The sequence below is a fragment of the Delphinus delphis genome, chromosome 14 (genome assembly GCF_949987515.2).
Source record: "Delphinus delphis chromosome 14, mDelDel1.2, whole genome shotgun sequence".
NCBI classification, from domain to species: Eukaryota; Metazoa; Chordata; class Mammalia; order Artiodactyla; family Delphinidae; genus Delphinus; species Delphinus delphis.
The window spans coordinates 30,862,873-31,007,051 of record NC_082696.1 but is presented as its reverse complement, the minus strand read 5'-3'; the positions used below and the strand labels follow the sequence as shown (position 1 = coordinate 31,007,051).

Here is a 144,179-nt window from a genome sequence, read left to right as displayed (position 1 = left end):
CCTCTCCAGCATTTATTGTTTGTGGATTTTTTGGTGATGGCCATTCTGACCGGTGTGAAGTGATATCTCATTGTAGTTTTGATTTGCATTTCTCTAATAATTAGCGATGTTGAACATCCCTATGGCTTTGCATCTTCCTCTGTCTGACAGAAATTTAGGGTAAGCCCTACTTACCTTAAAGAAAATCACAGACTTCTGTGATCACATTTAGGTAATAAAAACAACCTCAATTCAGTAATAGGAACACGTGATGCTTGAAGTCCATTCAAGGTTCAGCTGCTCTCCTTCCCCGGATCAGGCCTGCTCCAGGCTGGCTGTGGACAGTGTGAGAGGGTCTCTTCCACTCTTCCCCAGCTGACCCTCTACCTCACCCCTTCTTGCTACCTCCATGACTGACCCCGCCAGGATCAGAGCTATGTGGAGGAGAGGGAGAAAAGGAAAGAAAAAGCCTGACTTAACCACATGGGCTTTCCCTGGGCTCGGGAGCTCTTAGAAGCTGTTTCTCTCCTAAGACCATGTACCCCATCACTGGGGGAGTATTGGCTGCATTCCCTGTGTGGGAGATTGTATCTCCTCTGGCTGCTCACCTGGGGTTTCTTCTTCAGCCTCTGGGCATACAGTGGTCCATTCTTCTGTTAGGGTCACGTTGGACAGGCTCTCTGACCCACATGCAAGGACACACATGAGTGTGTGTGTAACCATTTCCCTGACCATCTCTGTTAACACAGGTAATCGCCAGTGCACGGGCCTCTCTTTGCTCCAGTATCTGAGCAGATGGCCAACCCACCTCTGCCTTTTACATTCATCTGATACTGGTTGGTCACCAGTCCTTGTGGCACTCAGTGTTCAGGGGACACTCATCAAACTCTCCAGGTTCCAGAGGCTTGAGGTAGGGAGAAGCATCCTTCTTTAGGGATAGGCTATACAGCCCATTAACAACCAGACCCCCAGATTTTCTTTCCATCTTCCTGGCCTCTCCAACCTCCAACCTCAGTTTGTATTCAAAACACTATACCTTTTAAAATTCCTTCCTCAAATCTTGTACAGTAGTTTCATACCTTACTTTGTAACATGGCATCTGTTGTCTTGGCGCTTCAAGCCAAATGAGACAAACATAATTCTCTCCCCTCTAGTAATTTTTTGCACAGTAGGAATGGCCACAAAAACTTATCTAATTCACGGATTTGTGTCTGAATGTGTAAGTGCTTACTGAATATTTACTGAATGCTGGATAAATGTGCTAATACAAGTTTCCTTTTTGTAGACATAATTTGCTTAATTGGTTATGATGGAAAATGGTTTCCTCTGAGATCTTTCATCTTGGGTGAAGCTGTCCTGTCAGGAGGGGTTTGAGCTACCTTACCCGAGATCAGTAATCAGGACTACCCTTTGTAGCCTTTTCCATGCCTATGTTTCTAGAAGCAATGGTGCCAAACTTGTGAAAAACATCATAGCTTCCTGTTCCAGAAACAACTTGCTTTATCTCTTATTCTCTCCTGAATTCCATAATCTATTCATTTGGGGGCATTTTAGATTCTGAGAAAATGGATTCAAAGCCTGACTCATCATTTTTTAAATTTTTTTATTTTTGCGGTACGCGGGCCTCTCACTGTTGTGGCCTCTCCCGTTGCGGAGCACAGGCTCCGGACGCTCAGGCTCAGCTGCGGTGGCTCACGGACCCAGCTGCTCCGCGGCACGTGGGATCTTCCCGGACCGGGGCACGAACCCGTGTCCCCTGCATCAGCAGGCGGACTCTCAACCACTGCGCCACCAGGGAAGCCCCTGACTCATCATTTTTGTTCTGGCTTCCAGCTGCTAAATAACCCTCCAATGAGTAGGTAGAAAGGAAGTTTCACTTAACAGTCAGGCTTCTTCAAATCCCTGCTGGAAAGAAATCAGGCCCTTGGAAGGCATGAGATCCAGGGACACCACGTCTGGGCCGGGTGAAGCAGACGCAGAGTCTTGGAACCAGGAGTGGTAACTAACCTCTGTCTCCACAGCTGGGAGGAGGTAAGCTGCTGGGCAGCAAGGAGCAGTTATCTGCAAACGAGTCTCCTGCTGGAGAGACAGAGCTGATTCCTGGCCCGCCACACTGAGAATGGAGCCAAAGCCCTTACTGTGCTAAAGAGTTCATAGCATTGTCACGTTGACCCCCTCCGTGGCTCGGGCCATTCCAGCCTGGCCTTCTTGGTGTTACTCATCCAAGGCAGCTCATATCTGCCTCAACCTCATCACCTGCTTTTCTCTCTATCTGGAAATGCCTTTCCCCAGATCTGTGCATGACTCACTCTCACTTCTTTCAGTTCTCTGCTCTAAAACCATTTCTTCAAAAAGAACTTCACTGACCATCTTACTTAAAATAGCTCCCAGCCGTCCACCTGAGTCACTGTACTCCCTCATCCTGCTGTATTGCAATGCACCTGTCCCTGTCTGATGTATTCATTTTTATCTATTTGCTTATTTTCTGGGTCCTTTCCTTGAGAGTAATCTTCATGAGGGCAGAGGCTTCATCCATGACTGTTCACAACACCTCAGACACTTAGTAGGTGTCCCATAAATATTTCTTTAATTAATAAGTGTTATCCTATTTGTTTTCATTTTTGTTTGCATAAAGTATCTCATATGCACAGAAGTCTGAGAGTGTGACTTACAAGCTAAATTGTGAGAAAGTCTTATAATCCAAACATGGACCTCTAGAATGGACACTGCAAAAATGGAGCCTCTGGCTTTCTCCAAAACTGCATTAGGAAATGACTGTGTATTAGTTTCCTATGGCTGCCACAGCAAATTACCACAAAGTAGGTGGCTCTGTGGTAATTTGTGTGTAAACAACAGAAATTTCTGTGTAAACAACAGAAATTTATTCCCTCACAGTTTTGGAGGCAAGAAGTTCAAAATCAAGTTGTCAGCAGGGCCATACTCCTTCTGGGGCTCAAGGGGACTGGGGGAGAAATTCCTATTTCACTTCTTCCAGTTTCTGGTGGCTGTTGGCATTCTTTGACTCCAATCTTTGCCTCCATCTTCATGTCATTTTCTCCTCTGTGTGTGTCTCTCTCCTCTAAGGACACGTGTCTGGATTTAGGAGACACCTGGGGAAACCAGGCTGATTACCTCATCTCAAAACCCTAAATTTAATTACATCTGCAAAGACTCTTTTTCCAGTAAGGTAACATTCATAGGTTCCAGGGGGTTAAGACATGGACATATCTTTTTAGGGGTCCACTACAGATAATAAAGCTAAAATTTGAGTTCGGTGTTTCAGATTCATCGTTAAACTTACTAAGTCTATGGCTTCCATTTGGACAGCAGTATTTCAAAAACCTACTTTCAAAAGGAAATATAAAGTGTCAATCTAAAGCACACAGCACAAGTATAATTTGAAATTTAATCAACTGAGGATAACTTAAACTGACTTTTCACTATACCTACTAAATAATCATCCCAAATCAGCCCCATGCAAAGGTGTGAAGCAGGCAGATTTTGCCTTTGCCCCTACTCTTTATTTCCTTGTGTTAGCCTGTTTCTTTTTAGCAGCACCCCTTCCATATTCTACACTGTATTAATCAACTGGCAGGTTTTCAGAAAAGTATTTCACGTTTTAACCTTGCCATCCATACTTATTCAGAAATTTTCTGCTTTCATTTTCTTCCCTTAGTGTTTGTTGAAGTAGTGTGGCCGGTCCTTGATAATTTTTGTTTGCAGTTTAGATTTTTGTTTTGTTCTCATTGACACCCGTGTTATGGGTTGAATTGTGGTCCCCCTACCACTGCACCAAAGATATATCCAAGTCCTAACCCCCAGTATCAGACTATCATCTTATTTGGAAACGGGGCTTTACAGAGGTAATCAAGTTAAAATGAGATTATCAGGGAACCCTAATTCAATCTGACTAGTGTCTGTATAAAAGGGGGAAATTTAGACACAGAGACAGACAGGTACAGAGGAAAGACAGCCATGCGAAGATGGAGGATTTAAGTGATGCATCGATAAGCTGAGGAAAGCCAAGGATTGCTGGCGACTACCATAAGCTAGGAAGAGGCAAGGAAGGACCCTTCCCTACAGGGAAATCAGGCCCTGCCAGCACCTGATTTCAGACTTCTAGCCTCCATTAACGGTGAGACAATAAATGTCTGTTGTTTTCAGCCACGCAGTTTGCTGTACTTTGCTATGGCTGTCCTAGGAAATTAACACAAGCTCTGGCCTCTGTTACCCGCCTTCCTTAAGCACAGAATTCACTCTCCTCCTACTACTGCCCTCCTAGTTGCTATCTGGGTTTCTGTCTCAGTGTTTTGGTGAGACTTAGAATAATGAAGGGAAAGGCTAATCATTTGTTTGAAGCTCCAAAGAGATTTTAGGAAAATTATTTCAAAATTTGAGGCAAGGGAATGCATGTGTAATAGTTCAGGATAAGGGCTTATTTATACAATCTCAAATTGGCCAGTGAATATGTTAGTTCATATAAAAGCTGCATAATTATTTAACATGGTTTAAGATATAAGATAACTTAAGAAGACAGGCATCCTGTTGTGAGAATAATTGGACACTGGGTAAAGCTGGAGTAATTGTCTCATATGAATTTTTTATTTATAAAAATATGAATTTTCCCCTTATCTCCTCTTTTCTCCACCCCCAGCCTCCCAACAGGGCTCCATCTTTGCTCCTCAGGTGTGGCACGCCCCATCTCCAGGGGCAGAGAGCAGAGGGACCCATTGGTGATCCCCAGGATACAGCAGCAGGCTCGGCCCTGTGCCAGAACACTTGAGGTCTACCTGTGTCTCTAGATGAGGAAGGTGCCTCTCAGTGGCTGGCACTACTAGGGGTTGTCCTCACCATTTTAGTATTGTTTATATGGGAAAAGACGTCTGCATGACATGTAATTTGTAGTTTTGTTCTATTTTTAACTCTGAGAAGGAAAAGTTTCCTATAATATATCCATTGTCAATATTTAATCATCTAACAAATGCATGTTTTCTTATTTCCGTGCTGTGTGAAAGTAAGGCACTCATTCACATTCTTAGAAAAGGGATTACCTTCCCAGAATATATGTGCATTTTATTAGGGGCCCTGATCCGAAGACATTAATACCTGTATCTTATACTCTGTAGGGTTGGTGAGGGTAGAGTTTTTGGCAGGGATCTTGCCTAATGGGTCTCAAATCACACAGCAGAATGGCTGCCCACACCGTCTTTGTATGAAGTTTTCCTGAAAGCTTGGCAAAATGGAAGTGCAGCACTGTGTGCAAACTCTGACGGTCAAACAGTAGGTGGCATCCCAGCTCACGGAGCAAAAAGGGTCATACAAAGTGCCTGAGAGGAGTGCATGTCAGCCTTGCCTTATGCAGGGTACCGGGTGATGGTTGCCTCTCCCCTGGGATCGGTGCTCTGCCGTACTACCCACAGATGATGTTTCCAGTACTTTCTGAAGTAGCAACCAAGAAGTGTTGGGTCAATGTCACCATCTGGTGACTAGTGCCGCAAACCATCTAACCTGAAAGTTGTTGCTACTTTCTTGAACAAATTAGACAGAACAGAACCTAACTCCCAACAATCTGTTTTTCCTTAAGTGCCAGCATTCACTATCAAGAATAAACAAAAATTTCCCCCAACTTTTCCCTCTTTTATTTAATTACCATATTATAATAATATTTTCTATTTGAAATACATAACATTTTAAATTAAATGATTTTAGTTTTAAATTAAATCTTTGAAGGTCAGTCTGGTGATCTGCTTTCTGTGTATAACATTGTTACTGTGGATAAATGTCTTCACAGTTCCAAACTATTGAGATATTAGTAGAATTGACTCTTGGTTTGCGATTTCCTGATAATTTGGAAGAAAAAAATATGTAAATATATACACACACGCACATATATATACCACCAAATACTTCAATTTCAGGATGCAAAATGTATCATTTTCTTTCATCCTTTAAATAAAATGTAATATTTTCCAAATCTCCATCTTGCTGTAATAGTGGGAAATTCAAACTCATTCATTACTGGATTCTCTTCCCCCAGTTTCACCAGGGTTATTCAAAGGTCCAAGGAGTCTTATTCAGGCCAGGTCTAATGTGAAGGGCCCTCTGGTCTTTGGTCTTCATGGTCACTGCTGTTTGTGGTGGCAGCATACAGAGAACAGTTGGTTCCATTGGTTTATCAACTCAGGGGCAGAGAGATCTTTGCCAAGTATTGAGGTTCCCTTCCCAGAGTCTAGGCTGTCTAGTTGCACCAGGCAGGCGTTGCCTCCCCAGGGGTCCTGCCGTCCCCCCCAGTTTCCACACTCTGAGCAGCTACATATTGCACGTTTGGAAATTGTGTCATTGAGTCTTTGAAAAGGGTAGTAGCAGATACTGTTTGGATTGCATTTCGTGTGGCTCTAAAGACATACACCATTCTGATTTTTAAAACTGGGGTTATTTCAGAAAGGTTTTCACCCTTGTGTAACACACACACTCAACCCCAAAACATTTAAAAATAATTTTCGAGCCGAGAGGCAAGTCCTACTGGCGCAGCTGCGGTTGCTCTCATGCAATGCCTCCTATAGGCAGGGAGAGGTCCGGTACTAGCTTTTCCTTTCCTGATCCTCTCTCCATGCAGGACTCTCTCTAGAGTCATTTGCTTCGTCAGAAAGAGTTAAACATCCACAAGCAGCAAATCTACTATTTATCTTCCTCCAAGGAGAATTACTTCAAAATCAAGATATGACTGTTGGATAATACATTTAAGAATTGAATGGATATTTTAAAATGTCCTTTTTCTCTGAAAACCAACTTCCTTCAGTTTCCTTGGAAAAATTAAAAAATCCTGCAGAGCTGGTGATGATAAATGCAGCCCTTGGCCAACTTTGCCTGTGTTGGAGTGTTGGAGGTGCTGATGTAGGGGTTTTTTTTTTTGTTTTTTTTTTAGTTATTTCGGGGAATAGAGCTTATTTAAATTCCACCATTTGAAAAAAGAACCCACCCTCAGACAGTGCTGTTTCATGTTGGTTGAATAATTCACGAATGGGCAGATGGAAGGACACATATAGCTACAAACTGAGTGTCCCTTCAGATAAGCACCCTTCTGTTAAACATTCCCTATCCAGTTCCTCATGGTTAAAGCCAGTACTTGAGAGGAATGAACAAGATCACTTCTCCACTAAAATACCACGTGTACGCAGTATTTATTAAATCCCTTACTAGCCGAGGTATATGTCTCTGGAATATTCTAGATCAAGACAGAGTAATCAGAATCCAGGATTGTATTGCAAAATAAGCATCCTGTCAAAGAATTATGCTCCTGAGTTTCTTTATTTCTGAAAAAATAAATTTGTTTTGGAAAAGCACAATTATTGCTTTACCCATTCAAAAGCATGAGCAAATTGATACAGCCACTATGGAGAACAGTATGGAGGTTCCTTAAAAAACTACAAATAGAATTACCATATGACCCAGCAATCCCACTACTGGGCATACACCCTGAGAAAACCATAATTCAAAAAGAGTCATGTCATATACACACTAACAAACGTAGTAAGGTAGATAGCTAGTGGGAAGCAGCCGCATGGCACAGGGATATTGGCTCGGTGCTTTGTGACAGCCTGGAGGGGTGGGATAGGGAGGGTGGGAGGGAGGGAGACGCAACAGGGAAGACATATGGGAACATATGTTTATGTATGACTGATTCACTTTGTTATAAAGCAGAAACTAACACACCATTGTAAAGCAATTATACCCCAATAAAGATGTTAAAAAAAAAAAAAAAAAGAGTCATGTACCACAATGTTCACTGCAGCTCTATTTACAATAGCCAGGACTTGGAAGCAACCTAAGTGTCCATCGACTGATGAATGGATAAAGAAGATGGGGCACATATATACAATGGAATATTACTCAGCCATAAAAAGAAATGAAACTGATGAGTTATTTGTAGTGAGGTGGGTGGACCTAGAGTCTGTCATACAGAGTGAAGTAGTCAGAAAGAGAAAAACAAATACCGTATGCTGACACATATATATGGAATATTAAAAAAAAAAAAAGGTCATGAAGAACCTAGGGGCAAGACGGGAATAAAGATGCAGATGTAGACAATGGACTTGAGAACATGGGGAGGGGGAAGGGTAAGCTGGGATGAAGTAAGAGGGTGGCGTGGACATATATACACTACCAAATATAAAATAGATAGCTAGTGGGAAGCAGCCGCATAGCACAGGGAGATCAGCTCGGTGCTTTGTGACCACCTAGAGGGGTGGGATAGGGAGGGTGGGAGGGAGGGAGACGCAAGAGGGAAGAGATATGGGGACATATGTATATGTATAGCTGATTCACTTTGTTATAAAGCAGAAACTAACACACCATTGTAAAGTAATTATACTCCAATAAGGTTGTTAATAAATAAATAAATAAATAAATAAATAAATAAATAAAACAGGGGATGATCTTTGAATATTCAAAAAAAAAAAAAAAAAAGCATGAGCAGAAAAGCAGAACTAAAGCCACTGCCATGTTTTCCTGAGACTCTCAGCCCAGGCCTCCTGCAGAGCAGCAGTGAGGGGTTGTGTGACTCAGGGAATCAAGCCCCAGGCTCAGCTGCTGGGGCCTTCACCTAATTTTCAGTGACCTTGTGAAAAATACTTCAAGTGTCTGTGCCTCTGCTTGCTTTTAAGGTGAGGAGAATATCAGCCTCCCACCAAGAGAGTATGGGGGTGAATAGCCAATGAGCGTAATTGAAATTGCCTTGCTAATACTGTGTGAAGAGCTGTGTGAAGTGCGGAATGATAAAGCTACTCGGTGTAGGATGACTGGAAGGTGAAGGATGACAAAGGGTCTGGTGTATTTCCAGATCTACAATTCAGTCATGCTGTAGCTTGGAATTCTTTGAAGGCTTTGTCATGGTCTAAGGCTATGAATGACTTGTTTTAGTCCTAAAGAAATGAAACATTAACAACTTGCATAATCGGGCATTTCAATAAGAATTTGGAAGATATATGTCTATTTTTAGATCCTAGAGGGTTCAGAAGTCATTCAGTCCACCACCACCCAGACCCAGTGATAAAGGAACCACATCCCTGAGTAGGGCCATTTCCCGTGGAAAGACACTCACCATCTCCTGGTGAATATGTTAGGCGGCAATTCTTCCTGATGCTGAGTTGAACTCTGATTCCCTATAATGTCCATCCATTGGTTCTAGTCCTATTCTCTGAAACAACAAAATCAGTCTACTCCTTTTTCCACGTGATAGACTTTCAAATTATTGAAGTCAGCACTCCCATTTTTCTTGAGTTTCTGTCTTCAGCTAAAATGTTTCCTTTTCCATTCCTTATATGACAAGGTACCTGTAGCTTCTCATCATCAATGCCATCCTCTTGTAATTCAGTCTAGCTTGTTTTTGTTTCTCTTAAACTGTAGTCTTCAGAATGCATCACTACCTTAAGCAGTGGGTCTAATCGTTCAAGGCTCAGTGAGGCCTCTTTTATTTACATTTTAATCAAACAGGTATTTATTCATTATCTCTATGGATATAATAATGAACAATACTGACATAATTCTTGGCCTTGTGAAGCTTATGTTGGGAAATGGGAGAAGTACATGGAGAAGACCCCCCTCCCCAAAAGATAGCTACACAAAGTCAATAAAATAATTCCAAGTCTTGAGACAAGGACCAGGAACAAACTCAGAACCAGGAACAGAATTCTTGGGGTGGGTGTGGATGGTTAGAGCTCAACCTCCATTCCCCCCTCCTTCTAGTTCATCTCCCTTTTCTCCCTAGCTTGGAAAGCTAGCACTATACTTCCCAGACAGCCTTGTAGGTAGGAGTCTGAATAGAAATTAGGTCCCACCAAATAAATGCAACTCAGGTAGGCCCTTGTTAAGAAATTTTATTAATGAAATAAAAACCCACTGAATAATTTTAAGCAGTATTCTAACATTTATATCTTTAACAGGTTTAGATAACTGATAAGGTCAATTTCCCATTATTTCTTTTTTCTTTTGAAATTTTTATGCTATTTTTCATTCAATTATACTTCTAGATGAATTTTGGGATAATTTTATCAATTAAAAAATCCAACCGTGGACGATTATACTGGGTTAAGCTTAAAAATTAATTTGAGAAGAAATGATTTAATTTTCCATCCTTGACATATTATCTCTCTCCACTTATGTAAATTTTCTATCTCTTAAAAAATTGAAAAATAAGCTAAACATACTGAACATTGCTACAACAAGGAATTATTGGGACACTGTGAGAACTTACAATAGTGGAACCTAAGCCATACTCACGGTCAGAGGCAAGTCTTTCCAAATGTGACATCTCAGTTGAGTCTTACAGAATGAATAGGAGTTCACGGGCAGAGAGAGAGGTGAGGGAAGAAACTTCCAGACAACTTGCTCAACTTATAGGAAGGCCCAGAGGCAAAAGAGAGTATGGGATGGTGCTTCAAGGTACTGAAAAAGTTTAAAATGGCTAGCACATAAAGTCCAACAGCAGAGGAGGACAAAAATGGAACAATCTAGGTAAGCGATAGTCAAATTACGAAGAGCTTTGTAAGCTGTATTTGGGTATTTAGATGTATGTTTGGAGTTTAGATGGCAGAACCAACTTGACGTAGTAATAGAAGGGTAGGGATGGTGTTGGGAAGGGAGGTGTTAAGTAGAGTGCCCAGGCTTCTGGCTTTGGACTTGGGAGAATGGCTATGCTTTTCACAGAGACAAGAACACGAGATGAATCATATCTGAGGGGGAAAAGATCATTAATGCATGTTTGTACCTGTTGGATTCATGGGCCCGTGGACACCCAAGCGGAAATGTTCAGCAGACTTTGAATCACAACCAAAGAAGATCAAAACCACAGATGAGCGATGTAGATGGAGATATTGGTTTCTGAATCGTTGTAACTGAAGACACAGAAGTGGACAGGATCAGCCAAGGACAGTGTGAGGATTAAGAAGTACAAGAAAAACAACATGGAACTTAGACCCTTTGCCCTGAAACCCAAGGATAACCCTGGTGAATTTAGAAGTCCCATTACATTGGTGACTCATACTGCACTCATGTAAACCTTCTGGTTCCTTTCATGTAAACTCTAGCAAGGCCACCTTGTTGCAAGTGACAGAGACTCAACTCAAACTAGCTTAAGAAAGGGGAAAAAAGGAGCATGGGCTCAAAAACTAGGAGATCCAAGGTAGACTTTAGACATCACTACATCCAGGGGACTTGAAAGCTTATTTCTGATTTGTAAACTTCTATAGAGAATCTCTTTTTACATGGTAGGCAAGAGGAACTCCAGCCAACCTAGCTCACAACCTCAAAGCTTAGCAGTATCAGTAGAAAGAATATTGCTCTCTTCAAGTGTGTGTGTATATGTGTATATATAAATCTTAGAGAAGACATCAATTGGCCCTGCCTAGGTCTTATGCCCAACCATAACTCAACTGCAGTGGCCAAGATAATGGAGCAATGTCATTGGATATCTTATATCTGGATCTCTAAGGAAAGTTAAAATTCTTGAAATCCACTCCAGACCTTCTGAATCAGAATATCTGGGGAAGAGTCCCAGAAGTTACTAATTTTTACAAGTGGCTAGAGTGATTCTTATTGGAGTGGGGCTCTTATTCACAGATGATGTTTTGAGAAATACTGCAGGCTCCAGCACTGCTGGGATAGGATGCTGCCTGAGAGGACCTCAGGTCTGTACCCTGTCAGTTTTGGTGAATTTAGAAAATGTTCAGGCTTTTGAGTGGACTTGAAAGGACTTGGGGTGAAATCTGGTCTGAATCACTTCATTAAATATATGACCAGGCAATTCATTTAACTCCCTTTGACATTTAGTTCCCTCATTTCAGCACCCAGGGAAAATATTTACCCAGAATGGCTGTGCGAGGTTAAATCAAACATTTGTGAGGTCTGGTTGCCCACTAGCTTTCACCATTGCTTAGGCCCCTCAAACCCGTGACTAATGTCTAGGTCTTCCATTTCTCGGGGTCGGTCCTGCCTCCAGTATCATCTGTCATTTGTTGCCTAAGACAGTCGCAATGTTCAATTCTTCCATATTCTTTTAGGTCCCTAGGCTGCATTTAAGGGATGGTAAACTCAGCCTGCCCACACAGACCCTCACTATCTCTCTGTCGCTCCTTTTACCTGCCATACCTCTACCTGTCCCCAACCTGCATACTCAGCTGCTCAGGGAGCCTTTTTTTTTTTTTTTTGCGGTACATGGGCCTCTCACTGCTGTGGCCTCTCCCGTTGTGGAGCACAGGCTCCGGACGCGCAGGCTCAGCGGCCATGGCTCACGGGCCCAGTCGCTCCGCGGCATGTGGGATCTTCCCGGACCGGGGCACGAACCCGTGTCCCCTGCATCGACAGGCGGACTCTCAACCACTGTGCCACCAGGGAAGCCCTAGGGAGCTTTTTAAATCTCCACATTCTGTACTTCTGAACCCAGTCTATAGGCCTGGAATATATTTTCATGTATGACTTGGTACAAATAATATTGTCTCGAGGTGAAAGTTAATCTGGGCTTTTAGAGACTGCCAGACTGCAAGAGGAATAGCAATTATCACTTTTTTTTTCAGGAGAAAACATCTCATATAAACGACTTGATAACAGACAGACTCATGGGACTCCTTGAAGAGCTACACTTAGATAAAAGTAGACAAAAACCCACAAATGCCACACTACGTTCTCCATGTACTTGGTCCTTCATCATTTTTTAATATTCTTTTTTTTCCATCTGCCGTCTTGGGAGAAATAGAAAAGCAAAGAGGACACAGAAAACTGTTCTGTGATTTAAAAAGAAGAATGACGCCACTTATGAGAGCCCTGATGGTGTCAACCAGCACATATTAGAAATGGGACAAGGAACGAGATGGTGTCAGTGCTCTGTGAACTCATACCACCAGAAAGCACTTCACCATGCTCTCAGAATGCTCCCAGATACATGCTGAGAAGAGGTTTGTACAATCGCTCTTATGTGAAAGCACAGCTTTTTCAGTATCTAACTTTCTTGGATATTAAATGCACTGTGCTGTATTTTGCGTATTTTCCCCTTCTGTGTGGTTTCTGTGTTGGTGCCAGAAGATAAGTTAGTGGGACTCTCACCCAAATCGTCCAAAGGCCTTTATTCTATACTTTGTTCCTTACAGTCAAGTGGCATTTTTCTTCTAAAAAACTTAAAGTGGCAAGATACTATTTTGGTATTATTTTATCCTCCATTATCGTATTTTTCCCTCCCTGTATTCTCTTTGTTGAAACAGTTCCTAAGTTCCCCCCTCCCTGCCCCCACTCCTACCTCCAGAGAGGAAGGGACAGATAAACTTGGAAATTCTGGCTTTTATTTTCCAAATCCTAAGCCCTGGAGGGAGGAGAAAATTTGTGGGCCCAGAGAAAGTGACCTTAATAAGCATGGTGGGTAAAGGATTCCACAAGATGAGAAACAGTCCCCAGAGCCCAGGGCTGTGGAGAAAGAGATGGGCAAGTTCATGCCCTACTTCCTGGTCGTGCTAGCAGAGATTGGGTCTCAAGAGCAGAAGAGACTAAGGCAAGCAAGACCATGGAGACCAAGGCTTTGTGGGTTCTCTAACCAGGCTCATAAACTCAACGTATCCAGGTTCCTGGTGGGTAACATACATGTGAGGTTGGAAGTGGTGTGAATGGGAGACTAAGGGGGCTTGTACAGAACTGTAGAGTGTATGCCCTGCCCAAAGGCAATCTAATTCTACATTTAAAAAGCACAAAAGAAACCAATTTGCTGTACTTGACAAGTTTTGGCCCATGGTCCCGGGGGCCACACTGAATGGAGCGATGGCTGTGTTAGTAGTATTTACTGTGGGCAGATTGCTAAGATTCAGGGTGCACCCAATGCCTTGCTACCACATCAGCTCCCAAACATCGCCATTAACTCAGAGTAGAATAAGAGTGGTGAAATCTTGAAATGGCCCAGGTTAAAAGTAGTAGAAGTTTCAAGATGAGGCTTCAGTTAGAAATTAAACTGAGTAAAAGAAATTTTCAGAAGTTTCTTGTATACCTGACTTTGTGCGCTGATGATACTCCTGTCATTAGAGAGGTGTCTAGGATAGTTATGGCTTCACCAGTGTGGAGCTTGGTGCTACTAATAACCGGCTGCGTGATCTCAGGAAAGTCACTTAGCAACTCAAGCCTGTTTCTTCAGCTATTAAAGAGAAACAATAGTAATACCCCTTCAGAAGTTTGCTGCATTAAATGAGACAACGTAGGACAAGGACCTGGAACAATGCTTGCCTCCAAATAAGCAAGCCCTCAGATTGTAACTCTTCATACCAATGACGCTGATACCTTGTGTTCATTGCCTCACAGTGAGTTTGGTGAAATACTAATTGGCGAGCTTTGGTTGTATCAACATTGAAGACGTCAATACATTGATTCTCTTGTCACTTAAGATGTGTTTCCCATCTTGCTCCTCTCACCCTCATATAAAGGTAATTTTAGAGTCTCCCCCATCAGGCTAGAGTCTCAGACATCCTCAGACTCACTTGAATTTTGGGTTTAACACAGCTTAGGATCAACGTAGGGTCTTTACTACAACTTCCAGTGAAGTTGGGCTTCAATCGATAGATTAGAAGAAATCAGAAATTTCTTTTTGGAAACTTTATTTTTTGTCAACCTTATTTTCATTTCCTGTTTAAGAGTCTGTGGAAGGAGAGCTTAAGACCATTCAGTGGTTGTTCCTACCTACCCAGTGGCCTGAGCAGTAAGAACAGCAGACCAGTCTTCAGTGGCTGGCGTCAGCAGGGAACTGCTGTATAGGCACCGGGGGCACATGCACACCTTCAGACCAGTGTGCAACCTTAGGTTGTGTAGCAGTAAATTAGGGAGCTGAGGCAGTCCATTGGCCCTGAAATTCCTCCTTGGTCACAGCCTTTTAATCAGTGGCTTACTATTCTATTGCAATCTCTTCAGGATCTCTGTAGAAGTAGAGATCAGGCATGACCTCCCACGAGTGTTCACGGGAGGTGACGCCACGCATGTATAGAACTTCCCTGGCTGCAATCCACCACCCCTCCCTGTTGTTGTGCTGGGTGGCAACGTTTGCATAGCATGGAGGAGAGTCCATGTTACACAGAGCAACTGTAGGCGGGTCAACATCAGTGCCTGCGTGAGAGGCTGGTGGGCAGCCCTGGGATCAGTAACCACCGGAAATCTTGGCTCCCGGAAGCCTGCTGGGATCTGGTTGGTGAAGGTTCCAGGAGTGAAGCAGCCAGCAATAGGAGTAGTAGCAGTGGCAGCAGCAAACTTCAGCACAGTCTGCGGGCTGGTATTCCTGGAGGATATGACACTGACGTTAGCCGGTTTCAATGGGCAACAGCGGCACGAGCTGTCAGCAGAAGCTTCTCCCAGGGTCTCTTCAGATTTGTAATATAGATGCTCTCATTTTTTTCCTTTTGCAGATGTACTGTTCCCTTTGGAAGTCAAGGTTGGTGCCACCTAAGTGAATTCCTCCTTTATTTGCAGGACATCAAGGGCTCCCGACATTGTGAAAATTTCCCTTTAAGTTACAACAGGAACCCAGAACAACACCATATGGACCTCTCTCTGGATAGCTTGGAAAGGCCAGAAAATTTAATTGAAACTGGGTGAAGACACTTCTATGAGAGGCTAAGTTGCTGTGGTCCACAATTGTAGTCTTTGGGACTCTACTTTGATTCAAGAAGTGAAAAATATTCACAGAGCCGGAAGGATAAGAATGTATCCTTTATACCAAAGACTTTAGATACCACTTCTCTCAGCTGAACTATTGAGTTATTGCAACTCCTCACTCCTGAGATGTTGTGTTTAGTTTTCTACTTAAACTGTTCACACTGGTGGAGAAAATCACGCAACTCATGGATCTTCAGTTGGACCTTTAGTTCTGCCTGGCAATTCTGGGCTGCCCTAGTTATTTTTCTCTTTGCCATCGTCTATAATGACTTCTCAAACCACCTATTCTGTGGCATCCTTCTTCACTTGCAATAAATGATCTTGTTTTCTCCTTGCTCTGGATTTTTCCCTCCTGCCTCTGTGGCAGCCATCCTCCATCAGTCAGCCTCACTGACCCCTGTATCTTCAGTTCCTCTCTTTACAGGCTCATCCTCATTATCTAAACTTGCTCACAGAGTTCCTTTAGTAAAAGACAAAGAACAAAAAAATGAAACTGTTGCTCAGTCTTAGGTTTCCCCACAGCTGCCTGTCTATCTCCACCTTTCCCTTCCAAATCAAGCATTTGTAAATGTTGTATCTATTTCTCTCCCCACTTCCTCACCTCTCTGCCATTTCTCTGCCCACCAAAGTCTGGGGTATGCCTCTTGCCTTTCCATAGCAACTGCTCCTTCTAGACAAATCCAATGGCAAGTTTTGGGTCCTCACCTCCATCCAGTGGCGTGTTTGACACTACTGACCCTCGGCTGTCCTCTCACCTGTCTGGGAACTCCTTAATTTTCTCAGATGCGTCTCTCTGTTTGCCCAGTGTTTATACATCTACATTCTTTGAGGTTCTGCCTGGGACCTTTTCTCTCACTCTTTATGCTCTTTCTGGGTGAAGAATCTAATCCTGCGCCATCAATTACTGTCTTAAAAAAAATCCAATAGTGTAATTGGAATCATTCTTATCTTTCCAGCTCCTCAAATTACATATCCAGGCTCCAAGTCCTTTAGAATTCTCACATCAGACCTTTGAGATCATTGCCATTGCCCCAAACCTACTTCAGATTCTTGTCATCTTTCACTAAACTTTTTTTTTTTTTCACAGTATGCAGGCCTCACTGTTGTGGCCTCTCCTGTTGCGGAGCACAGGCTCCGGATGCGCAGGCTCAGCGCCCATGCCTAACGGGCCCAGACGCTTCGCGGCATGTGGGATCTTTCCGGACCGGGGCACGAACCCGCGTCCCCTGCATCGGCAGGCGGACTCTCAACCACTGCGCCACCAGGGAAGCCCTTTCACTAAACTTTTGAAGTAGACTTCTGGCTGGGCTACTGTGTCTCATCTTTGTTCCCTCTAATCAACATCACAGTCAGAGATCTCTGAAACAGTCAGCCAACGTTTTCTGTTAAGGGCCAATAGTAATTATCTTAGAGAGAGCCCTATGATTTCTGTTGCAACTATTCAAATCTACCTTTGTAGCACGACATCAGCCATAGACAATATGAAAATAAATAGGCACAAATGTGGTTTAATAAAACTAGTTATGAAACAGGCAGTGGACCAGGTTTGGTTTCTGATGCATAGATTGCTGATCCCTGTTTTGAAATACAACCTTGAATACATCCTTCCCATTGCCTTTTTCTTTTTTTTAAGTTCACAGATTTTATTATTTTTTAAAATTTATTTATTTATTTTTTGGCTGTGTTGGGTGTTTGTTGCTGCGCGTGGGCTTCTCATTGCTGTGGCTTCTCTTGTTGCAGAGCATGGGCTCTAGGCGTGAGGGCTTCAGTAGTTGTGGTACACGGGCGCAGAGGTTGTGGCTCACAGGCTCTAGAGCTCAGGCTCAGTAGTTGTGGTGCACGGGCTTAGTTGCTCCCCGGCATGTGGGATCTTCCTGGACCAGGGCTTGAACCCGTGTCCCCTGCATTGACAGGAGGATTCTTAACCACCGTGCCACCAGGGAAGCCCCCACTGCCTTTAGAATAAATTATAAGTTCTTGAAAACAGCTCATGAGCCCGGCCAAACCGCTTACCATCCGCCTGCTTCACAAACTCAGCTCCAGCCATACTGGAAGACTTGAATTTATTGCGTTGTGTTTTGATGTGCAGCTAACCTATTAGGTCTATTGGGGGCTGATATTCCAAACAACGCAAGCTTAAGAGGCATGAACTGATGTAGGTTTGAGTTATAGCTCTGTCCTCACTAAAATTGTGATATCTGGCAAGCCTCAATTTCTTCATTTATGAGAATAAATGGGGATACTTATATTATCCGGGAATAAGAATATTATCTGCCTCTTACATAATTCAGTTGCTTAAAATCAAATGGCATATTGAAGATGAAAGCGCTCATAAACTGTAATGTGTTATATAAATGTCCATGTTGCCTACATAGGCTTGGCCAGTCCCCAGCTCTCCTTTTCCCCATCAGAACATGTCAGCCGGGGTCTCTCTGATCTTGATCTCTATATCTACCTGCTTTTTTGGCAGCATGGGTCAGCTGTAGCTCAGCAGGGCCCTGGAGGATTCAGGCCACCTGTCCTCTCCTCAGATCGACCCACTCGTTCCTTTGCAGGGCAGCCCACTCTCACGTCCCTCCCCAGCCCCAAATCTGGTGATGGAAACACTGGCCCAGACCCAGCCCGTTTCTGGAGCAATTTCTCACTCCCATGAGGGTTAATTAGAAATGACGTGTGTGTGTGTGTGTGTGTGTGTGTGTGTGTGTGTTGGGAGAGGTGGTGACAGACAAGGGAAGAATTAGGCTACTCACTATATCTAGCCTCTCTTGTTTCATTACTGTTCCAGGGAGGGGACAGTGCATTTCCAAATGGAGGAATTAAAGACTGAGCAGATTGTAAGGAAAAGTATGTCACATCATTGTATCTTAATGAATCATCTATGCCCTTTGTGAGCCTGGGAATTATTCCCACCTTTGCAGCACCAGAATATGGTCCATAATTTAACATCAAATGGGACTTTTAATTTTTATATTTACCTTTTTTTTTTTAAAAGCTGCTTTATAGCTTCTAACTTTACTTGTCTTCTTATTTAAAGATTCTCTGACTCATTCAGGCTTCTTAACCCACCTAGTGAAATTTTCTGACAGGAATCAAAAGCACAGACAACTAATCTTCCACATCCTTTAAAGTTTTGAAGAAATAGCAGCCTTAACATCTGGGCACTGGGATCAATTACACAGGAGGACACTATAAAGAAGCAGCAAAGGAACAGAGCAGAGCAGTTGTTTTTTTATTTTTCACTATCTAGAACTAGAGCAAATTACTTTTTCATAATAGAGAACTAGAAAATGCACTTTAAAAAATACTTTATAGAAGATTCATTTTTTGGATTACAAAATTACTAAGAAGATCATGACAGGCATTTACATACATAAATTTCATCTACTGTGAGTGGTGCCTTACAAAGAATCTTTTGTATATATATAAAATCTTTTGTATATGTATAAATTGCATAGTATAACATTTTCACAGAAGAGGAAGTTCTGTAGGCATTTCTATAACTGATTTTCATTTCAGATTTGATTAGAAATCCATTTCATTGTCTTAATCTTTTTCTTTTCCTGTGTAAAAAAATTCCTTTATGTAAATTAATTAACTATACAAAAGCTTCTAGACCTTGCACATTAGGGCAACTACTAAATATACCCCAAATATTATGTTAAATGTTGAACTGCAAGAATAGAGCTACGCAATCTATTACTAGATTTCCTGGGCATCTCTTTAAGTTTTTGAATGAGTATAGAGAGGCTTCATTATGAAACAGATATAACAATTATAAATGTATTATACATACCTGACAACAGAGCCCCAAAATATATGAAGCAAAAATTGACAGAATTAAAGGGAGAAATACAATAATAGCTACAATAATAGCTGAGTATGGACTTCCCTGGTGGCGCAGTGGTTAAGAATCCGCCTGTCAATGCAGGGGACATGGGTTCGAGCCCTGGTCTGGGAAGATCCCACATGCTGCGGAGCAACTAAGCCTGCGTGACACAACTACTGAAGCCCACGTGCCTAGAGCCCCTTCTCTGCAACAAGAGAAGCCACTGAGAAGCCCGCCCACGACAGCAAAGAGTAACCCCAGCTTGCTGAAACTAGAGAAAAGCCCGAGCGCAGCAACGAAGACCCAATGCAGCCCAAAAAAAAAAAAAAAAAAAAAGGTGAGTGCTTCCATATCCTACTTTCTATAATGGACTGAACAACTAAACAGAAGATCAATAAGGAAACTGAAGATTTGAACAGCACTATAAACAAACTTGCCCTGAGAGACATATGTATAACGCTCCACCCAAGCAAGCAGAATACACATTTTTTCTCAAGTGCCTTTGGAACACTTTCTAAGATAGACCATATGTTAGAATACAAAACAAGTCTCAGTAAATATTTTTAAGTTTGAAATCATCCAAAGTATCTTCTCTGATCACAATGGAATAAAACTAGAAATCAATAACAGAAGGAAAACTGGAAAATTCACAAATTTGAGAAAATCAAAGAAATACCCTTAGCACAATTCAACCCATAACAAGGATTACTGGATTTTTTCCCCTCAAGTCCAGTTAGAAAACTGGAAAATGACTCTAATGGCCCAACTGGAGATTAAGTGTTATCCCTGAGCCAGTCAGTTGGGGCCAAGGTAACTGGAGTAAGAAGAGGCTAATCCTTGTATAGACACACAATGGGGTTTGGGTGATTTTCCAGGAACAGGAAAGGGACCTGATCAGACAATATGGTAGGTCCACCATGCTGAGAGTGGTTCACATAAAGTCAAAAGAGTTATAAGGAAATTAATATTTAAGATACACATGGGGAAGGGAGGCTGGTAAGATAAGGATCATCTATTGCTCAGGTGGGTGAGGGAAAGCTTTCACCTCTGTTGCCCAGGCAACATGAATCTCTGCATCTGGAAGTAGCAAGGGCCAGCGAACCCGAGAGTGGTTATCTCTGGCTTTCTAAGCCAAAGAGAATAGAGCAAAATGCGTCATTAGAACAACATTCCCTGAGCTAAACATTGAGAGCTGAAGTACAGAAAAAAATCAGTTGAATAACCTAAGAAAGACATAAGATAGAGGCGTAACTTAGACCAATGCCAGAGATCAGGCTGTTGCCCACAAAAGTACATATGCATGTTTCTAGAAGCATATGAGAAGGGTAGGCTAAGTGCAATAGTGAGACTTGATGATTTTAAGAATATCTTTATTTCTTTACTCTAATTCTTTCATATATATTTCATTTCTTTTGTTCTTTGTCTCTGGAGGTGGAATGGAAAGAATGCTTCTGCATTCTAGGAACAAAGGTTTATATTGCAATTGTCACTTAAAGGGGAAGACCTTACCCACTTCAGGTGATCTCCCTGAGCGTTGTTTGTGGTGTCCCTCTTTTAACGGTGTTCATCTCCTTATCTGGATGCAGCAGAGAGGCAGGGAAATCACCATGAGCATGTCAGAGCACTGACAGGGGATAGGTGGTTCTCAAGGCAGAGCTTTCTTTTGTCCAGAAACGGCCGAGCTCAGCTCTGTTGCTGGTAGTTAACAGGTTCTTCACCTTTCTTCAGGGAGAACTACCTTTTTCTTCTTGCCCTTGGCATTGACCAGTCATTCTTTGACAGCTTGGTGAAATTCCTAGGAGAGAAAGGATAAGAATGGCTCTCAGCAGATTCATGAGGAAATTCTTTTGTAAGGAGTTTAAATTAGGAAATACATTGACTTTAAATAGTGTTTGTCTCATTTTGAAAACTTAGTGAAATGTCTTTCAAATATTTTAGATTCATTTAAGTTCATTTGATACATAAACTATGTGACAACTAAAAGAAACCTTCTTGAGTACTCTAAAAATATATTAAAAAAATTAACGTTACAATATTGAAGAAACTTAAATTTTGTTAAATGTCCTCAAACTGGACGCAACCTTACTAAGATTTCATTTTGAAATCACAAGTTTAAATTAATTATTCAATTATTCATTTTAAATTGGAATTACAAGACTGATCTCTTACTCGAATTGGCTAAATTCTTATAAACATAACAAATATGAAACATTAATATTACACAGATTCAATAACACAAATATTAATGCTATGGTTTTGATTACTTATACATTTTTATATTTAATTCTAAATCTTTGCAGAATTGAAAAATGCTTAACTATCAAGGAGATATTTATGCCTTTGCAAACAGTTTTGAAGGATATCTTCTCTGCTGGTTGAAATTCTGTAAGAGTGGAGGATTTCAGCTGAGACACTGATTGGATTCTTGTGGATGACATTGATGGGCCATTTTTTGACCTGTTATCTTAAGATCCTCTAAATAGGGTGGCCTGATGGCACTCATGGTCCCTATTCCTGTGACTAGGTTGTATATTACCCAATTCTTTTATCTACTCACAGAGTATGAGGCTCCCTTTCAGCAGTACATAAATTATTCTCTTATATCCTTTTTTTTTCTTTCAGGGGGTTCTGGCTGAGGGATCTTGTACCAGCTACATATTTCTACATAATAAACTACTTCAAAACTTAGTGGCTTTAAAAAAACCCTCTATTTTATTATATTTCACAATTTTGTGGGTCAGAAATTTGGCAGGAATCAGCTGGTTCATTCTTCTGTTCCATCAAGTGACCTCCATTAACACCACGTGGAAGAGAAAGATTATCCAGCTGAACCTTACAGCATTCATGACCTACAAAACTGTGAAATCTAATAAAATGGTCTGAAAAGTCCAGAGAGGTTTTATTCCCATGTCTCATACTTTAGGAGAATGGCTGGAAGGCTGGGCTTAGTTGGGACTGTCAATTGAAGTGCTTACATGTGGTGTCTCTAGCATGTGACCTTAGGGTAGGCAGACTTCTTACGTAGACTCTAAGGGCACTAAAAGCAAGTGTTCTTGTAAGCAAGGTGGAAGCTGCCCGAGCTTTTGTGATCTAACCTCAGAAGTCACATGGGGTTCACCTGCCATGAGACTTGACTAGTTGAAGAGTCACAAGCCCCATCCATATTCAAGGAAAGGGGACATAGACACCCCTTTCTATGGCAGACGTGTCAACAAATATGTGACCACACTTTAAACCTGCCACAAAGCTATTAGAATAATTAAAGGTCTTTTCCATTTAACTCGAAAGGTCTTTGACTTTGATGTGCATTCTTTTCAAATACTTCCTGTATGTTATGAACGCATGGATATTAAAACAATATCTGATTAATTCTAGGTATATTGCATGGCATTTTCTCACAATCTGGTCATGACTTTGAAAGGTCTTTCTATTTGGTAAAATGACCTCGAAAGATCATTCTACTCGATGAAATCCTGTATAAGAAAATTTCTGTACTTTATTTGCTAATGAGCCACAGATGCCATCTCTCGAAATGAACTCAGAGGTGAAATGTCCTGGTCTTACGTGAATGATTTTTTGAATTTTTCTAACTGATAAATGTGCTATGAAGAATATTTTATGTTCTTATATACTCAATTCAACAAATATAGAATGAGTATCTTCTGTAAGTGAAGTGCACATTAAAGAAAGGTTTGGATTTTATCAGGTGTAGGTGGCTAGGAAGTCATTCAAAATGAATGGGACAAGACAGCAATCTAGGGAAGACATTTCTGAGAATAGTGTGCAAAGAAAAGATGCGAGAAGGTCTGCAACCTGCTTCATTCAGTCGGACTTGCAGACCAAATTCCTTCTGTTGTCTTACTCTATCTGGTTAACTCCTACAGGGTTCTTAATCTTGATTCCACTTTTTGGGTGATTCTGTCCATTGCCCCTCATTGAAACAAGAATTGGTAGATGTTGAATAAATATTTGTTGACTGAATAAATGAATGGCCAATTTCAGAGAATCTAAATATAATAAATCAACTCTTCACACTAAAATTATAGTGCTCATAATTTAATTTTTCAATGATCAGAAAGCATTTTAAATTCTCACTAGTACCTTTGGTAATCATTGTAAATAATCAGTTATCGTTGTTTTTGCCACTCAACTTATTTTGCTTTTCTGGGTATTTTAATTCCAGGTAAAGAAGCACATACTGTATTTCTCTCTAAATGTTTTTTCTATCTAAATAAGATGATAGAGAGTCAGGACTCTAAGAATTCAGAGTGAGCTCACTGATATACAAACAATCACCAGCTCTTTTCAGTGGCTACTGTAAAATATCCTTAGGAATAGAATCCTGTTTGGTTCCAGTGAAATGCCCTGAAGAATGCACAATGCTTGATGTGTGCTAAAGGCAAGATATACTGCAAAGTTGCCATCCCCTAAATTCAGGGGGTTTTGATCTCACGCAGTTGTGTCCTATAATGTGGGTCTGGAGGGAGATTTGCTTGATCTGCCACTGATTTAGTTGCCGGATCGCCCTACCTTTTACATTTCATTGGTTCGTTCTATCTCCTTGTTAATCTCCTCTTTCCACTCCAAATACCATGTCCTCTTTGTTTTGTCTTACAGGCTTTGTGCTGCTCTTGAAAATAACCTACCATAGTTAAGGGGGCCTGAGAGGAAAAGCTATCTGTGATTTAGGGTGATGATTTCAATTTTCAAATGCTCTCTAAATATAGAGTCTACTTGCTTGAAAAAATATGTTTAGAATGGGATCAGTTGTGGCAGGTTTCTTGCTTTCAGGAATCTGAAGGGAGTGCTGAACAGAGGGGAGGAATGAAATGTGAAATGAGTTTCATAGTCCTGAACCTTGGCAGGCTGAGCTGTGTCACAGTGGGAAACAATTCAGGGGGAGTGTGACATGGGCGAGTGGATGTGTTTTCTCCTTATGCTATTGCAGCTAAGTGACTGGGGTGTCAGTATTTTGCTACCATTTAAAAACAAAAAGCGTTCCTGGTAGGAGGGCCTCTAGTTATTTTTGATTTATTACCTAATTTTCAGACACTAGAAATTAACAACAAGAAATGAACATGGGCAGAGAATAGCAGAAGCTCTGCAATGATGATTCATTCATATGAATAAATAACATCATTTCAGCATTAAGACAAACTAGGTGTGGCCATTTTCGAAACACCAAGGTCTTTTATCTTTTATTTCCTAGAATTACATCATTGTACACTGTACAATGAAGAAATTGTGCAAAGAGCTGTTCATGAACATTAGCCTCTTTTCTAAACTGGTCCATGAGATTTTTAGTAAGTAGTCTTTGGAGGGAAAAACGGGGTTTTTTCCCCCTTTGAAAAATGAAGTAAGAGAAAGGAGTATTGCTGATCTAGTGTGCTCAAAATTGTAAAAACAAAAAATCAGTAAAAAATTTTCATGTACAAAGATTCTAATGCCGATCTGGCCTCCTTTTCCATGGAATATAAATCTGCATGATTCAGCTAATTTTGCCACATGGTTTTTACTCAGGTAATGCAGTAATAGATTAAAAAATTAAAAAAAAAAATATATATATTTTTTTGCGGTATGCGGGCCTCTCACTGTTGTGGCCTCTCCCGTTGCGGAGCACAAGTTCTGGATGCGCAGGCTCAGCGGCCATGGCTCACGGGCCCAGCCTCTCCGCGGCATGTGGGATCTTCCCGGACCGGGGCACGAACCCGTGTCCCCTGCATCAGCAGGCGGACTCTCAACCACTGCGCCACCAGGGAAGCCCTGCATATTCACTTTTTAAAAACAATAGACAACTCTTTAGATTTTCTATATATTCTTGTGTCAGTTTCAGTAAGTTGTGTTTTCCAAGAAATTTATCAGCTTCCTCTAAGTTGTTAAATATATTTCCATAAAGTTAAATGTGATTGCTACTGGTGGCCACCTCACAACTGCAAAAGGAACGAGCTTTATTATGATGTATGGAGAAGAATATTAGATAGACAGAAGGAACCTGGGTGCTGATGAGAATGAATTGCTTCTGAAGCTGCCCACCTCTGGAATTCTTACATAAAATAGCTTTTTTTTTTCTTTTTTTGCTTAAACTAGTTTGCATATGAGTAGAGTGAGACTAGAGTAACACAACTTTAATCCTTAAATTCCAATAAATATTTCATTTGTACTGCTGAGCCACAAAATGAACCCACACCAATCTTTGCATACCTTGTTTGATTGAACATTTTTTATACTTTTTCTTTTATTGTTTAAAAACCAGTATGTTTATCATTCATATCACAAAGGGCTACTTTTCCTAATAAACAAGAAGTTCTTCAAATCAATAAGAAAATAACAATTGAATAGAAAAAGAAGCAAATGCCACAAACAGACAATTCACAGGAAAGGAAATAAAAATAGATCTTAAATATAAAAGAGGCTTACCTTCACTCATAATAAGATAAATGAAAACGAAAATTACACTACTTTACACTATTTTTCTTCCATCAGATTGCAAAGACGAAACTATTTGATAACACTATTCTGGCAGGTGTGGAGAAATGACATTATCATATGTTACTGATGGTTATTTAATTGGTACAACTTTTATGAAGGGTCATGTGGAACCATCATTTTTTATTGGAGTATAATTGCTTTACAATGTCGTGTTAGTTTCTGCTGTATAACAAAGTGAATCAGCTATATGTATACATATATCCCCTCCCTCTTGGACCTCCCCCACTCCCATCCCACCCATCTAGGTCACCATAGAGCACAAAGCTGAGCTCCCTGTGCTATACTGCAGGTTCACTAGCTAGATACACTAGCTATCTATTTTATATGTAATAGTGTATATATGTCAATGCTACTCTCTCAATTTGTCCCACTCTCCCTTTCCCCCCTGTGTCCACAAGTCTGTTTTCTACGTCTGCATCTCTTTTCCTGCCCTGCAAATAAGTTCATCAGTACCATTTTTCTAGATTCCATATATATGTGTTAATATTCAGTATTTGTTTTTCTCTTTCTGACTTACTTCACTCTGCATGACAGACTCTAGGTCAATCCACGTCTCTACAAATGACCCAATTCCATTCCTTTTTATGGCTGAGTAATATTCCTTTGAATATATGTACCACATCTTCTTTATCCATTCATCTGTCGATGGACATTTATGTTGCTTCCATGTCCTAACTATTGTAAATAATGCTGCAATGAACGTTGGGTTACATGTCTCTTTTTGAATTATGGTTTTCTCAGGGTATATGCCCAGTAGTGGGATTACTGGGTCATATGGTTCTAGCAATTCCATTTATGGGAATTGAGCTTACAAATATAATTATACTCATTGAAATTATATTTTCACAAGTTTATTACTTTCAGTTTTGTTTGCCATAGCAAAAGATTGGAAACAATCTATATGGCTAGGTACATAAAACTAGTTAAATAACTTAGAGTGATATAATGTAATACCATGGAAGTATTAAAAAAAATGGAAAAAATCATCTAGAAAGAGAAAAAGTGATATCAAAGATATATTGTTTAAAATAGGTACAGAGCAGTATATATAATGTGCTATCAATTATGTAAAAGGAGAAAAATAATGTTTTGGAATTTATATGTATTTGTGTTTGCATAAATTTATATTTTTGCAATATATGAATTTGCTCAACTTTTGTAAACTATCTCTAAAAGGATACACAGGTAAGTAAGTGATGACTTTTTTTGCCTTCAGGAAGGGAAACCAGGGGGTTAGAGGTCAGCATCAGATGAGGCTTGAACTTTTTGAATTTAAATACAAAAATATTTTGAAAAATAAAAAAGCACAATTAAAAAAACCAAATAGCCAAACAAATATATATATGTATATATATATATGTATGCATACATGTAGACATGAGAACAATTTCTGTTAGTAATTTCTAAAAATCGTTTTAAAGAATTTATTTTAAGGATTTCTTTTTCTCTAAAGTTGCATCTTCATATTATTCTTTAGGCATGTTTTTTGAGTAAATAAGGGTGTGCATTTAAATTTATTGACACAGAAAGATGCCCATATCACATACCATACAAAATTGCATATATATGTATATATACTTAGAAGACATATGTATACACACACAGACACACACACACACACACACACACACACACACACACACACACTAACCCCTAGAGAGATACTTGGAAGTAGTGCAGGTATCAAGTATTATCCATAATAATCTCTCTCTAAGTGATAGCATTTTCATGATTTTTGCTTTCTTCTTTGTACTTTTCTATAATTGAATTTACTACACACAATGAATATGTATCTCTTCTCCCCCAAAGAATAAAGTTTTTGTAAAAGAATGCAAAATATTCATAAGTTGGAAAAATTTATCCCATAGTGAATAATATTAAGTGTAGTGTTTTTTTCTAAATTGCCACTTGAAATTAGAATAAAAACACTGCATTTTAAAATAAAAACTGCTAGTTCCCTTCCTTAATAGCATACCAGCCTAATAGGAGCAGTATTTTTCTAAGGTTCCAGATATTTCCAGGCGTCACAGTCCCACGTGTTTTCCTGCCAGAGCTTTCCTGGCTGCAACGTTGTTTTTTCTTGCAAAAAAAGATTTACAGAAAAAACTTGTAAAAGAAAGGCACTACTTCAGCAAAATTTTTAGACTCTTTTATCAGATAGGATTTGCAGGCTGAACACGACCAGCCTTACCTTAGCCTAATGTAGGAGGGATGGTTTGGCCTGACGTTTATACCCCTTTTCTGGAGAACTGCTAGGTTATTTCTCCTCTCCACCCTGTCCTTCGGCACTGATGAATTTTATTCAAGCTCCTCTTCAAGTCTTGCAAAGTTGCCAGCACACTTGCTCCCTACACTATATTGTTACATGACCTCTTAACCCAGTAACTCCCATCTTATAATTACAACATGGAAAGAAGTACAGAATTTCCAATGCCAATCACCAGTGTGTACATACTAAAAAAAAACCCATAGATATAATACATATTATTACACACAAAGAAAAACATCATCTTTTTCCTGTGTTGTGCCAGTTCTTCAGGGTCAATAGATTTAAACTTGCTGGATTATCCAACCTAAATCATGAAACAATAAATGATTTAAAAATATGCCTACAGGGACTTCCCTGGTGGCACAGGCGTTAGGAGTCCGCCTGCCAATGGAGGGGACGTGGGTTCGATCCCTGGTCTGGGAAGATCCCACATGCCGCGGAACAGCTAAGCCCGTGCACCACTACTAATGAGCCTGTTCTCTAGAGCCCGCGAGCCACAACTGCTGAGCCTGCGTGCCACAGCTCCTGAAGCCCGCCCGCCTAGAGCCTATGCCCCACAACAAGAGAAGCCACTGCAGTGAGAAGCACCGCAACAAAGAGTAACCCCTGCTCGCCGATTCTGGGGTCAGAGATAAAGAATATTACCACTCATAGCAAAAGCAGTACATAGACTTTCATGTTCATTTGCATCAGTTTCCCATGGCCCCCAAGTCCAGGCACTATACAAAGAGCCCTTGATGGATACCTGTAGACGCACTGAGTTGCATTACAGGAGAACACTGATCTCGGGGAATCTTTCACTTTTAGAGTGAGCCTACTCTTAGTCTTGGGGAGATGTACCTCATCCCTCAAGTTTGTTTCCTACAAACACCATCCTGAAAAAGGCCTAGTAAATATCTGTCAGGGTCTTGCAATCTTGGCATACCAAGCAAGGACGTGCAGGACTGCTCAGAACCCATGGCAAAATTGCTTCGCCCGAAGGGGCAGAGGGTGGAAAATTACAGACTGCACGAAATCTGGCCTGCTACCTTTTTTTTTTTACTATCCATGAGCTAAGGACGGTTTTTACATTTGAACTCTGAATAAAGAAATTATTATGTCCCACAAAAGAGAATTCTATTCTTCTCATTAATAGACCCATACTACAAAAAATTTTACTCAATTGTTATTAAAATACCTTGACTTTTATCAATAAAAAAATCTCTTTTTTTAAATGTTTCCATATAGTATCGTTGATTTTGTTTCTTTGCCTGCAAGCCCGAAATTATCTGACTCTTTTTTTTTTTTTTTTTTTTGCCGTACGCGGGTCTCTCACCGCTGTGGCCTCTCCCGTTGCGGAGCACAGGCTCCGGATGCGCAGGCTCAGCGGCCATGGCTCACGGGCCCAGCCGCTCCGTGGAATGTGGGATCCTCCCGGATCGGGGCACGAACCCGTGTCCTCTGCATTGGCAGGCGGACTCTCAACCACTGCGCCACCATGGCAGCCCTAAATTATCTGACTCTTGACAGAAAAAGTTTGCTGGTTTCTGATCTAGGTAATTGAGAAAAAATTCACAAATGGTCCTACTTATTTGTCATTTTTGTAACTGCTAATTTCATTGCTAAGCTTAGAGGAAATGTGTGACTAACCAAATTAGTTCAGATGTGTGCAGATTCTTTTTTTAAATATACTTTTTGAATAGGTAAACATGTACATTATTTAATTCAAATCAGAATTTATAAGGCTTCTTACCAGCTTTTCTCCCCTAGTCAGGTTGGTCTTTGAGTCTCCCATCGCCAAAGCTGAGGTTTATCACTTAAAAACACCTTGGCTTTATATTTAATCTGATAATAAAAAAGACTAGCATGCTTGAATTAAAGGGATAGAATACTGCTTATCCAAACTTTTTTATTTGTATCATTTTCTCTTCTTTCTTGGATCCAGCTTGCCTGGATTAGCTTTATTTAGTCCTCAGTACAAATGTCAAACTAGTTAAAGTTGGTGTTTCAGTTATGTATTGGTGCATAATAAATTACGTCCAAACTTAGAGGCTTGGAGCAATAACAATTTATTATGTCTCACAATTCTGTGGGTTGACCAGATGGTTCTCCTGCACTCTGGAGGGGTCAGCTGAAGTGCTGAGATGGCTGGAAGGGCCGTAATGGCCTCCCTCATGTTGCTGGCTGTTGGTGCCAGGGGCCAGCCGGGAACTCAGTTGGGATTTTTGGCTGGGGCCTTGGTTCTTCTCTAAACGGGTCTCTCACATAGCTGTCTGGTTTTTTATCGAGTGGACATTGGGCTCTGAGAAAGAGCATTCCAAACCTAGTCTAAGAAGTTACACACAAACCACTGAATTACATTGATCAAAATATATCACAGAAATGTATCCTGGTTATGCAAGATGTTAACGTTATGGGAAGCTGGGTGAAGGGTACACAGGACCCCATCATATTATGTTTGCAACTCTTCTACAAATAAAAATTATTTAAAAATAAAAAATTTACAAAGAAATAAGTCATGGGGTTAGCTCGGATTTAAGGGGAGGGTAAATAGACTCCACTTTTTTAAAAAAATTTATTTAATTTATTTATTTAATTAATTTATTTTTGGCTGCATTGGGTCTTCGTTTCTGCATGTGGGATTTCTCTAGTTGCGGTGAGCGGGGCCTACCCTTCATTGCGGTGTGCGGGCTTCTCATTGCAGCGGCTTCTCTTGTTGCAGAACATGGGCTCTAGGCTCGTGGGCTTCAGTAGTTGTGGCACGTGGACTCAGTAGTTGTGCCTTGCAGGCTCTAGAGCACGGGGTCAGTAGTTGTGGTGTATGGGCTTAGTTGCTTTGTGGCATGTGGGATCTTCCTGGACCATGGATTGAACCCGTGTCCCCTGCAATGGCAGGTGGATTCTTAACGACTGCAACATAAGGGAAGTCCCTAGACTCCACTTTTTGATGGGGGAATGACCAGGTTATATTACAAGAGAGCATGTGATATGGGAGGGGTTGTTGTAGCAACCTAGTGGGCTTCTAACAGTGTCTTCTGTTCAGGACATCTTAGCCATGGCATGAGTTGGAGAGTGTGTGTGTGTGTATGTGTGTGTGTGTGTGTGTGTGTGTGTGTCTGATTTCTAATGCTTTCCCACCTGAATTTCACAATTTCACTTTTGAGCCAACTATTAAGAAATACTTCTGGGTTCGTATTGCTATCCACTCCTCCTTGGATCACTTTTTTTGAACATGATCCAGAAAAAATAGGTTGTCTTGGGTAAAGTTAAGGAATGGTCACTGACTTGACTACGGTGATGTGCTGATCCCAAGATTGGGACTCAGACATAGAAATCCATCACATGCAAATGGCGCATGAGCTAAAGTAGAGCGCATTTGTTCCTGAAGGACCTGGGTCTCTCGGTTGCAACCTCTAGAATCTAGATGAACTGCTAATCATCAGTATTTGCTTTGTGAGCTAATCAATCACAAAACACTTTAAATTTGAAAGCTTGGCTGTGATAATTTGCAAGTCATTTGCAAACACCTCAGAATTTATTTAAACTACATTTTACCATCTGCCTTTGTCTTTCCTGAAGTTCCAAATTCCACTTTCTGCTCTTCTTTTAACCTTTCATCATACCCCAGCATGGGAACAGAGGATTTATGAGGGAAGAGGAAGAAATCTGGGGTTGTTTGGCACAGAGATTCTCTCCAAAACTTGTTTAAGAAAGTGCCATATTCGTAAATGAAAGTGATCTATGTTTTACTTCTTGTGCTGTCTATCTATATCGGATTTAGTATAAGAGACATGCTAGTTTTCCAAAATGAACTGGAAAGGTTTCCATCTTTGCATGTTCAGCAAAAATTTAAATAACACAGGAGCCATCTGTTCTTTGAGTAGGACACATTTTTTAAAAATAGGTCTTTGATAAGTTAAAATTTTTTTTTCAGTGACTATTAGTATATTCTAGTTTTCTATTTATTCTTGAATCAGTTTTTAAAATTTATTTTTCTAGAAAATCAGCAATTTCACCTAGATCTTCAAATTTGTTGGCAAAAAGCTGCGCATGATACTTTATTATGACCTTTCAAATGTATCCTTATTTGTGGATTTACTGTCTTTCTCATTGATAGTTTTTCCTTTTTTGTTTTATCTCTTTTCCTTGGTTAATCTTAGCTATCTTTTTTCTTTTTCATTGTCTTTTTGGAAGAAAAAGCTCTGATTCTATTTATTAATTTTACTTTTCTGTTTGCTTTCTAATTTATTAATTTTATTAATTTCTTTGGCTTTGTGACTACTCTCATTTTACTGATAAAGTCCAGAAGCTGAGAAAACTGAGTGGTAAAATTTCAACATGGGTATGAAAGTTGTTGAAATTGGTGGTGAGGCATGTGGTAGAGAGGGAGGCCGCTGGATGTGGTAGGGGCTTCTGAATGGTCAGTAAACAAAGTTGGGAGATGAGGGACCACTTAGTTTAGTATGAGTGGTAATCCAAAGACAGTCCTTTTGAGTGATTTCCCTGAAATGTAATGAATAATTTAAAGATGTTTATAGTAAGTAGAGCATAAAGGACAGAAAGGAAATAAAACGAGCATATTTAATGGTGCTTAGGTAGATCTACTCTGCTCTGACTGCTCTCAAATTGTTTTACAGCAATCAAGAGCTTCATGATTTCTAGGAAAAAAATTACTCAGAAGGTTATACTTCTAAATTTAAATTTATGAAATATTTTGTTATTCAGTGATGCCTTTTCTTCCATCCAGAGCCATGAACTTCCCACGTCAAGATGTAGAATCTCTCCTTCTTGAAACAAAGGCAGATTCCTAATGAGCAGAAAGAGGTTTTTAATGCCACTGGGAAAGCAAACTATCCTTCTGCCATTTTGATAACTTAAGGAGAATAATTGACATTGAATTAGGAGTGGAGGGCTTTGTCTCAGGCTTCAACAGCTAATAAAGTATTACAGAGAAGCAATTCCTTGGATTCAGATTCCTCCGGGATCAAGTGTCTGTCTTACTGAATTTGAATGCAGAGCATATAAAACTTGTCCCAGCATTTAATGCAAACCAGATAATGAAGCATTTATATGTACTGCTCTCAGTAATGTCCAACAATTTTCATTACATCCCCCATCTTTAATTCCCTGGCCCCAAGAACCTGGGCCCCATAAACCTCTTAAAATGAAAATTTTCACATTATTCTCTTCCAACCTATTATTATCTCCTCATGGGTCTCCGAACCTCCTAGTTTTGCCTATCCTGAACTCAACCATCTTTGAATTTTTTGCCTACCCTCACTTTCCTCTTACAAATAATGGTTTTTAAATTCAGCTGTACACATGTGGTTCAGATGCATTCTTGCTTTCAGAGGAACTAGGAGTCACCAAACACCAAAATATATTAGACATTGTGGCAGGCATTGGCTACCTAACAAGATTTACTCTCCCCTTTCCTTTAATAAGAAAATCGTGATTTTAAGCTGGGCACATAACTGCTCAACCAAAAGGAAATCTTCTTAAAGATTTCCTTAAAAGGGAGTGTGTAGGTTTTTCTCCTATCCTTTCTTTGTCCAGCTGTCCAAAAGAGGGGTCACGGGTCAGTGAACTATAGTCTTTGGATAAGAAAAGTAGGAAATTTGGTGAGAAGAATTACTGTGGATTATGAATTGTGTCTTCTACCCTCAAGTCTTACATTGAAGCCCTAACCCCCAATGTGACTGCATTTGGAGATAGGGTCTTTAGGGAGACCATTAAGGTGAAATGAGGTCATAAATGTGGTACCCTAATCTGATGGGACTGGTGTCCTTGTTAGAAGAAGAAGAAACACCAGATCTCTTCTCTCTCTCTCTCTCTCTCTCTCTCTCTCGGTGAATACAAAAATACCATGGAGGATACAATGAGAAGGTGGCTGTCTACAAACCAGGAAGAGAGGCCTCACCAGAAACCAAGTCTGATGGCACCTTGATCTTGGACTTCTAGCCTACAGAACTGTGAGAAAATAAATGTTGTTTATGCCACCCAGTCTGTGGTATCTTGTTGTGGCAGCCTTAGCAGGCTAATACAGGTGTATGGGAACTCTCTGTACTATCTTTGCAACTTTTCTGTAAATTGACAATTATTTTTAAATAAAAAACTTATTAAAGAAGAATACAGTGAGAAGAAAGAAGAGAAAGAAAGGTAGAACACAAAATGGACAGAAGGCATAAATACAAAGCTAGGCTGTGTTGGAGAGTGGTTCTTCTCCACCTCATTCCTTTAAATCAGCCACTGCCATTTTTGAATTCATTCCTTTCACCTTCCTGCTTTACCTCCCCTGCCTTCTTCATTGTACTTCCATATGACTAGCCCTCTATTTTGTGAGTCCTCCCATCTTCCTCCTCCCTCATATCTGTATATTTAGCTTCTTGGTTATAAGAATTAAACAAGCTATGGACTAGAGCTACTTCATGCAGCCCGTGTTATTTCATGATTATGATGTGATTCTTATAATGTTCAAGGCCACAGGTAACACATGCCAAATGAATGGCGTAGCCTCTGAAGACGACTGGATTCCAGGGACAAAGGGAGTCTGTAGGGACCTGAATGGATTCTGACAATATTCTCTGTGTGTATAATGATATAACGAATAAGGAAACTGAGGTTCAAAGAAACCAGGTAACTTTCTAACATTACCCCCTGCTATATGATCTGAATGTTTGTGTACCCCCCAAATTTATATGTTGATATCTTGACCCCTAAGGTGATGCTCTTAAGAGGTGAGGCCTTTGAGAGGTAATTAGGTCATGAAGGTGGAGCTCTCATGAATGGGATTAGTTCCCTTATAAAAGAGACTCCAGAGGGATCCTTTGCCCATTCTTCTGCCATATGAAGGTACAATGGGAAACCTGCAGTCTGCAAAAGGACCTTCACCCGACCATGCTAGAACCTTGATCTTGGGTTTCCAGCCTCCAAAACTGTGAGCAATAAACTTCTCTTATTTTTAAGCCACCCAGTCTGCAGCCCAAATGGACTTAGACATCCCCTTACCAATACCAGTAAGTCTACATTAACAGAGAATCCTAGCTATTTAGTCCCAAGCCTCAAAGTGCCTGGCACACAGGGGCACTCATTAAGTGCCTATTGTGTGAATGTCTCAGTCCTCTTCAGTTGTTACATTGGAGTTCATAGTGCACAGCCTCTAATTTAAATCCCTGGCTACTTTGCCACATTGTCATCATCCTTGGATGGTGGTTGTTAGGACCTTTGAATAAGAAAAGAATAATTGAATATTTCTCCAAATAATCTCCTTTTATATACTGTCACTGTCTTTGGGCTTAACAACCCCACATCCTGTCACCATGACAACACACTGTCCTTAGTCCCATTCAGACCATTAGACATACTTTATAAGTAGAATATTTGGTTTCATTCTACCCCATTTCGACTTAAATTTTTTGTGTGTGATAAAACCAGAGATATGAAACAACATATTAAGTCTTTGCTTTAAAACTCAGGCTATGGTGTTTTCATGAGGTTTTGATTTAATAGTTCACACAGGTCATGTGAGACTTGTCATGAGCATTGAACATTTAGAAACTATTTATTTTGTTCTCGCAACAAGTAGCAAGAAACTTCTATCTGGTAGGTGTAAAATTAGGTTCCAGAAACACAAAGATGAGCAAAAACGCCTTTCCTTCCCTGGGGACACTAACAACACAACACCTAGTATGTTCATGTGTATGACGCATGAATCTGTAAATTTAAAATTAGAGATAATATGGTCAGATAGTGTTTCCCTCTTTTCTGCTAACACAAACACAACCAACTATTGATGTCCTCATATCTGCAGTTTGTTCTAGATTTTACTCTGAGAGTTTCAGATTATCCTAATGCTGAAGGGTTTATAACCTATCAAACGACAAGACAGTCAAATTAGCGAAAGGAGAGACAGCACATTAATTCCAATCAGTGGGTTGTCTTCCTGTCTTGTTTCAAAATACATTTGGTAGAGAAGCAGTTTCCTTTACCTCAGGTAATAAAATATGCCCTAGGAAAGTTTTCAGAAAATAAAAAAATTCCACATTATTTAATTATATTTTATATTCAGTCTTAATGATTATCTTTCAGATTTTTCTAGGGGTAGGAAGAATGTGCAGAACTAACTGGGATTGGTAATACCAATGGTAATAATAGTTATTATATGTATTAGGCATGGTAATCTGCCTATTTACACTCATTACCTCATTTAATCCTTATAATAATCTAGTGGAATATGTACTATCATCAGCCCCATTTAAAAAATGAGGACTCTGAGGCTTAAAGAGATTAAGTAATTTGCTGAGCTCCTAAATAGTGGAGGAGAGGGGAGGAAGTTTTGGATATTATTGGTACTCATCTTCATTAATAAAAAGTCCATCTTCATTTGTTCTCAGGGTAAATGTCACGCAGACCATTTGCAGCAGAATTTTTGCAATCAGGGAATATTTTATTAAGCCAAGACATTTCTAGTCCCTTGTCATATATCTCAGGTTATTAACGTCTCTCTTGTTAGGAGCTAAATCTACTTCCTGTCGCTCTGTAATACCAAAATATCTCCAGTTAGTTAGACTGTGGAATCCAGAACAGTACCCCTGAGGTCGTTGTGATGTTGATGTTTCAATTTGGATCTTCTTCCTTTCCTTCTCCAGGAGCCATTCTCTGCATCCCTGACTCACAACACATGCTAACGGCTCCGGGTGGCAATGATGCAAGCCGCCTTAGTTAATAAGCCCATTAGCAGTCAGCACCATTGTGGGTGGAAGAGAAAACAACTCTCAGTTTGGAGTGAAATAAAAATACACACTGTATACTGAGGCAACAGAAAGGAATGGGAGTACAACTGTGAAAGGCACAGTTATTATTCCCTTAGAGACCCCGTACTGTACAAAGCTCCTTAAAATATTTTATTCTCATCTTTCCGTGACTAAGAAATATTTCTTAATGTTGAAAACAGAAGAAAAGAAAAAAACCCACTGAAACTAAAACCTGAAAGTTAATGGAAAGAATTAGGTTTCACCCAGAGTCCTGTAAATGGTCCAAGAAGAAAAATCAGAGTTTAAAAAAGGAAAGAAAGAAAAAACAGAGCTCTTTAGGATTTCAGAGTTAATGGGTAAACCTCCAAAGTGCTGGCCACTTGAAAGCAGCTTAGATGAACACCCAGAATTCTGAGACTTCACTAAGGAGGAGCCTAATTACTCAGATCTACGGTGACAGGAAAAAAGAGGTTGCTCTGCAAGATTCTTCCCCTCCAGGGGTGATTAAAATATGGTCCTAATTCCAAGATGCATCTTAGGGTGGCCTAGACCATGGCTTCTTAGCCTCAGCACCACTGACATTAGGGCCAGGTGATTCTTTGCTGTGGGGCCTGTCTTTTGCATTGTGGGATGTTTACCAGCATCCCTGCCCTGTCCACTAGATGCTGGGAACATACCCCCTCCCTCAGTCATGACAATCAAAAATGTCTCTAGACATTGTCAAGTGTTCCATATGGAGCAAAATCACCAATGGTTTAGAGAACCAATGGCTTAGATGTCCCTTGTTCACGCTCCTATAATGTGTGGTGACCCAGCTGACACTTCTTCAGGAGACCTAAGCTATATAGGGTCAACCCAGGGGTAAGGACTTCTACTCTCCTTCAGATGGCTTTGAATTCCAACTCATTTACTTACTAGCTGTACGGTCTTGGTCAAGTTACAGAATAATAAGATATCGGTAGTTAATATTTATTAAGTGCATACTCACTCACTTTTCAACCAGAGTGTACTGAAGGAGCCAGGAAATATACTAGGTCCTGTGGATATGATTCTGAGCCAGAATAATACTGACTCTGATTTCGTGGAACTTAACAGCCTAGTGATGGGATGGAAATTAATCAAACTACTGCTCATGTAAATGCATAACTACCCAATCAGATGAGTGCTGTGAAGTAAAGTACATGGCGTTAGCATGTACATAGGTCCTATGGTTGGAGAAAGCATCAGGCATTTTGAAAGATCAATGTGGTTGAGCCACAGAAAGCAGATTTGCCAGAGGCCAGAGAGTTTGCTAAGCACCTTCCCTGTGGGATGGCATGGAGTGGGTTCATGCCACATGATACGGGTACTGTTGTTAATACCCCTATTTTTTAAAACAAAATTCATAAGTTATCCCTCCCCTCCTTTCCCCTTTGGTAACCGTAAGTTTGTTTTCTATGCCTGTGAGTCTGTTTCTGTTTCATAGCTAAAAACATTTGTACCATTTTTTAGATTCCACATATAAGTGATATATTCATCTTTCTCTGTCTGACTTACTTAGTATGATAATCTCTGGGTCTATCCATGTTGCTGCAAATGGCATTATTTCATTCTTTTTATGGCTGAGTTGTATTCCATTGTATATATGTACATCTTCTTTACCCGTTCATCTGTCGATAGACATTTAGGTTGATTCCATGTCTTGGCTATTGTCAATAGTGCTGCTATGAACATTGGGGTGCGTGTATGTTTTCAAATTAGAGTTTTCTCTGGATATATGTCCAGGAGTTAGATTGCTGGATCATATGGTAGCTCTATTTTTAGTTTTTAAAGAAACCTCCATACTGTTTTCCATAGTGGCTGCACCAATTCACATTCCCAACAACAGTGTAGGGGAGTTCCCTTTTCTTCACATCTTTTCCAGCATTTATTATTTGTAGACTTTTTGAGGTGATACCTCACTGTAGTTTTGATTTGTATTTCTCTGATAATTAGTGATGTTGAGCATCTTTTCATGTGCCTATTGGCCATCTGAATGTCTTCTTTGGAGAAATGTCTATTTTGGTCTTCTGTCTATTTTTTGATTGGGTATTTTGTTATTGAGTTGTATGAACTGTTTGTATATTTTGGAAATTAAGCCCTCGTCGGTTGTATCATTTGCAAGCATCACTAATTTTGATGCTGACAAATTTATCATCCTTTTGTTTAAGGTATTTACATTTTGTGTGTCATTTAAGAAAACCTTTCTTACACAAAGCCATGAAGACATTTTCTTATAAAATGTCTAGAGTTTTATTTTGTTTTATTTTTTAATAAATTTATTTATTTGGCTGTGTTTGGTTTTCATTGCTGCATGCAGGCTTTCTCTAGTTGCAGTTAGCGGGGGCTACTCTTCGTTGCGGTGCGTGGGCTTCTCACTGCGGTGGCTTCTCTTGTTGTGGAGCATGGGCTCTAGGCATGTGGACTTCCGTATTTGTGGCACACGGGCTCAGCAGTTGTGGCTCGCAGGCTCTTAGTTGCTCTGCGGCAGGCTCAGTAGTTGTGGCACATGGGCTTAGTTGCTCTGCGGCATATGGGATCTTCCTGGACCAGGGATCGAACCTGTGTGTCCTGCAATGGAGGGAAGATTCTTAACCACTGTGCCACCAGGGAAGTCCCTAAAGTTTTATTTTTTAATGTAAGTCTTTCACACACCTAGAGATGATTTCTGTATGTGGTGTAATGTAGGAATCTGATTTTGTATTTTTCATATGGATAACCAATTGTTTTAGCACTCTTGAACTCTGCTGATCAGTATTGCCACCTCTGTCACATAAACATTAACCAAATGTGTATAGATCTGCTTCTGGGCTATCTCTTCTCTTCTATTTGTCTCTCCTTGTCACATTATCTTAGTTATTACAGTTTTGTAATGTCTTTATCTGGTAGCATATGTCTTGATCCTATCTAATATTGTTTTTAATATTCTTGACCCTTTGTTTCTCCAGGTAGATTTTAGGGTAAACTTTCAAGTTCTACCAAATCTTGTGGGCTTTTTTATAGGAATTATATTAAATTTAAAGATTAATCTGAAAGAAGTATTATATTGTGATTTCCTAAATATATACATCGCTCTACTTATTTTGGTCTTCTTTAATACCCTTCAGTAAAGTTTATGATTTTCTCCAAGTCAAGCACATATTTTATTATGTTTGTTTCTAGATTCCTCATGTCTTAAAATTACATTTTCTAACTATCTGTTGCTAGCATATAAAAATGCAATTGATTTTTGTATATTGAGCTTATATCCAACAATCTTGCTGAACTCTCTGTTTAGATCTCATAATTTGTCTGTAGATTTTCTTGGGTTTTCTAAGTAGACAACCATAATGACTATACTCATATACCAATACACATATTTACCACATGAGGATCTGTGATGTTGTCACTCAGCCAAGGTCACGTGATTTGAGAGCAGGGAAGCTGTGGTTCAAGACCAGATCTGTTGTACTTAATAGCCTGTGTTCTTTCACCACTCAGTTATGCTACCTCTTCATTATCCCATCTTTTAGTGTTTTGTTTGACTGATTCTTTTTGTTCTTTTTTTTCAATTCTTATGTATTTTATTTTGCAGACTTTTTCTTTTTGAATTGTTATGTTTTAAATATATTTTTCTTCCTGCAATAGCTAAGACTTCCAGTGGTAGCTTGGACTTGCATTAAAATATAAAATATAAGCAATATAGTAGACATTCTTGATTTGTTCTTGATTTTAAAGAACCGTTTCTACATTTACACCATCAGGTATGATATTTACTGTAGAATTAAATATATATATCCCCTATACTAGATTAAGAAATTCTTTCTATGTAAATATTGCTCAAACATTTTATCATCAATGGAAACTAAATTTTTTCTAGTGCTTTTTTTCTGCGTGTACTTAGACATTTTCCCTCCAAACTATTATTGCAGTGACTTACATTATTGGATATGGTAAATTACAGTAATAGATTTGAGCCTCAGTTTTCTCATCTGCAAACTGAGAAAAATCTTTACTTTGCTTGGTTTGGTGAGGAATAAATTAAATAGTGTCTGTGAAGAATTGCCACGCAGGCACAAAATAAAGACCACACCCATGTCTTCCTTTTGCCCCATGATCCACTCTCTGCTCTGACACTGTGCCCTAGGACTGTGTTCATAATTAATGACTTCTTTGTGGCTGTCTCTAGTTAAGTTCAGCCAACGGGCGGTGGCAGCAGGCCACTGAAGTATTGGAAAAGGGTGAATAGAGTGTTTATTCTACCAGCCATGTCCTCGACAGGCCACACCAGACTGTGTGCATTTCTCTACTGAAGAGGTCAGTTCCTATCATGTAGCCCTCTCCACAGAGCTGCCTCATCCAGATTGTGTTAACCATACCCTCTCCTGCCTCTTTGAGCCCAGAGTTGATATAGCTCTCCACGCCCACATGCACTTACCAGACTCTGAGTTTTGCTGTCTTCACCTTGGTTTCCTTAATCTCTGCCCACATCTTTGTAAAATGTCCCTTTACTTAACTGTCGTCAAATGATTCAGTTTGAGTGCCTGTGTTTCATCCTGGGAACCTGATGAATACAGAGAAAAATAAATAAATTGTTCATTCCATCCCACTACAACCTGAATATGGAAATGGATGAGCTATTTATTTATTTATTTAGTTTTTGCAATTCAAATTTTTTAATGTCCCTCTATTTTCACAGTTTTCAGGCAATGAAAGCATTTTAGGAAATTTGAAAGACTGGCAAGCCGCCTGAGTGGAAATGGATGAGTTTTTTCTTTTTTTTAACATCTTTATTGGACTATAGTGGCTTTACAATGGTGTGTTAGTTTCTGCTTTATAACAAAGTGAATCAGTTATACATATACATATGTCCCCATATCTCTTCCCTCTTTCATCTCCCTCCCTCCCACCCTCCTTATCCCACCCCTCTAGGTGGTCACAAAGCACCGAGCTGATCTCCCTGTGCTATGCAGCTGCTTCCCACTAGCTATCTATTTTACGTTTGGTAGTGTATATATGTCCATGCCACTCTCTCACCTTGTCCCCACTTACCCTTCCCCCTCCCCATATCCTCAAGTCCATTCTCTAGTAGGTCTGCGTCTTTATTCCCATCTTGCCTCTAGGTTCTTCATGACCTTTTTTTTTTTTTTTAGATTCCATATATATGTGTTAGCATATTTGTTTTTCTCTTTCTGACTTATTCACTCTGTATGACAGTCTCTAGGTCCATCCACCTCACTACAAATAACTCAGTTTCGTTCTTTTTATGGCTGAGTAATATTCCACTGTATATATGTGCCCCATCTTCTTTATCCATTCATCTGTTGATGGACACTTAGGTTGGTTCCATGTCCTGGCTATTGTAAATAGAGCTGCAATGAACATTGTGGTACAAGTCTCTTTTTGAATTATGGTTTTCTCAGGGTATATACCCAGTAGTGGGATTGCTGTGTCATATGGTAGTTCTATTTGTAGTTTTTTAAGGAACCTCCATACTGTTCTCCATAGTGGCTGTATCAATTTACATTCCCCCTAACAGCACAAAAGGGCTCCCGTTTCTCCACACCCTTTCCAGCATTTATTGTTTGTAAAGTTTTTGATGATGGCCATTCTGACCAGTGTGAGGTGATACTTCATTGAAGTTTTGGTTCGCATTTCTCTTATGATTAGTGATGTTGAGCATTCTTTCATGTGTTTGTTGGTAATCCGTATATCTTCTTTGGAGAAATGTCTATTTAGGTCTTCTGCCCATTTTTGGATTGGGTTGTTTATTTTTTTGATATCGAGCTACATGAGCTGCTTGTAAATTTTGCAGATTAATCCTTTGTCAGTTACTTCGTTTGCAAATATTTTCTCCCATTCTGTGCGTTGTCTTTTCGTCATGTTTATGGTTTCCTTTGCTGTGCAAAAGCTTTTAAGTTTCGTTAGGTCCCATTTGTTTATTTTTGTTTTTATTTCCATTTCTCTAGGAGGTGGGTCAAAAAGGATCTTGTTGTGATTTACATCATAGAGCGTTTTGCCTATGTTTTCCTCTAAGAGTTTGATGGTGTCTGGCCTTACATTTAGGTCTTTAATCCATTTTGAGATTATTTTTGTGTTTGGTGTTAGGGAGCGTTCTAATTTCATTCTTTTACATGTAGCTGTCCAGATGGATGAGTTTTAAATCAAGTATTTCTTCTGTTCAGTGAAACAATTATTCATTGTTCTGATTTAAATGATTGAATTAATAATTATTATCTCTGATTTTGTCAAAACTGTTTTCTCTGTTGTCATTGTTTGGAACTACTTGCAACTTTCAAATCAGAGTTGAATAAGCAATGCATATAAAGAGTCTAGCACTATCCTTTGAGGCATTTTAAAGGCACTCTAACATTTGTTTTGTTTAAAAGGAAGAAAGAAAGTGTATTGTGAAGGGTTTCAGGAGTAGAAATTTGAGCCATTTTAATAACTTTCAAGCTCACTGTGCTCTGCAAACCTAATATTACTTCCATTTTGTGATATTATAATGGAAATTATAGAGCACAAGTCAGATCTGGAAGGTAAAGATATGGAAATTATTTAACATATCAAAAGGAACCCACATTTACTCTAATTTTCTTCTTGGTTATGCTGACAATCTTTCTCATTTTGGAATGTCTTTCATAGCTTGTAAAAGGCCATAGACGGACATAATGGGCCCAGTAGAGTCTAAGTTGAAATTGGAAAATTGTTCAATAATCATCCCAATGAGAAAACTGTAGCGATCCTTCATTTGATGATATTCTTGCTTATAGTATATTTGGAATTATTCTAAGATAAAAAGAAATTTCGGGTGAATTTAAAAATCCAAGGTATTAGAGACTACAGCTTTCCAGCTTTTTCAGGGGTTAAACAAATACCTCTGGAAAAAAATATTATTGAAAACAATAATCCACTGACCGATCTCTTCCGTGGTGTTTAAAATTCGGTATTTAATCTATCTAGGTATGATATAGAGTCTTGTTTAGAAAAATAGATAATATGATATTACTGAGTTTGGTTACTTTCAATAATATTCTAGACACATAGTTTTAAAATAGGCAGTCCTAAAAATAGTGTCACATTACTGAATCTCTGCATTTGCCATCTTCCTCATCAGTCACGTTAGAAGAATATGTACTTGTGTTTAATAAAGTATTTATTTGCTTATTTTTAATGGTTGTTTCAATTCTGTCTCCAATTACTTTTTTTTTAATTGAAGTATAATTGCTTTACGATGTTGTGTTAGTTTCTGCCGTACAACAAAGTGAATCAGCTATATGTGTGCATATATCCCTTCCCTCTTGAGTCTCCCTCCCATCTCCTGCCCCCGTCCCACCCCTCTAGGTCATCATGCTACACAGCAGGTTCCCACTAACTATCTATTTTACACATGGTAGTGCATATATGTCAATGCTACTCTCTCAATTTGTCCCACCCTCCCCTACCCACCCGTGTCCACAAGTCCTTTCTCTATGTCTGCATCTCTTTTCCTGCCCTGCAAATAGGTTCACCAGTACCATTTTTCTAGATTCCATAAATATGTGTTAACATATATTTGTTTTTCTCTTTCTGACTTACTTCACTCTGTATGACAAACTCTAGGTCCATCCACCTCACTAAATAACTCGGTTTTGTTTCTTTTCATGGCTGAGTATTATTTCATTGTATATATGTGCCACATCATCTTTATCCATTCATCTGTCGATGGACACTTAGGTTGGTTCCATGTCCTGGCTATTGTAAACAGTGATGCAATGAACATTGTGGTATGTGACTCTTTTTGAATTATGGTTTTCTCAGGGTATATGCCCAGTAGTGGTATTGCTGGGTCATATGGTAGTTCTATTTGTAGTTTTTTAAGGAACCTCCATATTGTTATCCATAGTGGCTGTATCTATTTACATTCCCACCAACAATGCAAGAGGGATCCTTTTCTCCACACCCTCGCCAGCATTTATTGTTTGTAAATTTTTTGATGAAGGCCATTCTGACTGGTGTGAGGTGATACCTCATTGTAGTTTTGATTTGCATTTCTCTAATGATTAGTGACATTGAGCATCTTTTCAGGTGTTTGTTGGCAATCTGTATATCTTCTTTGGAGAAATGTCTATTTAGGTCTTCTGCCCATTGTTTGATTGGGTTGTTTCTTTTTTTGATATTGAGCTGCATGAGCTGCTTGTATATTTTGGAGATTAATCCTTTGTCAATTGCTTTATTTGCAAATGTTTTCTCCCATTCGGAGGGTTGTCTTTTCATCTTTTTTTATGGTTTCCTTTGCTGTGCAAAGGCTTTTAAGTGTCATTAGTTCCCATTTATTAATTTTTGTTTTTATTTTCATTACTCTAGGAGGTGGGTCAAAAAGGATCTTGCTGTGATTTATGTCATAGAGTGTTCTGCCTATGTTTTCCTCTAAGAGTTTGATAGTTTCTGGCCTTACATTTAGGTCTTTAATCCATTTTGAGTTTATTTTTGTGTACAGTGTTAGGGAGTGTTCTAATTTCATTCTTTTATATTTAGCTGTCCAGTTTTCCTGGCACCACTTATTGATGAGGCTGCCTTTTCTCCATCATATATTCTTGCCTCCTTTGTCAAAGATAAGGTGACCATAGGTGTGTGGGTTTAGCTCTGGGCTTTCTATCCTGATCCATTGATCTATATTTCTGTTTTTGTGCCAGTACCACACTCTCTTGATTACTGTAGCTTTGTAGTTTAGTCTGACGTCCAGGAGCCTGATTCCTCCAGCTCCATTTTTCTTTCTCAAGTTTGCTTTGAACCAGTGGGAGGGAGCTGTGAAGGAGGAAAGGTTTCCACACACTAGGAAGGCCCTTTGTGGGCAGAGACTGCAGGTGGCAGAGGGGGGAAGCTTTGGAGCCATGGAGGAGAGTGCAGCAACAGGGGTGCAGAGGGCAAAGCTGAGAGATTCCCTCACAGAGGATCAGAGCCGAGCAGCATTCACCAGCCCGAGAGGCTTGTCTGCTCACCCGCTGGGATAGGTGGAGGCTGGGAGCTGGGACTTGGGCTTTGGAGGTCATACCCTAGGGAGAGGACTGGGGTTGGCTGCGTGAACACAGCCTGAAGGGGGCTAGTGCGCAGCTAGCCGGGAGGGAGGCTGGGAAAAAGTCTGGAGCTGCGAAGAGGTAAGAGACTTTTTCTTGCCTCTTTGTTTCCTGGTGCGCGAGGAGAGGGGATTAAGTGCGCTGCTTAAAGGAGCTCCAGAGACGGGCACAAGCCGTGGCTATCAGCGCGGACCCCAGAGGCGGGCATGAGGCACTAAGGCTGCTGCTGCAGCCACCAAGAAGCCTGTGTGCAAGCACAGGTCATTATCCACACCTCTCCTCCCGGGAGCCTGTGCAGCCTGCCACTGTCAGGGTCCCATGATCCAGGGACAGCTTCCCCAGGAGAACACACGGCATGCCTCAGCTGGTGCAATGTCACGCCGGCCTCTGCCGCCACAGGTTCGCCCCACGCTCCGTACCCCTCCCTCCCCCTGGCGTGAGCCAGAGCCCCCGAATGAGCTGCTTCTTTAACCCTGTCCAGTCTGAGCGAAGAACAGACGCCCTCAGGTGACCTATACGCAGAGGCGGGGCCAAATCCAAAGCTGAACCCCAGGAGCTGTGCAAACAAAAAAGAGAAAGGGAAATCTCTCCCAGCAGCATCAGAAGCAGCAGATTAAAGCTCCACAATCAACTTGATGTACCCTGCATCTGTGGAATACATGAATAGAGAACGAATCATCCCAACTTGAGGAGGTGGACTTTGGGACCAATGATATATATATATATTTTTTTCCCTTTTTCTCTTTTTGTGAATGTGCATGTGTATGCTTCTGTGTGTGATTTTGTCTGTATAGCTTTGCTTTTACCATTTGTCCTAGGGTTCTGTCTGTCCGGTTTATTTATTTATTTTTTTAGTATAGTTTTTAGTGCTTGTTATCAGTGGTGGATTTGTTTTTCAGTTTGGTGGCTCTCTTCTTTCTTTCTTTCCTTTTTTTTAATTACTTAAAATATTTTTTTAATAATTATTTTTTATTTTAATAACTTTATTTTATTTTGTTTATTTTATGTTCTTCTTTCTTTCTTTCTTTCTTTTTTTTTCTCTTCCTTTTATTCTGAGGTGTGTGGATGACAGGCTATTGGTGCTCCAGCCAGGTGTCAGGGCTGTGCCTCTGAGGTGGGAGAGTCAAGCTCAGGACATTGGTCCACAAGAGACCTCCCAGCTCCACATAATATCAAATGGTGAAAATCTCCCAGAGATCTCCATCTCAACGCCAAGACCCAGTTCCACTCAACAACCATCAAGATACAACGCTGGACACCCTATGCCAAACAACTAGCAAGACAGGAATACACCCCCACCCATTAGCAGAGAGGCTGCCTAAAATCATAATAAGGACACAGACACCCCAAAATACATCACCAGACTTGGACCTGCCCAGCAGAAAGCCAAGATCCAGCCTCATCCACCAGCACACAGGCACTAGTCTCCACCACAAGGAAGCCTACACAACCCACTGAACCAACCTTACCCACTCAGGGCAGACACCAAAAACAACGGGAACTACGAACCTGCAGTCTGTGAAAGGGAGACCCCAAACACAGTAAGTTAAGCAAAATGAGAAGACAGAGAAACACACAGCAGATGAAGGAGCAAGGTAAAAACCCACCAGACCTAACAAATGAAGAGGAAATAGGCAGCCTACCTGAAAAAGAATTCAGACTAATGATAGTAAAGATGATCCACCCAAGAGGGAAGAGATGTGGGGATATATGTATATGTATAACTGATTCACTTTGTTATAAATCAGAAACTAACACACCATTGTAAAGCAATTATACTCCAATAAAGATGTTAAAAAGAAAAGAAAAGAAAAGAAAGCCATAAAAAAAAAAAAAGACTGCTTGGCTACTCAGGGTCTTTTGTGTTTCCATACAAATTGTGCAATTTTTTGTTCTAATTCTGTGAAAAACGCCATTGGTAATTTGATAGGGATTGCATTGAACCTGTAGATTGCTTTGGATAGTATAGTCATTTTCACAATATTGATTCTTCCAATCCAGGAGCATGGTATATCTCTCCATCTGTTTGTGTTGTCTTTGATTTCTTTCATCAGTGTCTTATAGTTTTCTGCATACAGGTCTTTTACCTTTATAGGTGGCTTTATTCTTAGGTATTTTATTCTTTTTGTTGCAATGGTAAATGAGATGGATTTCTTAATTTCTCTTTCTGATTTTTCATTTTTAGTGTACAGGAATGCTAGAGATATCTGTGTATCAATTTGGTATCCTGCGACTTTACTAAATTCATTGATTAGCACTAGTAGTTTTCTGGTGGCATTTTTAGGATTTTGTACATATAGTATAATGTCATCTGCAAATAGTGACAGTTTTACTTCTTTTCCAATTTGTATTCCTTTTATTTCTTTTTCTTCTCTGATTGCCGTGGCTAGGACTTCCAAAACTATGTTGAAAAATAGTGGTGAGAGTGGGCACCCTTGTCTTGCTCCTGATCTTAGAGGAAATGCTTCCAGTTTTTTACCATTGAGAATAATATTTGCTGTGGTTTTGTCATATATGACCTTTATTATGTTGAGGTAGTTTCCCTCTATGCCCACTTTCTGGAGAGTTTTTATCATAAATGGGTGTTGAATTTTGTCAAAAGCTTTTCTGCATCTATTGAGATGATCATATGGTTTTTATCCTTCAGTTTGTTAATATGGTTTATTACATTGATTGATTTGCATATATTGAAGAATCCTCACGTATATTGAAGAATCCTTGCAAGTGATAAATGCCACTTGACCATGGTTTATGATCCTTTTAATGTGTTGTTGGATTCTATTTGCTAGTATTTTGGTGAGGATTTTTGCCTCTATGTTCATCAGTGGTATTGGTCTATAATTTTCTTTTTTGGGGATATCTTTGTCTGGTTTTGGTATCAGGATGATGCTGGCTTTATGGAATGAGTTTGGGAGTGTTCTTCCCTCTGTAATTTTTTGGAAGCGTTTGAGAAGGATAGGTGTTAACTCTTCTCTAAATGTTTGATAGAATTTTCCTGTGAAGCCATCTGGTCCTGGGCTTTTGTTTGTTGGAAGACTTTTAAGCACAGTTTCAATTTCAGTGCTTCTGATTGGTCTGTTCATATTTTCTATTTCTTCCTGGTTCAGTCTTGGAAGGTTGCACTTTTCTAAGAATTTGTCCATTTCTTCCAGGTTGTCATTTTATTGGCATATAGTTGCTTGTAGTAGTCCCTTACAATCTTTTATATTTCTACAGTGTCTGTTTTAACGTCTCCTTTTTCATTTCTAATTCTATTGATTTGAGTCTTCTCCCTTTTTTTCTTGATGAGTCTGGCTAAAGGTTTATAAATTTTGTTTATTATCTCAAAGAATCAGCTTTTAGTTTTATTGATCTTTATTGATCTTTACTACTGTTTTCTTCATTTCTTTTTCCAATAATTTATTTAAAAGCTCTAATAATTATATGAAAATAAACCAAATAGAAAGCAAAGAATGTAGAGAGTCTCTGGATTGACTCATTTAAAATCCTCCCCAACATCAATTCTATTGTGCCTTCCTGTGTGTAAAACTAACAGTTACATTCCGCCGTCTCTCTTAAAGGTAGAGTTCCAGGTGTAACTCAGGTTGCAACATTCAAAGAGGCTCTTCCGCTGAGTTATGTGGAGGGAAAAGAAGAGTTTGGGGCATCCTTTTCGCCAATAGAGATCATTGCACCAGTGACATATTGCTGTCAGCAGCAGTGGCTTTCAGATTCAACAGCTTCCTATTGTGGAAGAGCCAGCAGCTTCTGAAGTTCAGCCCATTTCTGCAGTCATCCCGACAATTCTGGGAGTTGTCTCTATCCCTGAAAAAAATCTCTTCACTAGTGGAGTGGATTCTGCTGCCTACCACTAAAAACTCTGTCTAAGACAATTGGTATAGTGTATCACTGAATCCTCAGTATAGCTGAAATGAACCATAATAGGAAAAGAAGAAGACCTTTGAAACAGTAGAGTCGACTCACTTAGTCTGCACCAGGTGTTGTGCTCTGCAAAGTGCTTGGAGTACAGCCCCTAAGGAGCTCCCCATGAGCATCTTTGTACACGGGTGTGGGGAATGGCGTGGTTTGGGAGGGGGGCAAGGAGAAGCTGACAGAGAAAAACAACCAAATATTAAACATGGCGGTAAGAGCAGCGTATTGTATAAACCTTACCACTGTTTGAAGCCTGACACCTTTTAAAATCAGAGAACTTAGGAAGGGAGGAAGGAGAAGAGAGAAGAAGGAAGGAAGGAAAAGAAAGGAAAGAGGAAGAATATCTGATGCTTGTAGATATTATTTGACCAGCATGATGTACAAACATTATCTTATTTAAAATACCATCATGGTATACCAGATACGTTGAGAATATTGGTCCTGTTTTAGAGATGAGAAAACTGAGGCTCAGAGTCTGGGATTTAAATCCACACCCATCTATACCAAGAACTTACACTGTTTTTAACTTAGTGTAGTGTGATGGGGATAGGGAGAGACAATAAAATTTAGGGTTATCTGTACAAAGTTATTAATTTAATACCCAGTCCGTAGAATGAGATTTAAAATTGTGAGCATTTTTTCCCTTAAACTTTAATTACAGCTTGCTGAGTTTTCCTCTACATAAATTCAAATTTTTATACTATGGACATTTACAGGGCAAATTTGAAATGAGGACATGAATGTTTCTGGATATTGCTTACCACTCCTGAAAATTTTGCTGATTTGGCCTGATGGTTCCTATGAATAACTTTGCGAGGTGGGGAAGTGTAAAGTTAGGAGGAACAAGTTTACCAGAATGAACTATGATTAATGACAACACGTAATTCCCTTAAAGTTTTAAACTAAGAATGCATGTAAATGAATAACCTTTTTAAGGACAGACATGCTGCATCACCAGTAGAGTTTACTTAATTTATTTTGACAACTGCTTCTAATTACTTATATAACGCATTACATGGGTAATAAAAATGCTTAATAGGATAAGACCTCATTGCTATTTCAGATCAAGTGAGAGGTGTGTGTATTGATTTGCCAGACATTTGTGTGTGCGTGTGTGTGTGTGTGTGTGTGTGTGTGTGCACGCACTGGAAGAATTCATTCAAAGAAACTTTTGAAATGTCAGGTGTAAAAAGAGATTAATTCCCACATGGGAAAACTCTTCAATTGGTGAATACTGACAATTCTCAGCTGTGGAAAGCAATAGCTAAAATCTATTTTAGGTTAAATTGTATTCTAAAGCTAATTTAAATGTTGGTTCTTGCGCGAGTCAACGTATTATATGTTAATCTAGCGCCCCCTTGTGTAATAGATTTTAATAAATTTGGGAGTCAGTATTTATATACTGTTTTCTGATAAAGTTCTGGTATCTATAATATATAAACAATTCTTACAACTCAGCGACAAAACCCCCAACTATCCAATTAAAAAATGAACAATGAATGTGAACATACATTTCTCCGAGAAAGATATACAAAATGGCCAATGAGCACATGAATATTTGCTCAAATTATTAATCCTTACAGAAACGCAAATCAAAACCACAATGAAATCGCACTTCACACACATTAGGATGGCTTATATACTATATTTTGGTTTCTAATTTCTAAAGGAATATTGGATCGTGATATTATTTTACCTTTGTTTTTTTTTTGTATTTCGAAAGGCATACATAATAAAAAATATAGAAAGGAGTGAGACTGAAATTTTCAGGTTTACGTACTACGCCTATGACTGTCATTGAACAAAAACCACTTACGCATCAGGACATTTCTTAAGAAAATCAGATTCACTCTCAGGAATAAAGGAAAAATAACTTTGTAAAACAGGAGAATTTGTTCTGATTCTTGGAATTTCAGGGCAAGAAGAAAATGTGGAGACCTAGTGAGAGGCAGGAAGTGGTTGGCATTTGTGTTTCCTGTGCAAATACTGCTGTCACCGTGTGAGGGCAGCACAGGCTAAACGGCATTATTAGTCCTTCATATGGAGCGTGGTTTTATGACAAATTTCTCTCCCTTTTTTTTTTTTTTTTTTGCGGTACGCAGGCCTCTCACTGCTGTGGCCTCTCCCGCTGTGGAGTACAGGCTCCGGACGCGCAGGCCCAGTGGCCATGGCTCACGGGCCCAGCCACTCCGCCGCATGTGGGATCCTCCCGGACCGGGGCACGAACTTGTGTCGCCTGCATCGGCAGGCAGACTCTCAACCACTGCGCCACCAGGGAAGGCCCCGAATTTGTCTTTTTAAAGAAGGTTGTGGTGCAGATACAGAGAACAGACTAGTGGTTACTGGTGGGGAGAGGGAAGGGGAGCAACATACGGGCGGGGAGTGGGAGGTTCAAACTATTGGGTGTAAGATAGGCTACAAGGATGTATTGTACAACATGGGGAAGAGAGCCAGTACTGAACCCTCTAAATGGAGTGTAACCTTTAAGAATTGTCTATTTTCAAAAAAAAGACTCACTGTCTGTGTTCTTCTGTTCCCTTAATATCGTTATTACTGAGATCTGTTCAAGGGCAAGCATTGCGGCCAGGCTTAAATCAAAAAATGACTTAGGCCAAAAGTGGCTTCTCTTATGTCAAAAACTATAACTGGTTCTTTTCCTCGGGGGGATTCTTGCCCTATCTGCTTACAGAAGTATATTCTTCCTCATAGTAAGATTTTCAATGTGGCACAAAAACTTGTTTACTAATAGAACGAAAAAGCTTTAGTTTCTCTGTAAAAGGAAGTCAAAAGTATACAAACCTATGCACAGTAATGTTTTTATTTTTTTATATTATTTGGAAATGATCTAGATATTCAATGAATACCCATCAATCAAGTTATCTCAGTATGACTAGAAAGTTTCAAGTAACCAAAAAGATTTTGGAAATTATTTTTAAGTACACATACCATAAAGTACAATTATTGTTGAAAAGTTTATTTATAAACTTATATCTCACTTACATCTATTTAATTTACTTGTTAATAACTGTTACGTTTAGATTACTCATGAAAATTTCATTAGACTTTGAACAGGTAACCAAACAGGTAACCATGTTCTTAAGTTATCTTTCTTGCTGACAAATTCTGTGACAGAGATAACACGAGCTTATTTTAGTAAACCTAGGTAGAATAAAAGTTTTATATTTAATGCTGATGACTCTAAAGGCATGACTTCTAAAATTAAATCAACAAACTAGATTTTATTTATTAATGTGGGCAGAGAAAGTCAGCCCACCTTATCAGTAAACAAAGGATACTGTAGCCATGAAGCCATCAGTCACTGCAGCCACCCCTGATGGTGCTCCGTGAAGGTCTTCAGGATGGAGAAAAACAGGACACTGGCAGTAGATAGTTAAGGTGCATATCAAAGGAACAATTTCATTGACCCTAGACTCTTGCATCTTCTAATACATAGAAAAGCACTAAATTCTTTAACTTGAGAAGTCTGCTTTTGTTTAATTAGCGGTAATCTTTTGATGTTCTACTACCTGTTTTTTGTTTGTTTGTTTGAACTCCTATATATCCTGACTTCTCCCTTACCTCTCTGGAACAGTCCCTCAGAGCTATCTGAGAGGCTGTCTCCCAGGCTTACGTCCTCAGTATGTCCACTAAACAAAACATAATTATCAACTTTTAGATTGTGCATTTTTTTTAGTAGACACTAAAGACTTATCCTAGATCATGTGAACTTGAAAACACATTTGGGTTACTTTCAATATTTCTGAGAGTCTAGAAATACTTAATTCATATAGGCACTTATTTTTCTTTAAGCCAATTACATAGAGTTCTTTTACAGATTAATGTTGGCAATATTGTCTGCAGGTAGAAAAATATCACACATCTATAATGTACATACATAGACATACATAAACATATAGACAGATGAAAACAAATCTTATAACTTTTGTTTTAAAATTTTAGCTGTGAGATGGGTAAGATAACGCAAAACTCACTAGCTTATAAAAGAACAATTTGATCCAAATAGTGTTTCTGGCTGATGGCATAAGTTTATCTGTTCAGACAGCCTAAATTTTTTACTAATATTTGTGGAGTTTTAAGATTTTTCATTTGCCTAGATTCTAAGTAAATTTCCTTTCTTCCCCCGCTTCTGATACGAATGACCTCCTTGAAGTTTGCACTTCAAAGATACGACATAATTAAGAGTTCCAAGGGAAAACCAAGTAGAACATTTACATCTCAAAGGCACGGGGAAAATGCAAGTTCCTTCAAGAAGGACTTTTGTTTCTTAAATTCAGATTTTTTTTTAATACAATATCTGCAAGCCTTTTGAGATGACTAGGGGAGGTTTGGGGATTGGTAAAAAGGATAGGTGGGCTTTGATTTGCTTCTAGAGCTGAATTCCGTTTCTTGTAAAGATTAGATTCGTAAACAAGTACAATTGTTTCTAATTCCTCTAGGGATTGGGTTGCAGCTTGAGTGACATCATAGGTTGATCCACCCATCTGACTATATTATCTTCAATTTGCTTCTTTAGATCAGGGAAATCTTCAACTTAGATAGAAATAAAATATTCCTCTGTTTGAGACTTAGAGCTTTGTCTTTGGAAGGTTTTTCTTTCCCTTTGGGTACATAGTTTCATGTAGCTTAGGGACAAATGCCTTAAAAGAAGTTTCTATCAGGCTCTGAATATCAGCTGCTAGTTTGGCCAACTTTTGACCATAGAGCTACTGAAAAAAATCCTTTCAAATGACTTGTCAGGTCTCAGTCGAGACAAACAAAGAAAACACTGAGCCCCCTAAAAATTAAGAGAGGAAGAAAGAAAGAAAGAAAGAAAAAGAAAAGAAAAGAAAGACAATTCCTCTGAGGGCTGGCAATAATGGGTAGGACCTAAGCTACAAATGTGGTGCAACTCATATTTCTATTCCACCACATTTTGGGGTCCCCAACCTGATGGTTGCCAAGTCAAGTTCTCAGGACACAAAATGAAACAAACAGGAAGGTAACATCTGTCCCAGGGAAAGAAAGGAGCAATAACTGATAGGTCTGGATTTGGAAAAGAAGGGACAATGTGAAATTATATTTTCCTTTCTAGACTGGCAGTACAGACAGAGATTTGGGAGAGCTGACTATCAAAAGAATTCTCATCCTTCTGTCAGTTTTCCTAGGATTTAATCTGTAGGCTCTGGAGTAAGTTGGGTTTAAAGTAGAGTGTAGCTCCACTATTTACCAGAAGTTGTCAAGATTTTCCAATAATTTTAATTTTAGTTTCCCTTTGGCTGTTTAAGGGAATCACTGGTAGCAGTTACAGGAGAACCCCTTGGAGTCCCGTCAACACTGATATGGGCCCATAAGGGGGAACTTCGAGGGTAGATATGGGGGTGTCTGTAAGGCCACTAAATTGGTGTACTTTTTTTAATGGTTGTGTAGTCTCTTCAGAGTGGAGAGACAATTCAGACAGAAAATTAGTAGAATGAGTACTCAAGTAAAGGGTAGAAGGAAGCAGTAGATGTTATGTGTGCCTTAGAGTCTTTTGTTTTAGGTACCTCTTGTATCTTTAATTTTTCATTAGCCTTTTTCAAGGAATCTTTGAATAAAGTTACTTTGGAATTTTGAAGCTTTTTGGAAGCTTCTGCATGCCAATTAAAATAGGGATCCCATTCTGTTTGTTTGATTTGGGAACCCTTGCTTTCAAATGAACTTCTTAAATAAACGATTTTGTCTAATTGGAACATTCCTCATAAAGCCATTGTAGTTCAAGGTTGTCTTTAATAAGATTGGTCCATGCACATAAAGAGACACCATAATTTTTAAAAAATATTTATTTATATGTTTATTTATTTGGCTGCGCAGGGTCTTAGTTGCAGCACGCAGGATCTTCGTTGCTGCTTGTGGAATCTTTAGTTGTGGCATGTGGGAACTTTAGTTGTTGCATGTGAACTCTTAGTTGCAGCATATGGGATCTAGTTCCCTGACCAGGGATTGAACCCAGGACCCCTGCATTGGGAGCACAGAGCCTTAGGCACTGGACCACCAGGGAAGTCCCATAATTTTTTTTTACATAAAACCGGCTGAGGTTCCTAAAGGGGGGGCATCCTTAGAATATTTAGACGACTGAGATCTAATTTTTGGAGTTTTCCTGAGGGCAAAGAAAAAAGTTCTACATAGCTTAACGGGTATGCTTAGGGTTGGGACTTGGGTTTTGTTTTTTTTTTTTTTTTTTTGCGGTACGCGGGCCTCTCACTGTTGTGGCCTCTCCCGTTGCGGAGCACAGGATCCGGACGCGCAGGCTCGGCGGCCATGGCTCACGGGCCCAGCCACTCCGCGGCATGTGGGATCCTCCCGGACCAGGGCACGAACCCGTGTCCCCCGCATCGGCAGGCGGATTCTCAACCACTGCGCCACCAGGGAAGCCCCTGGGTATTTTTTGATAGTATGCCTTTCACAGGATACTTCTTTTTCCTGGTAGATGGCCTTAGCTCTATTTGACCCACGACCAGCTGTTCCTCCTTGGAGGGAATTTTCTTACAGGTGGCTAGAGACCTGTTGTCAAACTTACTCATCCGTGACCACATTATCCTTACATGAGAATCTTGTGCTTTGGAGACAATTTTCTCTCAAATAAAGGTGACAAGTTCTTCAACACTGTTGGACTTCCCGGGTGGCGCAGGGGTGGAGAGCCTGCTTGCCGATGCAAGAAGCACGGGTTCGTGTCCCGGTCTGAGAAGATCCTACACACTGCAGAGCGGCTGGGCCCGTGAGCCATGGCCGCTGAGCCTGTGCGTCCGGAGTCTGTGCTCCACAACGGGAGAGGCCACAGCAGTGAGAGGCCCGCGTACCGTAAAAAAAAAAAAAAAAGGTGACAAGTCCTTTAACACTATTTATGTTCTTGATTGGTGCCTACTGATTTTAGTTTTGCTCTCAGGGAAATTCACAGTTTAAGTCTAAACCAAGCACGCTCTAATTCAGAAACCGAAAGAGTACTCAGCAGAAGGACAATCTGTCCTTATCCAAATCCTGAATAAAGTCAGAGAATTAGACCAAAAGGAGGGAGCTCAAAATCCAGGAGACTCGTCAAATCAGAAGCAGAAGGTGACCCAGGGAAGCACTGAGCTCAAGGCATTCAGTGCAAATACTTTGCTGGATTCCAAGGGTCATTGTCCCTTCAGGGGGTCATTTTCTTCAGATCCCACATTCTGTCACCATTGAATGTCAGCCTAAATAAGGAGGTAAATTGAGGTGAGCTCAAATTACCAGAAATTGGGTTTATTTGGGAATAGCCAAGGAATTGCAATCTGGGAAACACAGGCAGGTCCGTTGAAGATTTGGGGTGGGTTGTACTTCTAGGCAAGGAGCTCAAAGAAGGGGAAGTCCAGCCGGAGTTAAAGCAGTAATTTCATTGGCTTGAGGGTGGGGATGTTCGTTGGTCAGGAGATAAGTCTTGGACTTCTATAAACCAGGCATTCACAGGAAATCAGTCTCTCATTTCCTAAGCTCCATTCTTCTGAGGGGGCATGCGTGAGATTCTCCATTTCATATATTCTGGTTCCATTTTAGGTTGAAACCCCTTCACCCTGGCTAGCTCCCACTTATACGGGAGGTATACATGCTATAAAACTTCTGTTTGTTTTTCTCCTTTTAATCTGTCTTTTATTACAGAGGAGTCTCAGCTAAGAACCTAGAGGGGTAGAGGGAAAATTATTGCCCCCCCCCAAGAAGAGTTAATTTAATAACTGCCTCAAATGGTGAAAAGAGAGTGTCATTTGTTTATTTTTTTCTGACTTTTCCTTCTGTTAGTATCACTATGGATTCGTGGATTTTTATAAATTCAATGAATTTCAATAAACTACAGTTATGGAGGGGGGAGGTTTCAAACCATCACAAATATAAGCAGTGGAAGACCCTTTAAGCTGGCTCCTGGGTCCTTTGCACATGACTCCATCAGCCTTTGAAAGTGTTCTTGCTCGCTTTGGGGCATCAAATCTGAATCCTTGGTATGAGAGACAAAAATTCCTGTTCTAAGAGAGCTAAAGGCAAATGCAGCGACATCATATCTTAGATATTTCAGTGAGCAAAGGTAAAAAATACATATTTTTAAAAAATGAGTTCCTATGGGTATTTCTAATCTTGTCATTACAGTATTTTTACTTAATTTCTTTAATTTTATAGTTTTATCTCCCTCCACTTATATTTCATCCTATAATGTAAAGAAACTACTTTTAAAAACAATACCATAACACAACATTGTAAAACAACTATACCCTAATAAAAGAAAACAAAGAACACAAAAATTAAAACAAAAAACAATACCAGTATTACCACTGAAAAAAGTTAAAACATTATTTTTCCATAGATTTTCTTCCCCTTAGAGTGCATCCCAGTAAGAATGTACAGTTGGGACTTCCTTGGTGGTCCAGTGGGTAAGACTCTGTGCTCCCAGTGCAGGGGGCTGAGGTTCGATCCCTGGTCAGGGAAATAGACCCTGCATGTGTGCCACAGCTAAAGAGTTCGCATGCTGCAACTAAGAGTCTGTGAGCCACAACTGAGTCCAGTCCGCATGCAGCAACTAAGAAGTCCGCATGCTGCAACTAAGACCCGGTACAGCCTAAATAAATAAATATTAGAAAAAGAAAAAGGAAAAAAAAAAGAATGTACAGTCAAGGTACTCTCTTTTAAAGTTACTTGAAATACATCTTTCCTCTGTGGAGTAACCCTAATAATGTAATATACAGCCAGGGTCATTTATTTTGTTTGGCTTTCAATTTCAGTCACTGAGATTTAAATAAAATGATATTCCTTAGCAGGTAATGACTCAGAAATCAGATCCCGATAAGAAATCTTCCTTCCATCCTGCCTCTTCCACCTCATTTCTCCCCACCATAGGTAATCATTTTTCATGGTGTCTTCTTTAGCCTCCTAATGTTTATTTTTGCAAGAGGATATTGCGTCTTATTTCCTTCCTTTCCTACACAAAGGGCAGCATATCATTTATTTTTATACTCCCTTGCTTTTGTACATAACCATATATGCCGGTGATCTCTCCACAGCGGTGTTATCGCTACCTTCTTCTAACTTCATATATTGAGTTTCCTAATCCAGCATCTTTTGAATAGTCTCACTACATTTAGGGGACAATGTAGCCTCACAATGGTAGATAGAGCCCAGAAAAGCTGATTCCCACACCTCCCCGCAAACCGTCCTCCCCCTTTCAAAATGGCATTCTTATATTTCCTGGGCTTCTCCAGTCAGGCTGAGCGGGCAGTGAGTGTTTGGGGAAGGCAGTTATGCATGACACCCCTTCTGATGGCCTTGGTGGCAGCAGGACGGTGAGGCTTCTGCGTGGTTCCAACAGTTCCTGGTACAGAAGCGTCCTGGGTGACTATGGCATTTGCAGATTTGATAAAGTCCACTTAATGGCATCAGGACAAACAGTAGCATCTGGTGGCAGCAGTCACTGTGAGGGCCCCCTTGTCAGGCCCCCTTTGTGGTGATGTCTGGGGGCTTGTTCCCAGAAACAGCCTTGAGCCTGGTTTTCCAGTCAACCCAACACTTCTCTGAGCTGCCTGGGATCCTTTTAATAAAATCCTTTTTCAGCTTAATTGGCCAGAGTATGTTTTCCTTGCTTACAACTAGGAACTCTGACCTAAATGCTCTTTATGAAAAAATAATGATTAAACAAGACTAAATAAAGAGAGTGAGGAAAAGGAGTGTACCATCTGTCCTTAGTTCATCTGTAATAGATTATCCTTGACGCACTCTCTCTCAGCCTGTCCTCAATATTTCTATTATGTTCATTTTTCTGCTTAAAAAAAGATAAAAGCAACCAAATTTTGAATTCTGTGTTTTGCTTCCTCCTTGTGTACCGGGATGATAATTGCAGATGGTAAACTGAAGTTTAGCCCTCTACCCAATGCCAGCATTTCTCAGCATCGAGGCTCCTTCTTTTGTTCTGGCATCCACGATGGCTTTGAGGATGACTGCTCTCAAGATATGAATGGTAAAGAAAGAAGAGTCAAATTGTTGACTTTTGGGTCTCTACGGAGATTCTCGTGAACTCCCTCAGTAAGGGAGATGTTAATCTTCAAAACGTGATTTTCCGTTTCAAGAGCCAGGTATTTGAGGGTACCACGAAATCTGATTATTGGTTTTTGTTTTAGTCCGAAAATCTCATCTTTGAATATCAAGAGCAAAATCAGGAGAACTCACACATGAATGTTTATGCCAAAACACGGTGAGAAGAACGGGGGATATCGTAAGGGGAGGTTCGGGTTTTCTCCCACTTCTAGAGATGTGTGGCTGAGTGGGTCAGTGGACCTGGAGGTGCCTTGGGGTGATGCAGGAGCATGGGAGAGAGCTTTGTGACCTGGCTGCCCAAGAGCAGAGGGGCACAGCAGAAGCAGCCAATAAGGGACTAAAGGAACGGTTAACCTCAGCAGCAAGTATCCACAGAGAACTGGCTGCATAACAGACCCTTGCATGCCCCTGATGCCATGATCCTAGTCGAGTATTATCAAGCTCACTGCCTGGAATATGGGATCTAGGTAATAATGTTCTCCTGTTGTTATCACCTTATTATCAATAGGCTGGAGCACTTCTTGGTCACCGCTGGACTTAAGCACACGCTTCATTAAGTTACTATAGGCTAGAGACGTCCCTGGTGGTCCAGTGGCTAAGACTCTGCGCTCCCAATGCAGGGGGCCCGGGTTTGATCCCTAGTCAGGGAACTAAGATCCTGCATACCGCAACTAAGACCCAGTGCAGCCAAATAAATAAATATAGTTTTTAAAAAAGTTACTGTAGGGGGCTTCCCTGGTGGCGCAGTTGTTGAGAGTCCACCTGCCGATGCAGGGGACACGGGTTCGTGCCCCGGTCCGGGAAGATCCCACATGCGGCGGAGTGGCTGGGCCCGTGAGCCATGGCCGCTGAGCCTGCGCGTCCGGAGCCTGTGCTCCGCAGCGGGAGAGGCCACAACAGTGAGAGGCCCGCGTGCCGCAAAAAAAAAAAAATAATAATAAATAAAATAAATTAAAAAGTTACCGTAGGCTACTGAAGAGAGGGACTGGAGGACTCCCGAGAGAACACGGCGCACAGCCGTGCCCTGGGCACACTCAGACCTCCAGGGAGAGTCAGAGCTGGGAATGAAGTAGAATATTGGGTTTTGGGAGGTCAGAAACCTCACACCTCACTGGTGCCTCTGTCACTGATGTTGCAGGGGCTGGGTCAGGCTGTATAGGTTCAGGAAGAGGGAGGAGGAACAGGGGTCCTGTGAGGCTGACAGTGCAGAGAGAAGACATGGCAGAACCCGCAGAGACAGAGCCGGGAAAGCATAACACGACCTGGACAAGGCTGGTGCTGGGCGCTTTCTATGACTCCTCTCTTTATGCCTAACCGAACCCGGATGCTGGGACTCCTCCGAAGATAGGGCACTCCAACTGGTTCCATGAGCTCCATTACTTTTGTTTTTCATCTCTTGATTCCTTCCCACGAATCTATAAGGCTCAGGCTGCTTTTTAGGGTTAACATACAAGTTTATAAGTAAAAACATATGGGAGTTTATCCTCCTTTCCTCATAATAGATTGTAAACTCCTCTGAGACGGAGGAACCCGCCTTCTACAAGATGCCTTCTATTATGTACTATGCAAACAGGGGAGAGTTTTCAAATATTAACTGACTGACTAGACCCCTCCATTCTGATGGGAATGCTGGCAGCTCCATCCTCAGCGTCACAGGTGAAAATAACAAATAGCACTAGATGTCCCAAACCTGTTTGTTTTTCTTTCCCAAGAGGACTACCTTGTGCTTCCCTAAGCCATTTCACCTGGTGGCTCATCAAACCGTAACCCTGCCCAACAAACTTGTCTGACAAATGACCTCACAGAAGCTGAAGCTAATAACCTTGAGATCAAACCAGGATTCCTGGCTTCACCTGTTGGCTCGAAGTATCTGGGCTGATTGCCCATGTTTTCTTAACTTTGTTCCACATTTAATTTTATTAAAAAACATTGTACTAATTGGCAAATTAATGAGGTTTCATAAGATAAAAATGTAAAACACTTAACACAGCTTTGACACCAAGCAAGCTCTCCCTACGTGAGCTAATCTTATTACCCGATCTTCAGAGATATCACCTTATTCATCCTTCTCTCCCGTAATCATATACCACTATATGAGAAAGCAATGTCTAAGTTGTTGAACTTTTTGCTTGATATATGTTTTAAGGTATGCCCCCTCCTATTTCTCCTGCATTTGCTACTTTCTAAAGTGGTCACAAATATTAGCACAGTAAGAAGTACATGAAAAGAAACTGCATTCTCTGTGCATTATTCATGGCCTTCGTTACCCAGAAAGGGCCAGCCTAGTTTTCTTTTGTTTTTGTTTTTTTGCGGTACGCGGGCCTTTCCCTGTTGTGGCCTCTCCCGTTGCGGAGCAAAGGCTCCGGACGCGCAGGCGCAGCGGCCATGGCTCACGGGCCCAGCCGCTCCGCGGCACGTGGGATCTTCCCGGACCGCGGCACGAACCCGTGTCCCCTACATCGGAAGGCGGACTCTCAACCACTGCGCCACCAGGGAAGACCCAGCCTAGTTTTCTATTTCCACATGGACATTTTGCACAGCCCACATTCAGCGTGACTGGTAGCATCATGGCAGGTAATTTTTTATTCAGCCGGATCTAGACATCCACACAAGCCTAAATCTTGAAAAGAAAGCTGAAGCCCCTCTTGGGAAATTGCTTTGCAGGAAACGTACTGCCTTGTTTGGGTAGTGCGTCCACTCAGATGGATCTCTAAGGACCCTATGACGGGATTCAAGTCAGTAAAATGTGCAGGGGACGTTTTCCTTTTTTTTTTTTTTTTTTTTTTTTTTTTGCGGTAGGCGGGCCTCTCACTGTTGTGGCCTCTCCTGTTGCGGAGCACAGGCTCCGGACGCGCAGGCTCAGCGGCCATGGCTCACGGGCTCAGCCGCTCCGCGGCATGTGGGATCTTCCCGGACCGGGGCACGAACCCGTGTCCTCTGCATCGGCAGGCGGACTCTCAACCACTGCGCCATCAGCGAAGCCCCATTTTCCTGTTTGGAACTTGCTTCTCCTCCACCCAAGGAGGTAAGTTACCTTTGCCTACTATGGAGATTTCAATGAGGACTGGGAATGCCAATGTCAGCTTAGTTCAGTGGTTCTCAAATTTTCATCTGCTTCAAAATCATTTGAGAAGTTTGAGAAAAGTCAGAATCCAGGTCCTATTCACTCACTTCCCCCCTCCACACAGATTCTAATTTGCTAGACCAGGGAGGGGGTCCTAGGAATCTGCTTTTTTAACTCATCCACTGGGTGACTCATTGGCAGGTGGTACACAGACCACAATCTGAGAAACACTGGGAAGGCCCATTTACAGTCTCCCACTTAACAAGCATTTACTGGGTGCACAGGGTAAAACTGGGCATCAGGAGTAAAACTAGGCATGCAGTGTATTCCAAGAGAATACAAAGCACTGATGAAATAGACAGTTTTCAAAGCATGTTCACATCTTTTGTTTCCTCTCCACGTCAACCATGTGAGAGAGGCAGAGTACAGATTGGCTCTTAGATTGAGAGGCTAGTGTCTTTAGTGGCTAATTGATTACTTTTAACAAGATGAAATGCTTTTTGTGCTAGTCAATACTGAAGTTAGTTTTTTTTTAAAAACAAAAGACTACTTTTTTTCTTCACTCTACTCATGAAGATATAACATTTAATTCCTATAACAGTGCCTTGTAACATTTCTAGATCACGGAACCCCACCCCCTCTTAAGAATCTGATGAAAGTGAGGAACTGGCCTCTGAGTGTACAGAGGCACATGCCCATGAAACACTGCAGAAAAGTCCATCCATGGACACCAGTCAATCTACCTTGTCCTAGAAGTTTGCTCTTTTCAAATGGAAATCTAACACTGTTTATTCAGCAAATATTTTTAGGGCACTTACACTAGGCAAAAGCACTGTGTTAGATGTGGGGTAGCAATTTGTGTTTTAACAAGCCCTCCAGGTGATTCCGATGTATGCTAAAGTTTGATATCCATTGGCCTAAACCAAAATGCTCCCCATAGGTTCAGATTTATTTGTGGGGGGCCATCACTGGTGTTTTTAAAACCTCTTCAGGAAATTTTCATACACAGGCAGAGTTGAGACTCACTGGTTTAAACGTTGGAAATGTGGTTTCTGGTCCCTGATAAACGCTCACCGTCCCCAAAGGAAGAAAATCCGATGTCCACACCTATGTATCTATGGCTCCCAGCATGCACGGTGACAGTAGGCTTGGAGTTTTAAAGCCGTCCATTACGACCAGGCAGCCCTTTTGCAGTCATAAGGTCACTTTGGAGGTGATGTTCCAATGCTCCTCCTCCTTCCAACTAATTTATTGTTTAAGAGCAGAAGCCCCAGGTCCTGCTTTCTAGTTAATTACTAAATATTAATTTATCTTTTAGAGTTGTTTTAATGGAAAAGACAAAACACAATCTCTGAGTGGTTTGTATGATACTAGAGGATAGAAAATCCATTCCTGGGGTGGAGGCTTTTAACTTCCAATTGCTGTCCTTAGTGACAAATAGATCAATTTTTGTTACTGATCAGTTGCTCTGCTAACAGTTTCTGTTAAGACATCTATTTCACAACTAATGGAGAAATTGTTTTGGAGAGCTTGTAGGCTTTTGATTCACACGAGAAGAAATTTTTGCAAGTCACTGTCCTCTGGAATATCTGCGTAGGGTCACTAAAGTCGGTAAAAGACATTGCCTTGCCCAATAGAATGATTTTTATTAAATAAGAAAATAAACATATACATGTACATATAATTTTAAAATAATAGCCATTATTATTCATTATAATTAATCTACAATAAATTGAGCATTTATTATAGATGGACACTGTATTAGACACATTACATACATTAGTTAGTATATTCTTCACCAGAATCATTCAAAGTTATTATTATCCCCATTTTGTGGATGTTGTTCAAGGTCAAATACTCCGGATTCAAAGCCAGACATTTCTGATTCCAAATCTATGAACTTTTCACAATATTGCACTCTCCTATTATGACACATAGAGTCCTAATATTCATATCATGCTTCATCAATTACCATGAGGAAGACTATTACGACAGAATTCCAAACTCCTCGTGTAACTGAACACTTAAAATGTTTGAGGGGAATTCCTTGGCGGTCCGGTGGTTAAGACTCAGTGCTTCCACTGTAGGGAACATGGGTTCAATCCCTGGTCGGGGCACTGAGATCCTGCAAGCGGTGCACTGTGGCCAAAAAAAAAAAAAAAAAAAAAAAAAATTTGAGGAACTAACTGCGCAACGCTCATCGTCGCCCTTTCTAGTTCCTATGACAGCTGCCTCTGTTTTAAGCTGGTAAAATACTCTTATTCAGTATTGGGTTTATCTTGGCTGTTGTATGAGAGCCCGTAGAATGGATAACTTTGGAATTTTAACAGTAATTTCAATAGTAGTGAAGAGTGAAAAACAATCTAAATATTCATCATTCAAGTTAATTATGGCAAGATCATTTGATAGAATATTGATATCTCTTTAAAGCATTCTTCAAAAAATTATTCATAACATAGGAACTGTTCAGAAAATAATTCTAAGAGAATAAAACGAGATATAAAATTGTTCCCAATGAACAAAGTTGTTTGCAATGAACAACACATGTAAATACATAAGATATTAGAAAGTAACATAGCAGAATATTAGCAGTATTTATATATGAGAGGTAGGGTTGTGGGTAAACCTACATTTTCTTATTTTTTCAATATTTTACAATGGGCACATATCCATTTTTAATAATAAAAATATTATTTTGGTCTATCATCAGGAAGAAAAATAAAAATTATGAGGAACCTGACAGATTATTCAGTGAATAATTGAGTTGTCTAATTGAAATGATAAATGTCTCCAATCAGTCTCCTTAGAGATATTCATGTTTGGATATAAAACTTTTCTGAAACTATGTCTGTTTTATAGAAAACCACACGTTACTAACACTTTCCTTGTGAGTTTGGCATTATAAAATATTGGTTTATATATATTCATTGTTTTCATGCTAGAAATAGAGTAGAAGGTGCCTGGTACAAAGTATGTTGTCAATAAATATTTGCTGAATGAATGAATGAGTAGGAGACAGTTTCTCAGGTTGTAATGCACAAAGAGGTCACCTTCTGTCTACTTTCTTTTACCGTTGCAATCTTGGATTCTTTTTTTTTTTAAATCAATCAGCTGGTATGTTTATGAGCATTGTCCTATAAATATTTTAATCATAATTTTCTCTAAGCCTTCTCTTGGAGGATTAGTGTAAATATGCTTAAAACAGAAATATGAATTCAACTAATACTAAAACTACATGTGTCTTAATGAGGGTGTAACTTCTTTTTGTCAATGTAGAAAAGAAAGCCTCAAATCTTAAACTTGCATACAATTGTCTGAAATCCTTGAAAACAGTAGAAGCTCTTCCCAATAGCACAAATCCTCCTGGAAGTTCACTTGTAATAGAGTTTGGCAACAAAGTCCATGGACATTACACTGTAAATAGCACTTATATCCCTGCTTTCAACAGCCTTGTTGTTAAAAATTTTGAAACTTTGGAAGTACCGTACCAGAAGGTAGACCTCAGTGGGAATGGAAAACAATGGATATTCCTAAATCTGAGAAAAGAGCAGTGACTAGATCCACCCAACTGAGAAACCACTTATCCCTAACTAAAGTTGTATTTTTATACTCTTAGGGCTTTCTGGCTGTTCTCCCGTCTCTATTTGCCACTGACTCTCACAAACAATTTAGGACCACTTTTTTGAACAGATACAAATAAATCAGCCTATGGCATTTCAAGAGAAAAAACTGTGTATCAAAACATTTTAAATTTACTATTTAGTTGCTTATTTATTTCTCCCATGCTTTGAGACTATGAAGAATTGGAGGGTGCTTTTAGGCAACACACATAATCTAATAATCAAAAATATACTAAAAATCAGGATCAGATAAAATGAAAGTGAACACACACACACACACACACACACACACACACACACACACACATACACACACAAAATCAGCTTTGAGCTTCCTGGAAAACATAGCCCCAAAGAAAAGTCCAAAAGAAGAAAACTTAACTTTCTCAGGCCAAGCAACACTTTAGAGCATTCAGTTCTGAAAGAAATTACTCAGGGGACTTCGTGTAGGGAACACTTAAAGATATAGCACACAATAACTTCAATAATAACTCCACTGCAAATATAGCTATAAGGCTGCTTATATATCTAAGACTTATAAGATATAAGGCTTCTTCTTATTGTGTCCTTCCAAAAAGATCAATTTCATGATACTAAAAAGCAACCCTGGGAGATCAGTCTGCAGTGAATCAAAACAGTGCCCAAGGATATTACTTTCTTAGATTGTGGTTCAAACCCTGAATAAAACCTACATTAAAAAATATCAGAATGGATGAATTGCTTCACTTGAGAACACTCATCTATTAATAGATGTAGGTATAAAGTGTCATTGATTGAAGGATGTTCCAGCCAAATACTGTAAAATCAACTAAAAGGGGAGTGGCCAAGTTGGCAGCATAGGAAGACCCTGAGCTCATCTCCTCCATGGGCACACCAAAATTACAACTATTTATAGAGCAACTCTTGATGAGAAGAACTGGAAGACTAGCAGAAAAGATCTTCTACAATTAAAGACATAAAGAAGTAACCATGAGATGGGTAGGAGGGGCAGAGATACGGTATAGTCAAGATCTATACCTCCAGGTAGGCAATTTACAAATGGGAGGATAATTACAATGGCAGAGGTTCTCCTCAAGAAGTGAGTAGTCTGAGTCCTACATTAGGCTCCCAAGCCTGGGGATCCTGCACCGGGAATGTGAGCTTCCAGAATGTTTGGCTTTGAAGGTCAGCATGGCTTACTTTCAGGAGAGCCAGAGGGCTGTGGGAAATAGAGACTCCACTCTTAAAGGGCCTACACACAATCTCACATGCTCTGGAATCCAGAGCAAAAGCAGTAATTTGAAAGGAGCCTGGGTCAGACCTACCTGCAAATCTTGGAGTACCTCCCGAAGAGGCAGGAGGCAATCTGGGGGCATAGACACTGGCAGCAGAGCTCCTCGGTTGCGTAGGACATCTCCTACCAAAGGCCACTTCTCCAAGGCCAGGAAACATAACCTACCAACAAGATACATAGAAATAAAATCAGCAAATTAGGCAAAGTAAGGCAACAGAGGAATATGTCCAAAATGAAGGAACAGGATAAAATCTCAGAAGAACTAAGTGAAGCGGAGATAGGCAATCTCCTCTACAGAATTCAAGATAATGATTATAAAGGTGTTCCAAGAACTCAGGAGAAGATTGGATGAACAGAGGGAGAAGTTAACAGTTTTTAACAAAGGGTTAGGAAATATAAAGAAGAACCAAACAGAGATGAAAAATACATTATAAGGAATCAATAGTAAATTAGATGATACAGAGAAATGAATCAGCAAACTGGAAGACAGAGTAGTAGAAAACACTGAAGCTGAACAGGAAAAAGAAAAAAAAAAAAGAAGTGAGGACAGTTTAAGAGACAACATCAAGCACAGCATTTGCATTATAGGAGTCCCAGAATTAGACGAGGGAGAGAAAGGGGCAGAGAACTTATGTGAAGACATAATAGCTGAAAACTTCTCTAACCTGGGAAAGGAAACAGAGATCCAGGTCCAGTAAGCACACAGAGTCCCAAATAGGATCAACTCAAAGAGGACCACAGCAAGACACATGGTAGTTAAAATGGCAAAAATTAAAGATAAAGAGAATATTAAAAGCAGCAAGGGAAAAGCAACAAGTTATACACACAAGGGAACTCCCATAGCACTATCAGCTGACTATTCAGCAGGAAGTCTGCAGGCCAGAGGGGAGTGGCAGCATATATTTAAAGTGATGAAATGGAAAAATCTACAACTAAGAATATTCTACCCAGCAAGGCTTTTCATTCAGATTTGATGGAGAGATCAAAAGATTTAGAGACAAACAAAAGCTAAAAGAGTTCAGCACCACCAAACCAGCTTTACAAGAAATGTTAAGGCAACTTATCTAAGCAAAAGCAGAAAGGCCACAACTAGAAACATGACAATTATGAAAGGACAATCTCATTGGTAAAGGCAAATATACAATAAAGATAGTAAATCAGCCATGTATAAAGCTAGCAGGAAAGTTAAAATACAAAAGTAGTCAAATCATCTATATCCACAATACGTAGTTAAGAGATACACAAAACAAAAAGATGTAAAATATAATTTCAAAAACAGTAAACATTGGTGGGGGGGTTAGTAAAAATGCAGGGTTTTAAAAATGTATCTACTTAAGAGATCAGCAACTTTAAATAATCACATATATAATAATCATATATATAATATATATAATAATATATATATATTGCTATGTACAGTGTGGGGAACATAGTCAATAACTATGTAGTATGGTGACATATTGTAACTAGACTTATCATGGTGATCATTTTGAAACATATAAATACCAAATCACTATGTTGTGTAACAGGAACTAACATAGTGTTGTACGTCAATTATACTTCAAAAACAAACTCATAGAAAAAGAGATCAGATTTGTGGTTACCAGAGGTAGGGGGTAAGGGAAGGGGGAATGGCATGAAGGTGGTCAAAAGGTAGACTTCCAGTTATAAGATAAATAAGTACTAGGGATGCAATATACAACATGATAAGTATAATTAATAGTGCTGTATGTTATATATGAAAATTGTTAAGAGAGTAGATCTTAATAGCTCTCATCACAAGAAAAATATTTTTTTCTATTTCTTTAATTTTATATCTATATGAGATGATGGATGTTCACTAAACTTATTGTGAGAATCATTTCATGATATTTGTAAGTCAAATCATCATGCTGTACACCTTAACCTTATATAGTGCTGTATGTCAATTACATCTCAATCAAACTGGAAAAAAACACCAACAGTGGACTGGGACCAATTAGCTCAAAAGCCTGCTAGCACCAAATTCAAGTTTTTACACATCTAGTGACTTCCCTGGTGGCACAGTGGTTAAGAATCCGCCTGCCAATGCAGGGGACACGGGTTCGAACCCTGGTCTGGGAAGATCTCACATGCCACAGAGCAACTAAGACCATGCGCCACAACTACTGAGTCTGTGCTCTAGAGCCTGAGCCACAAGTACTGAGCCTGTATGCCACAACTACTGAAGCCTATGCACCTAGAACCTGTGCTCGATGACAAGAGAAGCCACCGCAATGAGAAGCCCACACACAGCAACAAAGAGTAACTCCCGCTCTCCACAACTAGAGAAAGCCTGCACACAGCAACGAAGGCCCAACGCAGCCAAAAAAAATAATAAATTAATAAATAAATTAATTAATTAAAAAAAATTTTTTACACATCTAGTTGTTTTAAGCATTGCCCAAATAAACAAAATTTTAGCCATTTAGAGCTGCCTGTCTGCTTTGCATACATCACCAAATAGCGCCCAACATCTGCTGGTCATAGATAAGATAAACCCTGTGATTATATAGGTGCCAAGCTGCTGCTGCCCTTCAGAGCTTTCTGCCCCAGAGGCTTCCTGGGAGACTGCTGAGAAACAGCACATAAACATTTAAGTACCCTCTTTTCTGGGAATTTCCTTGCCCTTCTCTCCTTCTGGATGTCCCCCTCCCCCAAATAATCTCTGGATTGTTTGGTTCTGGTTCTGTGAGGGACTATTTTCAGATGGATGGATGCTTATAGGAATAGGAGTGTGTGTGTGTGTGTGTGTGTGTGTGTGTGTGTGTGTGTATTTCCTAGCTCTGCCTGCTGAAAGAGCACAGAGGCAATGATTTCCCAGGAGCGATGGGCATTCCTGGCACCCGGATCTGAGTTTCCACATACCATTCTCAAATAAAAGGAACTGGGGCTCCTTGGACAAATGGCTAGTCCCAGGGCTGTCATAGGGAAAGAACAAGATGAAAGTACAAGACGAGCCTGGAATATCTCATGGTTCCAGAAAGTAAGGAAGTGCTCAATAAAGATGGTGTGATTAAAACAAGATACACAAGTCAGCTTGAAACATTGGCCAAATCTGGGGTAATCTGAGAACAAAATAATAAACGGTAATGTTTTACGTCAGGCAGCTATAACAAAATACTGTAGACTGTGGCTTAAACAATAGAAATTTCTCACAGTTCTAGAGTTCAAAATCAAGATGCCAGTAAGGTAGGTTTCTTTCTTTTGGCGTGTAGGCAGCCGTCATCTCTCTGTGTGCTCGCAGGACCTCTTATTTGTGCAATCATGGAGAGAGAGAGCAAATTTTTGGTGTACCTTCTTATAAGGGCAATAATCCCATCATGAGGGCCCCACCCTCATGACCTCATCTAACCCTAGTTACCTCCCAAAGGCTCCTATTTTCAAATACCATTGAGGGTGCAGGGTTCAGCCTATCAACTGGATGTGGGGGACACCAACATTTGTAATAGAATATGATGGATCAATACCCATAGAGGAGAAACCACGAACACATGGTGATATGAATAACTGAATAAATAAATAAATGGGGAAGGAATAAAAGCTCTTTGTTAGAGTAGAATTCCAACTAACAAATGTAAAAAGTGATGGAAATAAATGATCACCATTTGGCAAATGTCACAGTAATAACTCTTTTAGTCAAGAATCATCAATGAAGGCTAAACTTAGTGGGTTGAAGTATAATGAGAAACAGGATAATTACATAAAACTGATTAACCTCACAAGATATATATTAATCACAAAGAGAAAAATAGTAACTCTACAGTGGAGAAACCTGGCAAATCCTACTTTAACTGAGAGATCAAAGTCAACCTCCACAGTAATGGGAGAAATCAACATCACATGCCCTCTAACGTGATACACTGAGAGTATACAATATTACTTTTGTGGTATTCTTGCAAAAATGTAAAACTTGAATTTAATCAGAGGAAACCTCAGACAAACCTAAGTTGAGCGACTCTTTAAAAGTCTGAAGTTTATGAAAGACAAAGAAAAACTGAGGAACTGTGATTAAAGGAGATTAAAGGTGATTAAAGGAGTCTAAGGGGACATAACAAGTTCATGCAATCTGTGATCCTAGCTTCATCCTGAGTTAAGGGCTCTGTCTATATATTATACCTCTGGTCCCACATAACGAAAAGTACAGAAGCAAGCAGTAAATAAAATGGTTTTTAGTAAATACTTATTGATTGATTGATTACTTACCAAGGAATCTAGGTAGGTAGAGCCCTCTGCTTTCATCAGCCTCCCTCTCTTTGAGTAGCAATGTGTTTTGAACCACCCACAGAATGTAAGTGTGCACGTATACAGGTCAGAGGAGCTCTGTCCTTCACCAGAGAATTGATAGCCTATAAGCTAAAAAACTGAGTGGCTGCCTTCAAAGTGCCGGACTCTGCCACGTAAAGATGTTTCATGATCTCAGAGGTGACTCTCATTCGTCCTTAACTCTGGAAAGCCAGAGAGCCAAGCCTCCTTGCTGATGTGTCCTGAGGACACATCTTCAAACGGTTTACCCAAAGAGTGGATATCTTGTCGATTCCCCCTTTCGGGAAATGTCACTGGAAAGACCATAAGTTCAACTTTCTACTGTATTTTGCCAGAATGCTCTCAAAAATTCACCTGTAAACTTCCAGTTTCCAAGAATAGCAGGCTAGGTTATTGAGATCATCTCTCTTGATGACAACAACTAAAAATAATGGGCAAAACTCGCTTAAAAGCAGTGATGACCTAACATGACAGTAAAGAATTGTGAGGTTAAAATTAAAAGGGAAAATGGGAGCCTCAGGAAGTAAGCTAGAACAGAAGCTGCTTTTGCTCTGGGGCATTTGAAAATTCAGGTAAATTTTAACTTTTATTTTGACAGCCTTGTGGAGTGAAATGGACATAAATCAAAGCTCAGGGCGTATAAAAGTTCAGAATTAAAGAAGAGACCTTAAAAAAAAAAGCTGTGACCCTTTAGAGGGACTATCCTCAGAGTAAGGTGGACAAGAAGTTAACCAGTTTTTACAAAGATTTGCATCCAAGTTGTAATTCACCTGGGTGGCACTGAGACCCTGGGCCCTGAATTGGATTTAAGGTAGTTTTAGACTTGTTGTGCCCCAGGTACCTGGAAACTACACAGATTTTATCGGAGGAAGATACTTTTATCATCTCCTCACATTATTCCTGAAAATATTTTCATTAACAATGACCAGCACAAAGGTGACCTAGCATTAAAAAACAAATCACCATAAGAAAGAAACAATAAGAATAGAAGTAGGCCTAAAAAGATTTCAAACACTAATTACCAGCTACAGACTACAAGCTGACTCTATTTACTATGTTTAAAGAAATGAAAGACAAACTTGGAAATAGCTACAGGGAGAAGAAACCCATATCAAAAAAATGGATAATAATTGAGAATTCATTAAAGTGATTTAGCTGATGGACAAATTATTGAACCAGGGAATAGATCAGAAGATGTTCCCTAGAATGCAACATGGAAAGATAAAAAGACAAAAAGAGCAAGAGATAAGAGAATAGACTTAGAAGGCCTAACATACTTTTCACTTTAATCCCAGAAGAAGTGGAGAAAGAAGGTGAGGCGGAGAATATGAGACACTTGCACATATAAAAATGGCTGGGAATTAAAAACAACCTGATAAACAATATTTATCCACAGATTCAAGAAGCCAAAAAAATCCAAGAAAGATATATAGAAATGCACAGCTAGACCCAGCACACCAAAACTACAGAAAGCCAAAGGCAAAGAGAAAAATCTTGAAAACGACTAGACAAAACCCCACTTTCCTCCAGAAATGCCTCATTGGGAGCTTAGATAATGTAATTCCCAGAGCATGAACCAAGATAACCTTAAAACAAAATCCTGCCATCTCTTAAATTAACACACTTCTGGTTTCCATGAATAGTTACAAGAAATTGATATCCAGTGCTGATTAATACACAGACACACTAAAACTCCTCAGCAAAAGAGGCAATTTTGTTTTTAATTTCAGTTTAATTTTCCAGAGAAGTCAGACTTTGAGGGCATCCACCATTTAGTAGGACAAATCGAAAGTAACCACTGAAACATAATGTATAATGATGTGACTCTCTGGGTCTAGGTAGAGAACCTGATGAATTTTCTACAGATTCTTTGTCAACTTTTTCAGAGTATATGGTTCACTACTCACCAGGTTTCATTTCTGAAAGATTCCGAAAATCCTTTTAATTTTTTAAAAGCTAAAGTTTGACTGTCTCGTTTATAAGAATGAAGAAGTCTTGCAGGTGAAGAGAGGTGGCATGAGAAGTGGGAGTGGCATTAGAGGAATCCAAGAAATGTGGATCCCGTTCTCAGCTCTAGACTCAATTCGTTGTGTGAATTGAACAAGCTGCTCTACCTCGGGGGACACGGTTTTTCCATATGCCTGACTTCCTACATTCCCAGCCACATTACCTTGGAGTAAATCTAGATCCCAATAACAGGCATACACAGTAGTTCTCTGGCTCCAATCTTTGCCTGTTAGTGCAGGACCTTAAGTCCCTACGCTATTTCTAGGGTACTCTCAGGTGACTCACATGTGCTCATGAAACCAGAGATGATCATTTTCTGTGATTTATACCTTCTTCCTTCTCTCTTAGATTCTGTCTGGGAGTCTGCCACTGCAGCTTCCGAAATGAAACTTAAATACCTTCCCCATCCCAAGGCTGCAGTTCAGGGTCCCCTTGGGAACTGAGGGATAGCTCTGGAGACTTCGGGGCACCAGGTGGGTGGGTCTTCCACTTTGGGGTTACTCACTGTCTCCTGGTGCAGTGCTGCCCCGAGCTCCTATGCTCATAGAGAGATCAGTGACATCCCGACATTTTGTTTCCTATAGCCCCCACACCCTCAGGAGGACTGCCTCAAGTCTGACTGGGTAAGAGGAAGGCAAAGAAAGAGGAGGAGGCTATAAATACATAGTCATGAAGTGACATGAGCCAGACGCTCAGAGTGAAGCTTCTTTCATGGCCGCCCACTCTGCTTAAGCTTCTAGCATGCCTCAAAGGGTTAGAAGAGTTCCTTTCTAGAGACATGACTAGGTAATGTACCAGCGATCATTAGTTTGAACACTTCTATAAAATCAAAGTGTTCCAGGAGCGGGCCCCTTCTTATTGTATTGGGTTTAAAGAGTTCGGGCAAAAAAGAGTGGATATATGTATATGTATAGCTGAATCAGTTTGCTGTACAGCAGAAACTAACACAACATTATAAATCAACTATACTCTAATAAAAATTAAAAAAAAAAAAGAACACTCAGTAATTCAAGAAAACTTAAGAACCACCAACCTGGAAACACTGGTGCTGAGCGCGAACGTCCCATCTGTAGCACATACATCGTAGACCCACCCCCCTGCTGTCATACCCACCCCCCTGCTGTCGTACCCACACCCCTCACACCCACCCTGACCCAGACCGAGATGAAACAGGCTCCAATGCCAGCCTTTCAGGTCACTTCCTGAGTAAGAGATGGCTTAAAGAAAAAGAAAATCTTTAATGGAATCTGTTCTCAAATAATATGTTACAACAAAATATAAAGAATGTATACAATACAAAAATATTTAGAAGAAAAAAAAAGTTTGGGCAATGCATCAAACAAAATGGTTCCCTGAAATCACTTCATTAGAGATTTAGTCCTTTGGATTTTTTGTACTTTCTAGTTCTTTATAAAAGTGCTAAGACTCCTGGGCTTCATTGGAAGACAGTCGTGTTTGTTAGTTGGCTGATGAAAGGACAATGCAGAGATGGGCCACAGTTTGAAGCCTTAGAAAGAGAAAGAGGTAGAGAGTAAGAGCTCTATGATTTTTTGGTTTCTCTCATCATGTAACTTATTTATTCATCCTTTCTTTTTATTGCAAAACCATTAGCTGAGGGCTCTTAAGGGTTGCACTGTGTTCCCCTAAAGATATGGTGAAGTCCTTATCTCCAGTTCCTCAGAATGTGGCCGTATTTGGAAATAGGGTCATTGCATACATGTATAACTAGTCAAATGAGGTCATACTGAAGTAGGGTGGGCCCTAATCCAATATGACCTGTGACCTTATAAGAAGATGGCCATGGGAAAACACAGAGACACAGGGAGAAGACCATGTGAAGATGGAGGATTAGAGTGATGTATCTACAAGCCAAGGAATGCCAAAGGTCGCTGGGAAACCACCAGAAGCTAGGAAGAGGCGAGAAATGATTCTCCTGTCGGTTTCAGGAGGAGCATGGCTCTGTGACACCTTGATTTCAAACTTCCAGCCTCCAGAATTATGACATAACAGATTTCTGCTCTTTTAAGTCATCCAGTTTGTGATATTTTGTTATGGTAGCTCTAGGCAACTAATACAAGGGCCTATGTGTCAAACCTCATTCTAGTGGCTTTGGATCAAAGTCAAATAAGATGTGGTCCCATCTTCAGGAAAGTGCTAGATAGGATTTCAGAGAGAGAGAGAGACAGAGACAGAGACAGAGAGAGAGAGTGAAAGACGGAGGGAGAGAAGGAGAGATATTAGATAAGAGGTTTGTACTACTAGGAGAAGGGCTTTAAAAACTTAATATGTACACTCTAAAATAAAGGAAAGGATTGAGCTGGAAAAACTGGAGCTCTGATAGGATGATATAGGTAAGATGCCCTCTGTCTTCTTCCTTTTGAAGTCCTGAGATGACAGCTTTGGAGATCAAAAAGATGGTTTATGTTCACAACAAAAAGGAAACAGTGATCACTAGAAGTCAGCATGGGTTTACGAAGAAGAGAGTGTCTCTCAGGGTCAATTCATCACCTTTGACAGGGAAGTCAGACTGGTAAGTGACAAAATGTAGCAGGCAAAGTGTAGCAAGAATTTATTGACATACCTGGAAGTTTTCCTTATGATATCCTTACAGCCAAGATAGAGTGGTTGAGCTGGGAATTGAGGGAACAGCTGTACCTATGGATCCATGACTAATGAATGGAACTATGACAATCTGGGCTGAGGTTTCCATCGGAATGCCAAGGAGCTCTTTCATAGGTGCTGCCCTGTTCAGTATTTTTATCAGTGAATTGGAAAGTCAAGCATTACCAAATTTGTCTTTGATGGGCTAGATGCCTCCACCTACACCTGGATGTGTGCACTTGGTTCTGGATAGAATCACATAGTTAAGGAGGCCATAGGGAAGCCAGAAGATGTTTTAAAGGGAATGACCAAGTTGATGACCTGAAGGAGAGTAGCCATCATGTAATATAAGAAACTGGTGAGGTATTTGGGGATATACAGGCTAAACAATAGAGAATGCAAGAAGTACATGAAGCCGAGGGATAGTGTGTTTTACTTGGATTGAAGGGTTGTAATTACCGGGTCAAGTAATAGGAAGGCAAACTCAGCTTGATATAGAAGGAACTTTCAGATGTTAGAGTAAAAATAATACACCCACAATGAAACCTGAAAGATACCAAATCTCTATGGACTCATCTACAAATTTAGTAAAAATCCTAGCAGGATTTTTTTTAAGGAACCCATCAACTTATTCTGAATATGTAGATGAACAGAGGCTCATAAATAGCTAAACCAGTTTTGAAAAAGAAGAGCAAAATGTTACTATTAACCGAAGAATGGTAAGGTATACCGTAAAGCCAGGATAATCAAAGAGTGTGGACCTGGTACAGCCACAGGTAAATAAGCCAATGGATCAGAAGAGCCCATGTGTCTAGGGGAACTTGGTACACGAGGGAAATAACACTCGAATCCATGAGGCAAAATGGAAGGACGGCTCAGTGGGTGTTGTTGAGGAAACGGATGGACTCTACAAGGGAAAATAGAGTTGGAAAACTTACACAATGTACAAAGATGGGTATAGATGGATTAAAGAACTAAATGTGAAACATAAACTCTAAAGCAAATAGGAGAAAATACAGAAATATATATTTGTGATCTTGGAGTAGAAAGGACTTAATGAAACTTCCAAAGTGCAAAGCATAAGGAAAAAATTATTCAACTGTCCATTTCAAAAAATAAGAATCTTGAGTGATGACATATAAAGTTATCAGGTTACTGACAGATTAGAAAAAAGTTATTTGCAATGTGAAACCATAAGAGGTTAATACTTAGCTATACAAAATACCCCAAGTAAATATCTAGGATATATTGGGTTGGCCAAAAAGTTCGTTTGGGTTTTTCTATAAGATCTTACACACTGGGCTGCCAGGCACACATAGCTGACACTTCATCTGCGTTTAGAATGTAAAGTCCAGTGGTTAGGTGGATCTAGAATGCCCACGACTGTGTCATGGCTCTTCCTCTTTGTGACATTTGGCAACCCCTCTGAACTTTAGTTGCTTCATCAGTAAAATAACACAAATAATGAGACTGGTCATAAAATTCACATAAGGATTAAATGAGATAATATAAAACAGAACAGCATCTGGCACATGATAAAAACTCAGTCGTGGCTGTTTTTGCATCTCTATTTCATTTTGATATTATGAGTCCAATAACTGTTACTTTCCCGCATATCATATTTCAAAATTAGTATGGTAACGCTTCTGGGTTATTAATCAGGCAATTAATTTTTTCTTTAATTAATAATCAGAAAAGGAAGTCATATGCCTTCCCTGAGACTGTGCTCTGGTGGTGTATGAGGTGTGCCTCGTGGATTAACTATTAATCCCAGAGTGAAAACTGAATTCAGCGTTGTAGCGCTGGAAAGGATGTGGGAGACCATCTTGCTAGTCCCAGCCCTTTCGACACAGGAGGATGCAAAGACCTGGAGGAGGTAAGTACCATGCCCTGAGTTTGCACCGCAAGAACCATAGCACTTCTTCTGTGGTTTTGATTAATTAATTATGACTAGAAAAGATAATTAGGAAATCAAAGTGGTGATTAGGAAAGATTAATGTCACCAGCTGGCTTTGTCAAATGGGTGTGAACTGTCTACATGAATGATCTCACTTAATTAGAGACCTAGACCCAGAGGACTCATAGCTATTCCAAGTATGAACTTGCTGGACTTCCACTTGACTGTTGCTTTGTTTCAGTAGGTGGAGCCACTCTCCCTCATTAGAATAAAGTAAACAGATTTAACTCAATTATAAATAGAAAAAAAATATGTGCCCTCCGTCACTGAGAGTTGCACAGAGTGACGACTGCCTCGAAACCCTGGGTGCAGCGGTGAGCAGTGCCGGAGCATGAGTTCCAAGCCAAAATCCATAGGGATCATCGGAGCTCCTTTCTCAAAGGGCCAGGTGAGTAAAAACCCTGGCTTTGAAGAACCGGAATTTATGAGAAAGTTTCGAGCTTCAAAATTACTAAGGTGTTAATGTCTAGTTAGTTAAATTCCCTGATACAACCTGACCTGAAATCTATGTTTTAAAGTCCTCTCACCATTTTGCATCATTGTATAATTATGGTCACAAATCCATTTATTCTTATGGCTCCTAATCTCAGCCACAGCTAATTTTATTTAAATCTGCTGAATTTTTCCTCATAATTTTTTAAGAGAAAATATTTTTATTTGAATGGAAATAGACTTTCTGCATTGTAGCTGCTCATTTAGATCTCCGCGCTCTCGATGCTTTTGGTGTTACTGTGTATGTAGAAGGAGATAGAATTTTAAGAAAACACATTTGTTTAGTTATGTAATTGACACCTAGAAAAATTTCATAGACGGGCAGCAACCTTTAGAATTTAAACCTGTGGATAACCTAAACATTATTGATTTATCAACTTTGTGAGTGATTTATATTATTTTAGGGCTTTCATGATTCTATAAAAGTACTGATTTCATGGACTCGGTAGAGTCCCTTGTGCACCTCTCTTTGAGGGAGGAAGAAAGAAAAACAAAAAAGGAAACCCACCTGCAAGTTGACCACATTGAAAGGACTAATGAATTTATCAAACTCCCAGATTCCAAAACATGCCAGCCACACGTAAATTAGAGTCTTTTTTTTTTTTTCTGCCCAGGCACACTCATTCTGGTAAATCTAATGAGATTACAGATATCGTCGACTCCTGTAAGCGTCTGTGCTAACAGAGGGGGGATGGGGAAGTACAAAAACAAAAACAAACAGGATAGAGTGTGAATTGACACCTTCCCAGGCTGATTTTTTGTGGTTGTGGTTGTTTTAAATGGGGTTTCTCAGGTGTCTTAGAACTTTCTCTTTGCCCGTCTGAGCAATGTATTTCTTCTCTTAGTTTTGAACTCTTGCTTTGCACTCTGGCTTTTTTATTACAAAACAAATTGGGACAGGTCGGAGGTTAGAGATGCAAACTGCATTTGGACTGTCAGTCAATACTGCTTCACTTTCCCTGGAAATCTTCCAAAGGTCTCTCCTGAAACACAGGGACATTTTGCTGACAAAGAAGTGTTTCTTTTAATGCTGGGGGTAATTGCAAAATCCACAATGTGCTCACCTATTCTTGGGACAGGTTCTAACAAAGATAGCCCTGAAATAACTGATAAAAAAAGAAGGAAGGAAAGAAGAGAGGAGGAAGGAAGGAAGGAAGGAAGGGAGGAAACGGCTTGAATATGCTCTGACCCCTGGACCTCAGCAGAAGGCCAAATGCTGATAATAACAGCCACTCCAGGGGATAATATTTTGAAATATAGCCAGATGCATTTTCCATTCTCCATAATTCTTCCTTCCTGACTTCTACAGCTCTTCCTTATTAAAACATGGCCCGGGGCTTCCCTGGTGACGCAGTGGTTGAGAGTCCACCTGCCGATGCAGGGGACACGGGTTCGTGCCCCGGTCTGGGAAGATCCCACATGTCGCGGAGCGGCTGGGCCCGTGAGCCATGGCTGCTGAGCCTACGCGTCCGGAGCCTGTGCTCCGCAACGGGAGAGGCCACAACAGTGAGAGGCCCGCGTACCGCAAAAAAAAACAACGACGACAAAAAAAAAACCATGGCCCCGTGAGAATGAAGCTTATTGTCTCGTGATAGTAAGGACTCAGAGAGAGATATTTTTCTACACTAAGCCATAGCATAGAAGGGAAAAAAATGGCCAACATATAAATTTCTGTCCTCACTTAAAGGAGGTAAAATTGGATAAATAGGCAAAAGAGAGGATTAAAGGGCTAGAAGGTTGAATCTGAAAAAGGACTCCATTCCCTTGCAGGGCAGTGGTTAAGGGGAGGAGGTGGTGGCAAAGAATGAAGTAGGTATTGTATTGATTTTACTGTTGAGTTAACTAAGGCTCAGAGAGATTTGAGAACTTGCTCAAGGTCACACAGCTTCGACTGTGTAATTCCAGACAGGACTGTCTGATACCAGAGCCTGTGCTCCCGACCTGCACTGGTGCATCTTTAGATCTATAGCGGATCTTAGAGTTGCAGTCAGTTAGGGAATGAAGCCCAGCTTCAAAGTCAGTAGAGCTAACAAAGAACAATGAGAAAAGACCAATCATTGGAAGCAGTTTGAATCAGACAAAAAAAAAAAAAAAAAAAAGCTAAAAAATGTCACTCTGTGAAATTGATCGACTGTGATATTGTAATAAATATACAGTTGGGCCTCCATATCTGCGGGTTCTGTATCTGGAATATCTTTATGTCATTTTATGTAAGGGACTTGAGCATCCGTGCAGGGGGCAGGGGGTAGGGGGAGTAGGGGTGGGGGGATGGGGAGGTGGTGGGGCAGGGTGGGTGTCCTGGAACCAATCCTCTACAGATACTGAGGGAGGACTTTTGTATCAACTAAGGGGTGTATAAGATTTGTTGTGGTTTTTTTTTTTTTATAAACCTTAAAGTTCAGAATGGTGTTATTTTTATTTTTATTTTTTTGCGGTACGCGGGCCTCTCACTGTTGTGGCCTCTCCCGTTGCGGAGCACAGGCTTCGGATGCGCAGGCTCAGCGGCCATGGCGCACGGGCCCAGCCGCTCCGCAGCATGTGGGATCTTCCTGGACTGGGGCATGAACCCGTGTCCCCTGCATTGGCAGGCGGACTCTCAACCACTGCGCCACCAGGGAAGCCCCAGAATGGTGTTATTTTTAAAATTTTTATTGAAATATAGTTGATTTATAATGTTGTGTTAGTTTTGAGTGTACAGCAAAGTGATTCAGTTTTATATATGAACGTAAATTTTAAATTCTTTTCCATTATAGGTTATTACAAGATGTTGAGTATAGTTTTCTGTGCTATACAGTAGGTGCTTGTTGGTTATCTATTTTATATATAGTAGTGTGTATATTTTAATTCCGAACTCCTAATTTATCCCCTCCTCCGTCTCCCCTTTGGTAATCATAAGTTTGTTTTGTATGTCTGTGAGTCTATTTCTGTTTTGTAAATAAGTTCACTTGTAAGGGGTGTATGAGATTTGTTCTAAAGTTGGAAAGGGAGAGGGAAAAAGGGCAGGGAGTTTTATCAAATTGACGATTTTTGAGCATCTACTAAGTGTCAGCTCCGTACTACAAAATACAGTGCTGGAAATGTAGAAAAGATTGGACTGAAATCTAATAATGGAGAAAAGACAAAACAAACACAAAACCAGGGCAAAATCTGAGCCAAGCAGCACGCCGTTGGAGTTTAAAGAAGGAGAAATTGTATCTACTTGAGAGGGGGTGGGAGTCATACAAAAAAGGAGTGGAGTGAAGGAGCAAATGTGTCCATCCGAGCGTGGGGCGTCCCTGGCTGCCAGGGACAGGAATTTGACATGGAGGATTTGCCCAGCAGCCAGGGCAAGTCATCCGGTAATTTGAGTTGGGAAGAAATATCTACTTCGTTTGGTGCCGCAGCACAATCCTGGGGATAGATCCACCTGTCTTTTGGCACACCTTCTCCCCTGGGAACACAAAGTAACCTCCTGTATTGAAAAGGCTTGTTGGAAATTAGAATCAGAGAGACACATGCAAGAACCGGTTCTTTAGATGGCTAATCTGCCAGGAGGCTGGAGAAGATTTACAGCCAGGAGGAAGCGTGTTAGCTTCCCTGATGTAAAATGAGCAAAGGTAGAATTGTGCCAACTGTGCTTAACCAGGTCAAAATACCTGAAATACCAGATTAGTTTTGTGGTTTCGGCTCCTGGGTGATGATTTTCCCTGCTGCCTGCTTTCTCCCCAAAAGCCCTAACTTACCGCCGTGAGGACCTGCAAGTAGGTCTTTCTCATGCCACGCTCTTTTTTATTTTTCTTCCTTATGTTTTTACTCAAGCTGTTTCCCTGGTTTGCAAAGTTTCTCTATCACCCTATCTATTTTCCTGAACACCTACTCACCATTGCAGAACTCAGCAGAAATATCAGCCTACTCCACGCAGACTTCTCTGATACACTCTGCTCCTGGCAGAGTTAGGATCATCCTGTTTTTGTGGTTATGAATCTTGTATCTGCGTTGAAGCAAGTCTCTAAGCACTGTAACTGGGATTAAATATCCAAATCCCCTATTAGCTTGTTAGTTACTCAAAGACAGAAGCCCTCTCCTTTTAATCACTGTATCTCCATCTCTCAGAGTGCTTTTGCACAAAATATGTGTTCACTGTGCTGGTAACGCGGTGCGATGGAGAAGAGGAGATGCAAGTTTTGGAATCTAAAGAATGCGGATGTGAACTAAGGCTCTCCCACTTGTTAGGAAAGTTATATAACCTTTCTGATTCTGGATCTTCATATTTGACATAGGGGTAATTCAATCTACCTTGCTGTGATGATTAAATGAGATCATGTAAATTCCTGACTCTGTAGGTATTCAAAAATTGATACTCTTCAATTGATTAATGAAAAGGGTTCCTATTGTGGGCATCGGATGGTCATGATAATGTCTGAATTACTCTATTTTTTAATTGTTCAGCCACGAGGAGGGGTGGAAGAAGGCCCTACAGTATTGAGGAAGGCTGGTCTGCTTGAGAAACTTAAAGAACTAGGTAATTTGAAAAAATTAATTACTTTTTATTGAAGTATAAGTTAATGTACAATATTATATGTTACATATATGTACAATATAATACTTCACATTTTTAAAGGTTATACTCCATTTACAGTTATTATAAAATGTTGGCTTATATTTCCTGTGTTGTACAATATATCCTTGTAGCTTATTTTGTACATAATAGTTCATACCTCTTAATCCCTTACCCCTATATTGCCCCTCCCCACTGGTAACCACTAGTTTGAGCAAGGTAATTTTTAACTTGAAAGATCAGCCTGATTTTCTTCTCACTCTGAAGGAAGAACCAGGCTCCTGCTAAAAGAGAGTGTGTCTGGAGTGACATTTATACCACAGAATTGCAGCATTGGCTATAACCTTAGAAGTACAGCCTATAAAAAAAGCAGCGATGGGGAGCATGCTCAGTCAATACTGTTGGATGAATATCCTCACTCAGATCTTTTGTCTTTCCAGCCAGACTCTTGCATAAGAGAATGTGTGTGTGCAAGACCTGGGGGTGGGTGGTAGGCGAGTCAGAGGAATTGAAAATGAAAAGCCAGGGGCAGCAGGAAGTACACTACTAGCAAGAGGACCCCTATTTGTGAAAGGAAAGAAAATAAAACAGTAATATAATAACAATAATAGTACCTAGTGTTTGCATGGTGTGTATATGTGTACACATATACATACATGTATACGAGCATGCAAATGCAAAGTGATATAATTTTAAAAGTATGGGCTAAAGTCAAGGTCATCTTTATATTTAGAACTCTGATGAAGTGTTGGGGAGGATATGGAGCAGCTCGAACCCTCGTGTATTTCTGGCGGGAATGCATAATGATACAGCCACTTTGGAAAGCACTTCAGCAGTTTCTTAAATAAACATACATTTACCTCTCGACCCAGCAAATCTTCTCCTAGATAGTTACCCAAGAGAAGTCAAAACATATACTATAAACACTACTACCCAAATGTTTGTAGCAGTATTATTTATAAAAGCCAAGAAATGGAAACGAAATGCCTATTAACCGGTGAATGGATAAACAAAAAGTGGTACATCCATACTACGGGATAGTACTCAACAGTAAAAAGGAACAGACTGCTGACATAGGCAAGAACATGGATGAATGGCAAAGACGTCATGCTGAGTGAAAGAAGCCAGACACAAAAGACTACCAACTGTGTGAAATTTTAGAAAAGACCAAAGCATAGCAGGACAAAGATCAGTAGTTGCCTGAGGGTGGGGCAGGGATTGACCAGAAAGGGGCACGAGGGAATTTAGGGGGTGATGAAAATATTCTAAATCTTGATTATGGTGATGGTTGCAAGACTGTAGATATTTCTAAGACTGGTTGACCTGTACATTTAAAGTGAGTGAATTTTAGTGAATAACAATTATACCTCATAAAGCAAAAAAAAAAAAAAAAAAAAAAAAAGACCCCAAGAGAGAACAGAAGGCTTGGGGAAATGGACTAGACTAGTCCCTCTGTTAACAAGCATAATTTGGTCATATTTTATATCAGGTTGAATCTCTTGAAGGTGTTAGTGAATCATGGATACACATGGACATTTAATGACTACAGCGTACAATGACTGGTTAGTTCAGAACACTGTACTTATATCACATGAAGTTCTGTACATTGAAGCCTAAACAGGGCCTTTTAGGGAGTGACCTAGGTCCTTAGAAACTTTGGGCTAGCTGCAATTTCTTTTTTAAAGAAGTATAATAATAGAGCTTTTATTTCCTGACCTCACAAAAGCTTTAAGGCTCGTTGCTAATCATACGTTCTTATTTAATTCAGACCGTCCCACTATGAGGCAGGTACGATGGACAGAGCAGGGAGCTGAGCTGCTTCAGCTGGTGACACATTGGACTGAAACCATGGGCTGTTAATATAGTGTGAGAAAATTTAGAAAATATTGGTGTATTTTCTTCTGGGCATAAATATATATGTATACATATTCTTTTAAAAACAATTTCTTCATTACATATACAAAACACGCTTATTGTAGTAAAGTAGACGGCACATAAACAGAGACAGAGACCAAGACAGTGATGCCACCCATTAAGAGCAAACCAGCTTATCACTGTTACACTTTCGTATCTAGCCTAACTGGCTCGATTCAAGCAGTATCGATATTTGCAGAGAATCCAGTATACAGCAGGCACAGGTGTACAGCAAGGGTGGGATGATGCTGTCAGGCAACAGTGGACAAGGTTTTTTACCTTCACAAGTTTTTACAGCCATTCCAGACTTTTTTTTTTTTTTTTTTTTGCAAATACACCTATTTGGTAAAATTGGAATCATCCTACAGGCTGTTTTGTAATCTCTATTTTTACTTAGTAACCTGAAACTTTTAATTTTAATTATAGAGTGTGATGTGAAAGATTATGGGGCCCTGACCTTTGCTGATGTCCCTAATGACAGTCCCTTTCAAGTCGTGAAGAATCCAAGGTCTGTGGGAAAAGCAAGTGAACAGCTGGCTGATGTGGTGGCAGAAATCAAGAGGAACGGAAGGACCAGTCTTGTACTGGGCGGAGACCACAGGTCTTTTTTAATGATTATCTCTATGGAAGTCTGGCACAAATACTGTAAAGGAAGTATCACCAAAACCATGAGAAGAGAGAAAATAAGGAAGGGAGAGCATTGATCAATATTTTATACCAAATTTTCTGTCTTTTTTCTTTTAATTTTATTGGTTACTACTTTATTTTGGAAACATAAATTTAGCTCTGTTTGAAGGCTTGCATTATCTGTGTAACAGCAGAAAATACATGACATGTGAATGGATTTAGGCAAAATATTCAGGCTTACATTTCTAAATAAATGAGCACCGAGGAAATTCATAGTCAGTTTACTGTGCTTGATTACTGGTAATAGAAACAACTCATTTAGGTCAACAACTAAAGCATGCGTTTTCCCATTATAAAAGTTAATAATTGTAAAAATTTTGAAATACACACACATATATAAAAGGGAAAAAACAATGGCAGTTGTAATTCTCTAACAACCATTTCTACTGGAATTTTGAAAATCTGGCATACTTCCTTCCTGCCATAATTTTTTCCTTGTGTCTGATTTTAACAATTGTGTATTATCCTGTTTTGTTCTTAATCTACACTACAAATTTCCTTAGGGTACTTCATGATATATACAAGCATAATTGTTTATTGTTGCTTAATTTTTCATCAAGGTATGATATCACTATATATATCCATATTTTCAGATATTCAGATTATTTTCAAATTTTCACCACTATAAATAATGTGGCAAAGATAATTTTTGCGTGCAAGTCTTTCCATGTTTACTCTCAAGGTCCCACAATATGTTATCAGAAGAAGTATAATTAGCTAAAGAGTACAAACATTACAATAGCTCTTGATGCAAGAGTCAGTTACCTCATCCCCCTCCGTTTTCTCCCCTAAAGCCAAAGAGTTACCAGGGCTTCTGTGACGAAACTACCATTGAGAAACTGGAGCTCACTTTCTTTTCTAAGTGGAAAAATTTGTAAGTGGAAATTTTAAGAGTGGCAAATGGCCAAAGGAAAAGAAACCTGTAGGGAAAGACAAACATCAAGCTGAATCAATACCTGAACATCAAGAAACGACTGCTTCCACTTTGAGAATCTGAAAGTTCACGATTCTCTGGAGGATTCCTGAACATTCACAAGTGGGAGAATGCAAGCACCGCATGGCAAATCCTGATCTTTTAACTTTTGTGTAAGATATTACTTAGCGTTTTCATTCCGGCAAGTTTTCTGGAGCTTGGAATGTTTGAGATGAACTTTGAGGGTTCTGGATCTGGCTAAGAGCGGGTCCTTAAATACATAGCAGGAGACTAGAAAGTTCCAGCAGAGGATCTGAGTGAGTGAGCTCCCAGGATACACTGGCTGAAGTGGCTGTAAGGACTTCCGAGTGATGCTCCCCAATTGTAAAAGAATTGGATTTTAAGAAAAATGGAAGGACTCTGTCATAATTCACTTGGGAGAATTAGTATTTACCAAGAGAGATAAGAGTACAGAAAACGAGCCTGATTTAACCCTGAGAGTTGAGTGGTGTCTCATGCTAAAAAATTTCTTGTGTGGCTACTGTCTTTTCACACAGTTAATTTTTAGTTAAACTATAATTTGCAATTTTATTAGAAGGTGGTTTTGAAAAAAATTACAAATTTATTAGTAATGCCATTGAAGGGAATAAATATAACTTGTTAGTAAATATTAAGTATAAGCTATACTTTCTCTATTGTTATCATTGTTTAATTGGCATCTCCAGTTTAAAACCTCTCAGAAATATTAGCCACTTTGACTTAAAGGAAAGTCAGGTGAGGATGTTGCATTTCTGATATGATGTACGTAATGATACTGCAAACCTGATGTCCATACAAACTTCTTTTCCTCTCAAGTTTGGCAGTTGGCAGCATCTCTGGCCATGCCAGGGTCCACCCAGATCTCTGTGTCATTTGGGTGGATGCTCACACCGACATCAACACTCCACTGACAACCACAACTGGGAACTTACATGGACAACCTGTATCTTTCCTCCTGAAGGAACTAAAGGGAAAGGTAAACAGCTGGTTCGTATTTTGTTACAAAAGAATTATCTTTAGCAGAAGCTCAGGAGGCGGAAGGGAAGTAAGAACCCCTGGGCCATCTTCTTGATTAACTTCTCAAACTTTTTTTCTGGGCAGCCAATAAGCAATGGGTGGGCGGATAGAGGTGGTGAGGCTCTGTACCTCTACCTTACTTGACAGTTTGCAAACTGACTTCATATGTAGCTTCCCTTCTGATTCTTAAACTACCCTTTGTAGTAGGTGGGGCAGAGAGGAATCCTCTATAAACAAGTTAACAGAGGTTCAGAGGTTAACAGACATACCAAATGTGCAGCAAGGACCAGAACTGGTCTCCTGGCACCTCCTCCTTCTACTACAAACCCCAAAGCCTCTCATTCTTACCAAGCGTCCCCTCCACATCATAGGGCCTTTTCAAACATGGAGTTTTAAAATGAGGATTATGGTGGTTTATTATTTAACATCTTTACTGTGAGAAACATATATCTAAACCACAAGAGGAAGAACTACCTCCTCCTTGGAAACTTCTTTTCTAAAAGACGTTAAGATGAAATTCCAGAATGAGATTTAACATTGTAGTTCATAATTTTATTGATATGCTGTAGCATATCAATAAAACAATTTTTATTGATTCAACCGTAGCAAATTGGCCGTTGTGATGATACTCGGGGATCAAAACCTCCTTCATGTTAAATGTCGGCAGCAGTGTTTTCCGAACAGATGACCAAAGTGACAGGCTTGCAAAATGCATAGCCAGCTCACGGGAAGAGCCAAGCTTGGCTCCAGGCCATCTGAAGATACGGCCAAACCAAAGGTCTGATCGAAAATTTCCCTTAGCCACTCTCAACCACCCTCTGGATTAAGTCTTTACTGAGAAAGAGAAGAAAAGAAGGAAGCTATGAAAGTAATGGAAGCACACTGATTTCTTTACAGAGGAGTTCCAGGAGAGCAGGGCAGAGTGGAAATGGGGCGCAGGGCAGGTAAATGCTGACAAGTGATTCAGGTTAGGTGTGGGCCACAGGGTGAAGCTGGGTAAGGCCAAAGCAAACAAGGGTAGCACAGGCGGGCCGGAACTTCTTCATTTTGTATTATATTTTAATGATTTCCCTGAGATTTATGTTCTAAACCAGACACACGCAATCTAACAAGTGTCCTTAACTTTCAATGTAAGATTTGCTCAAGAGAAGCATATATAACCCAATGGAACCATTGCCATTCTAGATTCCCGATGTCCCAGGATTCTCCTGGGTGACTCCCTGCCTATCTGCCAAAGATATTGTGTATATTGGCCTGAGAGACGTGGACCCTGGGGAACAGTAAGTTTATTCCTTGATGTGACTTATCTTCCTTTTTGTCCTTTCTCTTGCTAGGTGTGCTGGTCGAGCCGATGAGAAAAAATTATTTTCAGCACCAAGTCTATATATCTATATCTACACATATTTATATGTATACAAGTACATACCTATACGTGTATGTATTCAGGTGATTTTTACGTTGACTTGCTATTTAGAAATATATTGATATATACATACAGTTCACCAAACTTATTTTTTTTAATCTCACCACACTGATCTTTTCTTTAAAAGGAAATAAGAGGGCATAGGGTCAGTCTCCTTATAAATTGTAGATTAATATATTCTCTTTCATAGCTACATTTTGAAAATTCTGGGAATTAAATACTTTTCAATGACTGAAGTGGATAAACTGGGAATTGGCAAAGTGATGGAAGAAGCATTCAGCTATCTACTAGGAAGGTATGATACTTGTGTGTGTGTATGTGTGTTTGTATGTGTGTAACATAAATATTATGAAAAGGACTTGCTACTGACACTGGTCAATGTAAGTTATTAATAAAGCAAGGAAGTACAATCATGGAACTTCACTGGGTTGTTACTTTTTATAAAGTAAGAACTGTATTTTTCCACGAAATATTAAACCACCAATTTTAAACTGAATTCCTTTCCCACCTCTTAAAAGAAAGAAAAGGCCAATTCATTTGAGCTTTGATGTTGATGGACTGGACCCGTCTTTCACACCAGCTACTGGCACACCAGTCCAGGGAGGTCTGTCTTACAGAGAAGGTCTCTACATCACAGAAGAAATTTACAAAACAGGTATGTAAAAATCTGAGTGAATAAAGAAGGAAGTGTACACCCGGCCAATATATATTGATACCTCCCAAATCTGAAGATGGAGCCCCAAGACACTTCCTAAATGTCCATTGCATGATGCAATGACTGAAATGTTTTCAGTTATTACACCTCTTTCTATTCCCAGATAATATTTCAAGTCAGTCTGTACTCAATTAAAAATGTCAACTGTTTAATAAATTACATTATTTCCATTTGTTGTTGTAGGGCTACTGTCAGGATTAGATATAATGGAAGTGAATCCATCTCTGGGGAAGACACCAGAAGAAGTAACTCGGACAGTGAACACAGCAGTAGCAATAACCTTGGCTTGCTTTGGAGCTGCTCGGGAGGGTAACCATAAGCCTACTGATTACCTTAACCCGCCTAAGTAAACATGGAAACGCCATATAAAAATCTCACAGTTGATGACATAATTAGCAAATCGACTAAACTTCTAGTTATCCTCCCAAAGGTTTGGTCTTTCAGAAAAATGTTTTGCTTTGGTAAAAGTTAGTACAATTAGTATAAACTGTATCAATTCCCTCTTGGTATGAAATTCAAGATATGGAAATGCTAACTTTTGTGAAATTAAAAAGCTTATATTCCCATTTTGGCAAAAGCCTTATCGTTAGAGAAATACACATTCATTTCCAAATAAAAATATGCTGGCATTAAAAATAAACACCTATATCAGCCCCTGTACATAGAGTGGAACTCTTGATTTCAGGAGATAAAGCTACCCAACCTGAAAAGGGACCATATTTCCATGTTGTTCAAAGCTGTAATCCCTAGAAACTTCTTTTCTCTTTATCTCTTTGTAAGATTCTGTCACTGCTACACAGGTTTCTAAATACATGCAAAACACACACACACAGGTGAGAGTGTCAACCTGGAAAAGCAACTGATTTATTTTTAAAAACAGAGATTAAAGAATCACCACTTAAGGATGATTTTATTAAGCTTATGCATTTCTAGCTATGTTCTTTTCTTTTTTTTTTTTTTTTTAAAGAAGATGTTGGGGGTAGGAGTTTAGTAATTTATTTATTTATTTTTGCTGTGTTGGGTCTTCGTTTCTGTGCGAGGGCTTTCTCTAGTTGTGGCAAGCAGGGGCCACTCTTCATCGCGGTGCGCGGGCCTCTCACTATCGTCGCCTCTCTTGTTGTGGAGCACGGGCTCCAGATGCACAGGCTCAGTAGTCGTGGCTCACGGGCCTAGTTGTTCTGCGGCATGTGGGATCCTCCCAGACCAGGGCTCGAACCCATGTCCCCTGCATTAGCAGGCAGTTTCTCAACCACTGCGCCACTAGGGAAGCCCTAGCTATGTTATTTTCTTACATGACTTCCAACTCATTTCATATAGTAAGTTCAAGTCCATGGCAAAGGCAAAAACTTGCCAATCTACACTAGAAATATTAGCCCATTTACTTGGAAATCTATGATAAAAAATTTAAGCCATTTTAAAAAGAATATGAACCTATTTGCTCCAGTAATGCAATGAAACCTAGAGTCCTTTACTTGACAAAAATCTCTTATCCCAGATACACCAAAAGAGATTTATGTATAAAAGGATTTGTAATAACTATTTTACGTGTGTGGTGCCTTTAAAACAGTGTATTTGAAGACTGAATAAGTCATTAATACTAAAAAATAAAAACAATGGTCAAGATAGGAAAGATTGAGAGTGCCTAGTAAAAGTCATTTAATCAGATATGTCCCCATTCCTAGGTAGCTCTAGTACATTGTTGTGGATATGAACAACATGTAGCTTACTTTATCTCTTAGAGACAAAAACATAGGGAGATGGGAGTTGGAAGTCAACAGATTCACCATTTGAATCAGAATAAAACAATCTGAACATCACTGCCTCTACTCCACCACTATGTAGCACGATCATGTTCAGATTTAATAGACTGAAGTCCGTTTTCACCACAGCACACCCTGACTTCACTGAGTCACTGGTAGAGACACTGGCACCTGATTAGACTGAGGTGCTGGAGACCCACTATTGATGGCTTGTGGAGGCACTGCAGCCGGTTCCATCTTGCTAATGTGAGTGATGAATCGAAGACGAAGTTTTAAAGCTGGTTTTAAATTACAGATAATCTTCTCTACCTAAAAAATGAAAACACATTAAAAAGTATTTTAACCAGAGAACTTCAATTTCCAACCTTTAAAGAAGCAATTTACACATATCCTGAGACAATAAACTAGGGAGTGGAACAGGTGGATGAGATGTTTCTCTGAATGTTTTGTGTTTTAACAAAAGCAGATAAAACTTTCTCTCTTACATGAGAAAAAACGTGTTGTCCCTCACACACACATTATATATATATGTATATATGTGCATGTGCGTCTATCTATGTATGCATACACTTACAAAAACATACTCATTTACCTAGCTAGCCAGTCGTCCCACTGACGATAGCTAGTAGAGTTTACACTGGGAATTCTACATACCCACCAAGGGGATCATCCTTTTAAGATACCGTCTTCACGTAAGGTATCACATAAGGGAAGCATAAAGCACGATTATATGTCGAAGTTCTCTGAATAACTTACGTTCATAACATTTATCTATAAAGCTAACTTTCTGGTTTTGATTTACACTTGAAATTCAAACTAAATAATATAAGATCTACTCTTACTTAAAAAACTTTAAAGAAATAAATACATCAAGCAGTTCCAGAGCTTTCTTAGCTTTACTCAGATGTTTTTGGATCTTACTAGGAAAGATCAGCCCATTGATAATTCTTCCTTTTTGTATTCCCCTTGTGTCAAAGTTCCTTAGGCCCAAATACAGGGAATATGCTAACGAGAACATTTCTGAATTGGTTCCCACGTGACCATCCTGCTGAGGCATGAAGGAGGCGACACCCTCCCCACCCCATGTCGCCAGCCCCAAGGAACGAATCCCTCACACTAGGAGTCATATGTTTACGTCTATCAATTTATGTTCCCCTCCCATTTTAGAGAGAAATAACATTGAAGTATGGAGGGGAGGTCACTTAATTCCACCTATCTGCCCTCTCTCCACCCTTCTAAAACAGCTGAGATCCTGGTTCCCACAGACAGGAAACTCAGTTATGATTTAAGGAGGACCCTTCCACTTTGAGACAGCTCTCCCAGGGAATGGCTCTTTATATGCTGAGTTACAACGTGCCTCCCTTTAACTTCACCAGTTTGAATACCTTTTAAAGTGACACAGAACAAATTTAATACCTATTCCAAATGGCAACGCCCAAACAGTAAGAATACAATGAATTCCCCAGGACTTTAAAAATTCAAGTTAAGCACCCCCAGTTCCTTCAAACACCCTTCATTAGTTATTCTCCTGACCCTCCCGGTTTTAGTCTTCTTGTCATGCTGCGATTTGTCTCACATCCTCACAGTGCACCCTAATCACTGTGGGGAAAACTAGGCCCTGCTTCGCTTATAACACAAGGCCTCTCTGATCTTTTCAGTAGCCATACCGTACTGTTTCTTCCTAATGAGTTTACTGTTAATAAACCCCCAGGTCTTTTTCAGATGTTTTGCTGCAAATATCAAGGGGAAAAGTGTGAGAAATTATAATAGGTATTTACTTTAACACTATGTCCAGAGTAATATGCCAGGTAGCCTAAAAAGGTCTATTAACCTTGTCCCCTTAAAAGAAAAAAATTAACCAAAAACCCCACTCACCCAAACAAAAAAGTCTATCCGCCATATATTTAAGTTTTCTAAACTAAATGTCATTAAAAAATAATTAAAGTGAACTTACTTGCTCTTTTACACTGTCACCAGTAAACATGTACTTCATATGATACAGGAAGTCACAGATGGGATCCATGTAGTTTAAGTGGGTGCTACACTGGTCTACGTTCAGCAACATGTCATAAAATGCCACACCAATCTATTTAACAAATAATATAAAATTATTTAAATGGTAAGAAAATGGTTCAATAATTCAGCTTGATGCAGCTAGACTCCATTACAAGACTAGCACAGAGGATAACATGTTTGTTGAGGAATTGTCACTATCAGACAGACCTCTGCACATGGGTGATATGAAACTGCCTGCATTTATAATGGAATCCAGAGCGCTACAAACTGCCTCCTCATAGAGCTTACATGCAACTTCTCTTGCTAATAGTATTCGCTTAAACTTAAGAGCTAGACAATCCCTTTTCTAGAAACGACCTCTCAATTGCTGGGATATCTGCAATCTCAGGGAGCCTTTATACTGGACCTTCTTAGTTCCATTTGGTGGCTCATACTTTAAGGGTCTACTCCTGGCTCATTTTCTTTTATCTATACTCTTGTTATAGGTGATTGACTTCAACCATTCCCATCATTTTAATGAATTCCTCTGTACTACAGAGAATGTTCTCAAATGCACTTCTCCGTCCTTAACTTTCTTCTCAACCTTGATGACAGATATTTTCCCCTGCATCTCCAGTTCAACACATCACACATCAAACTCGTTATAGGCATACTAAGTTATGGGGACACTAAGGCCTCAAGAATTGCTCTTAGACCCCACTAAAATGATTTTCCTACTAATGGTAATGATACGCAGTTTGAAAAACACTGGGAAAGAAATCTTAATATATCTTTTAGAACTTAATCTTATCACGGAAAACCCAGATTTTATTCTACCTCTATCATACATCGAGTTCTCTCTTGCTGAAATCTTTGTAAAAATGGTCCCACGAGATGGTACACGTAAAGCAACTGGAACTCAGTCTTCACTATAGGAAGAAGTACTTCAGTAAGAAACCTAAAATTTAAAAATAAAAATTTATTGTTACTTGAAATCAGTTGAATTGTTTGAACTTTGTTAATACAGCCTACCCGAGTATTTGCAAAATTTGTAATCTTCTTAAAAACGTTTCCTTTAATTTTGGTAACATTTTAAATTAATCTCACATCTCTCACTGGCCCTTATTTTCATTTGATTATTGAAATAAATTACTTCAGATTTAGAAGTCATTCCTAATAGTAAAATTACTGAATGACAGAATGAGAATTATTTGAAATAAAAAGAGAATAACCAACCTAATATAAAGGCCATTCTCAAGAAACATGAATCTAATTAATACCAATTATACAGTCAAAAAAAAAAAATCAGAAGATAGCCTAATATTAGTTATGCAGTTCCAAAGCCAACTTTGGGGATATATTCTGGAAAAAGAATGCATTTGACTAAGCCTCCCAAAATCGTAATGGAAAACAAGATACCAGATTGTTACTTGTACATACAAATTAATTTCATTCAAACAATTCCGAAATAAAGGAGGCTTCCTGATACCTAGAATCTACTTAAGACTTCTACTTCTAGGTTGTTCTATTGAATGAGATATATACCTCATGCATAAATGAGATTAAAAAACAAAAACAAAATGATAAATCAAATGTCTTTAAGAAATCATAATACCTACTTGGGAATGAGAGAAAGTTGCCCGATGCTAGAATGGTGCCACACCGCATGTGCCAGAGCTAACGTGTAGCTGCAGCTCATCTCAGAGTAGGACTGATGACAAGCAGTGAAATCAAAGAGGCGGAAAGGATAGCCGACCCACTCCGTCTCAGACGTCAGGCTGGGACTGCTGATAACACTCACAATTCGATCATGAAGGACAATCCAATACGGCTCCTTTAAAACCAGGAGAAAGCCTCGTGAAAAATAGCATTTACCCAGTATTCCACCCCATATCCAGTATTCTACTCCAAAGCTTAAAATAATAGCACTTTCTCATGTCCAGTTCATTTAGTATCTGATATTTACTACATGGTAAATCGACTTTGCCTATGTTTATTATACGGATAACACTGGTACACATTTGTAATTCATAACTATGTGTGTGTGTATATATATTTTGGAAGAGTGTAAGGAAAAAGTGATTCATAAAGGTGCATAAAAAACAAGTGTGGAAAAGAAAAAAACAAGTGTGGAAAGCTCAGGTTCAGACAATATTACTGACATTCAAAGATGTCAGACAACTGTGTGGTGCTGACTAGACACGTGTGGAGGTCACAGAAGGGAGACTTCACATGGGCGGAGAAGTCATGGAAGACTTCACTGAAGAAGCAAGCCCTAAGCCAGCAGAGAATGAGTAAGCTTTAGAGAAGGTGACGGAAGGAATAAGGTTCTGATATATTCTCTTACATGGCAGAAGTACCTGAAACATGTCTCAACAAGCATTATTGCAGGAGCAAAGGCTCTAGATACATAACATGTTATGGGGGTTGAAAGTAGATCAGATTTTAATGGGAAAACTAAGGCTGGATAGGTAAGGTGGGACCAGAGATGCAGGGACCCATAAGTCAGGTAGATTTATTTAGATCTGATGCAAAATGCAAACAAAATAGTCACTGTAGATTTCTGAAGCAATAACAACGTGAAAGCTTAAAAAATATGAAACATTTCATTAACTGCATGACAAGCTTATACAAATCACAATGATTAACTCACTGGCAGGGCAGTGATGATCAATCCAATTGCATTCATCCATGCTGTAATGTTCTCTCTTGGCACTAAAGGCTGACTATTAGTGGGGAAGAAAGAATAAAAGAGTGAAATTATAAAAGTGACAATGGATCTTATTTTGAGAACATATATCATTTGGGGGGTGACAACTGACCTATTTCAATAAAACTACAATGGATTTTTAGCGAGTCAAAATATAAACAAAAGCTAAATAAGGCTTTTCTTCTTTTTTTGGTCGTCTCCTTTAACAATGGTTGCTGAGCTAAAAGACTATTTCACTTATGTATACTTCTTCTCCAATCATTATCCCCTACTTTACGTTGGTCTTTAAGAAGGGAATCTTGAAAGACTATCTTTAGTGAGAAGTTAACATTATTCCTAAATTAAATGTCAAACAGCTAATAAAGAGTAGAAGTGGGAACAAACCCAGGTCTTCTGACCCTGTTCAGGGCTCATTCCATTTCATCTGTATTACAAAGCCAAGATCTGGACCCAAAAGACAGCCACTATTCAACGTGCATTGGCCTTGGGACAACAGGTTTGTCACACAGCTCCAAATAAAATATCATTCTCTACAAATAAACAATGTATCTTACTGCAGGAAACAGGATACACACCTTTTCAGGACAACATTTAGAAGAGCATTTCCAACATCTTGGCCTGAAACAGCCAAGGCCATGAGCTCCACACAAGTAACATGCAGTGCGTGGGCAGCGGGGTTGGGAAACTCATTGAATCTCCAGTCACAGTTTGGGAATGGACCAGGAGATTTGCCAGCCATTGGTGCAGATGATTAAAGCAATAACTATTTGATTATTTTGAGATTAAAGGCTCACATTTGTATAATGCTTCACAGTTTTCAAATGTTTCACATGTAAACATCTCATTCGATTACCAATTCACCTGATTATGAGGCCTCAAGAAGTGATTTATTGGAGAGCTTAAGAGGCAAACAATACAAACCAAATACAAATAAATTTGACATGACCGAAGTGTACTGATAGCAACCATGTGGTCAACCACAGGTATAAACAATTGGTCTTATATAAGTGGGCTCTTGTAATTGTGACATGATAGCTATAGATGCAACCAAGGTATCTGTAGGCTTTATCAACCTATTTTCTTTTAATAGTTATAGGAAAGTTAATAAGAACATTACTTTCTCATGAGTAATTCTTTTACTTCAGGAAATAATTCCTTGCATACGAAAAGAAATCATGCCCATTTATGTAAAATTGCTCTATCTAGTAAATAGTGGCATGGTGTATAGACATATTAAGCACAGTGTGCTAATAATTTAAAACAACATAAAAGTGAAGAAATAAAAATACCAATATAGAATCTCTTTCACTAAAAAAAAAAAAAATAAGGTTTTATTGTTATCTATTAATGTTTTAAAAAACATTCAGGGATTTATTTAAAGCAACAAAATTCTATGTTCTCCAGTGGCAAACAAGATGTATGTTCTATAACACATGGTACATTTATTTAGGAATAGGATTTTTTTTCTTTAAAACAGATTTTTTCTCTAAAGTCTTTTTTGAAATATAAATTTTAATGGAGTAAATTTCTGCCTATCTGGCATAATGCTGCTAATTTAAGATTTCAAAACCTTCAAAACATTTCAAATAAAATGATCTTAAAAAATTGAAATCCTAGAATATATCAAAATCTTGGAATATTTAAAGACAATACATGTTCACACAAATCAACATATAGTTATTTCTGAAGTGTCTGGAAAAATCACAGTAAAAAGGATATTATCTACTAGTCTGCCAATCAATTTGCAATAGTAGGAGTCATCTGGGACCCAGGGATTGTCTTCTCGTGCATTCATAGCGCATTTCAGGTAAGTGTCACTTAGACACCAGCCCTGTGGTCGATTATCCTTGAGCGACCCAATGATTGCATGGACAAGTTTTCGTTTGAGACTTTCGCGATTTCTCAGGTGCATTTCATAATAGTGCAGAGTGTTATACAAATAGGTCACTGGACGATCTGCCAAATAGAAAACAGATCATTACAATGTTACCTGGTTACTGACAACTGTGAAAAACTAATCCTCATTTTCAAGATTACCAAAAAACAGCTCAGAAGGTTATAAAACGATTTCACATGTTGGGCAATTGCATACAATGAATATTTTTATTCTAGGACAACGCAGAAGGCTACTAACAATATACACAGCTTATACTGAAGGATATTCATCACATTCTGACATAGCAATTCCAGTCCTGGAAATTTATCCTGCAAAAATGACTTATGTGTAAGCAATGTTGCTGCAGCCCTGTTTATACTAGCAAAAGATTAGAACAGTGTAAATGGTGAAAAACAGGGGACTGGTTAGGTCAATTATGGCGTGTATGAAGCAGCTTTGTACGTACTGATACAAAATAATCAACCCTAATACATTATAAAGGTTAAAAAAAATAAGGTGCAGAACAATGTGTATATTACATAATATTTGTGAAAAAAAATAAACTACCAACTCCAGAGTATTTAAGGTAGGATACACAGGAAATTGGTAATAGTGATTGCCAACAGGGAAAGAAACTGCCTAGCTGGAGGATAGGGATGGGACTAACTACTTTTCACTGCATCATGTGCATACATTACCCAATACAGAAGAAAAGCATTTTTTTTTTTTTTGGTGGTACGCGGGCCTCTCACTGTTGTGGCCTCTCCCGTTGTGGAGCACAGGCTCCGGACGCGCAGGCTCAGCGGCCATGGCTCACGGGCCCAGCCGCTCCGCGGCATGTGGGAACTTCCCGGACCGGGGCACGAACCCGTGTCCCCTGCATCGGCAAGTGGACTCTCAACCACTGCACCACCAGGGAAGCCCCAAGAAAAGCATTTTTAAAGGAATGCTCCCTTGAACTTCATACCTACTCTGCAGTGCTAAAACGCAATTCAGACTTCTGCTTTGAAGGGAGACATCTCAGATCAAGGACTAAGAAAAACTGCCCCCAGATAAATACGCCCTGTCCCCACAGTGGCTGCTCCAGGACTTCTGCGCTCTGTCACTGACCTCACCATGCTCCAGTTACCAGGCTCAAAGCTTTAGAGTTGTCCTCGATTTCTTTCTTTTGATATTTTCCCCATAACTGGTCAATCAAGCCCAATTCCTACTTCCTTGACTATCTGTCCCTTCTTTCTCATTTTCAATGCCACCATACTTGTTTAGATGCTAATCATACACCTGAACGTCTTGACATAAGTCTTGGAAATGGCTTCCTCCTTCCAAGACATGCTGCGGCTAGAACTGGACCTACCTTTCTAAAAGAATGCTTTCCATACCATGACTTTACTCAGTAACTTCTAGTTACCTCTTGAATATCTGCAGGTTATAAAATCCTAACTTCTCAGCCTGGCATTTACGGTGATCTACCACCAGGTACAATTTAGCCCACTGTTTTCAAAATGCCTTGTTTTTTAACACCTCCATGATTTTTCCAAAGGATTCTTTCTGCTTATCATGCTCTCTTCTCCTTTCTCTTTATACAAATCACATACATCATAGTTCAAACACTATCCATCCAAGAAGCCTGCCAAGATCTGTTTAGCTCATAGTAACATTAGTCTGTTCTGAACTCATACTTCCCTCCTATACTGATTTGGTAATTAATCACACAATATATAAAATAAGGGATCTCTAGTATATTACTTTTTTTTTGGCTATGATTTAACTATTGATATTTTTATGTTTTCTATTTTATACTTCATGGCATCATCACATAGCACTGCCCCTCAAAAACATTTTTATTAAAAATTATTAAAATAAAACCTTTAGAACTACTATTACCCAAATGGTCATGCCCAGTTTAGTTTTGTCTATAGAGCTATTAGATGGAATTAAAATTTGAAAAAGCTCACCATGAAATTTATATAAGCCTCCCAGGTGATCTAGTAGAGTCTCCAATGACTTGGATACTGGGAGCAACTCTAAAAATCTGTGGATTACTATATCAAATACTGGAAGGAAACGGAGACACACATTTCCAAAATAGATGGGTAGATACGGAGACTGGATCGGCACAGGAGGATCGACCTGCTCTGCCAGGCCCTCAAAATAGAGCTTCTCCGGGTATTTCTGTGGAAGTGAGGAAATGGTAAATGTTTATGGGATCTTTTGTAATTTTCTTAAAAAAGGAGCTAAATAAACCTGTCATTTTTCGAAGAGTATGAAACTGTGTTTGTTCCTGCAATGCAATGAAATCTAGAGTCCTTTACTCACCAAAAATCTCTATTATCCCAAAGATATACCAAAAGAGATTTACATATGAAAGGATTGGTAATAACGCTTTTCATTTTGTATTGTAAGTACCCATGTCTACTAAAACTGTAGTTTCAATTTATTCTTAACATTAGAGATACTCTAGAACCTTGAGAAAGTTTAGGGAGCTAATTCACTTCTATACAGACCAGAGAGAAAAGAGCAGAGCTGCAGAGAAAACAGCCAAGTCAATTAGCCAAATACCTAAAGTTTGGCCTTAAAAGGGATTAACTGAAGCACTAATTTTAATTAGTACCTTGTGATAATTCATGTGCTTGGTGTGCCAGTCATTCTGTAGCCAGTGTTCTGGGGAATTTTCCTTCACAAAGTCACTTACTCGATTTCTAAAATCATTTGGTTTGAGCAACAGCAACTGAATTATGAAGTAACAAACCTGGGCTTCATTCCCTTCATGACTACGCATGGCCTTTGGAGAAGAACAGAAAAATTAAATGAAAATGCCCAACCTGTGCGAAAGCATGGCTCTAAAGAGTCTAAATTTGAAAACAGTAAAACTCACGATTGTTAGAATTTCATTATATGTCTAGTCTACCCCAAAACAACTGTTCAGCATTCCTCCAACATATCTGACCCTTTCTTGCCTATTTTTGGCTCTCACCTAGAATGTCCATCTTTATTTTTTGAAATTTAACCTACCTTTTAAGATCCACCACCTAGGTAGATGTAATCTCTCATTGTTGTCTGGCAATATTTTCCCTACACCTCTAACTTATCCTTTTATTTTACTGATTTATAAACTTACCTTATGTCCCTTACTAGACTATAACCATCTTTATATCTATGCTCTACAGCTAAGAGGTAAATGTTAACCACTTAAGCTCCCTAAATATCACCACTATAGTATTAAAAAAAAATGTAGCATTGTCCAGCCTGGTTCAGTGATTTTTCTTAAAATTTGGCCTGAAATAGACATCAGAATCAGGAGAAAAAACTGCTTGGGGAACACTGGGTGGCTATAAGAAACACTCAGTTATGACTATGGCTACCAAAGTATACAGAAATGGTTATAAGTACTGAAAAAAGATTCAGTGACCTTTTACTACTTCCTGCCTCTAGTAGGAGCCTTTGAGAATCAACTCAGGGCATTACAAGGCCAGGACCACATCTGTCTTATTTACTTCTATACCTTCTGTGCATATGACACAGTAGATATTCAGTACATGCTTACTGAATGAATGAAGAAATTGGGGAATCTCTAGTTCCTTAGGGAATTGATAGCAATATTTGTTTTACAGTATAAATTTATTAAATCCTTAGAAACAACACAGAACAGATCAGCACAAGATCCATTAGCCATACACATCGATCCAAAAGAGAATGGGACTGCTTAGAAATCTGTTCTTAAGTAAATGTATTCTTACCAGGCAGAGAATTAATCTGTCCAATGTAACGATGTTGTACTTCCATACCATGTCATTAAGAATTTCAATGCATTTGTTGAGTTGCTGACCCCCAGCTGATGTAGAGAACTCATATACCAGGAAATCTGCAAATGTTCTCACATGGACTACCAAGGCCCTAGCTCCAATTCTCTCTAACACTCTGGAAAGCAGAGAGTAAAACATAAATTGCATTGCTGTAGGGTATAATGGATTGCCAAATGGAATGCAGATCCAGGTTTCTGGCTTACCTATAGCCAATCTGATTAATATGATCTGTTTCCAGGAGCATTTTCCAGAGAAGACAAAGGAAGAGAGGAGGAGAGCGTTGTGCAGAAAAGTGGGTAATGATGTCATTTTCATTCGTCATTGACTTCCACTTCCTATACTCCTCCTCCACGTTTTTTTTCAGATTAAAACGGCTTTCCTGAGGTACATTATTTTGTTTAAAGAATGCCTACAAGGAAGAACAGAAGTTTATTTCAATGGTTGTAGTAAAAAGGGCTATGGCTACAGAGTCAAGAAACCAGCTCCAGGCTTGACTCTAACACTAATAAATTCCAGGTCACCTCAAGCAGCTCAGTAATCAAGGCCTGAATTTCTATACTGGGAAAATACAAAGGCTTGATTGGATTATCTGTAAGATTTCTTTCCTAGATTTTCTAAACAGAAATTCCAAGCAAGCCTGAATTTCAAACTTTCTTCAATCATCTGTTGATACTTCTGTTCATCTTTGGGAAAAAAAAAGGAAAAGAAAAAGAAATTTAAGTACTCTTTGGTTACATATCTTAGTATATCTATAAGGAAAATCCATTATACTAGCCGAGTGATTCTCAGAGTATGGTCCCCAGACCATCCGTATCAGTGTTACCTGGGACCTGTAAGAAACGCAAATTCTCAGGCCTTATCCCAGACCTACTGAATCAGGAGCTCCGCAGCTGGGGTCCAGCAATCTTTAAACAAGCCCTCCAGGTGATTCTGATAAGTTTGAAAAGACCTACCGTTCCAGCCCTATTAAAAGTTACAGAAAACAGATGTTCATTATGCCTAAAATTTTCTCTGCGAAGTGGAAGACAGATGAGGTTTTCCTTTCTCCATATTATAAAAGCCAAGTTTATAGTTTTCTCTTTGTGTGATTTTAAAAAATCAGTCAAATGTACATGATGTGTATTCTGTGAAGCTCCATTACACTGTATTTCTCCCCATTGCTGTTCTATGAGAATTTTTCAGTTAATGTGTTAAATCTCACAAGATTCTAAAACTGTTCACTAGTAAGATGAAGCCATAACAATTAAATTTTTAGAAACATATCCAGTCCTATAATAAGACAAGGAAAAAACTCAAGAGATTTTGGAAGTAATAGCAAGGATTTACAAAAAAAAGAAATAAAAGCTAATTTTCTCTAGGTATCATCAAAACTCTCTAGAATAACACAGTAAATGGGAAGAATGATTTCATATACTGTAGACTCAATATATAATTCAAGATGAAATTACCTGCAGTGGGCCTGGAAAACAACTAAGGGTGTGTGAAGCCCAATTATGAGGAGTAAAACTCATGATGGTCTGAAGGATGTCTTTACACCAAGTTCCCTGAATTGAATCAGAGCCTGTAAAAAAATCTAAACACAAGCAAACAAATGTAACCCAGATATAAAAGATCATGGCCACAATTCATAAAGGATTTCACAGAGAAGTCACAAGTATGTACACTCAGAGAATTTCACTGCAGTGCATTCACTACTTAACTAGTAATCACATCGGTAAATGTGAACATAACTAGTGAAAAGAAGACAAAAGACATTTGGTATCTTTTTTTTTTTTTTAATTACAGAGCACCAATGATAAAAGATTGGTACAGGCCCATCACGACGGCTCATTTAGTTCACTCTGACAATGAGGTATTAGCACTTTACTGAGCCAAGGAAATAGAATTAATAAAGTACCACATATCTCTTCTGGTGGTTGAAACAGCTATAGACTATAACTCTCTAAACCAAAGAGGTTTATTTAGGTAAAATAAGACAGTTTACAGAAAGGTATTTGAGGTTGCTAAATTCAATAACTATTTCTTTAAAATAGCCATTCTCAAAGTGTGGTCTGTAGACTCTGTGGGTCCCCAGTATCCTTTCAAGGATTTGATGAGGTCAATGCTATTGAAATAATAATAATACTAAGATATCATTGGCCATTTTACTGTGTTGAAATGTGCACTGATGGCACAAAAGCAATGGTGGGTAACACTGCTGGCCCTCAGAACAAATCAAACAGTGGCACCAAACAATACTAACAGCCACTGTAATCTTCACCACAAAACACTCTTAGCAGGAAAAAAAAAAGTGCCATTTCACTTAAGAATATCCTTGATAACGTAGTAAAAAAGATTGTATCTCAGCCCTTAAGTCCATCTATTTGTAATATGCTGTGTGATAAAATGGAAGTACGCATAAGGTGTTCCACCTACACACCAAAGTATGATGGGTATCTTGAGGAAAAATACTTGTGCGATTGAGTACTGGGTCAAATTAGTTCTTTTTTTTCAATGGAATTCCAATTTTACTTGAAAGAACATATAGTTTTCTGGATTTGGGCGTTAGGCAGACATTTTCTTGAAAATTAACAAAGGGAGTCTGTCACTTCAAGAAGAACAAATGACTGCATCTTTTACCAATGATAAAATTTGACCTTTCAAGTGAAAATTAGAATTTTGGAAAACTTATATACACTACCACAAGCCTAATAGTTTTCCAAAACTTAAAGAATTTTTCTAATGAAATCTGTAGTGAGATTAAAAAATGTAATTTTCTTATACTACATAATGAAATGTGTCAACATTTACAAGCTCTATCTACAGAACTCAGCAAACCAATGTTTTCTAAAAAAACAATTCATGAATTTACAAAATATGCATGAACACAAAATCCATTAAATGTACAAAATAGACCAGTGGGTTATAAGGTAACAGAGTACGAAGAGTTCACTGATAGGACTTTGTACTCCATTTAAGAAACTATCAATTTTTCAATTTTGTGTGACATCAAACAATATTCATAATTAGCTGAAAATGCTATTAAAATACTCTTCCCCTTTCCATCTCCTACCTGTGTGAGGCCATTTCCTTTTTACTTACTTCTACTAAAATAACACTTGCAATAGATGAGATGTAGAAGCAAATAAGAGAACCCAGCAATGTTCCTTTACATCAGACATTAAAGAAAGATGCAAAGGGCTTCCCTTGTGGCACACTGGTTAAGCATCTGCCTGCCAATGCAGGGGACATGGGTTTGAGCCCTGGTCTGGAAGGATCCCACATGCCACACAGCAACTAAGCCCGTGTGCCACAACTACTGAGCCTGTGCTCTAGAACCCACGAGCCGCAACTAATGAGCCCACATGCCACAACTACTGAAGCCCAGTGCGCCTGGAGTCTGCTCCGCAACGGGAAGCCACCACAATGAGGGCCGCGCACTGCAACGAAGAGTAGTCCCTGCTCACCACAACTAGAGAAAGCCCGCACACAGCAACAAAGACCCAATGCAGCCAAAAATAAACAAACAAACAAATAAATAAAAGCAGCTCTATAAAAAAAAGAAAGAAAGATGCAAAACATGTAAAACAATGGTACTTCTCACTAAAGTTTTGTTTTGGAGACAACAGGGTTTATTTTTCATAAAAATTACATCATGTATGTTAACATGCAATAGGTTTATTACTGTTATTTTAAAATAAATCAAATATTTAAAAAACTCCTACTTTAATATCTGACAAAGTAAATATCGTATATGTAATCCATATAACAGAAAATCTTTGGGAATTTCAATTATTATTATTATTTTTTAAGAGTATAAAGTGGTCCTGAGACCAAAAAGCTCAGGAACCATGACTTTAAAATGATGTTAGATGACCAAAAACTGATGTTCAACCTAGTTAAAATGGTAGTACACAGAGAAGAATTTACATTAATTACTGAAATGGTGAAGACATCAAAACAACTGGTTTTTTGGAAACAAGTGAGAAGAATCTTCTCAGTAGGTTACCCTCCCCCCTGCCCCTTAGTAGTCAAGAGGGACACAGCACACTCTGACTCATCTGTGTCTGTTGGTAGTGGCTGCATATTCACTGTACCTGTTACGTGAGTTGCTCTAGCTAAGGTCAATATCAAGGCGCGGTTCAGTTCTTCAGATTCCGCTGAAAGCACCGTTTTGGGATCGCTAAGGAAGCGTGTAAACTGTGGCTGTACCTCCGAGCTACCTAATGCTGTTATAAGCCTGAGTGCAGTGCTCTCAACACTGAAAAGTGGGAGAACAAAAACAATCATTAAAAGATTAAGCTGCAGATAACATCTCAGAACTACAGAATTAAATCTAATTCTAGGTTAATCACAACGGGAAAACATGCAAACTATAAATTTCCCTTCTTTGGTTAAAAACAAACAGACAAATGAACTCGTCTTTTGTGTGGGAATGAGCTTTGCTTAATTTGTTTTAAAAGCCCGAGGTGCCAAATTTTACAGCAAAAACCAACTGACATTTTTACACATTTGAAAAAGATAGCTTGTAGCCTGCAGGACTAAAAAATTTCACCCGGATGCACAGCATTTCAAAAAGTACATCCTTTAAAATTTGAAATGTATTTTCACTTAGAGAAAATCAAAATGACGTGATACTTTAACCATAATCTGAAGTATATTTGAATCCAGTATTCTAAAGGGCTTAGAATACAATGTCAAAGGTCTTGGAAGTACTTGTTCTCAGTCCAAAGATCCCTAGGCAAAAATTCAACTATCTTACTAGGTTTCTATTTAAAAACGCTGGACTCTACTTCTTCTATACTGGAAAGAAAACACTCCAGAAGCCCTGGAGTTTTATGACAGTGAATAAAAATACTGTAAGGTAATGGATTAAGTTCCCCATCTCCAACAAAGTTTCTAATAAATCCAAGGAAAGACAGTCTCCAATGAGCTCACCAGAGATGGAGCTGGTTCTGGTTGGTTTGTGCAACTGCAGCCAAAGTATGAAGATGACTCAGGAGCTGAACTCTGTAATGAGGCTGAATGTGGTGCATCCGGTAGCTGAACATCTCAAGAAGCGTGTGCAAGATCCCCCAGGCATGAGACTTGAAAACAGTTGGCAAAAGCTGACCTTGAGGAACAAGACAGTTGAAGGCACCAGTCAGTAACAGCTATGTATTGAAAGATACCTGAAGAAAAGTCACACTGAATAAAATCCATGCAAAGACTCTGATCATGAACACACACACATACAAACATACAGATACACATGCACACATATATACTCATATATTTTCCAAATTTTCTCCATAATTTGTACTTTAATTTTAAGGAAGAAAATCCAGATCCTAATTTTTGGGTTGGCCAAAAAGTTCGTTCGAGTTTTTCTGTTACAAAACGAACTTTCTGGCCAACCCAACAATACCAACTTTGCTTTTTTTTTTCTGGCATTTGACAAATGGTACTCAAGTTCATCTGGAAAGGTAAAATAAGAGCGAGGATATGGAAAAAAATTACTCTAACCTTCCTCACTTCTTTATTTTTATTTAGTTATCTTTTAAATTACTTTCATAACGTTACTGTTCCCAACCTTTTGAAGCATGAGGATCACTTTCTAATACACAAATTGCATCACACCCCCTCCTCCCTGCTAATAAAGTTTAATTTGACTTTCAATTATCTGGAAAAAAGAGTAACCATGGTTAAAATGATACTGTATTAATAAAAAGTTAAAATTACCTCAAATCAGAAAAACACTTCCATAGTAGAAAATATATATTATTTAGAACTGCATAACAACCAACAGACGTCGTACAATGTCTTCTGCAATGCAGGAACACCCCCTGCCTATTGCCAGTCAGACTTGGTACTCATTGCTGCCCCGGGCAAACCAGAAAGAGAGGCAAATGGGACCGCTGGTTTTTATATGAGTACAGGCATCATGTCTGTCCTGCTCACTGCATCCCAAGCACCTAGCACAATTACACGCCCCCCTTTCTTAACCATAACTTTACTTTAAAACATGCATCCCACTCCCTTGACCCTCTGTGAGGGTCTATCCCTCTTTTTTGTTTTATTTTTCTCTGTGAGGTTTATCACCTGACATATTCCATATTTCGATTATTTACATTTTTTGTCTGTCTTCCTCATTTAGCAGGTAATCTCTACGATGGCAGTGATTTCTGTACACTGCTATATCCCTAGCAACTAGAAAAGTATACGTTGAATGAATGGAAGCGTTAATGGTTAAAAACACCAGAAAGTCCTGTCTTACTGATAAATCCTTTGATGCCCAAAGACTCTATTTCCATATAGACCAATAAACGGCTGTATGTTTCCACTAGGGCTGGAGCCAAGGCCACACTGGACTTTGCATGAGCAAGTTTTATCACTCTGGTAGCAATGCTGTGGATGAGGCTGAGGAGAAACAACATATTAAAATAAAAGAAAATAAAAATTCATTACTTTTGACATAAACACAGGAATTATTCTACTTATTGAGAACTTGGTATAAATCTGAACTTAAATATATGAAATGAATCAGCTCTGTTTTAATCATTTAGGTTATACAGGACACACGGTAGTGACGCACTGTACAACCTGAGACTAATTCTGGTTTCCACGCTGCTTTCAATGTGCCTCAGGATCTCTCTGCTCACGGAAAAGCAAAATTTGGGTACAACTCATGTACCCAACTCAAAATCTGGGTACATGCTCGAATGGTTTTAGGCTGTTTCTTTTTCAAATATGTAACTAAAACCATTTAAGAAATTAACTTTTGTTACAGAATTACTTAACAAATCACTGGTAAGACCCAAATATTAGGTACTAAAGGGACTTTCCTCAATTTTGTCACATATGCCAGTAAAGCGCTTGTATAATTCTAGCACAATGTTAACCATTTGAAAAAGAGCATGTTTTTTCTAGAATCAATGACCCCCCACCTGGAGGTCCACACATACATTCTCTTTGACCTAGGCAGTGTTTGAAGTTTGAGCCAACACTTAATGGTTGAGAGTCTAGAAATAAAAGCCCTTTCCAAAAAAAACAAGAACTAGATACACTAATGTTCATTCTTACATTGCAGAAATTAGCACAAGTGGCAGCACCATTAAGTTGAGCCCCTCCCGCTCCAGTCAGCCTCAACCCCTCTATACACGCAGGCTTCCGTGCACACTATTACCTGACTCGCCTTCACGCAGCCCCAGGCAGGCATCGCTCACTTACATTATCAGCTTGGCTCCTGTGGGCACTTGAGGTTCTAGAATCACACCCAACACAGCCCTTTCTGTCTTTTAGAAACCATAAATGTCAATTCTAAAAGCACTCTTATGTACAGTCAACATAGGAAAGATATTACAGTTTTTGCATCCCTGGACTCAGCAATTCTACTTCCAGCAAATTATTTGATAAAAATGGAATTATGGATAGGTGCAAAGACAGCCAGAAAGATAATCTTCATAGCCATCTTTATAACCCTGAGACACTGCAATCTCAGTATCCAACTACGTGGAACTGACTGAAGAATCATACATAGACACACAAAAGACTTCTTTGTAGCAATTAAAACAGATGTTCCTGAAGAGCACTAGACTAAAAACATGTTTAATTAAAAAAAAAAACCAAAAAACAGGTGTGTAATAGATTATATGAGAAAAAGGTGGTTATAAAATAGTACTGTAGTTAAGAACACATTTTGAAAAAACAAAAATACCCCCTATAAATTCATATATTTATACATAGAAAAAAGACTCAAAACATATATATAAATATAATTTTACAATGCTTATTTCTTACGGAGGGATTATAGCAATTATTTTCATTTTCTTTGGGTTTATTTGTATATTCTAGAATTCCTATAATAAACAATACCATTTTTGTAATAAAATAAACCTAAAGGTTTTTTAAAATATACCTGGCCATAAAATATACACACATAATCATGAAATCAAGTCTTTGCTGCGCTGATATCAATTCCCTGGCATAGGACGAAATAAATAAGAAAGAACATACCTCATTTTGGCATGAACTGTCAGTGAATCCAGGAGGTTCATTGGTAAGGGAGTAATAGATCCTGAAGCCAAACAGCTCGTTCCAGGAAGAGGTATCCTCATAATTCCATTTCCATAAATAGTTTCTACCAGAGCTCCCATGGGTAATGTAAAACATTCTGAATTTGTAGAGTATGCATTACACAGCAGGGCGATCTTATAGTCATTCATCTGTAAACTTTTATTTCTAAGACTCTGCTGTAGGAACCTAAAATTTCAAGTTCCATTCAACAGAAAAAAAATGCAAATAATTTCTAGAAAGGTAATTTGCATTTCTAAAAAAGTTTAATTTCATGCAACTATCTATTTATTCCTATAGGTATTATAGTTTCTGCCCAAAACATAGTGTTAACACATATAAAAGACTAAGAAGCATTTCAGAAAGAATGTAATGATAAGTGAACACTGAATGGTTGTTAAGTATGTACTATATATACTGTACAAAGATTCAGATAATGAAGAAATAACTCACAGATTCATGAACTAGTCTTCTACTTATCTATTTGCTTAAGTACAATAATATACCTTCATTACGGATGTCACTAAGAAAAAATGGTTAAGGGTTACCTCATAAAATGAAAGCCAAATGAAATGTGAAGTCTGACTACCCTACAGTCTCCTATGAAGAGACCTGACAGTCCTTTTCAGAAGTTCAGCTATTCCTAACACCCTTGACGGAAGCCCAGTCCTATCTAAAAGAGGGCATCTTCTTTGAGTAATCGCAGCTTTGGAAATGATGTAAGGGAGCATGCCAGCCAGATCAGCTCAAGCAATCCTGGCAGCCCAGGGAGTGAAAGATATCCCAGTCAGGTCATGCTCAAGTTCCAAGTACTTAAACAATTTTGAAACATTTTCACATAGTTTTGGAAATTAAGTATTTTAACTAAGGTAAAACATGTAAAAGCGTAGACCTGAAAATTAAAAAAAAAAAAATATATCTCCACATACATATAAACAGGCTTGGTTAATCTTCTAGTTGCTTTCTGCTGCAACTGATCAGGTTCCCTTAGTTATAACGTACACATTAAATATTTACCCTTACCTCTAGTGGATGTGGGAAGATTTCCATACTTCACATAAATACTGAGACCAATATTAGTCTACAACCCACTATTTATTAAATTAAAAAAAATGAACTGTCAAGCTACAAACAACTTACTCATGGTGAAGCTTTAGGGAATGAGGTATTGGAATCTGTAGCTTGGAGTTGTCATTTTGGGCTTTTCTATTGAGGTGAATCCAAATGCAGGTCATTGCAAAGGCATGAGTTGACTGGGGTTTGTTAATGTCAGGAACTGGGATAAACTAGAAAAGAACAAATTAAATATAAGAAAGAGTAGAATTAACTAATTATATATATTTTAGTAATCCATTTCTGCTGTATCTCATAATTTAGCTCCAACTGTCCTTTGTTCAATAACACAAATCAGAAGATCTAACAGCTATCAAATATTGAAACTACTACAAGATTGTTTTTACTTGCCAAGAAAATAACTGAAATCCACAGGTGCTTAGTCAAGCTTTTCCTACTGCCACAAAGCATTCATAATCATTAAATTTTTATTCTTGGACGCCCCTGGTGGCGCAGTGGTTAAGAATCTGCCTGCCAGTGCAGGAGACCCGGGTTTGAGCCCTGGTCCAGCAAGAACCCACATGCCACGGAGCAACTAAGCCCGTGTGCCACAACTACTGAGCCTGCACTCTAGAGACCGCGAGACACAACTACTGAAGCCCGCATGCCTAGAGCCCGTGCTCCACAGCAAGAGAAGCCACCGCAACGAGAAGCCTGCGCACTGCAACGAAGTGGAGCCCCCGCTCGCCACAACTAGAGAAAGCCCGCGTGCAGCAATGAAGACCCAATGAAGCCAAAAATAAATAATCAAATAAATTTATTAAAAAAAGTTTTATTCTTTAAAAATTAAACACATCATTATGAAAAAAATTAATCACATCATTATCTTACTGAGTGTGATAAATATGAATACAGAGTTTCTAAAAGTCACATATATGCTTTCCAAGAACATATAAGAGACATGCAATCTAAATGAGTAACATAAAACATATTGTTTATTGATGGGTGAAATGACACGGATGTCTGGAATTTGCTTTAAAATCATCGGCATTAATCAAAAAGATGAGGAAAGAAGATGAAATAAGAATATTTCTTGGACTTCCCTGGTGGCACAGTGGTTAAGAATCCACCTGCCATTGCAGAGGACATGGGTTTGATCCCTGGTCTGGGAAGATCCCACATGCTGCAGAGCAAATAAGCTCGCGTGCTGCAACTATTGAAGCCTGTGCACCTAGAGCCTGTGCTCTGCAGCAAAGAGAAGCCACTGCAATGAGAAGTCCACACACAGCAATGAAGACCCAATGCAGCCAAAAAAAAAAAAAATTCTTGGTGGTGGGACAGGAGTGTCTTTTTCTATTTACTCTACATTTTTTGTGCATTTAAAAATTTCCATAATAAAATGTTTCTAAAAAATGACAATCATCAATATATACCATATTTTACTCAAATACCTTACATAATAAAACACTAGTGTGACACACTCAATTGGCAAACAACCAAAAAACCATATTAACAGATACTGATATTATGTGGTCATTCAACTGTGTATAGATTAAAACAGTTTCATGCTTTTAAAAATTGTAACCCTGTTTAGAAGGTAGAGAAAGAGCTTGTCATACTAGATGTTCAACTGTGATTTAAGATAAACTTCAAAAATAATCTTGTTCAATTTCGTCACTTTATACAGGAGTAAACTAATGTCAAGAAAAACCGAATGTCTATCCCATGATCACAGCAATCACAAAAACTGGGAAAAGAACCGTGTTTCCAGCTTTCAAGTCCAGTGCTCTTTTCACAAAATCACACTAAAATCCTTAAACATAAATTAGACATAATTCTAATCACATTGTTAACTATTTAGTAAAACTTACTTCTTTTTCTGGGTACAGAAGGTCAAAGAGCTTCATGACAGGGAGAAAATCAGCTAGTGCATTTTTCTGAATACTTCCAGAAATGAATTGCAAGAGAACCCACATCAGATGATCTCTGCCTTTAATCAGTCCTCGCCCTGCTAACTGTAAAAAATGTTTAAATACAAATCTACACAGCCAGTTAAAGAAACAGATACAGTAAAGTTTAAAGAAAAAAGAAAGAGAGAGAAACCTTGTTCTCAGAAAGTTAGCATCTTTTTTTTTTAAACATCTTTATTGGAGTATAATTGCTTTACAATGGTGTGTTAGTTTCTGCTTTATAACCAAGTGAATCAGTTATACATATACATATGTTCCCATATCTCTTCCCTCTTGCGCCTCCCTCCCTCCCACCCTCCCTAGCCCACCCCTCCAGGCGGTCACAAAGCACCGAGCTGATTTCCCTGAGCCATGCGGCTGCTTCCCACTAGCTATCTACCTTACGTTTGGTAGTGTATATATGTTCATGCCTCTCTCTCGCTTTGTCACAGCTTACCCTTCCCCTTACCTATATCCTCAAGTCCATTCTCTAGTAGGTCTGTGTCTTTATTCCTGTCTTACCCCTAGGCTCTTCACGACATTTTTTTTTCTTAAATTCCATATATATGTGTTAGCATACGGTATTTGTCTTTCTCTTTCTGACTTACTTCACTCTGTATGACAGACTCTGGGTCTATCCACCTCATTACAAATAGCTCAATTTCATTCTTTTTATGGCTGAGTAATATTCCATTGTATATATGCGCCACATCTTTATCCATTCATCCGATGATGGACACTTAGGTTGTTTCCATCTCTGGGCTATTGTAAATAAAGCTGCAATGAACATTTTGGTACATGACTCTTTTTGAATTATGGTTTTCTTAGGGTACATGCCCAGTAGTGGGATTGCTGGGTCATATGGTAGTTCTATTTGTAGTTTTTTAAGGAAGCTCCATACTGTTCTCCATAGTGGCTGTACCAATTTACATTCCCACCAACAGTGCAAGAGGGTTCCCTTTTTCCACACCCTCTCCAGCATTTATTGTTTCTAGATTTTTTGATGATGGCCATTCTGACTGGTGTGAGATGATATCTCATTGTAGTTTTGATTTGCATTTCTCTAATGATTAATGATGTTGAGCATTCTTTCATGTGTTTGTTGGCAGTCTGTATATCTTCTTTGGAGAAATGTCTATTTAGGTCTTCTGCCCATTTTTGGATTGGGTTGTTTTTTTGTTATTGAGCTGCATGAGCTGCTTATACATTTTGGAGATTAATCCTTTGTCAGTTGCTTCATTTGCAAATATTTTCTCCCATTCTGAGGGTTGTCTTTTGGTCTTGTTTATGGTTCCCTTTGCTGTGCAAAAGCTTTGAAGTTTCATTAGGTCCCATTTGTCTATTTTTGTTTTTATTTCCATTTCTCTAGTAGGTGGGTCAGAAAGGATCTTGCTGTGATTTATAACATCTAACTTTTACATTTACTAATTACTTTTTCTCCACTCAAGGCACACCCAGCAAAGCCTTTTAAATTATTTTAATATTATATGTTTTCTCCCTGACCTCCAAAACAACTATGCGTATCAAAAATTAAATGTTTTAAAACATGATTAAGTCGATAATGTATGCATGAGAATCAAGTTTAATTTTGGAATATTACGAAAAATATTTCATCAAAACACGAGTACTTTATTATACCAAAAGGATGAAATTTATTGTTTTTACTCCTCAAGGACTGGTTATCCAACACAACTGGTTTCCTGTAGATTATAACAGAAACCAGTGGTGGTGATTGGGGTGGTGGGGAAGTGGCGGTTGAAAGGATTTTAACAACTCTTATGAAAATATTTCCCCCAAATAATCTAGATTATTAAGATGTTATAGATACAACAACACTATTTTATTCCCATTCAATGTGTCCAAAGCCTTAGGCCTAAAACCAACCCTTTCCACAACTTACTCTTCCACTCGTATTCCCTGTTTCGGATTCATTGTTCTACTCTTTCATTCACCTGTCTAAGCAGAAACCAGTGAGTGATCCTAGATTCCTGTTACTCCCTGTCACCTATCGTCACCAAGTCGTATTCACCTCCCAGCATACCGGGTTTCTGGCTCCTCCTCTCTGTCCTGGTTTAGGTCTTCAGCATCTCTCACCCGGACCACTGCAACAGCTCTCTTACTAATTTCTTTGCTTCTGATTTTGGCTCCATCCATCTCTACATCACTGTCTTCCTACATGTGGTCATTAGCAGTAATTTTTCCAACTTGTATATGATGATGTCATTCCCTTCCTCATTTGCTTCCCAAAGTAAGTTTAACTCAGAACAAACACAGGGTCATATAAAGTTCTCCATGTCTGGCCTTACCTTCCTGCTTTCTTCATCTCACCAACACTTTCCCTTTTACATTTTTCTTTCCAGCTATCACACACTTTTGTCCCTTTCCAAATGACCATCTTATTGTTATGGAAACACTTTCCTATCTTTTCCTCTTGGCAAATTTCTACTTGCCTTTCAAATAATAGTTTCAAGATCCCTTTGAGAAAGCCATTCCTGATGTCTTTAATAGGGACTATTCTCTCATTCCTATCACAAGGAAACATGCTTCCATTATGTGAACTATAATATTATAATCAAATTGTTTATACCTATATCTTCCCACCGGTAAAGAGCTCTTTGAGGGTACTATACTAGTGCCTTTTCATTTTGTATCTCCTGGTCCTTGCACTGTGAATATGTGGAATGAATAAGTGAATGCAGTTTTTATGGTGACCAGAAAATGAGAAGTTAAGAAATCATAAAGGCACTGAACAAAACAGAAATCAGAGCTCGGAACTTCTGTTCACTAGGTAACATCCACACCAGTCTAAAACATACTAATCAACAGGTAAAGTGGCTCTGACAAAGGGTGTGGTACTTACCTTCTGATGAAGAGAAAGGACCATATGTGGAAAACTTGCAAACTGGAAAAGCACAAAGAAAATGAGCTGACTCGAGAGATGCTGCCAGAGGAGTTGGCTTGTTCCCCCGTCATCAAACTTCTCCTCAGTCTCCGATCGCTCCATGGCATAAACCACCAGATCCACCAACTGGTCCTCCAGCACAGGGCAGCGCTGCTTGTGCTGTAGGGCAGAGATTAAATACAGTATTCCAAAAGCCTCCCGGTTAGTTTCAGAAGTTACCAGTTTATGGGCATTAATCGTAACAAGAGGCTGAGAAGCATGGAATGAAGTTGAACTTAGAAAGTTAAGGTTAGATTTAGTCTGTTAAAGCTGCATCATGTTACATTATCATAGAGGACGAGTATCATAAAAAATTATCTTTCAGGTCTCACACAAAACAGCCTTCCCATTAACTTTTGACTTTCACTATAGACATCATTGTTCCAATATGACAAAGGGCACTACACAGTAGAAAATTTTGTTATTTATTTTTTGAACAAAGATCATTTAAAAGACAAACGAAATGGGGATAACAGTATTAAGTTTGCAATCTAGCTCAAAATATGAAAACCCTGGATTTCCAGGAATTAAATACTATGACAGGAGAGCAAACAAAGCAGTGTGTGATCTATTTATTTAAAAGTAATCACCACATGTTTACACTAACTTTATATACAGAGGTATATCTAAATAGCTTCCAGATTACTCAATGTCTATTTTTCAACGTGTGGTATTGATCTGATACTGAAAGGAAAACTTCCTCTACAAAAAAAAAAAACTTGATCTCAAAGTTAAATCTCTGCTCTTCCCTCTTAGAAGCCAAACATAATGCAGCTTTAATTTTAAATTAGACTATTTTAAAAATCTAAAACAAGAAAAAGAATTGAGTTTAAACACTAAAAATGAAAATGCAACTTCCCTTTCTAGAGGCAAAAAGATTTATGCTTTTTTAAAAAATGTACTTTTACCAAAAGAAATATGTTAAGCCATATTTTAAGCCATTTTTATACTTTTAATAAAATGTTATATGACTCAATTGCCAGGCAGTTGGAAGCATTTCTAATGAATACAATACTAACATAGATGCTTTCCCTATAAACTTTAGATGTGATTATTAGTCTTTTGCCATGAAAAAGGGATATGATTTCCTTAAATTTAGGGGAAAAATGCAAAATGGGGACAAATTTGGAAAAAAACAAAACATAATGAAGAGCATCCCCTCTTTTGCATGCTTTCTGCCAGCTCCAAACTTGTAAAGCTCCAATATAGCTGCACTTTCTTAAAGCATGCAAATAAAACAAACATCTATCCAAAACAGTAAGCATCAATGGTTGTTTCATATTTTTTCCAAAAACACAATGCCATGATCACAGTTCAATCACATTACAGGTTTACGAAGAGCAATATTAACACCACCAGTTGGGACTACAGTACTTTTCCTCCAAATGTAATTATCATTATGAAGCAGAGCAAAGTGCAACAGACAACACTACAAACTATTTCTTAAATCAGCATGCACAACTACTGTGTACAGGGCTTGAAATTCACTAGTTCTGCCAACCACCAACAACCTAAGAAATGTGTCAGACAACACAAATTTAGAGCGAGATCATTCAAAGTATACAAGAGTCAGAAAAATTTGTGAAAAGAAGTAAAGCCAGAATTTCCAGTAGGAATTTTTCTTCAGTGATGGGAATGTGCTGCTAGTTGGAAACTAACCAATTTGTCATCTATTCCTCCATCCATGATGGTCTTCCATCAGTCTGCTTCAGGAAAAAAGAATAAACTAAACAAAATTGGTGTTTAGCACCTGGGTCGTTTTTGAGTTTCCCTTATTAGTATTAGCTATTTGTTTCAGAGAACTGGATTTTTACCTACATATTTTTAGGACTGCAGTGATTGATGGTCATATAGTTAATGATTTAGAGGAAAACCAAAAATATTAAGATTTTGGCAAAGTAAGAACAACTAGGAAATTTACAGTCAAAGCTGATAAGCTTTCAGTACATACCATGACTCAAGACTACCCCCAGATTTTCTGTTAACATTAAATCAGTCAGGAATCTCTACGGCACCAAATGCACTGGTTGGTCTGAGGGTAGCAGAACATCTATCAGAATGAACTCTATATTTCCCGGATGTTTTTGGTTAAATCCAAGGATAGTTCTCACACCAAGTTTAGGGATAGCTTACACATGTTCTTTTTTACTTGCCAATTTTAATAATACCAAAAAAAAAAAAAAAAAAAGGAAAAATCTGGAATATAAAATGATCTGTGCTACTAACTACTTTAGAATAAGTTTTGCTTTAGTTTTCAACTGCTAAAAGATAATTACATTAAAATTAAGATTCTCCACCACATAAATTTTATAAAGTGGAAGAAATGAAAATTCGTAAATCAGTTTAATGACCTGTGAATAAAGGCTAATTATCAGTCACAGGGTGTGATAATTCTGGTAGCCAATGGATGCTATGTCTATTCACAACTTGCTGAAAGCTTTCATAAATTTAAGTCTTAAGATATAGGCATACAAATTGAATTAGTTTACATCATATGTATATGTATGTTTAGTTAAAGCCTGTGTTAACAGTAACAATCTAAATTCAGTATTTTAACAATGCAATTTCTGCATAACAGCTCAAACTGTATCGGAAATTTGTATTAAATTTTCAGTTTTCGTAAATGCTGAAAATCAGGCACAAGGAATTAACAGAAACATTAACATTAAGCCCCACCCATGCCCCTGATTTTTTCCCACCACTATTTAAAATGGCAAATGATAATGCTTTCCGTCTTAGTAAGCATATCCTATATTAAGTGGCCCCTGACATTTTCATATAAGTTTTGGTACTGCTTATGTGGTGCAATTTTAACATATTGTACTTAGGTGGGCGTAAGTTAACTTAAAATCATTATTTCAGTGCCAGAAATCAATTTTAAAGCAGTATCTATTTAGGACAGGTTGGGAAGAAAAATCCCATTGTATGTCATTTATCATATTCTCTACCAATCAGAACTGGAGTCCCATGCCAGTTAGTACCACGTTCAATGGTGCCTTTTAAGGATAAACTGAGTGATCAGTCTAGTACTTCACTGTCTCAGGGTAGCCAGAGTTCATATACCACCACAAAAGAGCTTGAGGAGTGAATCTGTTTTGTAATGCTCTTATTCAGTACAAAGAATACAAACTCTTGTGCAAATACACAAAACAGGATTCTTACACTGTGAACACTACCTTGCTGGTCACAGAACTGGGCTATTTATGACCTTCTGAATGCAACCCATTTTAGGATAAAATACCATAGCCCAATTCCTACTGGAAAATGCAATATGGACAGCTCTTAAAAGGTTTCAAAGCTTTAAGTAAATTATTGCATTGCTAGAGAGAGGACAAGAAAGTATAGTGCAGGATATAGTTCTGTAATGATAAAAGATGTGATGAGATAACTTGTTTATTTTTAATCATATGCTTCTTATACAGTGTGCTCTCATTTTCTACCCTACTCTCCAGGTGGTAAAAATAATATATCAAGTCAATGCAGCATATATCTTACAAGTGCGCTCACTACAGTTTTCTCCCAAAACAATTAATGATGAATTGTGAACTTTTGACAATGTTTACACTACAGTGAGATCAATATTAATAATGTTCTGTCAGCATTTCCATTATAAACTTTATTTTTTACGGATTTATGTCTTAGTCATAAACTTTTTTTAGGTTGAAACTTGTTACTGAAAGGATCAGATCAGAAACACCCTTCTCTAAATTTTGTCAGTTTCTAGTTTGAGACGAGCTGCCCCCAAAAGCAAAAAGCTAAGGATGGCTAAGGATATCTGGGGGAAGGTACTTGCAGCTCAAATGACCATGGGTACATTTATTCATCAAACTGCAAAAAGAAACTGAGTCAAGTATGCCTTAAAGTGCACTGCAAAAATTAGTTTTAAGACATAGCATGAAGCATTCTTTCAAGGTTCACTGAATACTTACCTCTAACTCAAGTGAAAGCTGATCAGAGTTAAAGACTTGGTGTTTAAGATGTTACATTGACAGGTTATGTGAGGTTAACTGTCAGATACTGTGGGGTGAAGCAGTTTCAGTTTCACATGAACAAAGGCTTGTCCAAACAAGGAGACTTGGTAAATTTTTCAGAAGAAAAAACTTAAAATAATAAAAGAGATACTGCTACTAGGGTGAGGTTTGGCATGCAAAGTTTCAACACTGAGCAAGTTTTATGGCCAAGCTATATGTCCTTAAAAATAGGGCTTTATAAATGGAAGCACTGGCACAACCTTCACTATAGTATTGCAAACAGCAACGCTATTTTATATAACCTAGACAAGAATGTCTTTTTAAAATCAAAAAGCTGGTCTATTTTAATATGTTGGGCTCAAAAATTTTTAACAAAAATGAGAACCACTATTTTGCTTAAAATCTCAAAGGTGAAAAGTCCTGGAACAGACTTGGGACTGTATAAGAGTTTGGTTTATAAAGTTTGGCCATTTCGTGTTCCTCCTGCCACAGGTGGACTTCAGCTGCGAGGCGCTCACTGCAGGAGGAGGACACTTCTGGCAAAGACTGACAAAGAAGGGTGTTTGTCAAGCAGGTGTGGGGTCACCTAAGAGTGTGACATTTCTTAGTCAATCTCCATGTTTCCAAAAAAACTTCCCCATGTAAAGCGTACCACTCCAACTTTTAAAAGTAACATATCTCTGTTAAAGTGCTTTTGTTCTCTTTTCTGTTTTGTTTTTAATTTGTTTTTGTTTTTAGGCAAAGCAACATAAGTATTTTTATTGATGTTGTTGTTTGTTTATGTTTTAATAGTCTGGAAAGATAAAGGCCACCACAAATCTTTCCATCTCTGAAAATTCCACCAGGCTAGCTTTAGCCCTAAAGTATGAAAAACAGTAAAATGGAGTGGGAAGGAAAAACAACCCATCAAAAAAGTGACAGGCTTTATCATGTGCCAGGTGTTGTCTCTTGATTTGATTAAAAAAAAGAATATTAAAAAAAAACAAACACCAAAAACCAAAAACAAAAACAATCCACCAAAAACAACTCTCATATCCCAAGAAGAAATTCATTTTAGTGGCCTTGGTCTCAGCATGGTCCTGCCAATTTCAAGCCCCGACCATACATGTATTCTCTAAATGGAATCAGTGGCTACAAAGCGGCCAGCGTATCGTTAGTCACAATACAACAGTAAGGTTGTGAACATACCTGAGCAATGTTCAAGGTCTAGAGCATTGGAGGATGGGCAGGACAAGACAGGACAGAACAAAAATAAAGGAAGAAAAAAAGAAAAGACAAAACAGTGACTATGAGGCCAGCCTCAAGGAACCCAGAGTCAGCACAAACCCTCCCACATGTTAAACCACCAAAAACAAACACACACCAAAAAGAAAAAAAAAAAATCAGCAATTGAGGCCATGCTGAAAATACTAAGGGTTATAAAAATAGACACCCAAACAACAAAAAAAGTCAAAAATTATGGTTAAGTCATGTGTAGGTTTCTCTGGCAAAAGGTATACTTGAAACTGGCCTTATAGAAAAAAAAGCAATGCAAAATAAACCAATTTTTAAAATATCTCCTTCTTAATTTAAATATTCTTAAAGCAATATATAAATGATAAGAACAATACATTGTTTAATAAACCATATATTAAAAAAAAAATCACCGAATAGTTCTTAACTGTTTTGCTCAGTTAGCTATAGCAAAGAAAAGAGAAAAGAATAGTGCAGATTCTATGCAGAATTTACTAGGTTTCTAGCACAGTACAGTACCTGCTTATTTAAACCTAGCATATTGCAGACCATATCCCTGGAATAAGGCTGCTCCAAAACATATCTCAACAAAGCAGTCTGTGGTTCAAACAGATCCTTTAAAGAAAATAAAGAAAATTATTGCTTCAAGATCAAAGTTAATGTTAATTCAAATAATTTGAAATTGGGATCAAAAAATCCTCTAAAGGCACTTGTTACCTTCACAGAGTAGGCAGTATCTAGTGGAAAAAAATCATAGGATTTTAGTGCTTACAATTAATCTGTTCCCACCCCTCATTTGATAAATGATGTAATTGAGGTGAAGGGACTTGCCCAAGGTCATAGAGGAAAAGTTAGAAATGGCTTCAGCTACAGTCACGTGGAAGTCTTAAGCATCACTGTAGGGAAAGGATTTTTTCCCCCAGAAATCTAATCAAAGAGGAATGGAGGCAGTTTCTATTCATTCTCCTACAAGTGTAAACATAGACATCATTTCCAAATTTGGAGAGGGCTTGATAGCACACGGGTTAAGAGTTCAAGTCCTGACTATACTATTTCCTAAATGTGGGGCCTTCTAGTCAAGCTACTACCCCACTCACTGTCTCAGTTTCATCATCTGGATAATGGAAATATTAAGATGATAGTTAAGAATAAAAGTTGTTGCAAAGTAAGCTCTTAAAACAGTGCCTGGCACATAGTAAGTTCACAATAAGTTCCTCTGTTTTCATTATTACTGCTATCATGATTGCAAATTCCATTTAGTTTTCCACTTTTTCATCTTCTAAGGTTTTGCTGACTAATATGCCAAGAACCCAGCATTGTCACTTTAGTTGCACTGTTTTACAATCCTCACTTTTGGAAGTTTCCTAATCACTGTCTATGTCATTTTTGACATGAAAACATGTACATGAAAACTATCTTGCCCTCCCCATACCCTGCTCTGTCACTACTCCAAACCCCAAGATAATAAAATAAATGTCCTATTTCATTATAGCTTTATGCCAAATCACACATTTCATTTTATGGATATTTGTGGATTTTTTTCCTTTGAGAAATTTCTACTCTACTTTTGTCCTCCCCTTCTGAAAAAAATCTAACAAACAGGAGGCTCACTCTTCAAATTTTAGGGACGCTGCAAATTCATTTGTGGTCCCTGCTTTGTAAAGGAAAAGTGAAAACAAGGAATCAATTAAAAACTTCAATTTTCTAACACCAAGTGCTTTGCCAGAAGTGGACCATTGGAACATAGACACCTGCAATATCATAAACCACGGGCTGTACTTGGATATTGAAATCATATGATAAACCATAAACTATCTTTCATTAAGTATTTACTTCTTCAGTCTATGAAGAGACAGTTTAGCATTACACATCAAATACTCCAGGATGAAGACTCTTAGACGGAACTTAGAAAGTTCCATCGTATTTAGTAACATACCTTATCATATGGCAAGAGGCCTTTCAAAGGAAAACGGAGAGTTGCAGGGTCCAATTTCCATGAATTACAAATGGCGCCTGAGTTATTTACAACTGGCAGAAGGCTGCAACGGCCTGTATGCATTACAAAAAAATGTTTCTAAATAAATGTGAACATAGCAATGCCTGGCCCTTCATTCACTCTACAACTATTTAATGAACATCTATGCTGAACCAGGCACTGGTTAAAAATATGTTTTAATTAGATATAAGTTTGGGAATTTTCTTTGATTATTTTTAGCCCAGATGGTTAAAGACCAATTTGTACAGGCCTTCTAAACGCACAAATGTTGCATTTGTCCAGGGACAGAGGTCGGCAAGCTACAATCCATGGACAAAATCCGCCTGTTTTTGTAAAGCTGTACTGGAACACTGTTGCTTTTGCACTGTAATGGCAGAGTTGAGTAGTTGCAGCAGACTGTATAGCCCACAAAGCCTAAAATATTTGTTATATCACCATTTATAGAAAAAGTTTACAGACGCTTAATCTAGGGTCAACCTGAGTAACTTTAAACATGATGCTCCTAGAAGCCTTAGATGTAGTATATGACCATCAATCAGTTCATGTATCCAAATGCCTGATAAATACTGTCACTGCGATGTCCCACACGCACCTCAAGTTCAACATAACTTAAACTAAATTCGTCATCATCCTTCTCAATCCTTCCATAATTCATTAAATGATGTCAATATCTACTCAGTTACAAAAACTAAAAGCCTAAGAATTATCTGTCTAGTGTCTGTTTAGTTTTTGTATTTCCAGTGTCCAGAATAGCACCTGACTCACAGAAAGTGCTAAGAACTTCATCATTGACTAAATAACGTCTATATTCCAGGCTGTTCTGAGGCCACCATGATTTCTAGAAATTATTCGGGAATATATATGAGCACTGCAAAAACTGCAAATCACGTGCTTATTTTTAAAAGAAAATTCTGAGAATCTAACAAACATGAAAAAATGGAAAACAAAATAAATGAAATACAGAGCAAAGGTGTAAATTGGAATGGGCTGAGAGAGTCAGATAATCGAGGGGCAGATCTACTGCGACTTCCAGTTGCCTAGAGATTCCATGGTGCTTTACTAGCTCTATTAAAAGTTCCCTCTAATCACCAGGAAACACATCTTCTAGAATGGTTCTATCTGAAGCTTAGACCAGTCCAGACAGTTGCTTTTCCTTCCCTGTACTTAACACACAAAGTACCTGAAGCAAGTAAAAGGACATTATTAAGCTCCTAAAGTTATACTAAAATAACAAGTCACCAAGACATGTATAAGATACCATCCATCAACTTTGTTCAATAGTCAGATCACTAAAGACCAGGTACTATTTAGTATATTTTGAATTATAATCCTACCGCAAATGGAGTTGATCCTTGCTGTGGGCCTGAAGGTGTCCACAAAGTCTGATACCAGGTTTCCAAGTAACTGACACAAAACAAAACAAAAAAGTATAAAAATAAAATCAAGATTGCTCTGAATACAAGAATCATTTACATAAAATGAGATAATATGTAAAGATTTAGTACAATTCCTGGCACATAAAATTACTCAAAGGTTAGTTCTCTTTTGCTTCCTTCCAAACAATTACTGACCAGTTCATTTCTTCCTGAATTAAGCCAGGTCATACCACCATGTTCTTAGCTATTTGATGAAGCTATGTATATTTCATCACATAATATATAAATTGTCTCAGCAGGATGGCAGAGAAATGAAAGAAATACGTATTACGTATTATCTAAGGATAAAGTGTTAAAAGAATAAGCACACAAAAAAATCACATTATTATCTAAGAATAAAGTGATCATTAAAAGAATAAGCACACAAAAAATCAGATTAATATAACGATTTTTAATAAAACTTTCTATTAAAAATTTTAGAAAATATCAAATTTACCCAGTGTGGAAGTTTTCCCTCAGGATATAATTTCCTGATCTCTGTGACTGCAAAATATGCTGGTAATAAACAAGCATTTCTTTCCAAGATATATGCTATAACCTAAGAAAAATAAGAGGGTGATGTTACTATTCTGACTAGTCCCACAGATAAGCCCCTTAAATGCAACAACAACAAGAACTATGGTATTAAAAAGTAGAGATATTACTTCATGGATTCACTGGGCTTAAACTGTAGCATAAAAAATTTGTTTATATGTGAATATCTAAAAATGAAGATTAATAAATACTAAAATGACTGCTGATAGTAAGAAACATTGAAAATGCATCAATTATTGGTAGACTCTAATAGGAAGGCAACAGACTAACAATTCTTGCAACATTAGTTACAAAGCACAAAGGTCTTTTAAGTTGTCCAGGCTGATGTTTTAAAATGGTTGAAAATACTTTAATATCAATATTGTTGCTTTCATAGTTAAAAACCATGAATTAATTAAAATATAAAATTTCCCTCTGAAATAACAATGGAAGTGAAATAGAACCTTTAAAACACGATTTTTGTAGAAGTAAAGAAATGGAACGTTTTACAAGCTACCATAAGTTTTAAAAGCACAGAACTATGTAAAACTAGACTTTTTTAAGGATATGATCAATGAATTGCAGACATGGTTACCTCTCTTGCTGCTAGAAGCTGCTGCACTACAGCTGAGCTCACTGTATTGGGAATTGTTAAGGTTTTCTCCAAAATCACTTTTAAGAGATCTCGAACACCCTGATAGAACAAAAAAGTCATAGGTTAAAATATAAAAACGTCCCCGGTGCTAGTTAACACATCTAAAGTTTTCAAGGTTATACACTTGGAAAAAAAAATGTTACCCTCAAGGTCACACTTTTGATTTTTTCTGAACCAGAGCTAACATTCCACCTCTTAACATTAACCCAAGACAGTGTCATGTTCCAAAGCAGAATTCTAAAGGATGGCTTGCAATGTGAATGAACGAAGAAAGTCACTTATAAATAAAAATTAAACTTCCCACACTCTGCTAAGCTTTTTTGACCATCACAACATTAGAAGAGTTTCTATTACTATGAGGGGCCAAAAAGTTTAATTTGAGCTTAACGGACAGAAATATATTTGAATATAACTTGAAAATACTCTGAAAACATGGACAATAATACAAACTTTCTGGCAGATGACCTTTTCTACTCATTCTCATTGCATATTCTAACTTTATTCCCCCTTCTCATCATCCATCACATACTTTAATCACTCAAACTTATCGAATAAGGCCATTCTGTTAACTGGTCATCCATATCTATCACCAGTTGCATTATTTCAGAGCAGAATCTGATACATAGAGAAGAAATTTCATTCCATAGTATAAACAATGTGATCAATCTTGTAAAAAAGACAGACAAAACATATATATGAAAGAAATTAGAAACAATTATAAAGCACCATACAAATAAGTACGGAGGTAAAAACCACATATTAATGCTAAGAAAAGTGAAGTACAAGTACAGAGAAAATAATCAGAAAAAGCTTCTTAGAATTAATTCAAGCCAATACTTATCAGTTAAGTCATTTTAGATTAGCAAAAATACAGACATAAAGCACAGGGTCAGGTATTGGCAAGTCTTTCAAAAAGGACAATAACAGAAGTGGCTTGAATGAAAGAGAGGCTTCTGCAGCTATGGAGCTCCTGAGATGTATTATGAGACACAATTAGAGACTGTATGCTGTTGTTTTTGGTCAAGAGCAGAGTGCTGAAGATACCAGTTAAGGAAGGAAATGTGTCCAAGGGAGGTCAAGGTGAAGCAGGACTTGCTCCCTTCATCAGCTGATGCCTGCATCTCTTCTCAGTTCCATACACACCTGCTCTGTGCTTTCATTGGAAAGGGGCCCCAACATCCTAAGATCTGTGGCATGAAGGGACCCAGAGTCTGCTTGGTGACTTCCCTACTTGTCACAGAAATTTACCAGCCACCCGCATTTTTAAGAATGTTGGGAGGGGAGCAGAGAAGCTGTGAGAAACACTGAGCAATTTTAAATCCCTTCAGTAGATACAACAAAAAAGGAGATTTTGTAAATGGTTCCACTTCATTTCTCCCATGTGAAATTATGACATGTACACTGAAAAAGTAATCACACCTAACAACGATTACTTTTTATATTGAATAATTAGGAAAAAAATACCTTGTAATCCACTCCTCCAATTATTTTCCGAACCAGTTTAAATGTTAAGGCCCAAAGCTGTGTTCTTTCCCATTCAAGTGTGTCAGAGTTTATCAGGGATTCACAAACCATCCTAGAAAAAAGCAATACCCATTCCAATTACAAGACAGAATTTTTGCAAGTTCTCTAATAGCCAAGGTCTGCATACTTTGGATATTATATTTGCCACAGTAAGGTTTTTTTTTTTTTTTTTGGCCGCGTTGGGTCTTCATTGCTGTGCGTGGGTTTTCTCTAGTTGTGATGAGCAGGCTTCTCATTGCGGTGGCTTCTCTTCTTGCAGAGCACGGGCTCTAAGGCACATGGGCTCAGTAGTTGTGGCGCAGGGGCTTAGATCTCCGTGGCATGTGGGATCTTCCCAGACCAGGGATTGAACCCACGTCCCCTGTATTGGCAGGCGGATTCTTAACCACTGTGCCACCAGGGAAGTCCCAGTAAGTATTTTTCATAAAGGTACATATTACTCAAGCACACTTTCAAAAAATTACGTATAGTATTATACATTTTTTACTTATATGAAAGACTAAACACAAAGTAGAACTAAATAATATTAATTACATTATATTTTTACTAGAAAGATACGTACCAAAAGCTATTGGTTAAATATTTACCATTTACCAGTTTGTGGCAAACTGTAGTTTTCCAAGATGGCTGCAAAAAGACTTTCGATCCCACATGCTCTTCTAAAATGTGACATTGATACTCCTCCCATGAAAAGTATCAGTGTCATTCTCTACCCCTCAACCTGGGCAGGCCTAATACTGGCAAATGGGATGCTGTATGACTTTCAAGGCAAGGTGATAAAGCTTCTGCCTAGCCCTCTTATGAATGCTTGCTCTTGGACTCCACTACGCTGTGAGAAAGTCCAGGTTACATGGAAAAGGCACATGTAGGTTCTGGCCAACAGTGCCAGCTGATGTCTCAGATGACAGCCAGGTATCATCCACCAGATATGAATGGGGAACCTTTGTCATGACTCCAGTCGTAGCCACTACCTGATTGCAATCACGAGACCTGAGAAAAAACTACATACTACTTGCCCAGTCAAGCACTATAATCGTGAATGTTAATAATAAAAGGATTATTATTGTTTTAAGCCACAAAGTATTGAAGTAATTCATCACACCGCAAAAGTAAACTGGAACCGACCGAGCAATTCCATTCCTGGGTATATAGCCAAAAAACCCAAAAACACTAAACTGAAAAGATACATGCACCCCAATGTTCACAGCAGGATTATTTACAATTGCCAAGATATGGAAGCAACCTAAGTGTCCCTCAACAGATGAATGGATAAAAAAGACATGCCATACATACACACACACACACACACACAGTGGAATACTACTCATCAATAAAAAAAGAATGAAACTGTGTCATCTGCAACAACATGGATGGACTTGAAGGGTATTGTGCTAAGTGAAGTAAGTCAGACAGAGAAAGACAAATACTGTATGATATCACTTATATGTAGAATCTAAAAAATACAATAAACAAACTAGTGAATATAACAAAAACAACAAAAGTTAACTGGAACAAGCTCATGAACGTGCGTGATTTTAGTCTCTGGACTGAAAGGCAAAGTCTGCCTGGTTTTGAGCACCGTAAGTATACAATTCTAAGAATACTGCATCCTAGAAATTAAAAATGAGATATTACAAAGGATTACTTGTTGAGCCCAACTTCCTTCTTCATTCCCTCAACCTATTTCTAAACATTAATAAAAAAGAAAATTCTGGGCTTCCCTGGTGGCGCAGTGGTTAAGAATCCTCCTGCCAATACAAGGGACACGGGTTCGAGCCCTGGTCCGGGAAGATCCCACATGCTGCGGAGCAACTAAGTCCGTGCGCCACAACTACTGAGCCTGCGCTCCAGAGCCCATGAGCCACAACTATGGAGCCCGCGAGCCACAACTACTGAGCCCACGCGCCACAACTACTGAAGCCTGGGCGCCCTAGAGCCCGTGCTCCGCAGCAAGAGAAGCCCGCGCACAGCAACGAAGAGTAGCCTCCACTCACCGCAACTAGAGGAAGCCCACGCACAGTAACAAAGACCCAATGCAGCCAAAATTAAAATAAATAAAATAAAATAAATACATTTATAAAACTAAGAAAGAAAGAAAGAAAATTCTTTAGATTGCTCATATTCACCATTAAACGTACCTGGGTGGAAGGAGACCAGTCTCGACCGCCATTGCTAAGCAGTCATAAAGAAAAGAAATTCTTTTAGGACTATGCTGGCCATGAATGAATTTAACAATCCACTGGATGCATTGCTCGTGAGATTCCTGGAAAATCAGAAAATGATTATGCTTTAGGTCTAAACTTACATTTTGTAACTAACAAATAGCTAACAGTACCTGGGAGTATACCAAGACTATGAATGATATACTCCATTATAAATTCATGGATGAAAACAAATTCTAAAAAAAAAAACTGAAAAAATTCAGATTTAGTACTTGAGTTATAGTAAGCTTAAAATCATACAATTATATAAACTTCCACCATTTTTACTACATGGCACCTCCAAAAAGAGTACGATTTTATTAACATATTCATGATCAATAGAAGACTCTAGCAAAGATTGTGTACGGCATTGTAAGCAGTGCCCTTACTGGCAGATATAAATATTCCTGTCACTGGGGGAAAAATCCACTATGAATTAGTACATCAGCCTCATGAGAATTTCATGAGTCTAATCCCTAAGAGCCCAATGAGTTATGAATCTAATGACATATCCAATTTCTAGACTTGCAAAACTTTAAATCTGATACCAAAATGTAGTACCCAAATCACAGATTATCTTCTAGGATATCCTCAAGATGTCCTGCTCCTCTGTGCTACCACTGTCCCTGATACACACTTCTACTGTTGAACATATAATGCTGATTTAGAAATACTTATTTTCTTCCCAGCTCCTCCATTAGAATATAAAATTTTCGAAGACAAGGGCTGTGTCTTAACTCATAAAATGTTTAACGAATTATTAAAATATTAAAGTATGTCATAAAGATGTTCAACATCACTCAGAGAAATGCAAAAATAAAACCACACTGAAATAAAATTTCTCCTGTTTTTAGATTGGCAAAGATCAAAAAGTAGATTAACATTCTATTACGAGGCTCTAGGGAACAGATACTCTTATACATTGCTATCGGGAGTATAAATTGGTAAAACCCTTATGGAAAGCTATTAGGCAAGTTCTATAAAAACTACACATAGACATACCCTCTGACCCAGCAATACTATAAATTTATTCTGTGTCCCATGCATAAAACTGTTCATTATAGTATTATTTAAAGTGAAAAAAGGTAAGAAGCAACCTGTCAGTTGGTAGGAGACTGGTTAAATAAAGGAAGGTGCAGCCATATAATAGAACATTATGTTGCTATAAGAAAGCAAGAAAGGAAGGCAGAAGTAACTCTTAATGGATCGATGTAGAATTACTTTGAGAATTTAATATTAAGAGGAAAAAAGCAAGGTGTTAATGAACAGTGTACACGGCATATGAACATTCTATAAAAATGATTCTATGCATAAAACACTTCTAGGGGCTTCCCTGGTGGTGCAGTGGTTAAGAATCCACCTGCCAATGCAGAAGACACGGGTTCAAGCCCTGGTCGGGGAAGATCCAACATGCTGCAGAGCAATTAAGCCCCTGCACCACAACTACTAAGCCTGTGCTCTAGAGCCCACATACCACAAATACTGAAGCCTGTGCACCTAGAGCTCGTGCTCTGCAACAAGAGGAGCAACTGCAATGAGAAGCCCGTGCACCGCAACGAAAAGTAGCCCCTGCTCACTGCAACTAGAAAAACCCTGCACGCAGCAATGAAGACCCAATGCAGCCAAAAATAAATAAATAAAATAAATGTATTAAAAAAAAAAGAAGGAAACATGAACTGGGAATGCTGTTTGCAGACAGAAAAAGAAACAAGCAATTAAGCTAAGAAAGATGGAAGGCAGATTCATCATTGGGTCCAACCCTTTGCATTTTGTACCGTATGAATATATTATCTATTAAAAGATAATTAGGGTGCTTCCCTGGTGGCGCAGTGGCTAAAAATCCGCCTGCCAAAGCAGGGGACACGGGTTCGAGCCCTGGTCCAGGAAGATCCCACAAGCCGTGGAGCAAGTAAGTGTGTGCCCCACAACTACTGGGCCTGCACTCTAGAGGTCACGAGCCAGAACTACTGAGCGCATGTGCCACAACTCCTGAAGGCTGCGTGCCTAGAGCCCGTGCTCTGCAACAAGAGAAGCCACCACAATGAGAAGCCCGCACACGGTGACTAAGAGTAGCCCCCACTCGCCGCAACTACAGAAAGTCCACGTGCAGCAATGAAGACCCAACGCAGCCAAAAAATAAATAAATAAAAAGAAAAAAAAATTAAAAGTAGAAGAAATTTAAAAAAACGAATGCATTGAAACTCTGTGATTCATGTCTGAGTAGCAAGTCGTAACCACCAGCAGCTCAAGTGCAAACAGTTCTCATTTTCCTACCAAAATGCACCGCGAGAAGATAAGGTACTACTGGACTATGAGCTCTTTAAGGATCACACACTTTGTCTTTTTCAAGGCTGCATTTTCTGGTGAATGTTCTCTGTTACTAAGTTTTACTGCTCCTTTCCTCAATTTTATTATATCTTTGTACCCTTATTGTGGCATCTTTGTATCAATGCTGGGCCAGTTTCCAGTTCCTAAAAATGGAAAATTTTATCCATTACACTCCCTAACACAGCTGTTTAGAAGTACACCAAATAAATCAGCATAGGATCAAAATGGTTTTATATAATCTAACTTGGGAGAGATTTATAAAAACAACTCACTGTGCTGTCGTCAACCTGATTTTTCAATACAGATTCTCTACTGGAAGAATACAAATTGAAACAAATGGAAATCAGAATTGACAAATAAAAGATGATGACAATTTTATTTCTCCTTTTCCAGAAAGACCTTAACAGCAACATCAAAGAAAATGTGAAAAAAGAAAGGGTCAAAATTCATCAGCTGAGTGTATTAAAAATGCAGAGCTCACCTGAGAAAGACCACCCCAAAACTGTCTGAAGGCCCCCAGACAGCTAATTAGTTTTGTTTTTTCATCTTCAGGGGTGTCCATAAACATGCTAAAAAACAAAGATAGCATTATTTGCCACTAGTTTTACAAAGGTAATTCAACATAATCAGAATAGTGGATCTTAAACACCTCCAAAACAGACCTAAATAAAATCTTACAAAGATACACTCAGGTAAAAACACAAAAATCTGCCATGCATATACTCACCCAGGGAAAGCCTCTTCTATAATTTCCGTTTTCTGTTAAAAAAAAAAAAAGTAAACGACGTGAATTTTGTTTTTTTAAAAAGAGAGGGGGAGGGGCGTGCCCGAGCAAAATAATACAATGCAACAAGGGCAAGTCACCTTAATCAGCAACGCGCAGAAACAAACAATACCTGCCTGCTTGGCCTGTAACAAAGGGTGTTGTGGATTTCAAAGGAGACTTGGAATTGGACAGCAGTTTGAGAACTGCTCAACCGTTGCACACATACACGGTTTCACAACAAAGAAGAGATGGAGGAGAGGTTGCCCGGGCCAGGTTTCATGAGTCGTTGCCCGCGAGCCACCCCCTCTCCCAGCCATCGTCCTGTCCCTGGCCGTTCCACTCACCACCACCTCCTCAAAAATGCTCTGCAGTTGCGTCTCCATCTGGACCATCTCCCCCGCCTTCCTTGGACACCAGGCGCGCTGCCCGGGTCAGACCCGAGATCCGGCAATGGAGGGGCAGAGGGCCGCAGATGCCTGTAGAAAACCTCAGCTCGCCGGGGTCAGTTTCTTCCCCAAGCGCCCAGCTGAGTCCGTCCCCTGTTTGTTGCGGGGCCCAGCAAACAACCGGAAGCTGCACGGAAGCCGGATCGCTGGGTGTCCGCTGATTACGAAACCCGCAGAAACTAGGGACACAGTCAGATGGTTCCGCCTGTGGAGAAGTGCGGCGCGCGAGCCAGACGAGAGCGCCCCTAAGTGGAACCTCGAGCCTAAGTCACCCCGAGGCCCGGTCTACAGACCGCCACTTCGCGGCTGAAGCGGGAATTGCTTCCTGCTTGGTGCTGATGCTTTTGCACGGCGGGAAGAAAACAAGCTTGAGACCCAGGGGCTAGAGCCTGCTGGAAATGCTCCTCTTGCGACCTGGGGCAACCTGATGTCTACGAGCTGCTGACCTTCTAGGACTCCGTCAGCAGCCTGAAGCCAGGAGTTGAAAGCTCACTTTTCTAGACGACAGGGACAATGCCTTCTCGACTATGGTAACCTCAGTGCCTTGCAGAGTGCCAGAAGCACAGCAGGCTTTCAATGAAGGTTGAAAAGGTGAATGAACGCATCACTACTGATTTTTAATTAAAATAATCGAATAATAATATATACTGTTTTCAGTTATGATCATCAAAAATAATAATATTTATCAGTTACTAAATACATATAGCCTCTTTGGTGGTGGGTAGGGATGGAGAAGGGTGGCAAAGAGGAAGGTTGATTCAGTGGCATGGTCGGAGCAGATACACTGAGTGGTGTGCCCCCCACCGCTGTATTCTTTGAAGCATAAGTTGACATTTTTGTGGAAACTTGCTCTCATTCTTCAAGCTGATTTAGGTGTCTCTTCTTTGTCTTCATATAACACTTTTGTGTGTAAGTAGTAGAGGACTTCATTTATGGAATATTTATCTACCGTTCCCTCAGTGCTAGACACGGTGATAGGTATTCACTGAACTGTATTACAGAGTGTATTTTGCAGAATATCTGAGCTATTATAGAAGGGTGACAGAGCCAGAATTATTAAAATCCAAGTACCCTAGCAACCTATTGTTCTTTTTTGTATGCTGAACAGATTATTTTATTGTGGATTGTCTTCAACCAGATTCACTTCTAAGACAGCTTTCATTTACTAGCAGATTTCCACGTTTCGGCTCTGTTTCGAAATTGGTATATTCTCTCTTTTTTTAAACATCTTTATTGGAGTATAATTGCTTTACAATGGTGTGTTAGTTTCTGCTTTATAACAAAGTGAATCTGCTATACATATACATATATCCCCATATCTCCTCCCTCTTGTATCTCCCTCCCACCCTCCACCCTCCCTACCCCACCCCTCTAGGTGGTCTCAAAGCACCGAGCTGATCTCCCTGTGCTATGCGGCTGCTTCCCACTAGCTATCTGTTTTACATTCGGTAGTGTATATATATCCAGGCCACTCTCTCACTTCGTCCCAGCTTACCCTTCCTCCTCCCCGTATCCTCAACTCCATTCTCTAGTCTGTGTCTTTATTCCTGTCTTGCCCCTAGGTTCTTCAGAGAAATCGGTATATTCTCAGCAAATGCCGGCTACTCTTGATATTGGCCAGGGCTTGTACAATTAAGTAGGTAAAATGGTCAGGTAAGAATTATTTGTCATAACCAAATACAAAGTAATTTTTATATTATGCTTGCTGATGCTCTATTCACTGAATAAAAGTTGACCATCCATTTCTAGACCTTCTTCAAGTGTTTCCCCCCAAGTCATGTTTTTAAATTGATGTATAATTTGTATACAGTGAAATGCATATTTTAAATATAGAGCTCCATGAATTTTGACAAATGTTGACACTTGTTTAACTACTACCTCAGGCAAGATATAGAATATTTCTATCTTCCCAGAAAGTTCTTAGAGTCCTTTTGCAGCCAATCCCCCTCCCAGAGGCAAACACTGGTTTAATTTAAGTAATCATTAATTAGTTTGCATGTTCTCAAAGTTTATATAATTGGATTCACACAGTATTTACTATTTGTGTCTAACTTCTTTCACACAACTTTGTATTTTGAGATCTATCCATGTATATCATTCCATCGTATGAATATACCACAGATTATTTTTCAATTCACCTGTTGATGGATATTTACATTTTCAGTTTTGACTACTACAAATAAAGTTGCTATGAACATTCTCAAACAAGTCTCTCTGTAGACATATATTATTTTTCTAAGAGCAGAATTTTGGAGTCATATAGTAAGTATATGCTTAACTTTATAAGAAGTCGGCAAACAGTTCTCCAAAATGGTTTTTACTCTTTTTACACTCTGATACTACAAATTTGTGTGGTTTCTAATTGCTCTACATCCTTGTCAGCATTTAGTGTTGTCAATCTTTTTACTTTTAGCCGTTCCAATGGGTGTGGATTTTCCTAGTGACTAATGATGTTGATTTTTAAAAAAATGTGTATCTTATAAGCTTTTCAGATATCTCTCATGAAGGGTCTGTTTAAGTCTTTTGCTTGCTATTAATCAGGTGATTTCTTATATATACATTTATTTGTAGGAGTACTTATATATTCTGTATACAAGTCTTTTATCAAATCCATGCATGGTGAACGTTTTCTCTCTGTTTTGGCTTGCTTTTTCATTTTTAAAATGATGTCTTTGATTAGCAGAAAATTTTAATTTTGATGAAGTCCAATTTATTATGTTTAAATTTTATGGTTATTGTTTTAAGTAGCCTATGAAATCTTTATCTACCCTAAGGTCATGGAGCTATCCTCCAATGTTTTCTTCTAAACACTAAGCTTTATAGTTAATATAGATAGTGTAGATATATAGCTCAAGTATTTACATCCATGATTCATCTTTAATTAGTTTTTGTAGGTGGGGTGCATGTGTGTGTATGTGTTAGGGTGGGGCAGGGCTCTCTCCTCCTTGTTTCCAGAGGGGTCATGGCTGCTGCCTAGGGCTGAGTTGCTCAGCTGCCACCCTGATGGGCCTAGAGAACAGAGCCTCAAGCTGAAGAGAATTATTCTTGAGCCTTAAAGTCTAATGGAATTTTCCCTGCCAGGTCTCAGACTCGCCTGGGACCCATGTGACCCCTTCTTTTTGACTTCTTCTTTTGGAACAGGAATGCTGGTCTCACCAGTGTATTTTGAAGCAGATAATTTGTTTTGTAGTTTCACGTGTTCATAGAAAGGAATTTTGCCAAAGGATGAATCATACCTCTAGTTTCATCCATTTGTTCCATCACCTTTTGTTGAAATTACCCTTCTTTCTTCATTGCATTGTCTTGTATTAGTCTGGGTCTCTTTTTAGACTCTCTATTCTGTTCTTTTGATCTATTTGTCTATCCTTATGCCAATATCATATTGTCTCAATTGCTGTAGCTAATTAGTAAGTCTTGAAGTAAGGTAGCTTAAGTTCTCCAAATTTATTTTTTAAGCTTATTTTGGTTATTCTAAATCCTTTGCATTTCCATATAAATTTTAAAATCAGCTTGTTCATTTTGATTAAAAAATACTGAGATTTTTATTGGGATTAAATTGAATCTATAGTGTAATTTGGAGATAATTGATACCTAAGCAATATTAAATCTTTTAGTCCACAAACAGGGTTGATCTCTCCATTTATTTAGTCTTCTTTTATTTCTTTCAGCAATCTTTTATAGTTTTCAGTGTGCAGATATTACATATCTTCTGTTAAATTTAATCTTATGTATTTTATATGCATTTTGGGGGGATGGTATTTCAAGTAGCATTTTAAAAATTCTGTTTTCCAGTTGTTTATTGCTAACATATAGAAATACAATTGCTCTTTGGATATTGGTCATTAATCCTGCGACCTTGCTCAATTCACTTTTTAGTTCTAGTAGTTTTTTATAGAACCCTTAGAATCATCTCTGTCCACAATTGGTTGTCTGTAAATAGGACAGTTTTACTTCTTCCTTTTCAACTTACTTCTTCCTTTATTTCTGTTTCATGCTTTACTGTATTGGCTAGGACCTTCAGCAGTACAATGTTGAATAGAAGTGGTGAGAACACACACCTTTGCCAAGTTCTTGATCTTAGGGGGAAAACAGCCTTTCATAAAGTCTGATGCTAGCTGTAGGTTTTTCACTGATTTTCATTATCATTTCATTGATACTGTTTGTCAGATTGAGGAAGTTCTTTTCTATTCCTAGTTTACTGGAAGTTTTTATCATGAATAGATATTGGACCTTGTCAAATGTTTCTCTGCCTCTATTGAGATTTTTCAGTTTTACTCTGTTAATGTGATGGGTTTAATTGATGGGGTTTTGAATTGTGGGAGAAGGGAATTTCCCCCTCTTTTTCCTCTTAGTTCTTTTGAATGGCAATTAAAATGACATAAGGCAGATTAACAGGAGAAAATCAAATTTATTACATATATACAGGGAACCCTCATAAGCATAAAGAATTCCAAAGGCAGTAAGGCAAGATGAGGTATATTTATTATTCTGGACTGGAGAGAAGGAGGTAGGGGTCTGGGACTTCAGAGGGACATAAGGCATTCACAGGAAGATGAAAAGAATTAATATTTGGTAAGCATATGTTTGCTAGGCCATCTAGGGACAGCGGAACACAGATAGGACTTTGATCTAACTAGCCTTGGTAGGTTCCTCCCTGTCTACCACACCTAGTTCATACTTTACTATAGTATCCATGGTGTTGACTCCTTCCTCAGACAGGTCTTCTATCATAAATTCTTTTAGACAATAAATAGGGGAAGGTTCAAAGGTTCTTCCTGAGCCTTTTCAGCATGCCAGAGTGGCACATCTTGGGGCAGCCTACCCTGAACCCCATCAAAATGCTAAACCAATTTTGCTTCCATGGGATACATGCTATTCAGTCATGATATATATTTTCTATATATTCCTTTCTATATATTTCTGGATTCTATCTGCTAATATTTTATTGAGATTTTATTTTTTTTTCATATGCTACTATCATCGCCAACTCCTAACAAAACATGCCTTTTTTTGAATAATCAACTTTAACTAGTGAAGAAAACTGCTGGGAGTCATAGGCCTCCAAAAGCCCTTTAACTTTTTTTTGTTTTGAAGGCTGTGGAATACCTTGTACAGCTGAACTCGTGTCGTTCACTTGCTAGGTGACGAGCTAATAATTCTCCTGTCGTGGCTTTGACCTGGCAGATATCTAGTTCCCTAACATTTGTAATATGTATATACAATACAATATGCCCTTGTTACCACGTAAGAGCTTCTAACAACCTGAAATGAAAGCATTCCAATTTCCTGCTGCAGAGTAGCTTCAAGAGTTAGGCTGAGTGTATTAATTTGCTAGGGCTGCCGTAACAATAGAAACTGGCTGGCTTAAACAATAGAAATGTACTTTCTCACAATTCTGGAGGTACATTTCACAATAGAAATGTACTTTCTCACAATTCTGAGATCAAGGTGCTAGAAATTTGAGATCAAGGTTTTCTATTTTACTCAATAAGTCAAAATCCATTATTATCATTATTTATTTTGATAAATATATAAGAAATATTTATGATTCATAAATTTATCAGTTGGTTGGTTTCTTCGGAGGCCTTTCTCCTTGGCTTGCAGACGGCTGTCTTCTCCCTGTGTCTTCACATGGTCTTCCCTCTGTGGCGAATTTCCTCTTCTTATAATGACTGTGGCGAATTTCCTCTTCTTATAATGACACCAGTCATATTGGATTAGGGCCCACCATTATGACCTCATTTTAACTTAATTACCTCTTTATTTGGACCCTCTGTCCAAATAAATTACATCTTCAACATGTGAATTTGGAGGCATACAGTTCAGCCTCAAAACTCCTTCCTCTGAGCCCCCAAATGCACGTCCTTCTAGCATGCAAAATACATTCAGCCCGTTACAACAGCTCTCAAATCTTAACCATTCCAGCATCAGTTCCAAGTCCAAACTCTCGTCTAAATATCCTCTAAATCAGGTATAGGTGCTTCAGGTGTGAGGCATTCTGAGGTAAAATTCCCCTTCAGCTATGAGGCTGTGAAACCAGATCTGCTTCCAAAGCACAATGATAGGACAGATAGGACAAGCCTAGGATATACATTCCCATTCCAAAAGGGAAAAATTGAAAAGAATAAAGGGGTCACAGTTCCAAGCAACTCTGAAATCCAGCTGGGCAATTTCCACTAGATTTTGAGGCTTGAGAATTATCCTTTTCGGTTTGATTATTTGCTCTGTCCTCCAGGATGGGTGTGTGTGTGGGTGGTGGCTCGGTGGAGCTTGTAGGCACCTAAGTGGCGTGACGTGGGCATCCAAGCATGGGAGGGGTGGTGGTGAGGTTGAGAGGCTGGTTGCATACAGGGGAGTTTATCAAATAAGCAGAAATAGTAAGTTCAGTGAAAGTCTGGTTTCACACTGTGGGAGAAGGGGAATACATATGTGGAAAGAGAAAACTAGGATGAACCCTATAGTGCTTGATTGAAATTGGATATTTTGATATGAACTCATGGATTTAATAGACGGGTAGTTTTAGAAATAAATACAGTATGAGCTGTCCTAGCTTTCCTCAAACATGACCAAAGCTTTAGCAGAAAGAAAAATTAAGTGGAGCGGCAGATTGAGCAAAAGGGTGAACATAAAACTGTACCTAAGGAAGTATACTAGTGGTCAGGTCAGTGTGACATATCAGTGCAATTTTGCATAGTGGAGCCTTCGTGCTGAGAACAGGAAATATGTCAGAAGTTCAGGAAACAAGCTAAGGCAGAAATAGAGGTAAAGGTGACCAGCAGGAGTTGGGCAAAGTGAGATCAACCAGGATGTCTTTGTAAAAACGGCTAGTATATTTGGATCGCTGTTAGAGCTGGTCTTAGGACAAATAGTTGAATCATCCTGGAGAGTGAGTCCAAGGTAGTACCTCTCAGAATTGGAGAGCCCTGAAAGCCAGGATGGGTTGTTTGAGTCATCAGCTCATGCGATGATCACTTTGGGCTTGTAAATAATGGAGTGAGCTAAGAGACAGAAAGAAAATTTGGTTTTCTTTCTGTCTCTTAGAAAATAGACATTTGGTTTAGAAGAAATACTGGGCCAGATTTGAGGATCAGGGGATGCACCTACCTTCCTAAGGAATAGGATATAGCAATTCTAATGGAAAGCTGGAAACCCTAGATGCTGAGGATGGAGATGAAGCAGCTTAGAATCTTTGGAGGATGGGAATAGACCAGTCAGTTGTCTCCTACTGTTGTCATCTTCTTCTCCCCCTAGCTTGGTGATGCTTGTCTTAGTTGAAGCCAGGTGTAGAAACAGGGGTCAAAGTCCATTCAGGTGGAGGAGGCTTTTTAAAATGCGAGATGTGAATTGTGAATTAATGTCTTTCAGTTTGGCTGTGCCTGGATTGGTTACTAATACCTGATAAGGTTCTTCCCATTGTGGCTGCAAAGAATCTTTTATTTGATGTCCTTTCCAATAAACAAAATCTCTAGGTTTTAATTTATGATCCTTTTCATTTCTTGGGAGTTTGCTGTAAAGGTAGTTACTAATTTTTTTTAAAGTGTCTTAATAAGACCCTGGTAATAATGTAATATATTTCCTTTGAATCATTGTGGGTGAAAGTTTCCAAAATATTGTTTTCCCAGAAAACCATTTTCTCAGATACCCAATGGATTAAAGAATGTACATGCTGGGGAGGCTTCCCTGGTGGTGCTGTGGTTAAGAATCCGCCTGCCAATGCAGGGGACACGGGTTCGAGCCCTGGTCCGGGAGGCTCCCACATGCTGCAGAGTAACTAAGTTCATGCGCCACAACTACTGAGCCTGCGCTCTAGAGCCGGTGAGCCACAACTACTGCACCCGCGTGCCTAGAGCCCGTGCTCTGCAACAAAGAGAAGCCACCACAATGAGAAGCCTGCGCACTGCAACCAAGAGGGTAGCCCCTGCTCGCTGCAACTAGAGAAAGCCCTTGTGCAGCAAGAAAGACCCAACGCAGCCAAAAATAAATACATTTATTAAAAAAAAAAAGAATGTACATGCTGGAGTAACGGCAGTTCGACTTCACTAGACACTATAAGTTTTGTTTTGTTTTGTTTCATCAGGTCTAAACCATATATGCGTGGTGGGGTCAAAATTCCCCTCTTTTCTTGCCGTGTCCGTTTCCCTTCTGTAGTGGCAATTTCTTGAGCCTGTAGAAAGAAACCTTTTACTGGGTTAGCAGGGTTAACGGTGAGCATTCTCGAGGCTGAACAGGATGAATATTTAAAGCTGCTTGTTGGGCTGCAGCAACAGCAAGCTGTTTCTTTTAGCTTCCCTAGTGTCAGATTTGGAATGCCCTGTTGTCTTGGTAATTGCTAACTGTTTTGGCACTTGTATAACAGTTAATAACTGTAACCTGTCTTTTTTTTTTTTTTTTTTGCGGTACGCGGGCCTCTCACCGTTGTGGCCTCTCCCGTTGCAGAGCACAGGCTCCGGACGCGCAGGCTCAGCGGCCATGACTCAAGGGCCCAACCGCTCCGCGGCATGTGGGATCTTCCCGGACCGGGGCACGAACCCGTGTTCCCTGCATCGGCAGGCGGACTCTCAACCACTGCGCCACCAGGGAAGCCCTGCAACCTGTCTTTTCTTTTAGTTTTTACAGGTTGTCCTGAAGAGGTTAAAAACCTCATTGTTTTCATAGCATTCCAAAGTTTTGTGCCACTCCAAAAGAATAGCGACCATCATTATAAATATTTGTCACCTGGTCTTCAGCTAGTTGACAAGCTAGCGTTAAGGCAATTCACTCGGCTTGTTGTGCTGACTTTTTTTCTGATAAATAAAAGCTTTCAGTTATATCCTCTACGGATGTGATTACATCTCCAGCTCTGTAACATCCCTACTCGTCCCTTAAGTAGGAACCATCTGTAAATCTAATTAGATCAGCCTTATCAATGGGGCTTCTTGTAAGTCATTCCAGGGAGCAAGAAGATAATCTGTCAACAAAACGCAGTCGTCGTTGTTTTCTTCCTGTGATGCTGGAAGCAAGGTTACAAGATTAATGTTATTACATCAAACCAAGGTGGTGCGAGGTGCAGAAAGCAACATTACTTCATAAGAAGTTTGTTGGCTTTCAGAATTGTGCTGAATGTGGTGAAAGTTTAGAAGAGACTCAACTGGGTGTGGGACATAAATACTTAAAGGAGACCCTATTCCTGTTTCTTCAGTAGCTTCTCTGAAATAACCTTCAGACAAAGTGGAAGTCCTTTTGCTACCTAGCCTAATTTAGTTTTGGAGCATAAAAGCAAGTCATCTGTAAGCATTTTTGTAAAAGCATCAGAGTAAGACAATAACTGTCTATAAATGAAAGACTTAAAAAGCGTTGTTCAACGCTTTTTCTCATGTATCAGAATTTATTGGTTAGATTACAGACTGTTTATATTGTTCTGACTCTGTAGCTATTATTTACACTTTATTATTTACACAATGCAATACAGTGCATTGTGATTATATTTTCCTTTTCTGTACAACTTTTTGTTTTGTTTTAGGGGTTAATCATTGTGCCATGTTTTTTCTTTGCTTAGTTTGGGATGTGCCTATGAGTAATTCATCCAGAAACCCCCATCTGAGATATTTGTCTCTTCTCAGGAAGTTCAGATACATAAAGTATATACCAATTTTATCTTCCTCTTGCAGACATCCCTCCTGGAACGTCTGTCCTCCTCTGCCAGTCTGGATTGGCGACTCTCTAAGCTTGCCTCCTGGCTACTATCCTGTCTAGTGTCCTGGAGATTCTCTTTTGTTCTCTCTTACATGCATCTTCTGTTTGCTCAGTTTCATGTCTTCCTCTTTCTCAATTTACTCTCCTGTTTGAAGATGGAAGAGATCATATCCTCCATTCATTTCCTCAGAAAGACTATTTCTTTTCCCCCCAACTTTTTATTTTGAGAAAATTTAAACCTAGAGAAAAATGGCAGGAATTTTGCAATCATCACATGTTATTTTAAATATTTTACCACATTTGCTATTTCTCTCTGTCTCTCTCTCTCCTCTCTGTCCCTCGTCTTCTCCCTATCAATCTATTATCTTTATATGAACTATGTGAGAATTATTTACAGATGTCATAATTCACTCCTAAATACTTCATTGTGTGTTTTCTGAAAGTCCTGCATGTGGGACCTGACTTTCATAACCACAGTACACATAACACACTCAGGAAATTTAACATCAATATAATACTGTTATCTAAAATACATCCGTACTCGCAGTTCCTCAACTGTCCCAATAATGTCCTTCACATATTTTTTTTTCTCCCATCCAGGAATCAAACAAGGGTCTTGCATTGCATTTTGTTGTTAGGTTTTTGTGATCTCCTTTAACTGAAAGAGTTCATTAACCCATTCTTTTCCCCACTTTTCATAAAATTGACATTTTTGAAGATTCCAGGGCAGTTGTTTTGCAGAATGTCCCTCGGTTTGGGTTTGTCTCATTTCTCATG

General features: G+C 39.0%; 2 protein-coding genes and 1 pseudogene across 2 annotated transcripts; 1 reads left to right on the top strand and 2 right to left on the bottom strand.

Moving 5' to 3' along the window:
- Positions 1 to 14,655: 14,655 nt before the first annotated feature.
- On the bottom strand, positions 14,656 to 15,483 carry LOC132437271 (small ribosomal subunit protein uS2-like; annotated as a pseudogene).
- A 63,565-nt stretch (positions 15,484 to 79,048) lies between these two features.
- ARG1 (arginase 1) lies at positions 79,049 to 91,247 on the top strand. Its single transcript, XM_060029950.1, has 8 exons — positions 79,049 to 79,194; positions 83,727 to 83,799; positions 86,176 to 86,350; positions 88,205 to 88,364; positions 89,591 to 89,685; positions 90,019 to 90,123; positions 90,347 to 90,483; positions 90,727 to 91,247. Exons 1-8 carry the CDS (start codon positions 79,138 to 79,140, stop codon positions 90,891 to 90,893), a joined length of 969 nt encoding a protein of 322 aa, XP_059885933.1. The 5' UTR covers positions 79,049 to 79,137; the 3' UTR covers positions 90,894 to 91,247.
- A 140-nt stretch (positions 91,248 to 91,387) lies between these two features.
- MED23 (mediator complex subunit 23) lies at positions 91,388 to 133,834 on the bottom strand. The gene is made up of 29 exons (XM_060029949.1): positions 133,629 to 133,834; positions 133,246 to 133,277; positions 133,000 to 133,087; positions 130,128 to 130,252; positions 127,930 to 128,041; positions 126,406 to 126,504; positions 125,734 to 125,835; positions 125,196 to 125,265; positions 123,802 to 123,914; positions 122,385 to 122,480; positions 116,581 to 116,781; positions 113,643 to 113,786; positions 111,859 to 112,004; positions 110,662 to 110,907; positions 108,923 to 109,065; positions 107,605 to 107,779; positions 106,764 to 106,927; positions 104,136 to 104,260; positions 102,891 to 103,096; positions 102,622 to 102,802; positions 101,496 to 101,666; positions 100,840 to 101,056; positions 98,728 to 98,964; positions 97,584 to 97,749; positions 96,952 to 97,024; positions 95,918 to 96,132; positions 95,136 to 95,256; positions 94,258 to 94,389; positions 91,388 to 92,612 (listed from the first exon to the last, which is right to left on the bottom strand). Exons 1-29 carry the CDS (start codon positions 133,674 to 133,676, stop codon positions 92,445 to 92,447), a joined length of 4,116 nt encoding a protein of 1,371 aa, XP_059885932.1. The 5' UTR covers positions 133,677 to 133,834; the 3' UTR covers positions 91,388 to 92,444.
- Between the last annotated feature and the right edge of the window lie 10,345 nt (positions 133,835 to 144,179).

What these genes read in the sequence shown, in the direction of transcription:
- ARG1 (XM_060029950.1), top strand. Translation starts at nt 79,138, where the DNA reads ATGAGTTCCAAGCCAAAATCCATAGGGATCATCGGAGCTCCTTTCTCA. An exon ending in GACGTGGACCCTGGGGAACA is followed by an intron (nt 89,686 to 90,018) that starts GTAAGTTTATTC and finishes TCTCTTTCATAG; the next exon opens with CTACATTTTGAAAATTCTGG. An exon ending in AGAAGAAATTTACAAAACAG is followed by an intron (nt 90,484 to 90,726) that starts GTATGTAAAAAT and finishes TTGTTGTTGTAG; the next exon opens with GGCTACTGTCAGGATTAGAT.
- MED23 (XM_060029949.1), bottom strand. Translation starts at nt 133,676, where the DNA reads ATGGTCCAGATGGAGACGCAACTGCAGAGCATTTTTGAGGAGGTGGTG. An exon ending in ACAGATTAATTCTCTGCCTG is followed by an intron (nt 101,667 to 102,621) that starts GTAAGAATACAT and finishes TCTTCTCCAAAG; the next exon opens with GCCATGCGTAGTCATGAAGG. An exon ending in GATTGGCAGACTAGTAGATA is followed by an intron (nt 97,750 to 98,727) that starts ATATCCTTTTTA and finishes AATCATCTGCAC; the next exon opens with CAATGGCTGGCAAATCTCCT.